Raw genomic sequence first — 140,388 nt, 5'->3', positions numbered from 1 at the left:
ATCGTTACTAGTGGAAGATTGTATAGAAATAATTAAAATACTTGGCTATCGGTTATTTTAGCAGTTTTAGGATGACTCGAGTCAACTTTTTCGTATGAATTGACTGACTCGAGTCACTTTGCAAAAATGACTTGACTTGACTTGACTCGGCGCTACAAAAATGCTGATTGACTCGTGACTCGGAGCAAAATTTACGAGTCAATTTCAAGTCATCAAGTAAACGGTGTCGATTAAATCACTGTGATTTGTGCATGCTCGTTGCTCGTATTGTTCGTGATACGCCTCTGGGTTACTTGTGAGAGTAACCAGTCATTCACTGATTGTAAGTTTCACTGATCCTCTACATCACAAATAAATTGACCATGAACAAAATGATCCCAGCTATACGCTGTCGCAGTAGCGGTAGATTAATCTAATAGCAACGTATCTCGGTGCTTACATTGTGTAGTGATTACCTTTACCAACCCTCTTGTATGATTTAAATTGAGCGAATATAGTTTATGAGTTTATATTCTCACGGATGAGTAGATGGGTATAGTGTATATTGTGCCATATCACTTTGTTTCAGCTTCTCGAGGCTTCGTATTCGATTCTCTTGGCTGATAATAATAGACCGTAGCATGCAGATATACAGTTAGGCTATGCTCACGTATATTGTATTTGCTGTTCTACGTGTTCGTAACGATACAACACCTTCTATTCTACTTTATATTAGGTATTTCATTTAAGATAAATGGCCGATTATTCCGTCTTTCACACAGCTAGCAAAATTTAATGACTTTGAATCGTCACTGATTCTTCGAAAATTCAATTTGACTTGAATTGTGACTTGACTCGTGACCTGACTTGACTTGACTTGACTCGAGTCACCTTCGAAAATCGATTGACTTCACTTGACTCGAGTAAAAATGTTCAATAACTCGAGATGAATCGTGACTCGAAGGTAGTGACTTGATCTTAACACTGTATTTTAGGCATCGGTTACCAAATATGCAGTTTTTGGGGCCAAATCGTGAACCTCTCGTTGATCGTTGACGACAGTGGTTCTTAACAAAGGCCCGTGCTGGGCACCTCGGGTGCACGAAGCACCGAAACGGGGTCTACGAGATGGAGTGTGAAATTATACGGTGTTTGACGCCAAAAATTATATTGCAAAACAACATTAGGTAAAATATTTTTAGGCGGATCCTTCCAACTCGAAATTTGTTTCCCGCTTGTCGCGATGTAGTGTCTAAAAGGGTTCTATACCAGTACCGAGAAAACGATTACCAAGAATGAACATTACCGAGAACGCCATTACCGAGAATGGACATTACAGAGAATGGGCACCACCGAGAATGGGCATTACCGAAAATTGACACTATCGATAATGGACATTACCGAGGTGGGACACAACCGAGAATGAACTTTACCGAGAATATTGGAATTACTTTGGCTGGACAGAGAATGGACATTACCGAGAACGCCATTACCGAAAATGTACATTACAGAGAATGGACACCACCGAAAATGGACATTACCGAGAAAGGACACCACCGAGAATGGATATTGCCGAGGATGAACATTACCGAGAATGGACACCACCGAAAATGGACATTACCGAGAAAGGACACCACCGAGAATGGATATTACCGAGGATGGACACTATCGAGAATGGACAGTACCGAGAATATTGGAATTACCTAGGCTGGACATTGCCGAGAATATTGACATCACAAAGAATGGACATTGCCGAGAATGGACGCCACTGAGAATGGACATACCGAGAATGTATATTTCCGAATATGGAAAATGCCGAGAACCTAACCTACTAAGATGGATAGACGATGTCGTGAAATCAAAACCTGAAAATACCTAATACCATGATGTTGTGATCAATGTTATTTTTTGTTGCGTTTTCTTACACCAGGTAGAGTTGAGACGATCAAAACAAAAACACTTTCAACTCGAGCATATCAAGAAAACAAAACACAACAAAGAATGAATCATCAATATACAAAACAGAGATGGTGCAATGAAAGAGCTGGGTAGCAAAATTAATATGTAACAATGCTGTACGTTGTCAGTAGTATTTGCTTCCATGATGAAAGATGCTGCGGGCCGTACAAAGGGCGCATACTGTTATTTTGCCATCCATATTACTCAATAATTGAATCGTCAGTCACTTACTTAAATCATTTTGGCATGGTACGTAGCTGGAACAAAAATCGATAGTGAGAGCTGCAATTTGTCAGCTATGAAATGTTGACGTAATAGGCAAACATTGTATTCAAGCATAGTGTCCTATATATGGCGTAGAAAAAGCAATTTTCACGAATCAGTGAAATTCGTCTACGTCACACTTCCCGTTTGGCCGAAGGCAATTTGACGGTAATTTTAGACCAGTTTGCCGTGCATCAAATTTGATAAAACAGGTAGCCTATCAATCGATAGCTCCCGCTGATTACGAAAATACCATCAGCCTCGAATTTTCAATTTTAAGGAGAGTGGCACAGTGACGCAACAATGCTGCCTGTCGAAACGAGAGTGCAACTCAGGAGCAAATGAGTGGCAGTGCGGCGAGAATGAGTGTTTTCAAGGAACTAAAATTCATGTATCTTTGAAAAAAATATAAAAACACCATTTGTTTTAAATGTTTTCAATGCAACCCTATAGCTACAAAATATAGAGAAATCAGGTTTATAGATGACTCGGTGACTTCGAACTGTTTTCTAAAATCCATTTTCCTGTGATATACATAACCACCATGATTACCATATTTTGAGATCAGAAAAACAGGACATTTTTTCTAAATTCTGAAAACTGGTGAAAACTTCAGTGTTTACTGAAAAAAAAACTGCGTCGCTTTGTCTCAAATCCCGAAAACCCGCATTTTATGACACCTGCTTGTCGCCATTTCGATCGAGTCCCTTATTGCACATTTTCTACAATTCTGCTTACCGATTCTACCGGGAAGTCCACTATTTCATGGCGTTTTAACACTTTTCCTGAAAATAGAGGACAAATCCTCTTAAAAGAGGACTATCTGTATCAACGAATATGTCAAAAGATGCTACTGATTGTGCGGATTAGGACTTATACTCACCTCGTAAATAGTTTTCATCGCATGGACTTATAATTTGATTGTAAGCTCTGTCGCTATGGAATTGCGCTATAAAAAAGCTTTCTCCATCTGGTTATAGAAGTGCCTATATCCATTATGTTATGAGATCTACTGCTCACATATCGAATGACGGGCTAGAAATGTCGGTATGCGCGGTGTGCTGAGCAACTTATTAGGAACGATAACGCTTATTATCCTCATCGACAAGTAAATATTTATGCATAGACGTGTCACCTCCACCCGCGCGCCTTCGATTGATAAGACCCAAATTGTATACTACACAAGAGGTTGGGGTAAATCAAACAGTCGCAAGCAGAAGTACAACCATCGAAAGCCATATTGATATTGGTGGCATGAACATGGACCAATCTCGGCATTGTCATGACATTCCTGCTCGTAAAAATCAAGGTCTTGATGGAAAGGTTGAGAACCACTGTGATATGAAATCTACTGCTCACATACATTGGCGTAGCAAGAGGCAGATGAATGTAACCAAATAAATTCTTTGCGCAAAATGCGATTTAGTGTTCATGCATATCCTGATTTTATTATCGGTACCCCGAAAAAAATTCTTCCGCAGTACCCATAAATCAATTTAGCTGCGTCTCAATTATGAAAACACTACAGTGCCAGTAGATACGAGAGTAGTGCCCGAGGTCGTTGGGTTGATTGACTCTAGGGGTGTCAGTTCAGTATGGGGGTTGGGACTATTATAATTCTGGCAATTTCTGCTCCGGGGCACACGCAGACAGATAAAGTACGCTGCATGCGACTCTGCAAAGTGCGATCCAAAATGATTGACGGCCATAAAACCGACGCATGTACACCGAAGCCTTCGATATAGATATATAAACGTATAGATGTATGATTGTGTGCATCCCGAATGTTTGATGACACCACACTGTAAAAAATCTGGTAGATTTACTGGGAAATCTCTGTAAATTTTACCACAAATTACCGGTCGCAGCCAATTACTGTGCGTAGCTTGTCATTTTACATTTTGATATGTAATATTACCTTAATATAGCTGTAAAGTAAGTTAGCAGAATTTCTTCGCAAAATTACTGACAGTTACTCGTTACTGCAGTTTACCGGGCTATTGGCAAAATTGATTAACTTCAAAATCGCTGCAGCCAATGTATACGTAGAACTGAATGTTACTGATATATCATTCTATAGAGGTGATTTGACCTGATTGAACCTCGTTTGCGAGACTGGGGTCTGTCATACCGAAATTGTTGGCCCTAGTATCAATTTAAGCTTAGTAGGGTACAAGAAATAACTGACGATCGTAGCTAATGTGGTACACCGTAGCCATATTATATTATAAGGCAATGGCTGTACGGCCAGTCTCGCTGGTTACATTCGTTGTCACGGATAAGGCTGATAAGTTAGAAAATTAGTTCAGGATGTATATTATTGCTCGGGGAAACTAGAAATATCAGCACCGCATGCTCAGCTAACCATTTGTTAATGGCGGACAAGGCGACCTGTGCTGTGATAGGTTACATTAGGTGGCTGCTTTTCTGAGATTCGTAGTAAACAACCAACGCACAACTGTGACATCACAAGCAGCGTCTGGTTAGGTAAGTACAGTAAGTAGTGAACAACACATGGAATATACATCAATTTATACGAAATTAGATGAAAAAAGGGACTATATGCAATGATAAATGTTTCTGTATGGAAAAAACGACCCAGATCAAACATTATAACGTGGCCAGTAAATATTATTGGTGTTATGTGTCAGCGGATGAATACCATTTATTCGAGTTCGAGTTTATTCGAGTGTCGTCTGGCCAGTGGCCAACTGGCCAATAGTGAGATTTGAGCAAAGGGTGGAGCGAAGCTTGTGCTTGAAGAAAGTGAACACGATCGTTGAAGATTCTGAGGAATGCTGAATGGCATACGCATCTTAAAAGGTAATACAGTACTACATAGTATTTGTTACCGTGAATATCTGACTCTGCACACCAGCCCTCGATAACTTAGATTTCATGATTGATATATTTCATTCGCCGCATTCTCTGTTCTATTTTGGGATATTTGTCGACTTCTATAGTGACCACATACTCCGCTGCGGAGGAGTTGAAACTGTTGGCTTGGTAATGTCATTTTCGGGCCATAGCATAGATATGTTTTCATCCACTGCTGGATTTGTTTGCCACACATGCCACCTTAAATTAGGAACCTTTTGCTTCAATACAGAGATAAAGTCATGAATCTCTGCTATGTCATGTAAAAGGCGGAGCCGTCATCACACAATGTGCCAGTACCGGTACTTCAAAACATGTTATATTTTTGTTAGCCTATTTGTCTTAGTCTTTATAATGTCATGTCCACTGTCCAGGTTAGGAACTTTGCTTTATATAGCTACTTACGCACGAATTCTTTTTAGTGGAACTGCAAGATACTACTTACACAGAAGGAATGAGAACGAGAAAAAGAAACAATTGGAAGTTTGGCCGGTGGTGGAATTAATTCACGTTTTCTTGAGACCACTCGTGTTACTGCATGTCTCCCAAAGAAGAATTAGACCTCCAGCAGCAATATTTTTCCATCGATAACCACTTCATCGTGATATCATGAATGAATATACAGTTTATTCCAATGTCGTTTTGTGGATGTGAAGAAAATGTTGCGATATTTTTGCATCGGGTTGCTTTGCGATAGGTATGGATGTACGTGAATTTACAAGCTGGTATGTAATCCTGATTTACAGGAACAGCATGTAGGTAGGTAGGCGGTAAAATGACAGTCTCGATCGCAAATGTACAGGAGAACATGTAGATTGGATATACTGGAGGTGACTGTAACATTACAGTCTGGCGTGTAAAGTGAGATTACCGGACGAGTGTAAGTTAAATTTACATTGACTAACGGTAATGTTAGATTACCACGAAATGTCTGGCTACCGTGCTTCCAAACATTTCGCGGTAAATCGAGGTTTTTATTTTTTACAGTGCACTTTTGTCATCCCTAGCGGTAAATCTGATAATGCAAACGTATCTGCAATATGCAAGTAGCAATATAATGAACCATTCTCATTGACTGACCGTGAAAAATTTTCGCCCTGCGCGCGAAATTGGTCGCTCCAGGGTTTTCCCAAACTGTATATTGTCACATCACCTTATGTCAGTGAGTGGAAAATATGTGTAACACCCCCGGATCCGGCCCGCAGAGAGTTTCTACCCTGAACGTGAAATTTTATTTTGGAAGTATTGACATATTGTTGGTGTCACAGAAGGAATCCAAGTTTGCCAACCTGAGAAAGATGGACATGAAACTACATTGCTCTGTTTGGGTGTACATGTACATGTACAATGTTCATATATTTTCGACCATGAACATTAACGAGACAAGGCTGCGTTCCAATATAACTGATGTTCACGTGCAGTCTTTACTAAGGGTTTCTACACACGACATGTAGCCAGAGTTCGAAGAACTTGTTGACAACTTTCACCGATCACAGATGTCTAATTGACTTCAAGAGCTACTGTTAATAAATTCATTAAATACAGTTTTTGGTCTCTATACTCAAATACGTGATTAACATATATATTCTGTAATCCGGCCCGCCAAGCACTTCATTTTCCCATATCTGGCCCGCCTACAGGAGAAGTTGCCCGCCCCTGGTTTAAACTAATAAGAGGATCGGGATTGAAAATAGATTGAGAATTACTAGATTCAAGTTTACCGAAAACTCCGCGATTCTATGCTACGCCCGAGCGCCTACCATCTCACATACCGACAAGCTTTGCATTACTCGCCGCCGGCGTTTTACTGATGATTTAATTACCCGTATTCTCGAAACGCAAAAATTATGCAGGTATTAGTATGAAGCCCTATTCAGTTGTAATGCGAGATGAAAATAAGTCGTACGGATGGTACTAAAAATAACTGTACACCGTTTTGTATGTCCAATGCCCATGTCCACATATCGCAGTGTTGCGACATAGGCCGGATGCGCCAGTGCAAGTACCGAAAGCTGGAAAAGACACTCTCGTATTATTTGATTGGGATTTTAATCCCAAGAAATCTCAAGTTATTCGTAGTCATTGGAATGATAACTCTATCATAGATGTGGAGGAAAAGGATATCTTTCGATTTGTTGGCATCGTCAATATTCAACGAAAATCGGGCTTCATAATTGTGTGCGGGTCCTATTGTTGAAGTTGAATTGATCAGCGTGCTGCTCTACATAATGCACTGTATCGAAAGCATCAATGCTAGTTGAATATTGTCGAACGGCTGTCTATATAATGTTAATGGCATACAAGACTCTCAGTTAGCTCAGCTCCAGATTTGCATAACTGGTTATTGATCAAGTAAGATAAGATTTTGCGTTTTACAGTTTTGACAAGAGCTGAAGCGAAGCAAGTCATACTCAAGTATTGCAAGCAAAACTGGAACCAGCTTTAACTCGAAGAAGATAAAGGCTCTCATTTCAAACTTTATCGTGAATCCCTTCATCACCTAGAAAATCGCTTAAGTGACCGAATATTATTTCGATTGCGCTCAGGTCATTGCGGACTAAACGCGCATTTGTTTAAAATCGGAAACGAACAGAGGTGGTCAAAGTAGTCAAGAAAGCTACTCAAGTAGAAGTAGAAGTAGTGACGAAAAAAAATCTACTCAAGTACGAGTAGAAGTACTTCATCCATAAGCAACCTAAAACTACTTGAAGTAGAAGTAGAATTTACTGACTTTAAAAGTACCCAAGTAAGTAAGTAGTTGTGAAAACGATCCTAATTCGTTCACACGGATTGTAAAAAGGTGCAAATTGAGCTATGCGAAAGGTGACGAGCTTGATTCATATTGATGTATACCAGCAGGTATCCAATTTTCGATAGCATAAGCATTCGTCCACATCATAGGATGAAAATGATAGTATTATTATGGAAATGCGATACTTATCCTCTGTTTTCTCGAACAGCACGTTTTAGAAAATAGCATGGTATGGCGCCATCCCCCATATTATAAGGTCCGTAGTTTAGTCGAAGAGCAATACGGAGAAGTTGTATATAGGATACGGTGTAAACACTTTTCGCGATTAGTAAACGTTAACAAAAATATGGGGGACCGTGAAAATGCCATGTAGCTTTATTTCCGGAAATTAAAGGCATTACTGCACTTGCTTTTATACATTTTATACATGTATTTTATACATGTATTTTATACATGTATTTTATCCAGACAAAAGAAGTGATATTAATTATAACTCAAAGTATATGATACTGGGAATTGAAAATAAAACATAAATACTACTTCTAAAAGCAGAACACAATTTCCATGCCTTCAGTCCAGAAAATTTCAAAGGCGGTATGCTAAAACAGCACGAAAACTAACAAAAAAGTCGGAGTCCACTTTTCCAGGTTAGGACGTGCCATGGACATGCTAGATTACGATATGACAAGTAAATGCTAGATTGCGAAACATCAGTTTCAAACGATATGATGAGCCATATATACTGTGATGAATTATTTCATATGGGCGAAGGGCGACAATGTGGTGTGAACGGAATCACGCCAACCCGCTACCTAAATTATATTCATCGATACTTTCGTGAAACATACTGGTAACTCCGTATCCACTGCGCGCGAAGCGCGACGAAAATTCTGGGCTTTACTAAACTTTTATGAAAATTAAATGTTGATGCTCCGTGAAAACAGCCCCGAAATTCCTCAAACTATCTTCCTGATTGGAAGATTGAACTACTTCTACTTGACAAACTGAAAATAGCGAAAAGTAAGTAAGTAGATCACAAAATTTTACGAAGTAGAAGTAGAAGTAGCGGAAATCAGATCTACTTGAGTAAGTACCAGAAGTAGAGGAAAACTACTTGAGTACTTCGAAAAAGTAGAAGTACTTCGTTACTGACCACCTCTGGAAACGAACCATCACCACATGGCAGCTCGTGCAATGAATCTGAGACGGTTGAACATTTAATCATGAGCTGTCCCTCACAAGAATTTTATAGAGCGTTCCTGCGCCGTGCGTGTGCATGAATGAACATTCCATTTCGCCTCGTGAACCTATTAACAGATCCAAGCATTTCGAAACACGTGACAGAATATGTGCTGAGTTGTGATCGATTTATTTGAATTGTTGCCTTATTATAATTGAGTAGTGTCGTGGCGCTCAAGACCTAACGATGATTTGGAAAGAAGATACTAAGGGTGGTGGAATTGCATCATGATGGGGGATTATTTACAGTCCATAATACCCGCAGATTTCTCAGTTTATAGACCCAAATGATGCAAACAAAACCACTTCGGAATTTTTTTCAAGTGCTTCCATCCTTTTATAATCTATGGTAGCCAACATTTATGCATATTCCTTCTTTTTGTTAGTGTGTTTGTACGTCCAATTAGGAAATATGCGTATCATTAAGTAAAATAAAAAAAAAATTAGAGAAGTTGACATTTCTTCAAAATTTGGGACACTTCAGGAAAATTTTGGTATTTTGGTAATTAGTTTGGAATACAACAACACAATACACAATTTTTTTTTGTTACATGGTGTTATTATATCGTGTATTAGGCAAGTGGTCCTCGGCGCGATTGAAGGGCGAAATATTTCCAATAGTAAGTCTAAACCGACCGGACTTTGATATCTTACCAGAAGACCGTAACTGCCGCACCCCAAACCCCCCAATTGGGGGCCCGAGCTCAAAGGGGCCCAAAATTATTTCAGTGATTGAACATAAATTATACATAATTTCTTGGCAATTTATGCAACTTAAAAAAAATCGCGCTTGGAGTGATTTAACGTTGCCATATTTTGGTTATTGGGTACCCTTCCCCACGAAAAAAATACGCATGATTTATAGAAAATAGAAACAGGTATTTCGGCGTCGGCCATTACCACGCCACGACGCACAAAGACATATGAAGTTAGAACACTTCATATTTACATGCACGCGTTACCGAGCACAAAGAGGTTACCTACTCGGTAGGTGTAATCTACAACAACTTCCAACGGACCTTCACGTACTACTGAACAATCCTATAATGGTACATCCATTAATAGATTATGTGATTTTGACCGGAAGGGGAATATAACCCCCAAGCAACCCTCCCATTCAGGCCTGGCGCACAAAGCCCTAGTTGCTGAGCGCCATGATACCCCATACCCACCCACCCACATATGAAGTTTGGACCAATATGGGACTGCGAGAAGTGTGCCAAAAAGATCGTCAACGAGAAAACCTTAGCCGAAGTTACGAAGTGCTGTCACGGACTTGCCTCTTACCCATTGTTTTTATTACTGTCCTTAAAATATGGGGTGGGGGTGCTAGAGCACGGCAATTTTTGAAAAGGGGCGCTGGAGGGAAAAGGTCAAGAACCACTAGTGTAACAGATGCCGCCCTACAAAAGCTCAATGACTAGATATCACAATAAATATGCAGTTCTTGTTTCGGACCAGAGTTGGCTGTATTGTGGTACTACGTCAATCTCAATATACGTAGCTTTAATTCTTATATTTTATTTGGGATTTCACAACGAAATATTTCTCCTGCTATAAGCGTTAGCAATGGTTCCTTTTGCGGTAGGACAGAGTGGAAATGCCGCGAGATGATTAGCTTGCAATGTATGTCTTTAGTGATTGGCGAGGAACCGCTGCGATAACTCAGTCTGTCGAGCACCCGCTTTCATTGCCGGTAGGTCCTGAACTCCTGGATTCGAGACCGGGCCGCTCTTGACTTCTTAAATTGGTAGCCTACTTCCTGCCTGACGTTTATAAATAGTACGGTAAATACATAACCTGTAGATATTATGAGTTGCAGTTTTCAATGAATTGTTGGCCGTAACATAGATCATAAAAAACTAAATTATAATTAGAGAACTAGAATTAAATTGTGAGGTTACCTAAAAACGCTGCACGTCAAATTTGGCTTAATTCCGACCAGTAAAAGCCGGGTACGAACTGATTGGATTTTCTGCCATTTCTGTATTTGGTCACTTCGCGACGACCAAACATGGTGTTTCAAGCAGGCCTGAAGGGTTGGTGATGCCTTTTCCATACTTTCCATCTCGACAACGGCCCGAAGGAGCGTGGAATTGTTGACTAGCATCTGAGCTACACTCAAGCAGTGAACTTATTGAACTGTACCATCAGATTTGGCTTTCAAAGGCATAGTTCAAGCAGTTTGAAAACCATACTGAATTTGGGTTGTCGCTTCTCAACATTCCTGAACACCAAAATCTCGGTCAAAACTGATGTTCATCCATGTTTGCATTTCCAAGATATAGTTTTGCGAGCAAGGATTTCTTGCTCTTGTTGAAGTTGAAAAGCCCAACAAATAAATGATATCTAGGATGTTGACGCGATTATTAGAGGACGAGCATTCAAAACAAGGCTATACTGCTTTCCTTCACACAATTGGATTAAGAAATTCAACAGCTACGTACGAATTAAATGACTGATAAAAATTAGTATTTTTATTAATATTTGCTATAAGAATTTCCGATACCTTGCAGCTTTGCTCAACATATTCCGACAAGGAACTTTATAAGCCCGAACTACTCCGAAAAGCGTTGACAAGCACCGGTCTAGTCATCAGCACTATAGGGTGTATAACTTTTGTGCAAACTTTATAAAGGTGTACCCTTCCGAAACGCGCAGACAAGCACTGGTCTATTAGTTATCAGCATTAGGGCGTATAACTATTGTGTATATGTTGTAAGAGTGTACCCTCCAGAGAAGCATTGGCAAGCACTGGTCTAGACATCAGCACTAGGGCGTATAACTATTGTGTATACGTTATAGGGGTGTACCCTTCCGAAAAGAATTGGGAAACAGTGGTCTAGTCATCAGCACTGAAGTGTATAACAATTGTGTAAGCGTTATGAGGGTGTGCCATTGACACTCATTGGTCTAGTCATCCGCCCTAGGGTGATACTATTTTTTTTTCTGTGAAAAGCGTTCACCATTTCGAAAAAGTGTGAAGAGCGCTGCCATGTGAAGGCCAAAACAGACAATTAATTATTACGTGGGATTTGTGATGATACGCCCGTCTTGGCCATCTTTGGTTGCAGGCAATTAGGCTCGATCAGTAGTCGAATTGTGAGTGTTGCGGTGGTATGTCGTGTGCAGTGGTGTACGCAGGACATGTTGGGGCTCGAAACCGAAACACTGTCCTTCTTAAATGACAATTCTATCTCCAATATTTATAAGCTCATCTGCAATTAAGCAATGGGTACCACCGCCACGCTGCAGCGTTTCGACAGAACAATACGATAACACTTTCCAAAGTGAAGCCTCACATTTCTGAACTGGTATTAAAAGGGATCAGCAAAAGTCACATTGATTAGCAATAAATAATTCTCATAATGTTTTCAATTTGTGTGAAAGTCATATAGGCTATTATTGGTTTTCTGATACCCAGTTGAATTCGTGCACCAGTAATTTATACAGTTAGATGTGTTAGATGTGCATTGCGGTAGATTTTGCATATACGAATTTGGGTTCCGCGAATGCATGCAATTTAACATAATTTTTACCCAGGTTAGTACGGTCAGGATCCACTGTTTTAGACAATGCTGTCCAGTCAGCAAAACCATTTTTATGTCGTACATGCTGTACCGATGTGAAAGCTGAACGTCTAGCGTGGGTAACAGTATATTCGTTCAAATCGTTGGTATGACTCGGCCGGGGATTGAATTCACGAGTTACCGATCATGAAGCCGGACTGGACTCTCTAACACACTACGCTATCACGCCGGGCTCGGCTAATGGGTTGGGATAGGTTTAGGGCTGCCAAGTGCCGAATTCACTAGTAACCATATCGACAGTTTCGTAGACTGGATTTATAGAATTTCAGTGAAATCTTTCTCGGAAATTAAATGCCGCAAATAGCAGGGTTGTAGTGACTCGAGTCCGACTCGAGTCGCGATTTTCTGATGACTCGACTTGACAATTCGCTGTAATTTCGAAGAATAGTAAAGTATCCACCCTATTGGGATTTCGTCTATTGGAAATGGTACTTGAAAATGTGGCCAGAAACTGCTAAAAGTGAGGAAAATTAGTATATTATGAATGCGAACCATTCGATATCACCAAACAGCGTTGTAAAAAGTGGGTTTAACAAGATCAACTGGAAACTGGGCAGTCAACACAATGACTTGGACTCGAGACATATTACCATGGCTCGGACTCGACCCTCGGCTCGATGACTTGGACTTGGACTTGACTCGGTGGTGAATTAAAAATGACTCGACTTGACTCGAGTCAAAACTATAAAATTGAGATTGACTTGTGACTCGGAGCCTTGTGACTTGGTTATAACCCTGGCAAATAGATATAATATATCGAACCAAGAACATCAGTTTTACTGATTTTTGAAGTAGCCTATACCCTACTACTGATGAGGTACCGAGCTGCTGCGCGCAAATGCTATCCATCAAGGCGTGTAATCAATTAACTCCAACGATACCCTTCTGTTGAGACAACCTTCTTTCTCATCGTGGCCATAGCCACCACGGCTTACATCTCCCATTGAATGGTTGAACAATGTGAACTGACGGTGGCACATTTTCCACTCACGAAGTTTTCTGCCTGAGATGTACAGATCATAATATTTGAGAATCCGTTGTAGTCAATTAAGATCAAGGCTAAACATCTATGGTCCCTGCCGTCCAGGGTTCCGGAGCAGTCCTAAATGCTAAGTTGCTCCATCTGCGGTTCCGCAGCCCTCTTCTGTCATAGATTAGCTCCGGCGTCAGTTCCATAGCTCATTGAATCCACTGCTTCGGCTCCAGCTCCGACTTCAGTAAATACCTCAGTGAAATATATCAAATGTGTCAGTCGGTAATCAGTAGAGATACGAAGGATCAGGAAAGGATTATAAATTCCCAGTGTATGAAAGTGGCATTCTGTTTGTTTACTTCAACGTTCCTACAGGGTTCCGTATGAGCTTGGACTCGGCTGGTTTCTGCATTGCACCACTATTTCTAACATTCCTTAATGAAATACTTCAATGCATTCCCGAGGTATATTGTTGACACGCACAATAGATGAGTTTAAGCCTCTATAGCAGAAATCTTTTGGATCCGGATTTTAATATTAAAGACGAAAACAGGATCCGGATAAGATCAGGATTCCATTTTAGGGAACAGGATTGGATCCGGATCCCGACAAACCAGGTCCGTACATCTCTCAGTATCATCCATCGGTTGCAACTCCTGTGACTGCAATGTTGTCAAATCCCCAGCAACGTAATTAGTTGAAAAATGTGGCGCCAAAGATCCAACGATTCCCAATTTTGTGATGGGCTGCTGTAAATTATGTGAATTCAGCATATCATCTTTTGAAATACATCGGAGCAGAAGCTATACTTTTCAAACAAGAAACTCCGGCTCGTGCTCCGGCTCCATTAGCATTTATAGGCTCCGGCTCCAGGTCCTCTGAAAATGCACGCCTCCAGCTCAAAAGCCCTGCTGTCATTGATCATATTTTATATCTAGCTAAGCAACGTATGCTATTTTAGGATGGATGCTGAGTCAATGTTTACTCACAATATTGAAGTAAATAAAGTGCCTTGTTAAAATTAAAATTTAAAATGCCCTTATATCGGTCAGAGCTCGATCCAACTGAGTTTGGAAATATTCAGAAGCAAATTTGCCTCCAAGCATAATGCATAATTGCATATACTATGCAGACCAGAGTTGGATCAATTACATTAATTCAGTTCAATTACAATTACTTCCTCGCATGTTTCAATTACAATACAATTACAATTACTCAATGACAAAAATATCAAATTACAATTACAATTACTGCTAGACATGTAATTATTTACAATTACAATTGCAATAACAATTACTATTAAACGTTTAATTGATTCGGTAGAGAGGTGTTGTTTGACAGCCGTAGCAAACACAAAAAAAATTTAAGCGACTATTCACAACCAAAAGTTTGAGCGACTGACAGCGAGTAACAGCGAATAGGCTACATGACACTTGATAGTCAATGAAATGTAATCAAACGAGTACTCAGAGCTGAGTAAGGCAAATCAAATGTAATTGGTAAGGCGTAAGCGATAAGGATGATACCGATAGTGTGTAAAATTAAAATAAATGCAAAAGTAAAAAAAGCTCCTGATAACTACGAATTACAAAGTTTTGGTTCGCATTTACATTTTCACTTGCTCAAAAACTGTTAAATTGCATTTGATGAACATTAGGGTGCGGAAAGTGTCTAGCCCCAGTAAATTTGGCTAAGATTGGGATAACATCTCTACAAATGCGTGATCAAGTTTGATGAAGCCTTGGTTGAAAACTTGTATTTCTTTTTGCAATTGTTGCAGCAAGCCTCAGTATACTGGTCAGAGATTTTAAAAAGACATTGGTATGTCTCTAGGTTTCAGAAGAGTTTATTTGCTGTTCATCCATTTTTGAAATATTAGGATTTAGTTTAGCTCAGTGGGTCTCAATTTTTTTTAGAAACGCCGCCCTTTATGGCAGTGAAATATTTCGTGCCCCCTTATCGTCATATCACACAATCAAACCAGAATGTTAGCAATCCTAACCGATAGTTTGATGGTATGGAAGGTTATGATTGTTTATGAGAGAATTCTCCAATATGAAATTCGCACTATACACAGAGCAATAACTAGGAAATGAAGGTAAATCGCGCCAAGCGCGGAAAATTTTTCCAGTTTACCAGAGCTTCGCGCCACCCTTCAGATGCTTTCAAGTCAGGGCTTTGGAGCAGCCGTAAATTTGCATTGCTCCAGCTCCGGCCCCGGGGCTTTCTTCTGTCATACATTAGCTCCGGCTCCAGCTCCGGTGCCGCATTATTACCACTGCTCCGGCTCCGGCTCTGAAAACTATCGAAGGTGTCTGTATGTATCAGGGGTGGGCAACCAGCGGCCTGCGGGCCATAAGTGGTCCGCGAGAAGGTTTTGAGTAGCCCGTGAGCTAATCTCCCATATTATCGAAATCCTGTTATATTATCGAAATTGAATTGCTCAGATTGTGAACTTGCAAGGCCAACCAAGAATATGATTAGTCTGGCCGCGACACTTGGGATGTTGATGACCAAAATGTCAGTTCCCCCGCATTTGCAGTCCAGGGTCCAGTCACATTTTTAGTAAATCGTCGTACATTACAATAAACTAAAAAAGTAGTAGAATTTTTCTTCACGCTTCGCGTGTTTAATTGTCACACGATTTCTTTCTTTGTAGCCTACCCCACCTGAAAATGAAAAAACGCCTGATTTAGCCGATTGAGTCTAATTAGATAACTGCAATTACGAGAGAAAGTCTTTTCGCGTTTGCGCTCGCAGAAAGATCGTCGACGATGAAATGTAGGCACATGAAATGATTGTCGTATATTAGCGGAAGTCTTCGATATCGATATGTGCAAATGCCCAATAGTTCAGTCCTTGCAAACTGAGCCCAGCGGGCGGTATACATACGGTCGACCCGCAATATACCCAAGTAATAATAATATCAACTTTGAAATTTTTTCGCGCCTGACGCGGCTAGTGGGCAGCGCACTCGTTCGTCAATTTCATGTGGCCCTTTAGCCAAAAAGGTTGGCCACCCCTAGTCTATATAGCAGTGGTCGGGAACCTTTTTCGTCTGAAGAGTCATGTTGACCCTATATTTTACATTTTAACTCCAAAAGAGCCATACATGTCAATCAATTGTAACGTTACAATTGAAAATTCGTGACGTCATGTTAGTACAACTCCCATTCCAACTCCCTACATTGGATTAATCGTGGGCGCCATAATTTCTCTGTAAAAACTGGTAGGCTACTATTCATCCTGTGGTAGCGCAATTCATCACAAATAGCTGAGAATTTATAATAATCGATGTTAATCTAATATAACTGTAGCACTGATTCCAAAAATAGAAATATTGATCGACTTCTCAATTCGGCGGTAACATAAACGTTGCACTACACGCCTACATTTTACCGGCAGTACTAGAAAGCTACTTATCAATGACAAGCGCGGGTGGCAAAGCGTTGTTTGTAATTTGTATTTGTAATTGGAATGTCACTTCCAAGACAGTTCAATTCTCGGCGTAGATCAGGAAGACAATGTGCATTTGAAAACTAGATCGTCATATAGGCGTCGCCACGTCATGCTATTCTCTTTGATCAACCAACGTGCGGTGCCATCCAAGATTACGCAGCGCGCGATGCCTGGTATATCGAATTCGCGAGAGATATTAGTCGCTGGCGCTACAGCAACTTAAATTTGAGGATTTTGTAAAGGGGTCCAAGCCCATAATCCTGGATACGCCATTGTTTGACCTCTCAAATACATGTTTATGATGCCACGAGTATAATTATTCTAGCCGTTAAGAAAATTTACTAACAAGTTGCTGCAATATCGATCAAATTTTAAAGTACAAAATTGAAAATATGTCAAAGAGCCATATCTTATACCCAAAAGAGCCATATATGGCTCGCGAGCCATAGGCTCCCGACCACTGCTATATAGATTACTAATCTACCCGTAGGTTAGTTATCTATAGTAATCTAGAGTCTGTCAGCCGTCAGTAACATTGGATGCAGCAACGAAGACATAGGTGCCGCCGTGCCGGCTTATGACGTCATAAGGAATACTTGTCAATTGTCGATAATATCATAGTTGCACGAGAACGCACTTTATTCCATATGCTATTGCTGTGTACAGCATTAAAATTCTGATGCGGCGTTTCAACACTGGCACTGTACTCGTTAACATTAAGCCATTCAGCTCAATCCAATCTTTTAATGTGCGATTATTATTCAACTGTAACTGTAGTAAGAGCAATATGGGTGGATATCACGACCTGATCAATAGAAATTCGATTTGTACCAAATGGCGTTGACGTTGACTTTCGATATTGGTGCACTCGTTACCAGTCCATCCGGTGTCGATCAAGTTTATCGGAATATAATATTTTCTCGTTGAAAGGAATCGAATAATCGAATTAAACACTGTGCCATGCACATTGCGCCATGCACATAACGTATTAAACTATGCAGTATGCACATTGCACATTGACAAGTCACAGTGCGCGATAATCCGGGAATGTTAGAGTATCAAGCAGACATCAAGAATGAATTTACGAAACAGATGATTACAAATTGGAAATCGCGTATCAAATCAGTCATTTGTCTCCAACATAAAATATTATGGGTCCTGACGTCGCATTGAGTAGCTCGCACCGCGACAATTGTTTTGTAGGCTTACCATATTTTGGAAATCTAAAAAGAGGACACTTTTTCAGAAATTTGAGACTTGCAAAACCGGAGAAGAATTGTCAAAAACCGGTGAATTTTTCCCACTTCGTGATCGGTTGACTAAAAAAAAAAGGTCAGCTTTCCGCCCAGAGTTAAAATCACCGTTTTTCACTCCGAAATACCCGCCGGAGCGTCACTTCTGTGCTTATTTACGGCATATCACTGGCAATTTGCTCTAAATCTGACCTAAATTTTCAAAGAAGAGGACAAAATCTCAAAAAAGAGGACAAAATGGCGTCCTCCGAGGACACTTTCAAAAAAGTCAAAAAAGAGGACAAATCCTCTTAAAAGAGGACGTATGGTAACCCTATTGTTTGGTGAGTGTAACGGCGTTTTCGGCGACTCTTCTGCCATCCGCTATTTACGCTCGAAAATCCTTACTGGATTGAATGACGATCATGCGCAGTAATGAATTCCAATTCGTATGCATAACTGCATACTCAATAACACCGTCCAATTTCGCGGCCCGATTGAAGAACTACCACGAAAGAACGAGTATTTGCTCATCCGATTAATAGCAACGATGAGATGGAATTTCTCTTCTCGTGCTCGTCATATCGACATGTGCAACGAAATCACGCTTTTATCATCTCTCCCATTTCGCTTAATACATATAGTTATCATTATTTTGGAACCGTACAATTGGCCAACAAGGTTGTGCTGATGATGAAATTGCGGGTATGCCGAATACTCACAATATTCACAGGCATATTTCGCACACCGGGGTTCGGCACTCATGTATGGAAATTGAACATTGAACATATGACTGGGTGACTGCTATGCTGATAAATCCCCAGGAACATGGTTAGTCGGAAAAAGTAGCGCCAAAGAGGAAAAGATTCTTAATTTTGCGAAGGCCTGCTGTTGAATTATGTGAACTCAGCAGATATGGCTGCATCTTATGAAATACGGCGGAGCCGGAGCTACCCCTCAAATGACTGGCTCCAGCTCCGGCTGAATTTAATGTAGAGCTCCAGCTCCGGTAAAAATGCACGGCTCCGGGGCTCCGGCTCCAGAGCCCTGTTTCAAGTAGGGATGGTGTGAACGTGAGGTCCACGTTCGCGTTCTGTGTGTGAACCTCAGAAATTTAGAGGTTCACGTTCACAAACGAAGCTTGATAGGTTCTGCACTGTGAACCTTTTTCATATATCACAACTTTTACTTCATAATTAACATATATGGTTGAAATTTATTGTATCTCAACTGCGGGCCGCTGTATGCATGGCGCTGGCAACATAAAAAAAATCAACACTAGACGAGCATGCACCTTGACAATCTCTAAAAATTTTCATGCTTTCTTACAAAAGTTTGCTGGAATATTTAGTGACTCTCTGCTCTGAGGTTGACATGTAGGTAGTCAGCGAATGATGCTTATTCAACCAATCAATTAAGTTGATATCGTTGTCTGATGCAAAGAATCTAGCACGCGTAGGGGGTCAATCTTGATTTCATATGTTTATTGTATCAAAAAAACAAAACAAATCCGTGCGATTGGGATGTTGGCTACTGCCGTATAACTTGTTAATGGGGTAATATCGGTAGCAAGTATAGAAACCCGTTTTACACTCTTCTCAATATCAACGTAGCAATACTCAGACACCAAATACATTGTTCGGTCTGGCCTGGACTGTTTAGGCGTAAGCTTATATTCCCCTGCAAGCCCTCGTCGAAATTGTTGGCAAAGCGACGGAAGATAATGATTTTATGGAATTATTATATCATTTGATTGCCGCCGCAGTTAAGCATTTGGCGACGTTTAAAACGCCAATATGTATTTCAGCATTGTGGCATTATGTGGCCCGAGTCGTCACTAGGTATCGTGTACATTAATATAGGCTATCACTTCTCTGAAATATAAGGTTGGAATTAGCAATATGACGTCACGTGACGTCATGAGGTTCACGTTCGCGTTCACACAGAACCTTTCAAAAAGGTTCGCGTTCACACGAACCTGAACCTTTCAGAGGCTCACACCATCCCTACTTTCAAGCCTTCCAAGGGGCCCGCCCCTAGTTTGAGAACCACTGGTTTAGCCTACATTGTAATTCACTAAGTTTTCTGTTTTTACTGAAGTATGGGAAACAGTTTAGCATGATTGAATTAGTGCACGAGGCACGCATAGAACACCCATGTAAATAAGCTAATTATTTTATGTTTTGATGGTCAGGTTTCAATAACAATGTAATTGAAATTGTAATTAGGCAAAATTTTAATCAAATTACAATTACAATTACACAAAATAGAAATGCTTCAATTACAATTACATGAAAAAATGTAATGATTTACATTCAGCTCAATTACAAATTACAATTGATCCAACTCTGATGCAGACATATAAACGCATGTTTGTATGCTGAGTTCAAAAAAGTGTACTCATGCTTACCATATCTGATCCGGGGAATGCTAAGCATGTGATTAAATCTGCTAATCGGGAAGCATTTTAGGCGGGGATAATAAAGTTAGCTGATCCGTAATAATGCTAATCGTGTGATTAAGTACTGCTAATCGCGACGCAAAGCCGGAAAAGGTTACGCGCGATGGTTAGTCGAGTTGTCCCGACTTTTCAATCAAGTGGCGTTATCTGTTGGATCATAATGCGAAAACACGATATAGGCTGTCAGTTGTCAATTCGTTGAATGAAAGAGTAGCCTGCTGATAACGATACTGCCACAGGTACAATTATCATCATCGCGAAATGAAAGTCGTGCCCAATTCGTACGGTACAGCAAAGAAAAGGATTATAGAATATTGATATCGCTCTGCAATGGCGGGTACATAATTGATTGCTTAGTGAAGCCACTACCTAGGAGACATCGGAAATATTTGTGCGTAGTAATGGTACGCATCGTACGCAGTTTTATAGAGAACTAGTTATCTATAGTTTGTTCCGCTTTGTTCAATCACGAGATTAACACTACCTTTATGCGCTGCGATCAACCGGTTTATTTAATCCTGGGTTGATAAATCCTGACGAACGCGATAATCGACTTTATTGCTAATTCAACTTCATTATCCGTCCTAAATGTGAATTAAACGATTACGATTACAACAATATCTCGATTTAGTCGATTACGATTACAAAGAAAAGTAATCACGATTATATTTTTTGCTTCTCAGTACGCTACTTGACCGTTCATCACATTCGTCAAACAATATAAGGATTGTCATGAGAAGGCCTCATGAGAGAAAATTTTTATTTTTAAAGTGACGTCATGCCGTTGTTACATCATGCCGTTGTTACATCACAATATATCAATTGCCCAACTTGCTAGCTATGATTTTGACTCTAGCTCAAATCCACATTAACATGGTGTATAAACGTATGGATATGGCGGCAGATTCAAATGTTCAGTAAAGAATTGTGAAATAACGATTGGTGCCCGCCATAATAAATAATGCTTATCGTAGTTGAATACGCTACCCAGTCTTGGGATCAAGTCACTACCTTCGAGTCACGAGTCATTGCACATTTTGACTCGAGTCAAGTCAAGTCAATCGAATTTCGGAGGTGACTAGAGCATTGGAAATTCTACTGATTTAAGCGAACGTTTAAACATGTAGGCCGTACAATCCTCCTTGATTACAGTTTGACAAAGATTCGCGTTATTTAGCTGAAACATATTATATCCTCAGTGTTAAACCGGCCCTATAACATTTCTCCCTCACGAATGTCCACGTCGGCGCGCCGTTGAAACGCGACTGTCCGAGACCAGTGTTTTGTAACGGGGTTTGGGCCAATCTTTTCCCTGTTATAGTCAGGTCGTGCATGATCGACATGCACTTTCGTAACGATTCGGGACGCCCCGTGAAAGCGTCTTGCAAACAAAACAAAAGCCGTGTGTATAGTAAGTTAAATTGGTGATTTAACCGGTGTGCTTTCGTGTCCTTTGCATAGTCGTGATCGCTTGGGTTAAAGAGGATAGGCCAGACTCCATCAGGATAGAACGGGATCGCTTCTCCAACATAACAATAACGGTGTTCACTCATTGTAGAGCACGAAGAGGTAATGAATTCGTCGATGCAAGGATGATTACTGGAATTGGAATTGCGTGTTTTCACCAACTTTCTGCCATGCACTATCTCTCGCAATCTGTAGTAATGTGATAACTCGTTACCTCGATCGCGACCGGTTAAGCTAGCGTAAACATCAGTGTCCGGAACCAAAGGTGAGCATTCAGACCCGCCTTCCCCTTGGTAAATGATCTCAACTATAGCTTCTCAAGCTGTCTTCAAGTCGGTAACCTTGAATAGAGGTGCTTTAACGGATTTCAATTTCCTGCGCTCTTTGGAATCCCCGTGGGGGTTAATTCTTGAAATGGCATCGTGTCCGAAGATATGAAGAATCGAATCGAAACTTTTTCCATACCATTGCGACATATTCAACTGACGAAACGTGTCGCCTTTGAATATAGTATCATATTCCTCTTCAGAGTTGTAGGACAATTTCGCGCACGACTCCAGCCTGACAAGCTTCAAAGCTATCAGGGCGTAGAATCCATCTACAGACTTTACATTAACTTCATCCAAGTCGTTCAAGAGGCCGTCGACAATGTTTTTGACGATTCTCCATCCTTCGGCTGATTCGTAAATATTTTTGTAATTACGTTTCTTCAGAATTGAAACCTTGCCCAACCGTTTTATCTCTTGTAACAATCTGCCCATGTTAGTCCCTATAGAGGTTGTGTTGGCGTACTTCTGTTGCCATATCACTCCCAAATGATTGATTATTTGAGAACAATTTGATTGATATAAAGTAGCAATAACACGAAATCGTAATGGAGGAAATGTATTAGACAATTATAGGGTGCCAATAGAGGTGGTCAAAATAGTCAGCGTTGCTATCAGGACTGTGGAATCGGAGTCGGAGTATATGTTTCGCTAATTTGTCCCTTAGTGTGGTAGAAGTCTCAAAAATTTTCCAGCACTACTTGAAGTCGGGGTTTGAGTCGTGAAAAAAATACTGGCTGGAGGTGGGGTCAGAATTTGTGAGAATGCTCTCGACTCCGACTCTAACGTATTCTTTATTATGAAAACAATTGTTTTCAAAGGTTTCTTAAAATTGCTAATAATAAACAAAATAGGCTTTGTATTTACTAAAAATCACTGTTATTAGTAACAATACTGATGAATTTGCAAATTGCAATTCAGTTGCACAGAGGAACAACATTGCAAGTTGCATCTTCGTGACCAACGCAAAATTGCTGATGTAATCACAAATCGGTGCAATTTATGGAATTATGCCATAATACTGTGAAAGAGCAAACAAATCATTTGGTTTTGTAAGTGACAGCATCACTTGTAAAATTGCTGCAAATACACCGAAATGCTGCTTTCCCACTCGACAAAATCAAAAATATTTCTAATAAGTAGACAGCCGCTTAGGTCGGCCAAGTATAGTGAACCCCAAACGTTTGCATTATCTTTACGATATACCTCTTTCGCTTTTGATCTTGATGGTCTTTCCAAGCGCGAAAGTATCTGATCCGCCAATCCGATAGAAAATGAAGCCAGAGCGAGTTCAATGTTAGGTAATAATTGGTATTGATTCCCGACGGAAAGAAGAGATGGATATGTAGGAAGAGTTCTCTCGTTTGTGAGATTCACAGAGCCTCCGATCTGGGAGAAAAATTTCACTTACTCGATATTATGACATGCTGTGATCTGGTATTGTATCGCTTATAGTCGAGGGCTCGCATCCTGAAGTAATATCTTCCTAAGTCTATCGTAATCGCGAAATAGTCAACCCCATGCACTTCCTATACCGCGGGTTTTTGGTTGGCACTTGTGCTTGAGATGAGAATGTGTAGGCTATTTCTTGAACGTCTACACTACATCCTTTTCAGACTAAGCTGACAAATACTCACGGAGTTCAGCAAATTCGCCGCAAGAGTCATATGGAGCATTTCTTCCACGAAAATCGACCTCAGGATATCTGCGACTTCTTTGTTTCTTCCGAACTCCGTTTTTAGACTGAACCAGGCATTCATGTAGACGGGAATCGTAGAGAATTCAAGCATAATTGCATGTTGTAACATGAGCTGAACGTCAGCGACACCTTTTCTTAGGGAGACCTCGCTGTATTGATCTGAGAAGTGATACAGGGTGACGAGTCAGTAGAAACTTGGGCAGAGTTTTAACATAAATTTGCTATTCGCCAATTGGCGTTGCCGGTACCAGTGGCAGGCAAAAGGCACCTTACCGTCCTTCATGTTGTCTATGCGGGTATTGCGACTTCATAAGTACTCACTTCGTCACACCATTGTTGACAAATAAGCCACGATCTTAGTTGGGGAGAGTTCGTACTCAACAGAGGTGGTCAGTAACGAAGTACTTATGCATTTTTGATGTACTCAAGTATTTTCCCTCTACTTCTAGTCTATTAAAGTAGAACTAATTTTTGCTACATCAGTAGCAGTATAGATCGCTCGTGGTGTGGCAGGGGCTCTTATGGGCGCGGTGGTGATTCGTATTGAAACTCGTGTTGGTGATTCGTACTTTCAGACCCCCCCTATCGCTGGTGATTCGTAATGGTTTCTTATGGGTGCGTTGGTGTGTCGTACTTTCAGGTATAGGCTGCATTGGTGTGTCGTATTGAAAGTACGAATCGCCAACACGAGTTTCAATGCGAATCACCAAGTGGTCAGTATTCTAAACCTAGTTTTGCCCAAGAAACAGGATACTTTCAAATAGTTATTCAGTCATTTTAAATAAAAGTAGATGTATGTAGTCCAAACTGATAATCACTTGGGTAAATATGGTGTGAATAGACAAAAACCTAGCCTGAGTATATAGGATACTTTGAAAACTAAATGCACTTTGTTAATGGTGACCACCTTAGGTCACACTACTCTACTCTTCTGTCGCAAAAACAAAAAAATATACAACGTTCAAATGGAACAGACTTTCTAAATCAAAATGTTGGCTACGTCTATGTCTACGCCCGTATATATTGTGAACGCACCATTTCCGCGTGCTGAGACCTTTGGCATACCACTTCCCATCCAATTCTTTAGGAGAGCTTGTTTTCCAGCAGAGAGATCTCTGGTAACTGGCATGTACCTTCAAACCGAGTTTACAGACGTACAATTGTGTCATTATCAAGAATGATTTTGGTTACCTTGGATCCGTGAAATCGGTGTTGAACATGGATTCGTGAAGCATTCTGGAATTTTTTCTGATATCGTCATACGAACGTAAATCGATAATTCCGTATTTCCACATAACCGGATATAGATTGTAATACTGGAAAAATATGTCTAAACTGGGTTTGCAGTGCTGATCGATTGTATTTGTAATGCAATACTGGAATGTTATTAGCTACCTTTTACATCGTCCCATGTTGGGCTTGGGTTTTCCGGCAATGTCTGATAAATATGAACGGCACTGGCGAATAGAAACGTCTCGCATTCCGCATTAAAAGGGTATGTATGAAATCCAACCAATGGACTGTCCGAAAATGTCCATGTTTTTTTCCTATTCCTATACCTGAATACATTAGTTTAATTAAAAGGCATCCATCAGGGCTGTAACTAACGTACCTCCGAACCCCAAATCATACGATCTCATCAATGGCCTACTAGGCCATGTCTCATCTAATTCAAAATCACAAAATATGCCCCTTATGCTTTATTGGAATGATTGGAACGATTCCACACGGACCAGATATATTAAGGAGCGATGGGGCCATGTTGTATACCATGGGTCGGGAACTTCTCGTATGCAGCATGCCAAATCTCACAATATTATAATTTAATTTAAAAATTTTAATCATTTTAAAATTAAAAGGTGGTTCGCAACAGTCCAGCATCCCTAGACTGAAGCATCTCAACAACTTCATGCCGTTCCGTCATAATTGCGAATACGACGTGACTCTTCGGTACAATATGGATATTTCATTGATATTTACATAAGATATGATGGGGGAATCCATATTAAAATATTAAAAGGTACGAAGAAAACTATATTCAATATAAAAATATGCGCAAATATACCCTACTTTATGTAGATTTACGGGCCACCTCCGAGCTTGCCTGCCCCTCAACCCAACCCAGTTCAGCGGTTAGGGGTGCAGAAGTTAGGGTTCTGCGCTGAACGGTATTGTTAGGGCGCACATTGTTGTTCAAAGCTTGTATTCATGAAATAAATCGTTAATTTCAATGAAACAGGGTTCCGCGAACGCAAGGAGCTCGTGATATATCGGAAAAGGTTCTGTATCCTGTTTGTAAAATCATTTGCCGTGTCATAGAAAATCATTTGGTGTTCCACTTTTGGCACGCGTGCCAGGTTTTGCCGACAGAAATTGTATAGCATGTATATGTTGAATTAAGGTTTCAGCGAGTCCGTACCTGAAAAAAAGGTTTCTAAAACTTCTTGATTCCATAAACATTTCATTTCCACTAGGATTTTCCGCGACCCATTTCGCTAGAATTACAACTTGGAATAAAACAAAATACACTAACAGCTTCGGGGTTAACGGGGGCTATGGGTTACCAAAGTTTTGTAACTATTTCTTTAGGGCATTGAAGACATCCCAAATTGACCGCTGATCAAACCTGATGAATAATTTCAGAGGATAGATCTGTCCGTCCAATCCACACCCCCGAATATTCCCTGGATCAGACATCGCAGTTACATTAACTATGGACATACCGGATTGATTGACGACGTTACTATTGATTGAGATGCGGATTGACGACACAGGTACACCTTGCGTGCTGTATAAAATGTAAAAAATTTGATACTTAAGATTACAGGATATCTGTATTGACTTACCTATTGCATGTCGGTAAGGGACATCTACCTTCTGATAATCCTCCTTGACTCTGATAAACATTCACTTGGGCGTTGATCGCGGGCCGACCATACGAGGAAACGAACACGTGATTTAGTCGCGATTCGCCCACATTGAGACGTAGGACTGTCCAATCAGCGAAGCCGTAGTTCAACCCGAACGGAAATTCAGACATATACACACCTCCTCTCCTATAATAACGTTAATCAAGTTCGGGTGGGCGGGGAGGAGGAACTCAAGAGATGTATTTACTCATTTAGTATTCCGATGCGTGATTTCGATATCAAAGTCAAGACGGATGGATCAAGATTGGACAAGTCAATATCCAAGATTCCTCCGAAGACGTTATACCACCGACTGGAGTTTCCAATCATTTTCGACATCGTACCTCCATAAGTGATTTTCTCCCACCTTGTATCCCTTAAATATTTCATATTAACACTCCTGTGTCGTGAGAACGAACTCTCTTACTCGCACTGTGGACACGTCGGTAACGAAATAGCCAAATCAAGCAAACCCAAATTGGCTGATGTTATATCTCCTCCTTCTTCTCCAGCGATCGACATCGAGAGATCTACTGTGATTATCTTGTTGTTTTCATGAAAATGAAATGGCGCTGGAGACAACAACACAGGTGTTGAGTTCCAGTCCACCTGGAGCATTCTACTTGCGGTCATCATCCCCGGATCATCTTGTGAAGTCAAGCCTACAAGTATGACGAAAATATCATAGATAGAACCGTCATTGTGCACATTAGAAGTGTTGGCTCAGTTCTGCTCGATTCATTACAACCTCGATCGAAACTATTCGCTGCATTCATTTCATCCTGTATCTAAACATGCCGAACTAGGGCCACCCATCAAGTCAAGTGTTCTTAACTTTTACCTCTGACTTCTAAATTTGTATGGTGGCCGCGTAGAAACCCTTAACCGGTCAATATGAAAGACTTGTTTAGGGGAAATAAGGTCATCAACTTCGCACATCCCTTGTTGTGACCTGATTACCAGTTGGAGTGCAATTAACAGTGTTCGTATCGAGAGTCGTCGAGACATACAAGTTTCTGCAATGGAATTCCATGGATCCATAAAAACTAATACGAGGACCCCAAGGATTGCTCGAACTCCAGGTTTAGACCCCCTGGTTGGTGTCTTCAGTCTCGGTTGGTAATAAAAGCCTACCACAAGTTTATTGCTTAGCCTCAGGGGTTCTCAAATAGTCGACCATGACCCACTAGTGGGAAACAGGAGAATTTTGAGGTGGGCCAAAGCGCTATTTGGAAAATTGTGGAATTAGTGAAAGATTAGTTACATTTGTTATGTTATTTGCTCAAAAATATATTCATATTAACGAATTTATACATAGCGTGCATAAAGCTTTTCATCCAACTCTGATGAGAGGTATATAGCGACACATATAGAGTCACAATATACAAGTCGAAAATGGGAGGGTGAACGGCGGCTTTTTTACCCAAGCTATGACAACCTACCACTAACAGCAACGAAAATAATTTCGATTGGATAACGACTGGAAGATGATGCTGAAATAACCAAGTATTCTGCAAGGTCATATGTCGTATGCCGCTGAAAAGGGTGTGCAGTGTGTATTAAACTAGTACCGAAGTGTATTTAATGTAGATTTACGGTACTTCAGCAGGCTGTATTCAGTATTGGGACGACTCGAGTCATGATTTGATTCGAGTCACTTTGCAAAAATGACTTGACTTGACTTGACGCTTCAGAAACGCGGATTGACTCGTGACTCGGAGCAAAATTTACGGGTCAATTTCAAGTCATAAAGTAATCGGTGTCGTTAAAAATCAGTGTATACTTTATAAATTTCGGATTGTCCTCGATATACGCTATGGTGTGACCTGTGAGAACGACAAATCTCAATCATTTAATGATTTTGTGTTTTACCATAGTGTCCTATGTAGGTTTGGTCAGCTGAAACAATTTGCCCTAAGTTAGATGCCATGTCAGATATCACACTTATAGAACTTATAGATACGCGACTTTGATAAGGAAATTACTAATCCGTTACAGGTAATTTTGTAACTTGCTGCAGCGTTTGATGTCATCACGATATGTAATTCGAAAGCTAGTCGCTCATTTCGGTGTGCAACACCGTCGAAATCTACATTAAACAGACCGATACCGGCTTTTGCGTATAATCCGTTATGCGCCAGGCTGCACGTACCTATAAATACTCGAATTCGATAACGATATTGCTACCCTAATCAGTCAACGGTAATCTTCTAACTTGCTAGAGAGTTAGACGACATCATCAAGACACACAATTCGACAGTTAGTCACCCATCTCGGTAAGCAACACTGCCAAAATCTGAACAGACCGATACCGGCTTCAGCTCATAGTTGAACGCAATGATTAAACATCGATGGATGACCATGATCAGGCACCATTATTGCGGGTAAAACGTTTATGTGAATTCGGTTCGAGAGTTCAATTGCAAAGTTCTAAACGTGCAGTGCCACCCGCTCTAAATTTTATAAGTCTTGTATAAATCATAAGGAGAGAAGCAATACGGAAACATTGCGCATATTGCTAATACGCGACAGAATGCATCAATTTGTAATCATGCTGTACCTCTAGAGCAGGGGTTCTCAGCCCTTTCTTGGCCGTGGCCCATTTTCCGGTACGAAAATGTGCTGCGGCCCACCTCTAATCTTAAAGACATAATCCTGTTCAATGCGTGGTAATCGACGGCGCCGATATGCCTATTTCTCTAAACTAAAATATGCGCATTTATTTCCTGATCTACTGATGAAATTAAAATATAAACATTCCGGAGCATGAAGTCAAGTTGAATGAATATCTTCCAGGGATATATAGAAGTTCTATATATCCCTGATATCTTCCAACAAACAACCAATGAAATAATCTTGGGCCCGTTCTAGCTCCCCCAATGGTTTGGGCAGTTACGGCTCTGGTAGATACCATGCTCAAACCTCTGAGTATTTTATGATCGTCCGCTGCTCCATTCGCTTCGCGAAACACAATGATCGAATTACCGCATATACTGTGTGATTGGGATTTTAGTTCCACTATCGAGGGGAATAGTATAATCATTCTAGCCAGCTTCAAACAATTCATTGGCGAATGGGGTACTACAGAGGAATGGAGAAAGTTTTTCTTATGATGCATGCTGTACAATGTACAAGTGTACATTGTATGTCACGTACTGAACCAACTGAAGTTGCGATGTCGCGATATCCAATCCAGTGATACTATCAATTCATGCGACTCTTACATTATGTACATTGATTTCCAGGCATGACATTTTGAACAACACTCATAATATTAATGCGCTCCGCTGAATCCGCAATCCTGTTCTATTCGTTGCGGTGGTGCAGTATACCTCCACCAAAAGTTGCTAATAATTTTCAATTATGGCCATTTTTAACTTACAAATATACGACCTGCCGAAGTACAGTAAATCTATACATCAATTACACTTCATTCCGAGTTTATTGCACACCTCTTTCAACGGCATACGACATAAGACCTTGCCGGAATACTTGGTTACTTCAGCATTACTTTCCAGGCATTATATACGCGAAAATATTTTAGTTGCTGTTAGCCATAGCCAGTGGAAAAACCCCCTGTTTCTGCCTCCCATTTTCAACTTTAAATGCTGATTCCAAACGTACCATTACGTCTCATCAGAGTCGGATGTATAGCTTTCTGTAGCCTACGTTTCATCTACTAATATGAATTTATTTTTTAGCGATTAACACAACAAATATTACTTAACTTACATTATTTCTAAAATTTTCCAAATAGCTCTGTGGCCCACCTCAAATGCTCTTGTGGCCCAGTGGGCCATGGCCCACCCTTTGAGAACCCCTGCTCTAGAGTCTAGACCTCTCTAACAAAATGGAGAAACGCATGTGCTGTGCAATGTGCATGTGTAGTGTGCACTGTCCAATCATTATAGAGCCGCAATCACATGCTGAAGCAGCCGCATGTGGCTCGCGAGCCGCAGTTTGTCCACCCCTGCTATGTAATATACACTGGACTTCAATGACAAAATACTGCCCTAATTCTTGAGTAACAAACTTGACACCACACCTCGTACAACAGAGGTAGAAATAGAATGCCTAATCTGAATATTCCATACGAAATCTCGGCATCTCTCTCGGCAAGTGAAGCCGTCAAATTTCAAGGTTGTCACTCAAATGATTGGTGTAGTAATTTCGTTATCGAAGTTGTGTGTACTTGTACATTGTATATAGGTCGTGCGCTATCACATAATAATTTTACGCAAATGCCGGTATTTGCCTAGTTTGACGGTGCTGGGAAAATTCGCGGAAATGGCGGCCAAACTATCGTTGTAAAATTTCAGATCCAAATCACAAACTAGGCGCACCTATTGTTCCAGTTACCCGAGCGATCGACGTGAGTGCGTCAAACATATCCACCGATAAAGTAATAGACAATTCGTTGCCTCCAAATAATGATCCGTAATACTTGTCATGCCACGAGACGTTTTTCAGCTTGCTAGCAAATAAAGTACTGTTCGAACTGTACGATCTTTATTAGTGATAGACTGCTTCAGTTACCTTTTATACCTTGCCATGTAAGGGTAGACATGCTTCCTATTTGAACGATACTTTGAGGTATGGAATCGGAGCCTTTTTTCTTGATAGGATGCTGGTTTGCAATTGCCTTCAACTATGCCAGGTATGCTTACTTCAAAACCGTATATTTCTGATGACCTTTGCCAATCCACATCCAAGGAAACGATAACACCTCTGGTAGTCTCTGAAGATTGAATATTACGTCGGAAGGTTCACATACAGAGGACAGTTCGTCAACATATCTGTAATATAATTCGAGCGTGATTGCGTCGTACCTCGTACTGGCAACCCAACGATAGGATCGTCGATCCTGCACTGATGTGGACCGAAGCAGATAGACGTAATTTTTGTGTCTATAAAGTAGACGTGATTTGTACCATCCGGATTCCAGTTGCTCGACTGAGGCTTGTAAATCGAATAGGGCCCACTCTAAATGTCGATAACGTAAGTCATCCCGTGTATCTTAGCAGTCGAGACATTTGTCGGGTTATGGCTCTCAGAGTAACTACAGTAGGGTTACCATATTTTGGAATCGGGAAAGGGGGACACTTTTTCAAACTTAGAATACATAAAGAAAATCTTGAAAGATGGTAAATTTTAGGGATGGTGTGAACGTGAGGTTCACGTTCGCGTTCTGTGTGTGAACCTCGGAAATTTTGAGGTTCGCGTTCACAACAGAACCTTGGCAGGTTCTGCACTGTGAACCTTTTTCATATATATTACAATTTTCACATCATTATAACTTATTTGGTTCAAATTTATTGCATTTCAACTGCGGACCACTCTATGCATGGCACTGGCAGCATAAACAATCAACACCGTTTAAAAAAATTACTTGTTTTCTAACAAAAGTTTGCTCGAAATATCCAACTTTCCGTTTGTGAATATTTAGTGACTCTCTGCTGTGAGCTTGACCGGCAATCACTCAACATCAAGAGCGAAATACACTACATGTAGATAGCGAATGATGCTTATTCAATTGATATTGTTTTCTGATGTAAAAATCTAGCAAGCTTACGTGGTCAATCTTGTCTTCATATGTTTACTGTATCATAAAAACGAAATCCGTGCGATTGGGGTGTTGGCTATTGTTGTATAACTTGTTAGTGTGGTAATATTGGTAGCAAGTATAGAAACCCGTTCTACACTCTGCTCAATATCCGTGTAGCAATACTCAGACGCCGAATACATTTTCCGGTCTGGCCTGGACCGTTAAGCCGTAAGCTTATATTCCCTGGCAAGTCCTCGTCGAAATTGTCGGCAAAGCGTCGAAAGATATTGATTTTATGGGATTAATATATCATTTGATTGCCTCAGTTGATACATTTAGCGACGATTAAAACGTCAATATGTACTTCAGCATTGTGCCATTATGTGACCCGAGTCGTCGCTATGTATCGTGTACATTAATGTAGGCTATCACTTCATTCAAATATATGGCTGGAATTAACAATATGACGTCACGTGACGTCATGAGGTTCACGTTCGCGTTCACACAGAACCTTTCAAAAAGGTTCGCGTTCACACGAACCTGAACCTTTCAGAGGTTCACACCATCCCTAGTAAATTTTTCCCAATTCGTGGTCGGTTGACTAAAAAAAAGGTCAACGCTCAGCTCCCGAAATACCCGCCTGAGCGTTAGTTCAGTGCTATTTTATGGTATCTCGATCGAAATGTTGCCCTATCTTTAACCAAAATTCTCAAAAAAGAGGACATGTAAGCGTCCTCGAAGGACATTCTAAAACCCGAAAAAGGAGGACTAATCCCCCTAAAGGAGGGCGTATGGTAATCCTAAACTACAGGCGGGGTGGAATCGGTGATCGGAATCGGAATGAGTAAAACCCTGACTTAAGGTTTGTGGGTTCTGGCCGGGCTCGGGATTAACCTTTTGGGCTTGGACTGGTCTCTATTGCCCTAACAAATAGTTAGTCTTACCGTCTTTGTAACAGTAATGAACCGTTTCGAATGTTGCGATGAATAGAAATCCTTGTGATACGCGCACCTGTTGTTATTCACAGTGCTCGAGTCCACCACGAGTTTACCGCTGAAGTGAATCCGGGGCCAACTGAGATAACCTGCGAATAATAATAGTTATAATATGTCATATCGACCAGATTCCATTCCACATCCGGTGAGTAAGAAAATAATTCCGAAGTTATGGGATGTTCCATGAGCTATGGATGGTGCAGGCGAAAATAAATCTGATCTCAATCTCTCTCTCTCTCTCTCTCACTGTATGCTAGGACTTTTCATATTCGTTGCGTTTTATTGCTGCTTTTCGCCGTATAACCTATAGCAGGGGTGGGCAATTATTTTTCTCCGCGGGCCAAATGAAATGTAAGAAATACGTTGGCGGGCCGAGTGAAAAAATTTAGCTATGTTTTCCAGGGTGTTTTAATTTTATTCCTAAATTACATTGGTAATAAATGCTGATCAGTGAATGTGTTAATATTAGGTAATGAGAAAGTGACTGTTAATTAAAAAATATCTATTTGCCTTCATGATTCGAAACAATGTTAAACATGATACTAACTATCTTTAAACCCTTTATCCGCGTTCTTCTATTAAGACTCTAAAACAGTGGTTATCAAACTTTTTTGGCACGCCACTCTTTATGATAGTGAACAATTTCGCGTCCCCTTATCATTATATCACAAATTATTAAAAAGTACAACCAGAATGCTAGCAATCCCAACGGATAGTTTGACGGCATTGAAGATTATGGCTGTGGCTGGGAGAATTCTGAAATATCAAAGTCGGACAATACACAGGGCAACAACTATAAGCTGAGGATATATCGCGCGGAGCGCGAAAAATTTTTTCAATAAACTTCGGCTGCGCACCATACTTCTGATGCTTCCACGTCACCCCGTTCGAGAACCACTGCAATGAAATGCAGAGGTGGTCAAAGTAGTCAAGAAAGCTACTCAAGTAGAAGTAGAAGTAGCGAAGAAAAAATCTACTCAAGTACAAGTAGAAGTACTTCTTTCATAAGCAACCTAAAACTACTTGAAGTAGAAGTAGAATTGACTGACTTTAAATCTACTCAAGTAAGTAAGTAAGTAAGTAGTTGTGAAAACGATCGTAATTCGTTTACATGGATTATCAAAAGGTGCAAATTGAGCTATGCGAAAGGTGCAGAGCTTCATCCTTATGGATGCATAGATTGCATACAAGGAGGTATCCAATTTTCGAAAACATAAGCATTCGTCCGCATCATGGGATGGAAACGATAGTATTGATATGGAAATGCGATACTATTCCTCTTTTTAACCGAACATCACGTCTTAGAAAATATCATGGTATGGCACCCTCCCCATGTTATTAGGCCTGTAGTTTAGACGAAGAGAAATACGGAGAAGTTGTATAGGATACGGTGTAAACACTTTGCGCGATAAATAAACATTAATAAAAAATATGGTGGATCGTAAAAATGCCATATGTGTAGTTTTATTTCCAAAAATTAAAGGCGTTGCCACACTTGCTTTTATACTTCAACCTCTATGTTATCCAAAAAAGAACTGATATTAATTAGTACTCAAAGTATATGATACTAGGAATTGTAAGTGAAATATAAATATTACTTCTAAAAGCGGAGCATTCATTTCGTGTCTTTAGTCCAGAAAGTTTTGAAGGTTGGTATGCTTAAACAGCTCTAAAACTAAAAAAAAGTATGAGTGCACTTTTCCAGATTAGGGCACGCCATGGACTGCTAGACGATATGATAAGTAGGCTAAATGCCAGATTGCGTAACATCACTCACATTCAGACGTTACGATGAAGTGGCGAGATTGCGCCGTGGTATAATCCGCGGCTGTAACACAAATGGGTTGCGGGTTCGAATCCGACCGAGATCGACTTCAGAATTCCTATACCTAAGTGATGGTGATTTATCTAGGCTCCTCCTCATCCCCTCATCCGCGTAAGCGGTATCTTACAAAAAGCCTAGAAGTGGGTCGTGCTATAAATCGGCAGTTATGGAATAAAAAATTAATAACATCGACCTGGTATAAATGACCATAGTAGTCGACAAACACCATGAATAATACAAAAAAACGTTATGATGAGCCATAATATTATATACTGTGATGAAATATTCGACGGGGCAACGGGCGACAATGCGGTGTGAACGGAACCATGCCAACCCGCTACCCAAATTATATTCACCGATACTATAGTGATATCATACGGGTTACCCCGTACCCACTGCGCGCGAAGCGCGACGAAAATTCTGGGCTTTAAACAAATTTTATGAAAATAAAATGTTGATGCTCCGTGAAAACAGCCCAGAAACTCCTCAGGCTATCTTCCCGTTTGGAGGATTAAACTACTTCTACTTGACAAACTGATTATAGCGAAAAGTAAGTAAGTAGATCACAAAATATTATGAGGTAGAAGTAGAAGTAGCGAAAATCAGATCTACTTGAGTATGTACCAGAAGTAGAGGAAAACTACTTGAGTACTTCGAAAAAGTAGAAGTACTTCGTTACTGACCACCTCTGATGAAATGTATATGCAATAGTAAAAAAGCTTATTTTCCTGGTCGCTGCCTTCCGAGCAGTGTGCAGCCCATAAATAGCGTTTATGTTGAGCGCCCTCCCTTGGCCGAGTGTTTCGTGTTTTTGTCATAAGACCGACTTTAATTGAAATCCCTAATCTCGGTGACATGTCCGGCAAAACTGAAAGGACGGGTTTACCCCCCACTCCAGTATACGAATATTTTGTACTCTAAATTCTAAACCTAAACCATTCTTTGAATTTCAGTTGTCGGCTTTCTTTTTTTGGCTTGCCCGTTAATCCTTTATGGGTGATAGATATGATGAGTCATATAGTAATCGCGAGCACTGATTGACTTGTTTTACGAATTAGGGATTTGGAATCGTATCACGTAATAAATTGAAACACATACCGTATGATGCGTAATGCGACAATGGCAACAAGAAGGTTTGAACTAAACTATATGGAAAGAGGAATTTCTTATGACTTCAATTGCTACTCATACTTTGCTACATTGCCTTTATTTTGAATCTGGAGTACGCATGTGAGGTCCGTACGCAGCGTAATCGTGGCATATTAATAAACACGAACAGGCTACAAAGTAAACGAATTTCCTGTTCGTTTGATACAGCCTATGGTTTTAGTCATTCAAAAAGCATGTTATGCTTTGAATTCCAAGCAACCTTTCGCGGGCCGCACAGAATAGCTTCACGGGCCGCATTTGGCCCGCGGGCCGCACTTTGCCCAGGTCTGACCTATAGGCTATGTTTGCATGGCTATTTTTTTACACAATTTTGTTTGTTTTTAAAACACCGTTTGCTTTAAATGCAACCCTACTTGGGCTACATAAATGTATATGTTCGCATTTTATTGATAATGTCTACTTCATTTGCCTTTGTGACAATCTCGTGGGTTGATCACGGCTTCACAGAAGCGTCATTTCCGCTAACGTATCACATGCTTTTGATGATGCGACACTACCGATTGAGTCGTCAAGGCTTCCACTAGGGAACGTGTGAACCTCTGAAAGGTTCAGGTTTGTGTGAACGCGAACGTGAACCTCATGACGCCACGTGACGTCATATTGCCTTATTCCAACCCTGCATTACAGTGAAGTTATAGCCTATAGGTTACGTACGTACACGATACCAAGCGACGACTCTGGTCACATAATGTCATAACGCTGAAGTATATATAGACGTTTTAGGCGTCGCCAGATGTATCAACTTTAACCAATCAAATGATATAATCATCCCATAAAATCAATATCTTCCGTCGCTTTGCCAACAATTTCGACGAGAACTTGCAAGGGTCTATAGGCCATACCGGACAAGGTATTCGGCGTCTGGGTATTGCTACGTTGATATTGAGCAGAGTGTAAATCGAGTATCTAAACTTGCTGCCGATATTACTCCATTAACAAGTTATGCAGCAAAAGCCAACACCCCAATCGCATGGACTTGGTTTTTATGATACAATAAACATACGAAATCATGATTGACCCCGTACGCCTTCTAGATTTTTTACATCAGACAACGATAACAATTTCATTGATTGGTTGAATAAGCATCATTCACTGACTACCTACCTACCTGTAGTGCATTTCGCTCTTGATGTTGTGTGATTGCGGGTCAAGCTCACAGCAGAAAGTCACTATAAACATTCACAAACGGACAACGAAATTTCGAGAAAACTTTTGTAACAAAGCAACTAAAATTTTTGAGATGGTCAAGGGGCATGCTAGTTTAGTGTTGATTTTTTTTACGCTGCCAGCGCCATGCACAAAGTGGTACGATGTTGAAAAGGAATAAATTTCAACCAAAGATGTTGTATAGGCCCTAGTTATAATGAAGTGAAAATTGTAATATAAGAAAAAGTGCAGAACCTACCAAGGTTCGTTTGTGAACGTGAACCTTTAAATTTCTCACGTTCACACCATCCCTAACTTCCACGTTAGGAAAAAGCATAGAAAATAACGTTCTCGTTGATAGTTTATCTGTTTGTGGAAACGGGCGTACAATTTCAGCAGTCGAAAAAAACGTCTCTCACTAAACTCAACTCGAATCATTACAATTAATACTCGATTCAGAATAGGGTACTCGAATCATTGTGATCAGACCTACTCAGCTGGAGTTGAAGTTGCTGTGATTGAGCGCCGTATGTCATAGATACCTGTACACTTGTACAGTGTACAGTCTGTACGGTGTACACTGTACATGTAGGCTACTGTACACGAATGGTCAGTGTGTCCATTAGGGTTGTCGAAAGTTTGGAAAATATTAAAAATGCTGCGTTGTGATGTCTCATTCTATTGATAAAAACATGAATGAGCTCGCAAAAAGCTCACAGAAAAGCCGTTAAGATTTCGTGCAGAGCGTTTGAAAGTAGCAGCCGAAGAGTGGGCGTGCCATAGAATGGCGAGGAGACTAGTAATCACAAATCACGGATCTTGATTGGCAGACCGGTTATGCTTGAATGAACACGAAGGCAGCGGTAGCGGTAGCGATATTGCAACGTTCGACTGACGACCGGTCAGATAGGCACGGTCCAATAATGTTAAAGAATTCAGAATCAGCACAGTTTTTATATTCAAATCAGTAAGTTAACTTTCCGGATCACTGATAGAATGCTAAAAGTCGCTGTCGCACTGCATATCTTCAGCAATTCAAAAAGCAAACTTACTCGGACAGAACATGACGAAACAATGGTTCGAATCCATCTCATCATTGCAGTCCACCAGGTGACAATTTCGTCTGCGTCTCGTCCTAACGCCTTCTCCGCATGTTACACTACACGAGCTCCATACACTCCATTCCCCGGTGCCTGCAAAGTTTATGTGCAGCTCAGGCACAAATCATGTGCTGTCACAGTTCAAACCATTTCAAATTCCGAGCAATATAGACCACTTACCAGGTACCTCCGTCTCTCCCAGCACCAATAACATGTAACTACCGATAACGGCAATAAAAAGAATGGCTTTACTCAGCATCCTCGCGCTGCGACTTGTCGATATACAATCTTCAGGCAACTGCCAGATTTAGGATATCGATTTCATATGAAGGGGAAACCGATCTCGTAAGATATATTGATAATATTCTCAATCGAGGTGACCGCATTTTATCATATACAATTTACAGTAAGTATGAGAAATGAGCACATCGCGAAATATGATTGCATTGTTAGGCTACTGTGTATGTGTATGTCGCAGTTGATGTAAAGTTTACGTAGTATTGATGTCAGATATAAGATCTACGGCGACACCGGCATTATATATTCGCTGTCTTGAATATTTTGATTGTGGTTGCCAGCAAAAGCTCGTGAAAGAATGGATACATGTGGAACGACTCGAGAGCTGCATAGTCAAAATTCAGGTACACTGCATTCATGCAGTCGGCATATATGCTACATAAAGTAAAAACGTACATGAAGTAATCACACAAGTAGCCGTCATTAAATGTGGAAAGATTTCGAAATAAATCCCAATTCAATTTTCTGCTTAACAAAAACCTTAGTGCAGAGTATGCTGTTTAGGCTTAAAGACTGTTAAGGAGAAGTGGTAGTAGTCAAACAAAAATAAAAGTAGGTGATATAATTAGGGATTTGAGCAGGGTTGTAATGACTCGAGTCACGATTTTCTTATGACTCGAATTGACTCGAGTCCTTTCCGAAAATACGGAAATGACTCGACTCGAGTCAACCTGTGTATTGACTCGACTTGGACTCGAGTCATTGAGCATGACTCGAACTAAGTCATATGACTCAAGATTCAGACGGCCAAGACCGACATTTCATTGTAATGTCGAAGGTGGTAAAGTAGCTTCACTATTTGGATTTCGTCTAAGAGTACTGATACATTAAAATGCGACCAAGAACTGCTAAAAGTGAGGAAAATTAGTATATCATGATTCATGAATACGAGCCATTCCATATCACCAAGCAGAGTTATAAAAGTGGGTTACCTTATTTTGGAATCGGGAAAGGGGGACACTTTTTCGAAATTTTCAAACTCAGAATTCCGGAGAAAAATGTTGAAAAAATGATCAATTTTTCCCACTTCGAGGTCGGTTGACTATAAAAAAAAGGGCAACTTTCTCGCTCAGCGCCCAAAATACAGTTTTCTCCTTCACGTTTAGAGGTGCTGACTAAAAAAAAGGAAAAAAGGCCAACTTTCCGATTCAGCTCCCGAAATACCCGCCGCAGCGTACTTCGGTGCTGATTTACGGTGCCTCAGTCCAATTTGACAGTAAATTTGACCATTTCAAAACCCTGAAAAAGGTGGACAAATCCTCCTAAAGGAGGACGTATGGTAACCCTACTGGAACCTGAACAGTCAACACAATGACTTGAACTCGGACTCGAGTCGTAACACCATGACTCGGACTTGACCGTCTGCCCGATGAATTGGACTCGGACTTGACTCGGTGATGAATTGAAAATGACTCGACTTGACTCGAGTCAAAACTTTGAAAGGTAGATTAACTTGTGACTCGGAGCCTTGTGACTTGGTTACAACTCAGGATTTGAGTACTCCAAAAAGAAGCAGGCCAACTACGCCCCAGATCACCACCACGTATTTTGTCGTGTTCTGTCCGAGTAAGTTTGCACTAGGGATTGTTGATTGTGAGCATAAAGGCAGAGGCATTGGCATTCGATCGATAATGTCTGGTTTTAGATTTAAAGGGGCATTGCGCTCTAAATATGGTGTGGTATCAAATTAAAGATAAAATCGGGAAAAATTTTTTCACCACAATCAATTTCTTCAGAAAGCCACCGTAATCGAATTGCAGCTAAACGAAAATTCCCATTATCTCCATTCCGATCCACTGTAATAAATATAATTATGTGGTAGCGCGGCTGCCAGTCTCCCGTGCTTAATCGCTGGCACGATATCTTCACTTGCTCTTGCTCGGTGCGAACTTCTTATTCGCAACGGGTTAAGCAGTGGAGACAGAACGGATTGGCCTCAAAATGAATATGTCTCATCGGCCCAAACTCGCTCGTTACACACCCCTGCACTAGTTCATTCTAACGGTCTTTGACGATGTTTTCCAGAGAAACCAATCGGAGAAATCTTATCATGAATCCAAACCAACTTGTGTAATACAAAGGTCGACACGTTCTCATGATCAAACCATATTTTCTGCGCGTCTCGCCGTATTGGCTATAGTACCCAACACAGTGACCATGGATATGTAAAAACTATCCACAGGATTTTTTGCAATAGATTCGACAAATATTATAACAGATCGATCGGGTACCGCGTCGCCCCAAAATTATATTCTTTGCGACCCCTACTTTAATAACCCCTGAAGGCGTAAAAATGTGCGTTACAGTAACTGGCAAATGTTTGTATTTACTACTATCCTCGTGCGTCGCGCTAATCGAACTGTTAGTACAAAAAACATAATGATTGGAAAGAAAGCAGAAAGTCAAGTTGACGTCATTTTTCCAGCGTGTTGCCGGCTCAGACGTGCTGATACACTGTATATCTGCCACAATCACAACGCCGACTTTCGAACCATGGCTCTTGATTACGTAATAATGATAGTGCAGAAATATCTTGGTTGTAATGACTCGACTCGAGTCGCGATTCACTCGCGTATTGACTCGACTTGAACTCGAGTAATCGTTCGTGACTCGAAACTAGGACGGCCAAGGCAGACATTTCATTGTAAGTTCGAAGAATAGTAAGGAGTAAACTACCACATTATTGGTATTTCGTCTATCAGTCCTGATACTTGGAAAATAGGGCCAGAAACTGTTAAAACAGAGGAAAATTACTATATTACGAATGCGAGCTATTCTATATCACTCGAGCAGAGTTGAAAAAGTGGGTTTAACCGGATTGAACTGAAAACTGAACAGTGAACATATTGACTTGGACTCGAGTCGAAACACTATGACTCGGACTCGACCCTCTGCTATACTAGATGACTTGGACTCGGACTTGACTCGGTGGTGAATTGAAAATGACTCGACTTGACTTGAGTCAAAACTATAAAAGTGAGATTGACTTGTGACTCGGAACCTTGTGACATGGTTACAACCCTGACAAATATTAATTCACTACGGCTGGTGAGAAACAAAGTTGTAGAAAATCACCGTACCTTGATGAGGTTCCCCTGGCTTATATGCTCTAATACTTCGACAATTACGCTGTTGAAGATTCATAATGACACTTTAACGTCATGTACCCCCACACTCAAGAAAGCTACTGAGTTATCCCTACAGAATATCGAATACATTGACCACCGTGCATTGGTAGAGAGTACAGTATGTATTTATAGAAAGACGCATAAGCGCACACACTATAAGAAAACTGTCCACGTTTATGTCGGGTCCGGTTTTTATGTCATTATCCACCTATTTCGTCGACTACGTAATGGACATTAACAGGCTCCACTGGCGAACCGAATCCTGAAAAAAGTGAATATTGGTGAGGACTACTCTACACTCATCATGTATGTAGTTACCATGAATTAAGCTAGCCTACATAACCTCAAATAAATATTAAAGTATAGTATGTACAATCACGTATACCATTTCTTCCCCTTGCATGAGAGACATTTGTTGTTGTAGTCCATCTTGGTTTGCACACATACTGGAGCGAGTTCCATGGTGCATATTCCATTTGTTTCCCTTGTCAAACATTTCTGGGAAAATTATGAGCTCTGTAAATCTAAACAGCGGGAATATTGTTGATTTAGAGAGGAATTTTTTTCTCTTTTCCATCATGCGACGGCGAATTGGGAATTCTCATATATGGTGTCAAACAAGAGCCACTTTATATGTAAGACTCCACGGTTTGAAATCACAATGTATGATATAATAACTCACGTGTTTTTGTGGACTCGTCCATCCGACTCTCTCGTCACATGGCCCATCCCAGTAGCGTATTCTGCAAAACAAATTTTCTATCAGATTACTGAATTTAATGTGGTACATATGAACCAGCTTTTCATATCTGATTCTACAGTTACGTTCTCCACAGGACATGATGGAGCGCGCAGTACCACATGCCTAATTGAAATGAGTCGAGGCGGGTGGTAATAGCCTCTCTTTTTCGAGCACCGACATTATGTCTCCCTAATGACGAAGATCCATTTCGCCCCCAGGAAATATCGTTTCAACACTAAGGCCTACTTCCCACCGTGAAATAGCCTACTTGTGGCTTTGTTGGCTATACCGCAACATCGAAAACATATAACAGGAGAGTGCGCATGATCAGGAAACGTCTTCATTGTAGCGGCATTGCAACGAAGCGCGTTGGGTCATAGGCGTGATCAACAAATATTGATTTTGTTATGTGTATAGCTAGCATTATTTTCATTGTGACAGTGTAAAAGATACAAATTTGAATTTGCAATTCTTACTGCACACGATGTCATAATGATTTCTACTCGATTTCGACCAGCCCTATACCTATTATATCAGATGTAATATGGTGTGCTGTATTTTTGTATGTATATGCATACGTTTTCCGATTGTGCACATTTCTAGCGTTCAGTTTTATGGGCAACCTTAACCTATGCGAATGTATAAGAAACTAAATCCCTGTATTAACTCGTTTAGAACGTGGAGGACTTATGGTATCCCGACATGCGACACTTTAGCATGCGTCACTTTGGCATGCGGTTTCACAACTCCAAAACTTTCCCTAACCCTGATATCAACACTTATATTTACCCTATCCCCAAACCTAACCCTAACCCAAACCTTAATATAATTCTAAACCATACCCGACCCTACCCAAAAAGGTAACGCATGCCTAATTGCCCAACAACACGAAAACAATACTCATATTGTTGATACGTGATAGAATGCCTCAGTTTATATTCAGGTTAAATTTCTCTAGCAAAACGGCGAAATGCATGTGCGATCATTTCAAGAGCCGCAATCAAATGCTTAAAGAGCCGTAGTTTGCCCATAATGTCCATTGCCCAGCCCTACTTTAGCCGTTGAGCCGACGATGATTTCTACGGTTCCAGCCACCCTACATCTACGTCGACTATATTGGGAGCAAATCGTCCGAATATAGGCTCGCATTAGATGTTTTCGAAAGTATTTACACAATTATGGCATTGTTATACAACGCTTGAAAAAATAAACAATTTTGTTTTTTATAAAAAGGCATTTTTAAAACACTGTTGAAAACATGTCACGTTAGATTTATATAATGACGTCAAGTTCTCCTAAAATCGTTGCTCCTATACTAGCCATTGACTACACAAGCTTAGGCCTACATTCAATCGTCAATATTCCATCATCATATGTGCGACGTTACCAAGTAAACGTGACATCACTCCAGAGTAATGTTTACTTTCCCACTTACGATTTCCTTCCCGTGCACCCAGCACATAAGTTGCCCTTGTCACCTGAAACAATCGCGCACACCGGGGCAAATTCGCGAGTGCAGAAACCTTGTTGTTCCCTTTCCGAGCATTTCTGAAACATAATTACATCACCGAATGATTACGATGCTGCTACGCTCAAAACGCATCGATAATCTCACGTATTTTGTGAATGTCCTTTTATCGGCCCCTGCAAAACAGAAGTGACCTTATAAGTTTACTAAACGTGCACACACTTTACACAACGACAAAGTGATATTTCTTACATGAACTGCTTAAACAGGTGAAAGCCACGAGCAGAAGTAGCACAAATCTCATGATGCCTCGGTTAGGTTATGCTCTAATACTGGAGAAGTGACGTTATAAGCTTAGACTTATATACCGCTGCAAAGTGAAGGAAACGTCTTAACATCATTCAAATAAAAAAGGAATACAACAGCCCTTATATCAATGTTTGAAACGGAGCATCCCAATTTTACAGCAATACTCAAGCGAATCGGAGTCACAGTAAATATTTTTCACCGTTATGCGGACATTTGTCGACATAGAAGTACACAACATGGCCGTAAGCCGTATATACAGTATACACACTACACAGTGATTCAATGAGCGCAGTTATATTTTGTATGAATGTTTCCATTTGCTCGCAGCTGAATGGAACCATACATTGAGTTATTTGCACTTACTCAATGTGTAATGTACAGTACGTACTGCATGTGTAAGTATTTTATACATGTCTATTTCGAGCTCTTCTCCTATGAGTGACAACCCCATTCACTACGCGGGTACATCATTCATATACTGGTCAAAATGTTTACAAGTCAACATCCAGTATAGAATGACGGTCATTCAACTTCGAGCAAGCGAAGTAAAATTCGATCTGGTAATATTATGCGGCTGTCCACTGTATATAACATATGTACTATACAACTATGCATGCAACACGAAATGAAGCTAATCTGGACTTCTAGCCATAGTAGTGAGATAGGAATATATCATCATTCCTCATTCATCTACTGATCTGACGACACATTGAAAGACTAGGGCTACTCCAAATCGCTTCGACACCTTTATTTATCATTCATTGCATCGAAATATTGTGGTGTTTTGACATGATATATAAAATATATATAAACGGACGATCATCCTAATAAAGTCCACGTAAAGCTAGAGTCGCCGTTACTTCGAAACTACGCATGACTCGCTGTCACGGGTTAGATGCAGTTCTGTGAGTTACGCCTCATAATTATCAGTTTCGCGGTTTCGTGTTTCGTTATGTATGTTAATGTACTTTCGAGACAATAAGCTCTCACAGTGGATAGAGGATTGGTACACTCCTATATTATGAAATGGTTCTGTATTCCTTCAACTTAGTTCAAAATATGCGTTGTTTATCATCATCATATCATCACGAATCGTTGCTCAGCACGCGCACAATTCGAACGAATCATAGCCCACAGGTAAATAAGTGTCATGAACGCACTATAATGCAGGCAGCTTCTAGGGATGGTGTGAACGTGAGGTTCACGTTCGTGTTCTGTGTGTGAACCTCGGAAATTTAGAGGTTCGCGTTCACAACAGAACCTCGGTAGGTTCTGCACTGTGAACCTTTTTGGTAAATTGTAATTTGCACTTAATTATAAGATCTTTGGTTCAAGTTTATTGCATTTCAACTGTGGGTCACTCTATGCATGGCGCTGGCAGCATAAAAAATCAACACTAAACGAGCATGCACCATGACAACCTTAAAAGTTTTACTTGCATTTTTGTTACCAAAAATTTCTCGAAATATCCAGCTTTCCGTTTGTGAATAATTAGTGACTCTCTGCCGTGAGCTTGACCCGCAATCACACAACATCACGAGCGATATACGTAGTCAGCGAATGATGCCTATTGAACCAATCAATTACATTGATATCGTTTTCTGATGTAAAAATCGAGCGGGCGTATGGGGTCAATCTCGACTTCATATCTTTACTGTATCATTAAAACCAAATCCGTGCGATTAAGGTGCTGGCTACTGCTATATAACTTGTTGTTTATGGTATCGGTAGCGAGTATAGAAACCCGTTTTACACTCTGCTCAATATCAATGTAGCAATACTCAGATTCCGAACACATTGTCCGGTCTGGCTAAGACCATTAAGGCGTAAGCTTATATTTCCTGGTAAGTCCTCGTCGAAATTGTTGACAAAACGACGAATGTATTGATTTTATGAGATTATTATATCCTTTGATAACCGCTGTTGATACATTTAGCGACGTTTAAAACGCCAATATGTACTTAAGCAATGCGACATTATGTGGCCCGAGTCTTCGCTAGGCATCGTGTACAATAATATAGGCTATCACTTTATTGAAAGATAGGGTTGGAATTAGCAACATGACGTCACGAGGTTCACGTTCGTGTTCACACAGAACCTTTCAAAAAGGTTCGCGTTCACACGAACCCGAACCTTTCAGAGGTTCACACCATCCCTAGCAGCTTCCGTCACGACTCACGACACCAATGGAAGTGGCATCGAACCCCGGTTATGCCCATTTTGTAGGTGTCGGAGGTTTATTTGGGCTGCCCATCGTCCATCGCCCAGAGTGAAAGTGAGCTGTGAGCACTGACCAGAGCCAAAAAGAGTCGACATCAATAATGAAGATACGGACGTATGAAATACGAGAAAGAGCGTTAGTTGTTGTTTGCGCAGGATTATCCAGAGATATCTAAAACTCCCTGAGGTGACTAAAATGGAGTTGATTGCGGCATTCATGGTGCTTGTCGACTACTATTGGTCATTTGCACCAGGCCAATTATTATTCGTGCTTATTCCGTAGCTGCGGACTTGTAGCACGGCCCGTACATCTAGGCTTTTGTAAGACACCGCTTGCACGGATGATGAGGTGGCAACGAGGAACCTTGATAAACCTCCAACACCTAGGTAGCAATACTGGAGTTGACTAGAACTAGACTCGGACTAGACATCACAACCCATCTCGCCACTCTGAAGGGAAAGTTGGTGAAAAAGTTTAGGACTGACTCCTACCTCATAAAATCATATTGATGGTAATCAAATATCCGCAATGCTCCGTGACTCTGATCATTCCATTTCACAATTACGTTTAAGACGCGCACCATTTCTCAATGCAATACTCGATGTTTTCTGATTCCGCAATGACCGCAGTGCAGGGCCGACCAACCCGTGGCCCGCGAGAAGGTTTCGAGTGGCCGCGAGGTAATTTCCGAAATTAGTAATATAATACAAAATGGATTGCACTGATTGTGAACTTGCAAGGCCAATCAAAAATTTGGTTAGTCTGGCCGCAACACTTGAGATGTGATGACCAAAATATCAGTTCCGGCGCATTAGCAGATCCATGAGCCAGTCTCATTTTGGTAGATCGTCGTACACTCCAATAAAGCAGAATAATTTGAGATCGATTTATCAAAAGTAAAAATTTTCTTCACGTTTCGCGCAACATGTTGTCACTCGATTTCTTGCTTTAAATATTGTTACCCCTTTGTGAAAATGAAAGAATGCCTAATGTATCAGATTGAGTGTAATCATATTCGCGATTACGAGACAAAGTGTCGTTCAACATATGCGACATTACGTTTGCGCTAGCAGAAAGACCGTCGACGGTGAAACCTAGGCACGAAATGATTGATGCATGTTGGTCGAAACTTTCGATGTCGATGTGTCCAGGCGGCGAATAGTCCATTCCTTGCAAACTGCGCCCAGCGATTTACAGCGGGCACGCAATATAGTTAAGTGACAATATTATTGACCTATGAACTTCGAAAAATATTCGCGCCTCGCGCGGTTAGTGGCTCGCATAATAATTCGTCAATCGAATGTGGCCTTTCGGCCAAAAAGGTTGGCCAGCCCTGCCGTAGTGTAAGCCAGTGCTTCGCGACCAACCGGGCACAATGATTCGAGTACTCGAATCTGAATCGAGTATTAATTTTAATGATTCGAGTCGAGTAGTAAAAGACGATTTTTTCGAGTACAGGAATTATGCGCTTCTCGCCACTGAAAGTTTATTTATCAACGAGAATTATAGTTTCGAAACTAATTTCCACTGTTGAAGCCTTGAAACCTTGTTTGGTGGTATCGCAGGATACGAAACAAATAGTACAAAGCTATTACGAGGTTACTGGACATAGCACATTTCCGAAGTCATGATTATCAGACAACATTATCACCAAGTGGAATGAAATCGGTTTGGTCACAAAATGCCAAAATATCAGTTATGAGATGGATAACAGGCATTATATTCTTTGTGATGGGATAAACGATACATATTTGAGCTTTGATCTATTACGTTCTGTTATGACGTCATTATGGGTGATACTTGATTACTCGACTCGACTCGAAGCATATTACGTGATTCAGAATCGAATCACCCAGGTACTCGATTTTGCCCAGCCCTAGTCGCGAACTGAAAAAGCTTGGGAAGCACGCTGATCTAAGCTGCCAAATCTGGGGTGTCTCGATCGAGTTGGAATAGGGAGTCTGAATATTTGGGCCCCTTAGGAGTCGAAGTCAGTCAATTTGTTGTGGTCGGGAGCTCGGGACTCAGAGTCAGAGTCGATAAACTCGAGCCGGAATATATTAATACAATTTATTTGACATATGTACGAAATTGCCTCTTCTAGGATCCAGACTTGAGTCAACGGTTATTGAACTCTTGAACATGTTCCTCGTCGATACATAATTCTGAAAGAGACAGAATGTGTTCATTAGTGAACATTATGATACTCGATTCTATTGGAAATGCATGCTTATAAATATAGTGTGCATAAATTGGCCTGTACTATCATATTATATTCATATACTTTCCCAAATCATTTTTGCCGAAGAGCAGAAGTGGGCAAAATGGATACCGGTAAGCGGTCGAGATCTGACATATCGCAATTGCTACATCATTTTCAACCCTTGCCCTTCTACGTTATATCCTGTTACTTTCATTCAGCGTCCATGCCTCCTATTTACATATCGATACCCTACGTCCCCTTTAAGGGGATCTGTCCTCTTTTAGCAATAAAACTAAAATGTCCTCCGAGAACGCCCACATGCCTTCTGTTCAGGGCCGTAACAGCACTTCGTCAGCCCCCCCAAAACTTTGGTCTTGGGCCCCCCATAGGGTTTTAGACCGAACTTCTGGGGGGCTTCGCCCCCCAGACCCCCCTCCGGCGATGCACTGTTTACCGCTATTTATCATATTCATTGGGAGTTCGTTTAGTGAATCAGCTTTTCTCGCCTAAGCGCGCGAAGCGCGGGAAATTTCTAGAATTCATGATTGAATCGGTCAGTATGATCGGGAATTGCATATATTGTTATCAATTTTTATCTTCTTTCTGCTCACGTAATCAGATTTGCCGGTAGAGCTGAGTGAGGTGTGTTTGAAAAGGTAGGGCCACTCAATAATAATTAAACATCTTCAGGCGTATACCCGTTAGCAGGAACGAAACAGCACCTCGTCAGGCCCCCAAAAACGTGGGTCTTGGGCTCCCATAGGGTGATAAAACGACCCCCCATCACGTTGTTCGCATTTGTCACGAAAACATGTACTGTATTGTGAGCCAGCGCGAAGCGCGAAAATTTTCGATAATTTATGATAAAATCGGTCAATCAGATCGGCGATTGCATATATATTATGCTATCAATTTATTGTCCTCTCTACTCGAGTAATTAGATTTACCGGTAGAGCTGAGTGAAGTGTCTTGAAAACGGGAGGGCCCGTAAATAATAATTAAACATCTTCGGGCGGGCGGACCCGTTGACATGACTTCGTTACATGATGTTATTTCGTGACTTCCAGTCTGCTATATCAAAAAATATAGAATCGCCTAAACGTAGGCTTCTAAACTAAGAGACGCACACGATTTCAAATTGGTATTTCTTCACTGGCATAAATTTTTTCCCAGCGGGATGGTATTCGTCTTGTGAGGTTCAGATTGCCAAGACAGGAACATTTGGCGCCAGTCATTTAGGTGCCTGTGGACAATTAAACCTATGTGTATTTTATATATAGAACGAAGTCTTGGGTCAGCATAAGGGCATAGACCTTTTCGGCCAAGGTTTTCTCGCTGCCGATCGTTCTGGCACACTTCTTGGAGTCGCATGTTATATGGCCTAAAACTTGACGGTATGTCTTGGTGGGTCGTGGCGCGGTAATGGCCCAATAGCCAATAATAAAGCTAAATGGCTACTTGAATTCGCGCGCAGCGCGAAAAAATTTTGAAAAAATTGCAGAAATTTTGAAAAAATACTCTATGATTTATGCTAATTCACGAAATAATTTTGGGCCCCCTTCGAGCTCGCCCCCCCCCCAATTGGGGGGTTTGGGGTGCGGCAGTTACGGTGCTGCTTCTGTTAATAATGGGCTTTATCTGGAACTGGCGCAGAGGTTGACTAAAAGGTCACAGAGCGGAAACTGTCCATGGAAACCCCTATTATTGTAACAAGAAATTGTCCTCTTTTTATATCTATAAATATCGTAATCCTATATTTACGTGTTCTAAGCCAAGGTGCATCGGTGTCTGTTGAATAGACCACTTACAAGCCGTTTCGACTCCTTCCAATCTTTTCATGCTATTGCATTCGTGTGGTGTGTTGAAATGATGAAGTCTTAAGTAAAATCACTTGTGTCCACCCCACATAGGAAACCATGGGAAAACTGATGCCGTTCATACTTTTCCCGAACAGATGGCCTAGCGCACTCGTGCGTACGGGGAATTGGACGGAGGTTATTGCAGTGTGGTCTTATAAATCAACAAACTCACTCATCACTATGGCGATTTTTGTTGACCTAAAAAAGGAAGATTTTGACTTAAAAAATCAAATTTTTGACATTTTTTTTATCTTAAATAACTTATTTTGTCAAAATTTTGCCTTATATATGTAAATTTGGTGATTTATCTGATAATGTTGGAATTGTACTACTTATCTTCATTTCTGTTTGGAACTGTCTGTCCTTACTAAGTAGCTTGCCACGAATGAAGAAAGATTGTTCAACAGCAGCAGTTGTTGGCTGGCAACACTGCAGTTGTGCGTGCACTGCTAGTGACACACCGTGCTGCTTCATTCTAAAAATGTTGTCTGCATCCCAATTTTTCATCGTGCGCTTCTTGATATGAAGAACCAATGTCCACGCAGTCTTGCATCAGTTAGGGTATTGCGGTACGTTGAGCAAAGAGCATAACACCATATCAACCTATTTGTTTCATTTGGGCGTTTATGATTCACAATGAGCAGACAATGGGCCGTCTACAACGGTAGGCCTATAAAGTAGGCTTCAGCTGTAAAATGTCATGAATCATCGACAGTGCAAACATATACGACACTAAGGAAATGCTGGTTGCAAAAAAAATGACCTAACGCTACAATTTTGAGAAAATTTTGACTTATTTCGTCACATAAAAATTAGCCCTGCACATCACATTACAAAGCTCTCACAAATAGTCATTTTCAACATCGTGTCGCACATCACGTGTCAAACATGTCGCAAACTGACTTTCGCTGGGAAAGCGTTCCGCGCGGAAGTCACTTGACTATAGAGAACTCGATACTTATCAGACGGTCCCTATATTGCACGCCTACATCCGTTAGGCCAGCATGAAAATGGTGTGTGGTGTGTGTAAACACTGAATAGTGCCTAGAGTTAGAGGCAGAACAACACTTCATAATTACGCGTTCGCGTGATCAAACTACGATAGAGTGATTAATCCTGACTTGTATATATTCGACAACGTTCTCCAATGAAGCAACTTGCCGTGTTGTGCGACCTTTAGGAGGATTTGTCCTCCTTTTTCGGGTTTTTGAAAATGTCCTCCGAGGACGCCTAAATTAGGGTTGCCATACGTCCGGAATTTCCCGGACATGTCCGGAATTTCACTGTTAAAACTGCGTCCGGGAGGAATTTCTAAAATATGCCTAAATGTCCGGAATGTTGAAGTAAGCTCATATTTTTTTCCTAAATCAACATAAACAATATTATTTTTTGGCAGATTTATGCTACATGAAATTTTTCTTCGCGCTGGGCGCGATTTAGTAACACATATATTGATTTTAATAAGGGGACTACCTCCCTCGCAAAAACTGTGATCAAAAATAAATAAAAATAACATTAAGTTACAGAAATAAGTTCAATTGTAATCGCAATTACAAGATAACGGTATGTTCATAGAGTCGGTTTAGGCTGTTTGGACGTATGACTTGGCCATGTACAAGATAGCGTCAAGATAGCGTAAACCGACAAGATAGCGTAATGGCGAAGCGTCCAGCTTCTTGGTCGATAGGTTATGGGTTCGATCCCCGGCCGGGTCAGACCAAAGACCTGATTAGTAACAATGGTATCCATGACTTCCCCGCTTGACACGTTGTGATAGCATGGAGGGGTGGTGCGAAACTTAGAAAGCTGTACAAGGCTATATCTGTACCTTTCTTGTCCAGCGGCATGTGCACATATGCAATCATTGTATGCACATACAGATGCACAGATCGTGTGTATGTAGGCTGTATCATGAGTCGGTGTATATGCCGCAAAATCATCAACTCTGACCATATATAGTATTATATGGAAGAACCAATACTATTGACATAATTCATTCGAATCATTGAACGACCAGATGCATATAGTAAGCCCTCAGAAGTTGCATCGCTTACCCTACGATCGGCTCAAGATCAGTGTTTATTTGGGCGGGAGGGTGCTGGAAAATGTGGCTTCGGTCCTAGTTACAACTTACAACACACACTCCTGGAACGGATCGTGACCACCTCTAGTCGATAGACAAAGCTTTGCTAGTGTCACGTCATGTTGATCAATGTGCTCATACCTCATTTTGAAATCCGCTAGTGGGCGCCAAAGAGCGTCCGGAATTTATGTTACGAAAATATGGTAACCCTAGCCTAAATGTCCTACTTTTTGAGATTTTGTCCTCTGTTTTTAGAATTTTGGGTAAACACAGGGCAAAATTCGACCGAGATACCATAAAATAGCACTGAACTAACGCTCAGGCGGGTATTTTGGGAGCTGAGCGAAAGTTGACTTTTTTTTTAGTCAACAGACTACGAAGTGGGAAAATTCCAAGTTTGAAAATTTTGACAAAGTGTCCAAAATATGGTAACCCTACCTATACTGCAGTCATTGGTAGACTTATTTGTCATAGCGCAGTTGGACAACCAGAAAATTTTCAGCTTTTCCAAATTCGATTACAATTGGAATTACTGAATTAGCAAAAAACTTGGAAATTTGTGTTAGATTCCCAGTTAGGAAGAAATACAACAAACATATTAAGTTCAGTTCATGACAAATCAGAGTTCATCCCCATAGCCATGAGAAATGTCTTTACACCAAGGTTGGCGAGTTGCGCACTATACAGATCTCCTGTAGGCTAGCATTTTTGGGGAAAACCGGAAATTAGATTAATATTAAGATTGGAGCAGAGAAACATTTCACAAATTACATTAGAATTAGATTACCGCCATTTCGTTCTAATTATTCCAATTGAACAACAAAAATTATCTAGCGCCCCAAGTATGTGTTATAGTGACCGGAAAGGAGATGAGTCCCACAGCAAAATACTACCCGGTCTGGCGCTGATACACGCAGTTGCTAAGCGCCAAGCAAACCCCCTTCCCCCCAACCTACGCCATTCAAAGACGCATATACTTTGATTTTCCAAAGCAAGCAGTGCATTTGTTGGCGAACTCTTTCCTGGAAAAGGCACAGACTCGACGCGATGACGTCTTGCAACAATTCCCAGATTTTTCCGCTTCACTGCACATCTGCGAAAAGTGGGAAATTCGTAAAGCTTTTTGTGTTATTCATTCAGTATATAGGCCCTGGAAGAAAGACTATATAGCAGTAATGTAGTTACATAGTCGACTTCAAAGGTTACATTCCATTCACATCCTTGCAGCGACATACTTCTAGGTAGGCCTGTACTTGTTCGGAGTATCATCATCATCATTGGTTTATTAGCAATTTTATCAGTTCAATACACCACAAAAATGCGATACAAAGAAAAGACAGGAAGATGTCGAAGCGACAAGGAGTAGTCTATGGAATCTGACACCCACTTTGGCCTAGGCGATGTAAAGAGGAGGCATGCACACCGAATGAAAGTAAAGAAGATAGTATAGAAGAAGAATGCGACAAGAAATAGGGCGGCATGTCATGGGAAGCGAGATCGATAGGTCAGTCGTGGTCCGGTAATCTTGAGGATGGACTGTATTTATTTAGTAGTAATTGCTTGTATTTCGACTTGAATGTGGACATGCTCGTCGACTGTCGGATGGCCGGCGGGATACTGTTCCACACATCAGGTCCGGCATATTTGATGGAGCGATGATCTTTTCGGTCGATCATATGATATTTGGACGACGTGGACGCGCGTGTGTTGTACTTGTGCGCTTTTGATTCAGAGGTAAAGAAGTCATTGAAATATTCGGGGCAACGACCGCAGTGAAACTGATACATAAACTTGGCGATTTCTAGTTTCCGCATATCTTCTATGTTTAGGACGCCGAATCTCTTCAGCAGCGACTTACTGGATGGGCAGCCAGGCCCCTTTGGGGCCCTAGCTATGATTCGGAGCACTTTATGCTGTAGTTTCTGCAGTGGCTTGAGTGCAGTTTTACTGGCAGCCCCCTAACAGAGGATGCCATAATGTAACTTCGATTGGGTTAAGGATTTGAAGAGTATCAGAAGAACCCATGCTGGCATGAAGCGCCCAAGGCTGTAGAACAGGCCGCACTTTGGTGATAATTTAGTTTCTAGGGACTGAATATGACTCTTCCAGGACATGTTCGAGTCCAGTAAAACTCCGAGATATTTGGCATTATCTGTGTTGGAAACGGGCTGACCAGCGATATTAACGGTTAGGTTATTTTTTGAATTAACTGTCAGCAATTGCGATTTCGAGGCGTTTATGCAAAGGTTGTTCTGGGCCGTCCACTCATGGACTTTGGGCATTTGGTCACCAGTCAGGGCATCCAGCTCTGCCGTCGAAGATGCGGAAGAGAGGAGGTGAGTATCATCAGCGAACAGTGTGGTGTTCAATGAGGAGGTTTCAAAAATGTCGTTGACATATAAGGTGAAAAGGACCGGTCCAAGTACTGAGCCCTGGGGCACACCACAGGTCACCGGGTGAGGAGAGGACAAGGTGTCTGAGATCGCAACCATTTGTTGGTGTCCAGTGAGGTAACTTTTCATGAGCTCAAGTTGTGGGCCCCGAAGTCCGTAACGCGCCAATTTCGAGATGAGAATTTTATGATCTACGCAGTCAAACGCTTTTTTTAGGTCGAGAAAAATGCTACATCCCACATTTCGCTTCTCTGGGATATCATAGTACTGTTCGGCCACTGTTAGGAGGGCATGAGCGGTTTGGTGTTTGTTTCGGAAGCCAAATTGTTGAGGGAAAATGACAGACATTTTGGCGAGGAATGAGGACAGGCGGGAGAGGAGCAACTTTTCGAATACAATCCCGACGCATGGGAGAACGGATATCGGACGGTAGTTGGTGACATTAGTTCTATCCCCAGCTTTGTGTACAGGGACTACTCTGGCTTTTTTTAGATAGCTTGGCTAGACTCCATTTTCTATCATGAAGTTGGAAAAATGGGCCATATATTGACCGATATGCAGGCTTATCATTTTTAAAAACCATGATGGGATTTGGTCATAGCCGTCGGCCTTGTGCGATTTCAGTTTGTGGATGGCTACTTCTACTTCGTATTTGGTCGTAGGTTCAAGCACAATTGACTGGGATATCGATCTCACCTCTGACCTGGCCGACACAGGTTTTGTAATAGAAGAAGCAATATTTGGGCCTACGTTACAAAAATATTCATTGAAGTGATTCGCGATGGCTGCCGGGTCTGAAAGTTTGTTCCCGGTATCCGAATTCACAATTTCCGCAACAGACTTATGGCCTTTTTTTCGATGTAGGAGAGAGTTAATTCCTGACCATGTTTTTCGAGTGTCCTTTATGTGTCTGTTGAAAAATCTCTCATTGTACTTTGCTTTTGCCTTGGAAATGAGATGCACGGTGCGATTCCTGAAACGTCGAAATCTTTCTCGTTCATGTTCTGGGCAGTTCTTGGTGTCTATTCGGTTATGCCACCGGTTACGTTTACGGATAAGTTGAATCAGCTTTGTGGTCATCCACGGATTTCGCTTCAATTTTCTTTGACTTCTCGAAAGGCGCTGTAGAGGTGCAAATTGTTCCAGCAGTGATTTGATAGCAGACATAAACTCTACAAAATTTTCGTCAAAGTTGTTTACCGAGATGTGCGGGATGGCTGATGTTTTAAATTGATTGAATGCGGCATCATCGAGCGCTTCTTCGTCCACTAACTCTCGTCGTCTGCAGAGGTGATATGTTTCGGGGGGTGTCCTTTGTTGTTCTTATGATAGAAAACCAATATGGTTGTGGTCACTGATTTTTGCCGAAATGACAAATGGAATGATTTCCATGTCGCGCGAGTTGGTATATATGTGGTCCATCAAAGTCCTTGACTTTTCGGTTATGCTTGTAGGCTCGGTGATCATTTGGTAAAGACCGGCGGATTTAGCGGCGTTGGAGTATGCGTTGCCTTTGTGTTTTAGAAGGTTTATGTTAATATCTCCTGCAATGAAACACATCTTTTTGTCGCTGTTGACTTTGTCCAGTGAGCGCTCCAACGCTTTTGCGAATTGGTTCGTGTTTTTCGTGGGATGACGGTATAATACGGCCACAAGAAAAGATTTGTGAATTCCAATTGGGTGATCAACTTCCAGCCATAGCTCTTCGCAATCTTTAACATTCAGATCGTAGTCCGTGCAAATTTCGTAAGGATTTTTTTCTTCAATGTAAAGACCAACATCTCCGTAAGATTTCTTTGACTTCGGTGCCGGAGTATACTCGAAGTTGTAGCCCGATATATCAACGTTTTGCGTGGGTTTGGTTGAAAAGTTTATTTCTGAAATTGCTACGAGGGTAGGTGACTTCAGGTCAACGATAAGGTCTTTTAACTCATCATGGTGGGAATTAGATTGCAATCCTCGGATATTTGTATGAATCAAACTAATTTGTTTACCCTTCAGGGCTTGTAGAATTGATGCCGTCTCGTTGATCGATATTGAGTTACACTTTCTGATCAGTGGGAAACTATTCTTTTTCGTCATGATTCCGAGTTGACCCAAATTTCCATGTTAGCTTGTCAGTGAATGGAGATATTTATGCGTTCGCGCAGTTCGATTCGCGTCACGCAATACTGACTTAATCCAATTATGTGGGCGAAGAGCGCTACAATAGCGCTACAAATAGCGATTTTACAGTAGCATATATCGAAATATATTAGCACCAAACCTTTGGATGAATAATATCAAGTAGATTTTCGGTTCAAAATTGCTATGTATTTTGTCCAACGGTTGGCGAAGCTGGGTCCAAATCGGTAGTGATTGTCTGACGTTTGGTGAAGTATTGCAGCCAGTGGCAAATTTCCCGATGTAGCAACCACAGTTCTGTTCAGTCTTGTACTCAAGCTGGGTTTGCCTATACCTGCATTGCCGACTCAGGCGATTATGGTTTTTTACAATCCTTTTAGTTCTACTGATCAGTGTTTTAGGCATACATTTTTAGACATTGGATTTCGCAAAGTAGAATTTAGTATTCGGATATGTTTCCATTGCGTTTATCACGTGAAATTTTCATAACGACTGGGCGAAAAGGCTCTGTATAGCTGAATGGGCTCTATACTTTCGAAAATCGTAGTAACATTATTAATTTTGCGTTGGTCACAAACATACAGTATGCAATTACACACCCTAGGTACAAGAAACCAGAACATACCTCATAGATACCATGGTATGAATCAAACTCAACACTTTAATCCTAATGATACTTGCACGTGATGTAGAAAAGTAAGTTCGTAATGAAAATTCCAATAACTTCACTTCTACGGGTTGGAATTGCGCCAAATATGTTTTGCACTGTTTTCGTAGACAACTCAACAATTTCCCGAGGTTCACAGTCAAATTGGATTTTTTTTTTATAAATTTCAATTGGCTCTGCGTCGGCTCCTACTGGTAGGAATTGGACCAAATTTGGTGTGCAGGCAGTGTTATTTTTGGCAACCTAACAATTTAATTATGACTACTTTCACCAACGTTGCTTCTGGCAGAGAGTATATTATGACAACATATTCATGTCATATACTCGAATCAGGACGTTGAAAAACATTTATTCATACGGTACATGGATTCAAAACCCATGCAAAACGCAATAAGATATTTATGTGGTTTATCTTAATTTTATTAGAGGATGGATGATGTAATATTAATAAAAGCATGCTTGTGTACAGGCAGAGTTTTACGCTTTTTCGTTACTTCAACGGCTCAATGGAGTTGGGCGCCTATAACAGACGATTGTAAACAGCGGCTGTTCTGATCCGTAGCAACTCGAAACACTATTGGTGATCGCGGTACTATTTCGAAAAGTTTTTGATGAGAAGTGTATCTATATGCTTTGGTGTTGTACAGAACCCCTATTAACATACGTCAATAATAATTTCGTTATACGCGGTCAAGCTTTTAAAGGACTACCACGATAGCAAGCTAGGTATAGAAGTGGTTCACATCACTTACATGTGCTTTCCAGCGCACAGACAGTCCCTCTCCACAAAGACCCATGCGATATAATACGGAATCCCTATGCAATATAAAATGAACGATCGATACAAGGAAGGTTGTAGAATAGCGCAAAAAGATACATACGTTTTCTCAAAAGCGCAGGCCTGGCATTTATTGGGGTGGTCTCTCATTTTGGATCTGCTGCAAACTGGTTCCAACTCCTTGGTGCAAAAGCCATGGTATTCATCCCGACTACACCGCTGATATATCATTCACAATGCAAGGTGAGATTCTCATCCAATGCGAAACAACACGATTCGAACTCACGTGCACTTTCAGCCGTACTCTTTTACTACCTGAAAAAACAACAGTTGGCTATACAGCGTAGGACTGCTACCCGGGCCCCAATTGGAAGGGAGTGTCGAAGGGGGCCCAAAGATCTTTCGCAAATCAACTTAAATATGGTGTTTTGGGATAAATACAAATAAAAATACGCATAATTTACAGAATTGAGCTCGACTGTATTTGCAATTATGAGAGTATACGGTCCATTTCTAACGTCACTTTGAGCTGTTGGAATGCTTTAGTATAGGAGTCCAGCCGGCACCTTCCGGCCATATTTCCACCCCACGACACCCAAGGACATATCAAGTTTCGATAAACAATCGACTCCGCGAAGTGCGCTACCGAAAAGATCGGGTGTGGTAAAACTTTGGTCCAAGATGACCGTCGAATGTTGACTGAAACCTTCGATATTGATATGTATATTGTATATACAAACCGAAATAGCCGGCATCGAATAGTTCGGTCCTTGCAATCTCAGCTCGCAGTACAAATGTGACCAGCAGGGGGAAATGATGAGACCCGTGGGACATGCAATAGAATAATTAAAAACAATGGGCCCGCCCGAAGCTTACCGAAGTACATAATTGTCCGCACAGGATTGTCCCTGTACATAACGCCCCTGTACATAATTTTCCCCACATAATTGCCCTGTAGATGATTTTCCCCACACAGTTGTCCTCACATAATTGTCCCTATATAACTGTTCCCACATGGTCGTCCCCTGCCCAGATGTGTAGTCCATAAACGAAACATGACAACAGGCTCCGCGTAGTGATACACACCAAGTCAAGCACGCTCGTTGCTCATTCGCAGCAATATAAAGGCTATTCTTACCATGTCATCCACAGCGCATTCTAATTGTGGACATAGGCATGCAGCAGCCCTTCAGGTGATGGCGTACTAGGGCCTATCCATAGCGTTGCTTATACCTCGCAAATGTCTGGCCAATGTTTACTCCAGAATGCATAGTCTACTTCTGACAGAATTTCATATTTACCCTTTAGTTCATACATCGCGAGAAGACAAACGAGATCTATTTGACTTCTATTTGACATTTATTTGACGTCTTTTGCGCGTTACAAATCTAAAGGAAGGCAGGGTCCAAGCCATTTTGTCGGTATCCTAATTATTGCTCATCAATTATAAACATCAGTAAACATCGGCTATTCCGATACAGTACGTCAGATACACAACTGCTCACGGGTCTCAAGAATTGTACTGCACACTTACCAACGATGATGAAGCAACCAAGGGCCAAAAGAAAACGAAGCGGCGTCCTCATGTTGAATCAACTGGAGCAGGCACTTTGTTGAATCCTGTAATGCGAGATTAAGCATTCGTTTATGTATCAACTCAGCGATGTTTACTAGAACACGCTTACGAAATAGAATTGTGATATTTGAGTAGTCAGCATTTAAATTGAATATTGTCAGTCAGAATACTAGGCTCAGGGATCTTTTTTCTGCGATTCATGAAAGACGCATAGTAAATTTCCGCATATGGGCCCGATCATGTTTTGTAAAACTGAATACAAAAAGGCTTGAATTTACGATGTCGAGTTAACTATATGACACAGAGGCGTCACTTTTCAATGTCAAACTGAACCATTCAATTCCTCACACGTCACAGACTTTCTGGCTATACTTATGTCTTCATATGCATAGTAGGCCTACAGTGGAGCTGTCTGCTGCAAAGTTCCTTGAGATTTCTTTCTGTTCCACTTCAAAGCTGCTGATACAATACAAATGCAAAGTTACGGTTACGTAGGGTATTCACCATATTGAAATGTCAATTTAAAACCATTGACGAAGATATTGCGTGCCGGGTGTCTATATTTTGTACATTGAAGCCTGTATAATTAATATGGTTATAAAATATCGCATGTGTATTGTGTAGCGCATAGGCGTTAGGCGAATACATTTAAAATTTTCATTACATTGGTATCGGGATACGTGTAGGGATGCATTTAAAACAAACATATTTAAAACAATGCCTTTGTTTAAATCTTGTTTCTTATTGTTGTTGTTTTCAGGGTTGTAACCAAGTCACAAGGCTCCGAGTCACAAGTCAATCTCACTTTTATATTTTTGACTCGAGTCAAGTCGAGTCATTTTCAATTCCCACCGAGTCAAGTCCAAGTCCAAGTCAGCGAACAGAGGATCGAGTCCGAGTCATGGTATTATGACTCGAATCCGAGTCCAAGTCATTGTGTTGACTGCTCAGTTTCCAGTTAAAGTCTTCCTTAACCCACTTTTTTAAATCTGTTTGGTAATATAGAATGGTTCGCATTTATAATATATCAATTTTCCTCACTTTTAGCAGTTTCTGGTTGCATTTTCAAGCACCAGTACCAACAAACGAAATCCCAATAGTGTGTTGGCTTCGAAATTACAATGAAACGTCGGTCTTCGCCGTCTGACTCGAGTCAATGACTTGCTTCGAGTCATGCGCAATGACTCGAGTCCAAGTCGAGCCAATACACAGATTGACTCGAGTCGAGTCGAGTCATTTCCGTATTTTGAGAAAATGACTCGAGTCGAGTCGAGTCATCCGAAAATCGTGACTCGAGTCTGACTCGAGTCGAGTCATGACTCGAGTCATTACAACCCTGGTTGTTTTAGTTTTTGTTAAAGCAATGACGTCACGAATATTCAATTGTGACGTCATACTGGATTGACATTGACAATTGAAAATATAGGGTAAAACTAGCTCCTTTGACGAAATATCTGTACTATTGCTGTTGAACCGACTATTTTGAGGACTCCAACCATCCCATATCTATATATGTCGGCTACTTCGTGTGGTAATTGTCCGTAGGCTCCTACAACATGTTTTTTAAAGTATCCACAATTATGACATAATTTTAGAACTTAATTTTTTTTAAAGACTCGTTTAATACATTGTTTAAAACATGTTCTAAACAAAGTGTTTCAAAACACCGTTCGTTTTAAATGCTACCCTAGATACGGGAAAATAATTGGGTTGTATCTCTATCTCTGTATTCTGTCCAATAAATCAGGTTTCCATTCCCGGATGAATGGGACATATATATGACACCACCTCGCTTATATGAAAAAACATCCGCATGGTCGAACGTTTGTCTTTCGTTGAGATGTAAGGCTGCATGGTCTTACATAGCTGATATTTGAATTAATATTATTGTTTGTTATAACTATTCTATCATATAATTTGCAAGCTGAACTTTGGATTGATGGTAAATTGTACGAGTTTGCGTAATCTCATATCTCATTACTATGTTTTGCATTCCTTTATGATATCTGATAGTTGGTCGCACGATAAAACTGTAAAAGGTTTAGAAGAACAGGCGTATTTGATGGAACAGCTCAAGTATTATTATTATTATTATCATTCACATCGGTGGTGCTTATAGCCTGGTTTAAGGCTTTGTGCTCCACGGCATTACAAGTTTTACAGTTCAATGAATATGCATTTCTTCGTCTCTTGAATGTTCGTTCTTGCACTCTCTCAGGCACTCTCTTCAGGCAGTCTCTGTCACGCGTGCTTTTATCATCGTCTCGTTTTTGCTGCCGACTTATAGCTCGGCCCACTCGGATTGGGCTTTTTCAAGGCACTGCGACTGCAGTGAGGTCGGCGATGAGGAGCCCATAGAACCTCCGACACATAGTATTTAGTCCGAACCGGGATTCGAACCACTACCATTGGTGTCGTGACGCTGGCGCTTAACCAACTGCGCCACTCGCTTCCCCAACAGCTCAAGTAGCATTGGAGGCTACTATATTCGGCTTAGAAAGAATATTGGAGTTCGGAGCGACCAACGACTGCCATGAGATGTGTGGTGACCTATAGCTTTGGAAGTGTCTCAGATAGGCTCGGATGCCACGATCTAGCGATATGTACGGCGCGGTAAATCACAGAAAGTTATTCCGTTTTGCACGCTATCCTGCTATTCGGGCATTGGTGCCATTCAGTATTCGGTATGTGTTGGCTACTAGTCACTGGCGCATAAAACGAATTTGCCCCATGTCGGGACAACAACGCCATAATTTACAAAGGAGATAGAGATCTCTTTTTCTACGTTACGAAGCTGGCGACTGGCCACGCAGCAATAACAATAGTGTACTATTAATTAAAATAAATACTCATTTATTCACTTCATGCTCAAAGCAGCACCAGTGAGATAGCTAGTGTTGCATCATGGGGACAAGATTGTCCCATAGCTTAACTACGATTGATCTAAAATAGGGTACCATATTTCGGAAATCTGAAAAGAGGACACTTTTTCAAAATTTTGAGACTTGCAAAACCGGAGGAAAGTCCTGCGAAAATGGTAAACGTTACCTACTTCGTGGTCGGTTGACTGAATAAAAGGTCAACTTACCAGCTCAAGTCTCGAAATATAGTACATTATCGGTGGATTTACTGTATCTTAGTCGAATTTGGCCCTATATTTACCCAAAAATCTTAAAATAGAGGACAAAATCTCAAAAAAGAGGACATTTGGGCGTCCTCCGAGGACACTTTCAAAAAAGTCAAATAAGAGGACAAATCCTCTTAAAAGAGGACGTATGGTAACCCAAATCTGGAAGAGAGGACCGGCTCACTCGTGGTTCGCCTGGAAGCCGAAATTACCGTCTTATTGATTTCATATATGATGTAGTTGTCACCAGATATCTCTATTTGAGCTTGCAGGTAGACTGTGTTAAGTTATTCTATTACACGTCGGTGTTTTCTTTGTAGTGGTTCTCAAACGGGGGGGGGCGCTAAAGCATCTGAAGGGGGCGCAAATCTGCAGTGTACTGAAAAACATTTCGCGCTAGGCGCGATTTACCTCCAAATCGTAGTTATTGCTCTGCGTATCTATATAGTACGAATTTCATATTTGAGAAATCTCTCATCAACAGACGTAATCTTCCATGCCACCAAATTATCCGCTGGGATTGCCAGCATTCTGGTTGCATTTTGTGATATCACAAAAAGGGGGGGGGTGAAATTTTTCATTATTATAAAGGAGGGGGGACCACTGTTAATGTATTCATAACAGTCATAATAGACGTTTAGATGGTGGCGCTTTGAAGTCATGCTTCGACTGATACCTTGTTTGCCGGGTTCGCAATTTCGCATCCCTCCGACGTCCTTTGATTTTAAATCACGAAAAATAGAATTATAATTTTTCAGAAATGAGCCGCCGATAGAACCCAGTATCGTAGCAGTCATTTGAATTTAATTGTCATCTCTGTGACACCCAGGTTGGGAACCCATGGACCAGGATATTAGGCTATACGGCAGTAGTCGGGAACCTATGGCTCGCGAGCCATATATGGCTCTTTTGGGTATAAGATATGGTTCTTTGTCAAATATTTATTTCTGTAATGAATTGATGAATATCGCAACGACTTGTTGATGAATTTTCCTCACGGCCAAAATAACTATTCTCGTGGCAGTATAAGCATGTCTTTGAGAGGTAAAGACAATGCCGTCTTTAGGTTTAGGGGCTCGGACCCTCTCTCTTCAAAATCATCCAATTTAAGTTACTGTCACGCCGGCGGCCATTATCACTCGCAAATTCCATGCGCCAGTATTGTTTGTAATATACTGGAGCCGAATCTCGGCACCTGTTAATTAGCACGCTAATGTTCTCCGATTGCGCCGTTAATTTAGTTGCCTGACGTAATGACTACTCGTGCTGTTAAGATGTCTCTTCTGTAATAAACGTTTATCGAGTGGCGACATCGTTTCGTGGTGCAACAGGGAGTACAGGCTCTGTATCCTGGCGTGGTGGCAGCGATGGGATTCGAACCCACGTCATCGAAATGACTACTGACTCAAACCTCCTGGCGATGTATCCGAATCGAAATCATGAATTGTGCTATACGTTGAGTCGAAGAGCACAGCAGATATGGCGCCGTCCATTTCAAAACGCAGTTTTCAAATACACATTGTCTTCCTGATCTATAACGGCGCGAAATGAACTGTTGTGGATGTGACATTCACAATTACAAACTCGAATTACAAACAACGCCATAGCTATCCACGTTCCTTTTTGTCCACGTTCTGTGTAGTATAAAATTTATGCGTGTAGCGCAACGTTATGTTACCGCCGAATACTTTGAGAATGGAGAAGTCGATAAGTATTTAGGGCGGAGATAATAAAGTTGGATTAGCAATAAAAGTCGATTATCGCGTTCGTCAGGATTTATCAACCCAGGATTAAGGAAACCTGTTGATCGCAGCGCATAAAGTTAGTATTAATCTCTTGATTTATCAAACCGAAAAAATCTGCGTACCATTCCTATGCACAAATATTTCCGATAATGACCGTGCCGATGGTCTCCTAGGTCTCCATGTACCCGCCATTGCAGAGCGATACCAATATTCTATAATCCATTTCTCAGCTGTACCGAACGAATTGGACACGACCTTCATTTCGCGATGATGATAATTCGAGATATTACAGTGGCAGTGTCGCTATCAGCAGGCTGCTGTTTCATTCAACAAATTGACCACTGATGGCCTATACCGCGTTTTCGCATTATGATGCAGCAGATAAGACACTTGATTGAAAACTCGGGATCAACTAACTTTATTATCTCCGCCTAAAGCTTTATCACCTGATGAAGGAGCAGAGCTCCGAAAGCTCGTGTAACTACAATAAAGTTATATTCATACAAGTGGACGTTAAACAGGGTGTGGAAGCTATCAAGGTCTTATGTTTATATATACCGTCTGCTATCGGCACAACAACGTATTCTTTTTATTGAGTGACACAAGATAATCACATTATCAGCGAGTATTTTACGGCTACCGCGCTCTACTTATGATGTGGTTTCAAATAAAATTGGCAAAAAAATGGTAGCAGCTATTTTCTTTAGAACAGTGGTTCCCAACCTTCTTTGGTGTCCGAGCCGCATATCAAATTTCAGAGTACGTTTGGAGCCGCACGAATACACTCATTAGGTATAACAAAAATTTTAAAGCATGAATCACGTACCTACGAATAGCAACACTAACAAGAAAAAAAGTCAAATTAATGTCAAATTTGGCATTCCAGCTTCAAGAAGTGTGTCAAAGCGAGGCGTAATTGCAGAGAATGCAGTACGCAGTAGCGGCTTGCGGTGGTCATCGGCCAATCGATTGCGATAGTGATTTTTGATTATGATTATTTTGCTAAAAAGTGCTTAACATACACAAGTTGATCACAATAGAGAATCGTTTTTCTGGGCATTGGTTATCAAGTTGGGATACTCTGCCTCTGGAACTTGATTCCGAAATTCAAGTAAGTCTTCACTTTTGAATAATTGCTTGAGCTTGATATCTGACTGCAGGTCTAGCAACTCAACTTGTAAATTACTAGGGGAGGTGGCCAATGTTCCCTCTAAGCTGCGCACAAAAAATCCGAAGTTATCACTTTTTTAGTCGTTGTTCAGATGCGCACTGTTGTCCAAGGGACCGCGCAGTCAGTTGGTGAGTGCGCCAGACTCGTGAAAAATTAGAAGGAACATTGGCGGTGACACAATATATGCAATAAGATATGAAAAAAATTTCATCATGGGCAAGAAAGCATTCATTCCGTCAATGCGGCGGTTGAAATCATCAATAAAGTTGCAGATAAGCCTGCTGTATGCATCAAATGATCCATTGGTTTGATGGTCAGATACCGTTGGAAAACGTGTTGCAACACCACGGGCACTTAAGTCTGAGAATCGCTACGCGACAACATAGGAATTGGTCTCCACCTTAATAATAAAATCCAGACTCCAAGCCAAGCAAGGGTAATTTTTTAATACGAATTTATTGTTTTGTTTTAAATTGATTTTTAAATATTTTGTGGGATTTTCAAATGTCAATGGCAGCCGCGGTTGGGAATCACTGCTTTAGAAGGACCCCGTATTCGAACTGAAGTTAAAAGATTATATTTTAATATGCACCATAACACACTCATGGTATCTCTGTGGTGTTGAGGTTACTCACGAGCCATTGCATATTCAACCATTTGTGAAATTTCTAGACATCTCTGACCGGCCCTGAATTCATCATTACCAAGACATACAGTCGATTTTAATAATGTAATTATTCAAGTGTAACTGAAGCAAGGCCAGTATATAGTATCTATGATATGATGTTATCAATAGAAATCTGTTTTATGCCAAATGCCCAACTAGTCGAAATTCGATGCTGGCGCACTTTGTTATACCAGTTTACCGTTTGTTACAAACTTTGTTGGCATAAAGAAAGTTACGGCTCAGACTAATCGAAAAAAATCCGAATTTGTGCCACTGAGAATGCGGCGCATACAATCAGTATAATTCTTCTCCTACATCTAGGGTGGCATTTAAAACAAACACGTTTAAAACAAGGCCCTTGTTTGAAACATGTTTTTGATTGTTATTGTTTTTTAGTCATGACGTCACGAATGTTTAATTGTGACGTCAAAGCGGATCGACATTGACAATTGAAATTATAGGGTAAATATGGCCTCTTCGACGAAAAGTACTTCCGATCACTGTCATAACAGACCAAAAATATCTTTAACCAGGACTACATTGTCAAGCAGCAATTTTACGGTCGGCGGTCATCATCATCATAACACCCATTCCGTACCAATGAGATATATTTACGCGCAAATACTGTTGAACCGGCGACGATTTCGAGGATTCCAACCCTGCCCTCATCGTATACGTCGACTCGGGACCTACGATACTTATATCGTAGGCCCCGGTCGACTATTTTGGGTGCAAATCGTCCTTAGGCTCATGCTACATGGTTTTTCGGACGTATTTACTCAATTATGGCATAATTAGACAACTTTTGAAAATTAAAATTAACTTTTTCTTTTCAAAGGCATTTGTTTAAAACATAATTGTAAATCTTGCGTATTGAGTGGCACAAAGAAATATCTACATTTGCAGTTAAATTTGTCCATGGAGGAGGAGTCGAGATTTCGCTTCCACAAATTCGTGGGTGGTCGATCTCAGCTACCCTAGATAGGATATTAAAACCCGGTTATTTAGTAGACTGTATTTTCTTTCCAAGAGCTTTCGAGTATATATCCCTAACTATAATGCGCAGGAATGAATTGCAATTTGTAGGCATACACAATAACACATAGTCTTCAATTCCGAGGTCCAATTAATCGCTCACGAATTATTTTGAACACTGGAATACGACGCTTATCGGTGTGAGCAAAAATTAATTTGTTGAAGAAGAACAACAACAACAACAACGTGTATTTGCTCGTCTGACCGACAGACAGGAGATGGTGTTGCTCAGCGCACTCTCGTTGACGTCTCTAACGAGATCACGTCGCTTCGTGTGATTATTGATAACACGAATTTGATCTACGTTTGTACATCTAACTGGGTCGTTACTTTGCTCTGATAAGCATCTGCGAAACCATCATCGTTTTTCAAACCAAAGGTGCATTTTGTTCTTGGAAACAGTGGTTGGGGGTGTCCGAAAATAATTTTTCTAGTATGGAACTGTTTTTTTTAACGAAGTTGTTCAGTCGCGTAATATTCTTCCAGGTGGTTCAACTAAAAATTCCTAATAAAATTAGGATATCACGTTCACGCACACGTTTCTTTTCACATAGTGTGTATATCATTGTTGTTTATTAAACAAAACAACAAATTGGTGCTTATCGCCTGATGGTCTTTTGCATCACGATAAAAAATTACGTACAAAGAAATGGACCGCAGGGCCAGTAATCATACGAGATGAGATATGGAAATGAACTTTCGGCAATATTGGAAAATCGATTCAAGGCTCATAAACTATGAATGACGATTACATGATACAACGTGTACATTAATTTTTTTTTTCTTCAAGTTCAACTTGCTTAATGATAAAATTGTCAGGTTGCCTGAAAAACGCTACACACCGAATTTGGACCAATTCCGACATGTAGAAACCGTGCAATCTTAAATTTAAATTTCAACCATTTTTTCAAATATAGTCTTTGAAAATTTGGACACTTCGGTATGAATAAATATCGTGTTCCAGGCATGTCTGAAAGGAAAGCGATGTTCTGGTTCAAGTGTTTACATCTTGACAAAGGCCTGTGATTAGGGTAGCATTTAAAACAAAAACAATTGAAAACAAACATACTGAAAACAAGGCCCTAATTTAAAACATGTGTTTTATTATATCTATTTTTTTTAAAAGCATGCATATTCAATTGTGACGTCATAATGGATTGACATTCACTATCGAACATACAGGGTAAATATAGCTCCTTTGACGAAATATCTGTACTATTAATGTTGAACCGACTATTTTGAGGGTTCCTACCATCCCATATCCCAAAGTACTTTAAAACACCGTTTACTTTAAATGCAACCCTACCTGTGATAGAGATACAATGATGACATTGCTAAGTATTAAAAAATGAATATGACACAGATTAGCTGGAACTATATATTGAGAGAGCCACATGAAAACGATGTTGACTCTTGATATACTTTGCAAATAGAATACTTTCAAGACAGAAATCAGGGACCATAAATAGAAAATGAATTGAAATGCAAGTAAAATACAGTAAGATATATTTGCCAGGTAATAAACGATATCGCGCCAATGTATATTTCACTTAATCAGAGCAAATAACAAGCTTGTAGATGTTGTTTTTACAATTCATTATGATATTTGCTTTTCCTATCTCCTACGAAATAGTGTCTATATTCCTCTAGCAACTATACTGCCGGGTTCCTACGAGGCATTATGTCAAGTTTAGGAGCTGCCACATCATCCTCAAGGTGTTTCTATATAGGGAACTCGAGTATTTCTCGATTGGATGTTCAAGGAATCTCATGTCATCATTATAGGTTGATAGCGATGACAGATCTTACTCGTATTACATGATCTCGTTCAGTTCACTTGGACGTTTGTCTCATATATCTGTATTTAAGACGGCGACCCCGTATAGATAAACCTGTAATGTTGTTATGTTTCACTCACTGTGCATCGCATGCTTATACCATCGATTCAGTTTTGATTGATTATAAGTTTTTACTGATTCCAAGTTAGCTGTTCCCAAAAAGCATTATCTTCGGTCATCAAACCAGTAGAATGCTGCTGATTGTAATTGGGAATGGTCCCCTCGCCAATTATTGGCATGCCCGGTAGGAGAGATGTGTTACCGATGAGACAATGGGACCGAAAATACTTGAAACATTCTCTGTGATAACCCCATGATTGCAGTAGGCGAATTTGTCCACAATTGCATGCCGGCAGGATCTTTCCTCGCATGCAAAAAAACTTTGACTTGCGTGACTTATGGGGTATGTGACAGAGGATTTATGTTTTGGAGGGTGTAAAATAAATTTGGATCGACGTATATATTTTTCTATATCGCTTTCCACACTAACAAATCAGCCATAATTTTTAATGTGAAGTGTAGGGCTTGTATCAGGGTATATAATGCCACCGATTCTTTAATTCAATACTATCGCTGAGTGGACTATTTTCAATTCAATTATAATATTTATAGGGCGGGGGTGGGGGCCTATGGTACCATAGCCAAATCAAGCAAAATAGGTGGACCAACTAGTCACTTAACAACGGAAATACGGCTACATATATAGCAGAGATGAGCGGATTTGAAATTTCTATGTCGTAATTCAATCCAAATCCGAAGCTTCAAATCCTAATCCATGTCCTAATCCAGAAATTTTGTATATTTTAATCCTAATCCTGATCCTAATCCGATATCAACTTATCTTATGCCCATAATTATGTAAAAACAAATAAAAAGTATAACGAGAGCCAAAGTACATGAAGTAATTTTGGTAGGACGAAAAACCTCGTCGCCATTCGCCACAGGACATCGATCTCCGCGAAAATCGGTAAACCTACTCCTAATCCTAATCCATTACGAAAAAAATCTAAAATCCTATTCCAATACAAATCCGACAAAATTTCACAAATCCGGTATTTCCAAATTCTAATCCTAATCCATCCCTCATGTCTGACATACAGAGACCGAAAATTATAGTTGCCTGTGGTGTTTTATTGCTATAACGAGGTACTTGAAAGACAAAATGTCGATTTACGGGTAATAGGTAAGTGCCATTAATTTTGTAAGTTTTGGCATAAATCGAAACGTGATTTTACGCCAACATTTTAGTTGATATAATCAATTTTATTCTTGAAGGTGGTGACGAAGTATTCTTCATTGACTTGATGAAGCTTGGATTATAGTAAATAACAACCAAGATGAAAAATTCGAGTTATTGAGCGTATGTCTCATAGGTCCCATGGTCGTTTGCATTTAGGCCCACGGGGTGGGGACCGGTGATACGTTAGTAGTTATATAGATCGCTCGTGATTCGCCATTGTGGCTTATGGCGGGGTGGCGAGCGGCTGGAAAACCGGGGGTGGCGAGCGGCTCCTTATGCCTTATGGTGGGGTGGCGAGCGGCTATTGCGTCTTATGGCGGGGGTGGCAAGCGGCTCTTATTTCTTATGGCGGAGGTCGCGAGCAGCTGAGAAACCGGGGGTGGCAAGCGGCTTTTATGCCTTATGGTGGGGTGGCGAGCGGCTATTGCGTCTTATGGCGGGGGTGGCAAGCGGCTCTTATTTCTTATGGCGGAGGTCGCAAGCGGCTGAGAAACCGGGGGTGGCAAGCGGCTTTTATGCCTTATGGTGGGGTGGCGAGCGGCTATTGTGTCTTGTGGTCGCACGGTAACCCTTTTCAGCATAGGGATAACTCGCACGCGGCTTCGTTGTTGGCATGTCGTACTTCGTGTTGAATATGTATCAAGTAAATAGTCATGTGATTGGTCCTTAGGTAATGTGTATATTCCAAATTACGGCGAGTACGATAATGATATATCGTTATTCTTATGGACGCTGCGATGATTCGTACTTTCAACCATCTCTCGCGCGGTGTTGAATATGTACGAGTCACCAACAATAACCGCACAAACGGAAACGTGGCTTGTTGTGAGGATTAAGCAGTGCGTGCGACAGACGGCGATTCGAATATCAACAATAATCGCGTTCGCAAACTAACACTTCAAAAAGATGTGAAATATTTGTAAAATCCTACGATCGCTCACAAGATACCACTTCCGGCATATCAATCTATCACTCAATACACAACCGAAGTTGAATTGTAATTGAATGCATAAATTTATCACATCGACATCAAAATTCGAAAACAACAACTTGATGCTTTATGTTCTCACTCTAATTTCATGATAAGTGTAATAAGTGCCGAATAACAGATACACCACCGGCGAGACTTGAATACCAACAAATTGTCACTTATTTCTATTCTAGCCGTAATCCTTTGTGAAGTTAACGCTTATTCAAAAAGGTGTGAAATATTTGCAAAACCCCGCGATCACTGACAAGATAATGTCTCGGACATAACCATCTTTCGCGACTTGGTGTCATAACCATACCGATCGCTCACGCGGTGAAATTTTAGTAATCAGTTTGTCACAGAACTTGATTTCGCTGGTAAGATTTAACAAGTAACGAATAATAGACCGCCAGGGTCGGTAACTTGAATAGCGACAAATTGTCACTTATTTCCGCTCTAACCCTAATCCTCTGTGAAGTGAACGCTTATTCAAAAGGGTGTGATATAATTTGAAAACCCGACGACCACTCACCGGATAATGCTTCAGACATAGCAATCCCTCATACCCGCTCACAAGGTAATATTTCGGTAATTAGTTTGTCCCAGAACCATCGCAGACGGTGATTCGAAAACCAACAATTTGTCACTTGCCCGCGATCGCTATACGTTTCACGCCTCCCGAATAGTGGCTGACTTTAGTTGCGTGATAAGATCCATGAAAATATTCAATCGATGTGTTAGTTTGTCAACTTGAAATGTAACTCACTACACAAATCAAGTTGAATCGTATTTGAATGTATTGATTCGACCCAACTCAAATCCTATTAACGCGATCTGTTGAATCGAACGTAACCTGAATATTACTGACACCAACATTCACCCTCATCGGATCATTCACACATTCCACGCCGCTGTTTTAACACTTATAGAATCAATACCAACTATCTCTGACCCGATAATATTCAATCATTTTGGTAATTTGCCAACTTTAAATCCATTCGCGGGATGTACTAAAGGTAAATCCAAATAATCCAGAATGAAATATTTGGACTTAGACATTGTGCGAATTGAAATAGGTTTGACAAACATGACTACCAACTTTCACCCAGTCACATTTCAAGATTATACTTTGAAACAATCCTTGAAACTGACAACTCTATTCACGGCTGAGTTTTCCGAGCAACTCGGTAAGGTCATAGTTACTACCGCATTACCTAATTTACCCGACCAACTCGTCATGATCATTCCTGAAATCAACACAAACATGACTACTGACTTGAGTCAACCACAAAACAGCATCAAGTTTTAAATCCGCTTGTAGCTTACGGCTTATTTGAATGCGGGTTATGTTTTGTTGTAATTGAGTGTACGGAAATAGTATTACGTCTCGACATCTCACCATCTTACCATACTCAAAGAGTCAACCACGAAAACATTGTCAAGTAAATCCGTTACCCAACCAACTCAAACAGTATCAGTATGAAAAACAACCAAACATACACGAATCCATACAATCACTAAAACCTAAAATCCATGACAAGCTTGGTTGTATTCATATCCCTACACATCTTTTTTTTATTCAGCTTGAAAAGTCGTTACTATTCTGTAAGATTGAGGAATTACTACGCGGTATATTCTGCAAGACAAACTAATTACTACTCGGTATATTTTGTAAGACAAAAGTAATTACTTCTCAGTGTCGGCGACTTGAGATTAACATAATATGTTTGAGTATACGAGATTTGAAAGTCCGACCAACGTAGTTGAGAATTCATTTCTTACAATCGAACGATGGTGTTATATTCAAAGTTATCATGCTGTGAACATAAGGATTGACACATTGATTTGACATATGAGATTTGTAATAGTTGATCATTATTTTATTATTAAATTATTTGCGTTAATTAGACCCGGCGTTGTGGTAAATGTTATGACAGCAACAGACTTTTCAGTACCAATGTTATTAACATATTAAGCTGTAAAACTATGTATGTCTGAAATGTTCTTGATAGGAAAATTACTCCACCTTGGTAAAAATCACTCGGCGTATCGCGGATATCAGAAAATATTTCCAGTAACCAAGACTAAAGATGAAACGACAATATCGGTATTATTACATTCAACAATCAGTACAATTATTAAAATCTATCGTTTGCGATAAACAGCACTAAAGATGTAATAATTCCAGTATTCATACATTGAACATCCGATACAAAATGCTTTATTATCCCGATTCCCAACGGGTAATTGAAACGACTAAGTGTAGAATCAGTATATCACAATATCGTTACTATTGAATCCAACGATTTATTGTCGGAATTTGTGACAGAGAATTGAAACATATGCACTTTACAGAGTATGAAAATATCACTTTGAGTATCGAGTACCGTTCGAAGCTAGCGATCAATTCTTAATCATTTCAGTAACTCCCCATTGTGCGTGCTAAATGTAAAATATCGCTAGGTTATACACTCTAAGACTTTGATTATTGTAAAAGTAAATTGTGATATGTTTGTTAGATGCATCCAATTCAACTAGAAGTGTCTAGTGCCCAACACTCGTAATATCAAAAAAGTACTTGCTACACTGTTATTTGCTAAACGTGTTTTGCATTGTTGTTCATTTCTAGTATTGATTGAAATCATTCTTGAACCCTCAAATAATAATTCCCGACATGAAACCAAGCCGCTGAAATCACGAAGATACAATGTGTACGATGTTTGTCAAATGTGTCCTACCTGGCCAACAGAAAACAATTTTCACTAGCTTGGTAATGAAACCGAAGTCTCCATTCGATATTTTGTTTGTGTCAAATACTTTACAATGAACACATTTGCGTGGTTGAGCTTTACATCATCAGACTGCCATCTGTACATCAAGAATACATCCGACTTGTAACTGGGTCGTTTACCTAACCGAGTTGTATGCACAGTTTGATATTTTTGTCATTTAGTGATTGCTGAACATACCACTTCGAAATACCGCGTTGATCTCAATTTCCATCATCGTGATAAGTGAAGTACATTTGTTTTGAATTCATAGCAATAGGCTTTTCTATGGTATGATAAATTATTGACAAGTTCTGCTTAGAAGATTGGTTGCATATCACGAAAATAATATACCACACATATTATTACTGTTACTCCATTCATCGGTATTTTTTCCGTTGTCGATTTTCAAACGAGTAAAATTTATTACTTGAGTTGCTCTGCTTACTATATTTAAATGTAAACTCACCCGTCTTTCAACAACAAACAATGTTAAAAAAGTATGCAATCAAACACAACAAGTTTTACGATACTAATTATTATCCCACATAACCCATTTCTTACCGAAGACATATGAAATATATTCATGTTACACGAAAATATTCGCTCATGCTACAAACCTGTACAATGATTGGTGGTGCTTTCAAACTGTTTCGATACCTCAAGAACTTTATTGTCTGAATGGTTGTTCATGTATCGTAATAATCAAGTAGTTCAACACAGAACTAGTATTAACAGAAACACCAGAGTTGTTTACACAAAAGTTTGTATGCGTACAGTATGCGAATACCATGTGTAAGTCGAGCGCAATTGCGGTATCCATCCAAGTTTAGTTAACACAAATTCATTACAACGGAGCCGCGTAAACCTTCGTGAAAGAAAAGCATACCCACTTCCCGAGGGTTCTGTCAATGTCATAACAATAAACCAGATACTCCAACAACAGAGTACATATGTTTTCTAGTCACGATCCTTACATCTTTCACATAGATCAATCTACTTTGCTACCGAAAAGTGCTGAGTCATCATATGGTTGTCCTCACAACTAAAACATACTATCGTACAAAATGGTCGTTATAGTTTGCACACCAACGGTACATCGTACAAGTAACAAGGTTCGAGAATCCAGTTATTCAAAAAAAAACGTGAAAGTATTTCTACACCAAGTTGGTATGTTGACGAAAGCGTATATTGTAATATCATGATCGATTTGCATTCGTTGGCCACAAACTGTCACTACTCTAAATAATTCTTTTTCACTCAAACACAATCGCATACTTGTCACCATTCGTTTTCATCAAGTACGAGTTCAAGAAACTTACTTACTACGACATGAATTTTTATTTTTATGTTGTGTAAATAGGTAATAATTAATTCAAGTAACACTATATCAACATCATCGACTTGTGCTAATAGATTTACATGCGGTCTTGTGGTTTTCGTCGGGTCATACAGCACGAACTAACTGTAGACTCCTCTCTGTTGTACAACTACTCGGTAATCGAAATGCATTAACATGTAAACAACGATCTTGTTTCGTCACACCAAAAATATGTTCGCTGTCGCGATACTCCGCACAAGACGCGCATAGCCTTTTCACACTCGTAATAGTATACCAACGTCAAACGATAACGTTTAACAAGACCAACGACACTGAGCCCACGACGTTTACCTATGTAAAATTACCACTTTCACTTGCCAGTCCATCGTTTACCTGACTAAACATATTATTTTCCTTTGGAGATCTGACGTTTACCCAGAGTAAGAAACCATTTTCACTTGTAAATATATTTTTTCCTTGGCCAACAAACCTTTTTTCACTTGGAAATATATTTTTTCCTTGGCTAACAAACCTTTTTTCACTTGGAAATATATTTTTTCTCTGGTTAACAAACCTTTCTCACTTGGAAATATATTTTTTCTCTGGTTAACAAACCTTTTTCACTTGGAAATATATTTTTTCTCTGGTTAACAATCCTTTTTCACTTGGAAATATATTTTTCCCTGGGTAACAAACCTTTTTTCCCTGAGCAACAAACCATTCTCACTTGGTGGTCCGTCGTTTAGCCGAGTAAAAATATCATTTTCCTTTGGAGATCCGGCGTTTACCCAGTGTAACAATACATTTTCAGTTGGAAAAATACTTTTACCTAGAGTAACTAATCATTTTCTCCTGGGTAACAATCCCTTTTCGTCTGGAAACCATCATTTAACTGAGTACCAATACCGTTTTCACTTGGAAATACATTTTTTCCCTGGGTAACAATACCATTTTCGTTTTGAAAACTGACAACCACACCGGTCAATTTGATATTTTTGTATATTGTTACAACAAACAGTGACGGAAATATACACAGACAACCGGTTTCAGAGTATACCCCATCGGTCGTATCACATCAATATCATCGGTTAACCACATACAATATGCTCTTGTACACTGAAATGCATGTTTTGGAAACTTGGACAATAGACCTCGATAGTTCTGTGATGTCCGGGTTCGTGCTTTGGATTTTCCAGAGTCAAAATGTCTGAATAAAACACCTCCTCGACGACGGTTGGTATGTGGATAACGGTTGGATTTATGTCACCCATCGCGATAACAATTCCTGGTCGAGTTTTCCACCGGCATGTTTGCTATATTGTGTCTTTATTGGTCAATGTATGTCTCGACATTCAGTTTGAAATCGGAAATGCAAAAGTATGTAACCGGTTTCGGATATCAACTCTGAATCGATAAACCAATGAACAATATTCAAAGTAAACATGTCACACCCTGTGTTTCCACGAAAAAATACCATCCAGACATACGTCGCGCTTGTTTGCCCACACCAGTATACGCGCAAATGGAGGTGTGTGACATTGCATGCAATGTGTTGGTATACAAACATCGATCCACAGACATTATCATAGTCGGTAGTTTTGATGTAGATCGAATGTCACCCGATAACAATACCAATAAGCCACATTGCAATGACTCTGAGTCTGCGCTATTACATCGATATTTCGACACCGTTCACTGATTTATTCGATGGTGTTATCGTGTTGTAACATTACAAGATAGTCATGACCCTATCTCCGGACAGACCACCTAGACCAATTGGATACATCGGTCAATATCCGTCGTGTTGTCGACACCGAAGTTTTCTGCTGCAGCGTTTGACCAATGTGACTTATCGAAGTACGGTGCTCGAAATGATTGCGATCGGTCTTTCACTAAATCACGATGCATGGATGTCGCTACTCCCACATAACGACTCCAGATAAATATCGCGAACAGTGATTCTGCAAATCTCGGACTGATACTGTGATCCAATAAGGTGTGTTTCTGTGAAGACTGCAATCGTACATCACAAATAGAACACTACCTCGTGATTTCACACACAATCATAAAACACGCCACCTTGAGGGTCCCATTCGTCCAGCCACATTTCGAAACGGTCATCGCCGCAAGAGACCGAGGTTGCGCTCGTCATATCGGTAACATTTTGAAACGAGATCGTCACAAGGCTATTGACGTCGATTCTGTTGGTGATATCGAAGATCATGTCAACCCGTTTCACAATCCGTCGTTTTTCAAGTCCCAGCACCATAGCGTTACGACACAGACAAGAAGCGTCGGTGGAAATGATAAAACACGGAAGGTACACTTTGGTGTTATTTGATATGGATTTTACACCAGACGAACCTCACATTCGAGTGATGCATTTGAATGGCGATTGTATTATTGATGTCCAGGGAAAAGAAATGTATCGATTTATCGGATTTGTACATATCCAACAAAAACCTGGGTATATGATTGTACACGGTTCGCATATTTGACTGTGATCACAATATTGGTATATACTGTACAGTTCACTTTCACCGCCGTGCGAATAACCCATGTTACGGTTCCGTGTTTGTGTGTCTGTATGTCATGCTTCAGATTGACTCAGAGTCATTGCAATGTGGCTTATTGGTATTGTTATCGGGTGACATTCGATCTACATCAAAACTACCGACTATGATAATGTCTGTGGATCGATGTTTGTATACCAACACATTGCATGCAATGTCACACACCTCCATTTGCGCGTATACTGGTGTGGGCAAACAAGCGCGACGTATGTCTGGATGGTATTTTTTCGTGGAAACACAGGGTGTGACATGTTTACTTTGAATATTGTTCATTGGTTTATCGATTCAGAGTTGATATCCGGATCCGGTTACATACTTTAGCATTTCCGATTTCAAACTGAATGTCGAGACATACATTGACCAATAAAGACACAATATAGCAAACATGCCGGTGGAAAACTCGACCAGGAATTGTTATCGCGATGGGTGACATAAATCCAACCGTTATCCACATACCAACCGTCGTCGAGGAGGTGTTTTATTCAGACATTTTGACTCTGGAAAATCCAAAGCACGAACCCGGACATCACAGAACTATCGAGGTCTATTGTCCAAGTTTCCAAAACATGCATTTCAGTGTACAAGAGCATATTGTATGTGGTTAACCGATGATATTGATGTGATACGACCGATGGGGTATACTCTGAAACCGGTTGTCTGTGTATATTTCCGTCACTGTTTGTTGTAACAATATACAAAAATATCAAATTGACCGGTGTGGTTGTCAGTTTTCAAAACGAAAATGGTATTGTTACCCAGGGAAAAAATGTATTTCCAAGTGAAAACGGTATTGGTACTCAGTTAAATGATAGTTTCCAGACGAAAAGGGATTGTTACCCAGGAGAAAATGATTAGTTACTCTAGGTAAAAGTATTTTTCCAAGTGAAAATGTATTGTTACACTGGGTAAACGCCGGATCTCCAAAGGAAAATGATATTTTTACTCGGCTAAACGACGGACCACCAAGTGAGAATGGTTTGTTGCTCAGGGAAAAAAGGTTTGTTACCCAGGGGAAAATATATTTCCAAGTGAAAAAGGATTGTTAACCAGAGAAAAAATATATTTCCAAGTGAAAAAGGTTTGTTAACCAGAGAAAAAATATATTTCCAAGTGAAAAAGGTTTGTTAACCAGAGAAAAAATATATTTCCAAGTGAAAAAAGGTTTGTTAGCCAAGGAAAAAATATATTTCCAAGTGAAAAAAGGTTTGTTAGCCAAGGAAAAAATATATTTACAAGTGAAAATGGTTTCTTACTCTGGGTAAACGTCAGATCTCCAAAGGAAAATAATATGTTTAGTCAGGTAAACGATGGACTGGCAAGTGAAAGTGGTAATTTTACATAGGTAAACGTCGTGGGCTCAGTGTCGTTGGTCTTGTTAAACGTTATCGTTTGACGTTGGTATACTATTACGAGTGTGAAAAGGCTATGCGCGTCTTGTGCGGAGTATCGCGACAGCGAACATATTTTTGGTGTGACGAAACAAGATCGTTGTTTACATGTTAATGCATTTCGATTACCGAGTAGTTGTACAACAGAGAGGAGTCTACAGTTAGTTCGTGCTGTATGACCCGACGAAAACCACAAGACCGCATGTAAATCTATTAGCACAAGTCGATGATGTTGATATAGTGTTACTTGAATTAATTATTACCTATTTACACAACATAAAAATAAAAATTCATGTCGTAGTAAGTAAGTTTCTTGAACTCGTACTTGATGAAAACGAATGGTGACAAGTATGCGATTGTGTTTGAGTGAAAAAGAATTATTTAGAGTAGTGACAGTTTGTGGCCAACGAATGCAAATCGATCATGATATTACAATATACGCTTTCGTCAACATACCAACTTGGTGTAGAAATACTTTCACGTTTTTTTTTTAATAACTGGATTCTCGAACCTTGTTACTTGTACGATGTACCGTTGGTGTGCAAACTATAACGACCATTTTGTACGATAGTATGTTTTAGTTGTGAGGACAACCATATGATGACTCAGCACTTTTCGGTAGCAAAGTAGATTGATCTATGTGAAAGATGTAAGGATCGTGACTAGAAAACATATGTACTCTGTTGTTGGAGTATCTGGTTTATTGTTATGACATTGACAGAACCCTCGGGAAGTGGGTATGCTTTTCTTTTACGAAGGTTTACGCGGCTCCGTTGTAATGAATTTGTGTTAACTAAACTTGGATGGATACCGCAATTGCGCTCGACTTACACATGGTATTCGCATACTGTACGCATACAAACTTTTGTGTAAACAACTCTGGTGTTTCTGTTAATACTAGTTCTGTGTTGAACTACTTGATTGTTACGATACATGAACAACCATTCAGACAATAAAGTTCTTGAGGTATCGAAACAGTTTGAAAGCACCACCAATCATTGTACAGGTTTGTAGCATGAGCGAATATTTTCGTGTAACATGAATATATTTCATATGTCTTCGGTAAGAAATGGGTTATGTGGGATAATAATTAGTATCGTAAAACTTGTTGTGTTTGATTGCATACTTTTTTAACATTGTTTGTTGTTGAAAGACGGGTGAGTTTACATTTAAATATAGTAAGCAGAGCAACTCAAGTAATAAATTTTACTCGTTTGAAAATCGACAACGGAAAAAATACCGATGAATGGAGTAACAGTAATAATATGTGTGGTATATTATTTTCGTGATATGCAACCAATCTTCTAAGCAGAACTTGTCAATAATTTATCATACCATAGAAAAGCCTATTGCTATGAATTCAAAACAAATGTACTTCACTTATCACGATGATGGAAATTGAGATCAACGCGGTATTTCGAAGTGGTATGTTCAGCAATCACTAAATGACAAAAATATCAAACTGTGCATACAACTCGGTTAGGTAAACGACCCAGTTACAAGTCGGATGTATTCTTGATGTACAGATGGCAGTCTGATGATGTAAAGCTCAACCACGCAAATGTGTTCATTGTAAAGTATTTGACACAAACAAAATATCGAATGGAGACTTCGGTTTCATTACCAAGCTAGTGAAAATTGTTTTCTGTTGGCCAGGTAGGACACATTTGACAAACATCGTACACATTGTATCTTCGTGATTTCAGCGGCTTGGTTTCATGTCGGGAAGTATTATTTGAGGGTTCAAGAATGATTTCAATCAATACTAGAAATGAACAACAATGCAAAACACGTTTAGCAAATAACAGTGTAGCAAGTACTTTTTTGATATTACGAGTGTTGGGCACTAGACACTTCTAGTTGAATTGGATGCATCTAACAAACATATCACAATTTACTTTTACAATAATCAAAGTCTTAGAGTGTATAACCTAGCGATATTTTACATTTAGCACGCACAATGGGGAGTTACTGAAATGATTAAGAATTGATCGCTAGCTTCGAACGGTACTCGATACTCAAAGTGATATTTTCATACTCTGTAAAGTGCATATGTTTCAATTCTCTGTCACAAATTCCGACAATAAATCGTTGGATTCAATAGTAACGATATTGTGATATACTGATTCTACACTTAGTCGTTTCAATTACCCGTTGGGAATCGGGATAATAAAGCATTTTGTATCGGATGTTCAATGTATGAATACTGGAATTATTACATCTTTAGTGCTGTTTATCGCAAACGATAGATTTTAATAATTGTACTGATTGTTGAATGTAATAATACCGATATTGTCGTTTCATCTTTAGTCTTGGTTACTGGAAATATTTTCTGATATCCGCGATACGCCGAGTGATTTTTACCAAGGTGGAGTAATTTTCCTATCAAGAACATTTCAGACATACATAGTTTTACAGCTTAATATGTTAATAACATTGGTACTGAAAAGTCTGTTGCTGTCATAACATTTACCACAACGCCGGGTCTAATTAACGCAAATAATTTAATAATAAAGTAATGATCAACTATTACAAATCTCATATGTCAAATCAATGTGTCAATCCTTATGTTCACAGCATGATAACTTTGAATATAACACCATCGTTCGATTGTAAGAAATGAATTCTCAACTACGTTGGTCGGACTTTCAAATCTCGTATACTCAAACATATTATGTTAATCTCAAGTCGCCGACACTGAGAAGTAATTACTTTTGTCTTACAAAATATACCGAGTAGTAATTAGTTTGTCTTGCAGAATATACCGCGTAGTAATTCCTCAATCTTACAGAATAGTAACGACTTTTCAAGCTGAATAAAAAAAGATGTGTAGGGATATGAATACAACCAAGCTTGTCATGGATTTTAGGTTTTAGTGATTGTATGGATTCGTGTATGTTTGGTTGTTTTTCATACTGATACTGTTTGAGTTGGTTGGGTAACGGATTTACTTGACAATGTTTTCGTGGTTGACTCTTTGAGTATGGTAAGATGGTGAGATGTCGAGACGTAATACTATTTCCGTACACTCAATTACAACAAAACATAACCCGCATTCAAATAAGCCGTAAGCTACAAGCGGATTTAAAACTTGATGCTGTTTTGTGGTTGACTCAAGTCAGTAGTCATGTTTGTGTTGATTTCAGGAATGATCATGACGAGTTGGTCGGGTAAATTAGGTAATGCGGTAGTAACTATGACCTTACCGAGTTGCTCGGAAAACTCAGCCGTGAATAGAGTTGTCAGTTTCAAGGATTGTTTCAAAGTATAATCTTGAAATGTGACTGGGTGAAAGTTGGTAGTCATGTTTGTCAAACCTATTTCAATTCGCACAATGTCTAAGTCCAAATATTTCATTCTGGATTATTTGGATTTACCTTTAGTACATCCCGCGAATGGATTTAAAGTTGGCAAATTACCAAAATGATTGAATATTATCGGGTCAGAGATAGTTGGTATTGATTCTATAAGTGTTAAAACAGCGGCGTGGAATGTGTGAATGATCCGATGAGGGTGAATGTTGGTGTCAGTAATATTCAGGTTACGTTCGATTCAACAGATCGCGTTAATAGGATTTGAGTTGGGTCGAATCAATACATTCAAATACGATTCAACTTGATTTGTGTAGTGAGTTACATTTCAAGTTGACAAACTAACACATCGATTGAATATTTTCATGGATCTTATCACGCAACTAAAGTCAGCCACTATTCGGGAGGCGTGAAACGTATAGCGATCGCGGGCAAGTGACAAATTGTTGGTTTTCGAATCACCGTCTGCGATGGTTCTGGGACAAACTAATTACCGAAATATTACCTTGTGAGCGGGTATGAGGGATTGCTATGTCTGAAGCATTATCCGGTGAGTGGTCGTCGGGTTTTCAAATTATATCACACCCTTTTGAATAAGCGTTCACTTCACAGAGGATTAGGGTTAGAGCGGAAATAAGTGACAATTTGTCGCTATTCAAGTTACCGACCCTGGCGGTCTATTATTCGTTACTTGTTAAATCTTACCAGCGAAATCAAGTTCTGTGACAAACTGATTACTAAAATTTCACCGCGTGAGCGATCGGTATGGTTATGACACCAAGTCGCGAAAGATGGTTATGTCCGAGACATTATCTTGTCAGTGATCGCGGGGTTTTGCAAATATTTCACACCTTTTTGAATAAGCGTTAACTTCACAAAGGATTACGGCTAGAATAGAAATAAGTGACAATTTGTTGGTATTCAAGTCTCGCCGGTGGTGTATCTGTTATTCGGCACTTATTACACTTATCATGAAATTAGAGTGAGAACATAAAGCATCAAGTTGTTGTTTTCGAATTTTGATGTCGATGTGATAAATTTATGCATTCAATTACAATCCAACTTCGGTTGTGTATTGAGTGATAGATTGATATGCCGGAAGTGGTATCTTGTGAGCGATCGTAGGATTTTACAAATATTTCACATCTTTTTGAAGTGTTAGTTTGCGAACGCGATTATTGTTGATATTCGAATCGCCGTCTGTCGCACGCACTGCTTAATCCTCACAACAAGCCACGTTTCCGTTTGTGCGGTTATTGTTGGTGACTCGTACATATTCAACACCGCGCGAGAGATGGTTGAAAGTACGAATCATCGCAGCGTCCATAAGAATAACGATATATCGTTGTCGTACTCGCCGTAATTTGGAATATACACATTACCTAAGGACCAATCACATGACTATTTACTTGATACATATTCAACACGAAGTACGACATGCCAACAACGAAGCCGCGTGCGAGTTATCCCTATGCTGAAAAGGGTTACCGTGCGACCACAAGACACAATAGCCGCTCGCCACCCCACCATAAGGCATAAAAGCCGCTTGCCACCCCCGGTTTCTCAGCCGCTTGCGACCTCCGCCATAAGAAATAAGAGCCGCTTGCCACCCCCGCCATAAGACGCAATAGCCGCTCGCCACCCCACCATAAGGCATAAAAGCCGCTTGCCACCCCCGGTTTCTCAGCTGCTCGTGACCTCCGCCATAAGAAATAAGAGCCGCTTGCCACCCCCGCCATAAGACGCAATAGCCGCTCGCCACCCCACCATAAGGCATAAGGAGCCGCTCGCCACCCCCGGTTTTCCAGCCGCTCGCCACCCCGCCATAAGCCTCAATGGCGAATCACGAGCGATCTATATAACTACTTACGTTCGAGCAACAAATTTGCAGCATTCATAAATATTTTTTGAAAAGACGGATATTCATGTAAATGTCGGCGATAGATAGAGCTTGTATCAAAGTGTTGGGCCAGCCAAGGATCTGCTATTCTCGGCTGATGATTTGAGGACCACACTGTAAAAAATCTGGTAGATTTACTGGGAAATCTGTGTAAATTTTACCACAAATTACCGGTCGCAGCCAATTACTGCGCGTAGCTTGTCATTTTACATTTTGATATGTAATATTACCTTAATATAGCTGTAAAGTAAGTTACCAGAATTTCTTCGCAAAATTACTGACAGTTACTCGTTACTGCAGTTTACCGGGCTATTGGCAAAATTGATTAGCTTCAAAATCGCTGCAGCCAATGTATACGTAGAACTGAATGTTACTGATATATCATTCTATAGAGGTGATTTGACCTGATTGAACCTCGTTTGCGAGACTGGGGTCTGTCATACCGAAATTGTTGGCCCTAGTATCAATTTAAGCTTAGTAGGGTACAAGAAATAACTGACGATCGTAGCTAATGTGGTACACCGTAGCCATATTATATTATAAGGCAATGGCTGTACGGCCAGTCTCGCTGGTTACATTCGTTGTCACGGATAAGGCTGATAAGTTAGAAAATTAGTTCAGGATGCAAAATATTGCTCGGGGAAACTAGAAATATCAGCACCGCATGCTCAGCTAACCATTTGTTAATGGCGGACAAGGCGACCTGTAATAGGTTACATTAGGTGACTGCTTTTTCTGAGATTCGTAGTAAACAACCAACGCACAACTGTGACATCACAAGCAGCGTCTGGTTAGGTAAGTACAGTAAGTAGTGAACAACACATGGGATATACATCAATTTATACGAAATTAGATGAAAAAAGGGACTATATTCAATGATAAATGTTTCTGTATGGAAAAAACGACCCAGATCAAACATTATAACGTGGCCAGTAAATATTATTGGTGTTATGTGTCAGCGGATGAATACCATTTATTTCGAAATCGTTCGAGTGTCGTATGGCCAGTGGCCATTAGTGAGATTTAAGCAAAGGGTGGAGCGAAGCTTGTGCTTGAAGAAAGTGAACACGATCGTTGAAGATTCCTAGGAATGCTGAATGGCATGCGCATCTTAAAAGGTAATACAGTACTGCATAGTATTTGTTACCGTGAATATCTGACTCTGCTCTGCACACCAGCCCTCGATGACTTAGATTTCATGATTGATATATTTCATTCGCCGCATTCTCTATTCTATTTTGGGATATTTGTCGACTTATATAGTGACCACATACTCCGCTGCGGAGGAGTTGAAACTGTTGGCTTGGTAATGTCATTTTCGGGCCATAGCATAGATATGTTTTCATCCACTGCTGGATTTGTTTGCCACACATGCCACCTTAAATTAGGAACCTTTTGTTTCAATACAGAGATAAAGTCATGAATCTCTGCTATGTCATGTAAAAGGCGGAGCCGTCATCACACAATGTGCCAGTACCGGTACTTCAAAACATGTTATATTTTTGTTAGCCTATTTGTCTTAGTCTTTATAATGTCATGTCCACTGTCCAGGTTAGGAACTTTGCTTTATATAGCTACTTACGCACGAATTCTTTTTAGTGGAACTGCAAGATACTACTTACACAGAAGGAATGAGAACGAGAAAAAGAAACAATTGGAAGTTTGGCCGGTGGTGGAATTAATTCACGTTTTCTTGAGACCACTCGTGTTACTGCATGTCTCCCAAAGAAGAATTAGACCTCCAGCAGCAATATTTTTCCATCGATAACCACTTCATCGTGATATCATGAATGAATATACAGTTTATTCCAATGTCGTTTTGTGGATGTGAAGAAAATGTTGCGATATTTTTGCATCGGGTTGCTTTGCGATAGGTATGGATGTACGTGAATTTACAAGCTGGTATGTAATCCTGATTTACAGGAACAGCATGTAGGTAGGTAGGCGGTAAAATGACAGTCTCGATCGCAAATGTACAGGAGAACATGTAGATTAGATATACCGGAGGTGACTGTAACATTACAGTCTGGCGTGTAAAGTGAGATTACCGGACGAGTGTAAGTTAAATTTACATTGACTAACGGTAATGTTAGATTACCACGAAATGTCTGGCTACCGTGCTTCCAAACATTTCGCGGTAAATCGAGGTTTTTATTTTTTACAGTGCAGAGATCATTTTGCAATTTTTTATCCATCGGTACCACATCTCCCCTACTTCAAACATGCTTTTTGTTAGTTAGAAAACTCAGGGAAACCAAATGGTAACTTGCCAAGTTTGTAAAGGGCATTAGTCATTTGGAGCCTTATATTCTCATTAAAATCGTCTTTTTGTAAAAGTGCACTAAAACGCATTGCCGTACTACTGGGCCATTGTATGGTAATTACGCAGTAGTTTGGCCTGAAACCAAGTTTTTTGGCTTAAAAACTGACTAATGTTTACGTGAAAAAATCGTTATTTTAACGAAATTTGGCCCCATGAAGAATTCCAGTAGTTACATCACGTATTATGGTAGAAATAATTAAAATTTGTAATAGTACAACGAAAGATACTCTCCTACATTCTCGTGCATAAAGTGTCTGTCCTTACTAAGTAGCTTGCCAAGAATGGAGAAAGAACGTTCAACAGTAGCAGTTGTTGGCTGACAACACTCAAGTTGTGCGTACTCTGCTGGTGACACACCGTGTTGCTTCATTCCGAATATGCTATCGACATCACAATTTTTCATCATGCGCTTCTTGATATTAGAACCATGCAATGCCCAAGCATATTGTGGTACGTTGAATGTAACACCATGTCAACCTATTTGTTTCATTTGACCGTTTATGACTCACAAGGAGCAGACAATGGACCGTCTACAACGGTAGGCCTATAAAGTAGGCTACAAGCTGTAAATATCAAATGATAAGTTCGCCGACACTGCAAAATCTACGATACAAACGAAACGCAGAGGTCGATTTTTTTTGACTTTTTAAACAATTTTGACAAATTTTGACCTAACGCTGCAATTTTGACAACATTTTTACAAATTTTGACATGTAAAAAAAAATCACCCTACTGATCACCGAATGGGAGTACCATTGCTAACAAGTTTGATAAACATTGTTTTATAGTAGTCAGTCTCTTTCCCATCGCATGTCACGATAGTTGCGGTAGTTCGTTCATTCTGTTTCGTCTTCATAAAATTTCGTGTTGCTCCTAAAGAACATAGTAATTAATAGGGTATTCCACGGCACCAATAACGTTAGAACTACTTTTACTTATGTTAGTACGCGAGCAGCTGACTCGCACTCAGTCCTGCTGATTATTCTTCGTTCCAACATCTTTCTCTTTATAAAGATAAAATTCGGCATCTAATGTGGATTTGAATATGCTCATGGCCTTTTTCTCTTCCGGATAGCTCACGTCTCTCATACTCGCGTTCACCATCACCAACATTTCAGTCACTGACTTATGATCCCAATTATTAGTAAAAATATCGGCCAAAGTCGGGATAAGATCGTTTGAGTAAGCAACGTAATCGTAATACGTCGCATACACGACGACACATTTGTTTATCAACGGTAACGTGTCTGGATAAAATGTGTTCTCGTCGCAATGGTAGTCGATTTCCGGGTAAGAAGTCCCTGCTTTTGGTACCCTCAACACTTTTTTCTCTCCACGACAATAATCGAAGATGAAAATCTTGACTTTGTCATGCCACGGGGATTCTTTACCTTCGAAATAATCAAGTATTTTACGCTCGCAAACGGACTCACCGTTCACTCCACAACACACGGCTCGAAGAATACCGCCACTTTCCTGCGAATCATTCGAACGACTATCCAATTTTTCCAATCTCCCGTGTGAGCTGACCGTCACTACTAGGTAATCGTAGTCACTAGAATCGGAAGCCGCCAATTTTTTAAGAATTTTCTTCATATCAACTGCTGTCCTGTTCAGATGAGTTTCGATTTCACATCCTAATATGTCTTTCCAGAGACTTTCCATATTTTCCTTATCCGTGATGTGGGATTTACTGTCTTTTGTCAAACTGTTACTGATCACAACTCCGCAACCCTTTAAGGGAGTCTTGATACTTTTTCTTGATATCGGAAGTTGACTGATGGCATCCTGAGCTTCAACAATCCTGCTGTTTGGATCAAACGCTGCTAAAAATTCCTTAACGGACTCGATGGATTTCTCCTTCGCACTACTTCTTCTAAGACTTTCTCTGAGGGTTTCTAATGCCCTATCAACATCATCATTGACAGAGGAAGAGTTGCTATCGCGATCGTTTCTGATATCTTGATCGCGTGATGGAAATAATGTGCAGGGAGATGTAAAAGTGGATTCGAAAACACTCCATTTGTCATCTTTGTTCATCTCCTTATTTACTCTCGTAAGCATTTGTGTCCAGGTGTCCGTTTTATATCTCGCAGAGAATACATCATATACCTTCTCCATGAGATGCGTCGCGGATCCGTATGCTATCAAAAGGCCAGAAAACTTCGAACATGTCTCTTCAGTACGGTTGCCGTCACCGGAACTAACATTATTCTCGGGTTTCCGCAAAATCTGCTTCCGCGGTTTATCGCCGCGATTACTGGGTTCCATGTCGCTCATTCGGTTGTATCCTAAAACGAACAGCTTCGGCTTTTCGCGCCATGCCTGGTTGTTGTTGTAGAACTTAGAAAAAAAAGCTTCTTCCTGAACATAGTTTCCATCCTTCGCTTCTATAAAAGGCTGCAAACTTTCACGGATTGGTAATAAACCCCCATTGCCAATCACGACTACAATCAAATATTGGTAAATAGAACCATCTGCCGTCGCTAACCTCCCGAATACGTCCATGACGTCTTGAGCAGTCAAGTCAGAGTGCACTTTGTTTTCAAATAATTCACAGCCTAGTTTTTCTGTCCACAGCTTTTGCATTTGACTAGAGTGTTGTTCATGCAAGTATGGCGATTTTTCTCCGTACGGATTGCTCAGTATGAGAACACACCCCATCGAATCGTCGCTCGCATGCGAAGCCATTTTAGACTTTCGCCTCGACTTGATTGATGTATTCAGTCAAAATCTGTGAATTATGTTATGTATTATTTATTAGGCCTATATCATAGGCCCATAGTATGCGGAAATAAAATTTGGCGGTATATGAACAAACCTCGTCGTTACTACTCGCAAATTGTATGGAGATAATTAAGATACATTGCTATCGATTATGTTAGGCTTCGGTTAACAGTTATGCAGTTTTGGGGGCAGTGGCGTAGCAGCCACATGGCGGTTATGGTTCTGCGCCAGGGGCGGCAGGCTACAAAGGGGCGGCAAAATGAGGCCGCACAGTGTACACTACACAGCCGGCTAAAAGCAGCGTAATTGGTAGTCCTATAGCCGGCGACCAGAGAGCTAAAATTTGATCAAACTGGTCTCAATCGAAAGCTAGTGTCGCACTGATTCCGAAAACACAAATTAAAATGTGAGCATGGCAAAGGAACAACTCTGATAAAGCCGTCAAGGCCGATTGTTCCGAACAATCGGAGCGCCGCAACACAATGACCGATTGACCATGATGATGGAAATTGTATCGGGCGATTATTCGGAACAATACCGATTTTCAGACTTTGATGGCTATTTCGGGGTGATTCCGTTGCCCTGACCAGCTTTTAAATTGTATTTCCGGAATCAGGGCAACAGTAGCGTTCGATAAAGATCAGTATTGATAAATTGGAGTTAGCGGGGCAGATAGCGTAGTGGTGACGGTAAGCGCCTACCGCCCAGGCAACCCTGGTCGATTCTGGGTTGGAGGTTATTCTGGGCTCGTCTTCCCCGCGTCGCCGTTCTTACGGCTACAAAAAAAAGACAGAAGAAGACCCGATGAAAAAGCGCACTCACAAGGAACGGAGAAAGACCAAAAGACCGCGGAATATAGACTAACATCGAAAATGGATCTGTGAAATCGGGCTAGTGCCGTGAGGCCGAGGTGGTTGCCAGTTCAAGAGACCGCTACTGCAAACGCAATTGGTCGTTCGGCATCCTCGTATCTGTTTACTACATCGGGCATTGTGTCTTATCGCATTGTACATTGTGTGTGTCTTCTTCAGATGAAAATATAATCTGACGATTATTGATTATGATTATTGATATTGATAAGAGAGGCTCGTGAGGAGCAGTAAACCACGTTTGATCGTAATGCAACAACGTTTGATGTTTGACAGTGGTTATAGTTAAATCACACCTATAGGCTACTTGATTCGACACCATATTAATGCTCGTGTCGGAAACTTTGTCTGACTATATTGGTGTTTCAATTGTGAGCTGTGAGAAGAGTTACTCGAAGGTCAAACTGATAAAGTCTTATTTACGTTCTACAATGAATGATGATCGGCTATAAGCTCAATCCATTCTTTTTACAGAAAGAGACTACGTTCCAAAACTTGATTTCGAGGATATTGTCACTGATATCGCTTCGGCAAAGGCCCGAAAAGTTCAGTTTTGAGGCGGCTATTGATTTTATTTCGCCTAAAACATTCGTTAACCATTTCTTGTCTTTATTACTTTTGGCCTTATAAACGCTGGGACGATGAGGCTTCTTTCTCAAGCAATATAGAACTTATGAGACGCGGCATATCGTTTGTAATCATATTCATTGACCAGATTGATTGAACATAAAACTATGTGGAAATTTGCTGCGGTCTACTTAGGGTGGGGGCGGCATATTCAACGAAAGCCGTGGGCGGCAGCACATGCTGCTACGTCACTGTTTGGGGGCCAAATAGCGAACCTCTCGCAGATCATTTACGGCAGCGGTTCTTAACATAGGTCCATGGACTCCTACGGGGTACGAAGCACCAAAACAGGGGGTACGAGATGGAGTGTGACATTATACGCTGTGTGAGGCCAAAAATTATTTTGCAAAACATCATAAAGTAAAATATTTTCAGGCAGATTCAGCCGACTCGAAAAAATTTTTCGCGCTGGTCGCGATTTAGTGTCAAGATATTTATTGCCTTCAATTGGGGCAATATCGTCTTCGACGTAAAACAGTATGTTAACAATAAAATATAAGACGTTAGTTAGAGAAATGAGCCCAGTCTTCTTCGTCATTGTGCGAGAATGGTCGATTGGGGGGTTGGGATGCTTTAGTCTAGAAGTGTGAAAACTGCTGGTGCGGGACTATCGACACATACGTTTCAGAGCCGGCCGTAAATGTCGCCCCAGAACACAACAAGACCAATGACTTTTTGGAACACCTGCGACGACGTAGTCTTGTTTTTGCTATCTACGTGGATACCAGAGTATAAGTAGTACCAGATATAGAAATTCATTTATTAACTTCAGTTCTGGGTCTGGGAGGCGCAGTCCCCCAAAAGCTATTTCAAAAACCCTACAGGGCCGAATACCAGCATTTAACGGCGGCTTGACGAAGTGCTATTCTAATCCTGGCCAGGAGTACGGGAGAATCGCATGTAAGTTCAAGGGGTACGAACGCTAAAAAGGTTTTGTAATGAGAAATTTATGTACATGGATTTTTTTGCTTCATGGGAATGTTGAATATAATTATAGCTGGGAATGTTTTTTTTATCTAAAAAACGGAAGATTTTGACCTAAATAATCAAAATTTTGACATTTTTTTACCTTAAAAAACTTTATTTTGACAAAATTTTATCCTCGTGTTTGTAAATTAGGTGTTTTAGCACATATGCTAATAATTGTACTACTTATCTTCATTTCTGGTTGAAACTGTATTTGCTTACGAAGTAGTTTGGCCTCGAAAAACTGACTCAAAAACTGACAAAGTTTTACATGAAAAAACTTTATTTTAACCAAATCCGAACCTATGAAGAATTCCAGCAGTTACATGACGCATTATGGTAGAAATGAATTAAATTTGTTGTCGTAAAACGAAAGATACTTTCCTACATTCTCGGGTAGAAAGTTGCTGTCCTTACTAAGTAGCTTGCCAAGAATGGACAAGAACGTTCAACAGTAGCAGTTGTTGGCTGGCAACACTGAAGTTGTACGTTGCTCGTGGCACACCGTGCTGCTTCATTCTGACAATGTTGTCTACATCATAATTTTCCATCATGCGCTTGTTGATGTAAGAACCAATGCCCACGCAGACAATGGGCCGTATACAACGGCAGTCCTATAAAGTAGGCTACAAGCTGTAAAATGTCAACTGATAAGTTCACCGACAGTGCAAACATCTACGATACAAACGAAATGCAGGTTGCAAAAAAGTTTTGAATTTGTAAACAATTTTGACAATTTTTCGACCTAACGCCACAATTTTGACAATATTTTGACATATTCTGACACGTCAAAAACAATCGCCTGACTGATCACCGTCCAAATTATTAATAATAATACTGCATGTGGGATGAGAGGCTGAAAAGACCCCTCTCCTTGTGGCGGTGTGCCAACTATAGTTATAACTTCCACGGATGCTAACGCCCATTTTTTATCACAGCGCAATGCAAATATTTGAGGAGGGGAAATCTTATCAAAATACATATTGAAGGATGACATGAGATATAAGGTTGAATCAAAAACTTGTTGCGTTCCATGCCCTTTATGGAAAAGTACACATGAAGAATGACCGGTATACGAAACCAATATATTACTCTTTAAGCGCTGAATTATTGAAACAGGACGATACTGTGCGATTACTTATTTGGAGAGCAGATATGAACGAGTCACGGCAGATAACGGAATACTTGGTACAAACTCGTATAGAAAAGCAGGCGTATTCACACGCTAAAGGTGATACAAGAAACCAGAACCTACCTCAGAGTTATACCACGGTATAAATCAAAGATAACATTTTAATACACATGATGCTTGCCAAAATTGAATACATGCAAATAAAGTACGAAGGAACGAAGACACATATGGACGAACTGAGGTATGCAGGTACGCAAGTAGGATTTAATAACAATGCTTCACGTTACACCACGAATAAATCACTTCAGCGAAGTAACCTAAAGAGCCAAGGTAGCGATGAAATATTTACATAGAAAGAAAAACGATGAATAGCTCACAAATACAGCACACAAATAAGGAAATGCTGTTCAAGTGCTAACAAGACCGATGAAATATTCGATCGACACCCCGAGAACGGGGCTTCTGAATTTTGTAGTAGGTTCTGTTTTCGTGTTAGGCTTACCGCCTTTATGGTGTTAATACACACACTTTTCACTGAGAGTGCTGTGTATATAAAGCGCAGAGCGCAAGGAAAAGGAAATGGTATTGTCGCTATAGTTAATAGTTCATTACAAATCACAGCAGTCAAAAGATAGCACCGTAAATGCAGGAAATCCCAGTTCTATCCTTTCTAAGTTTAATCGGTCTTCCACTTTATGTAGAAGAAACACTTGAGCGGCTGACGATCTTGCCAAATCTGAGTTACCTTTTGCAGTCTATGCCCGGGTGCGGGTCACAACAATTGTAGCAAGAAGTGTTTGGAATGCGAAATTAATATATTTTCCCGGTCGCAATTTTGATCAACCTAGGGGTCGGGAACCGTTTTCATTAAAAGAGCCATATTGGCCCTATATTTCCAATTGTAATTCCAAAAGAGCCGTACAAGGGTGCCAAACAACTGCTACGTCACAATTGAAGTCATAGTGACATGGAATTGAAGTTCCCGATATGTGATTAATCGTCTGTGTCATATTCTGTGCGTAAACCTGCGGTTCCCAAACTTTTTTGGCTTGTGGCACACTAAAAGAATTGTAAAACGCTCGCTGCACACTTTCAAGAAATTCGCGTCACAATCTATTCGCGTGATAATGCGATGGCTATATATGCTTGCTTTTACGAACATCTATTGCTATTCGAGTGAAATCAGATTTGATTGTTGACAGACATACGCGCATTTCGCTGTTTTTCAAACAGTGTCTCTCGGTTACAGCTTTTAACTAAGTCAAATCGAAAGAAATATATTCACATACCTATTAGGGATGGTGTGAACCTCTAAAAGGTTCAGGTTCGTGTGAACGCGAACCTTTTTGAAAGGTTCTGTGTGAACGCGAACGTGAACCTCGTGACGTCACTTGACGTCATATTGCTAATTCCAACCCTTCATTTCAGTGAAGTGATAGCCTGTAATATATTAATGTACGTACACGTACACGTACAGTACACGATACCTAGCGACGACTTGGGCCACATAATGCCACTATGCTGAAGTACATGTTGACGTTTTAAACGTCGCCAAATGTATTAACCGGGGCAATCAAATGCTATATCAAATCCCATAAAATCAATATCTTTCGTCGCTTTGCGGTCAATTTCGACAAGGACTTGCGAGGGAAGATAAGCTTACGCCTTAACGGACTATAGGCCCGACCTGACAATGCATTCTACGTCAGAGTATTGCTACGTTGATATTGAGCATAGTGTAAATCGGGTTTCTATACTTGCTACCGATATTGCCCCATTAACAAGTTATACAGCAGTAGCAAACACCACATTTGTTTTTGTTTTTATGATACAATAAACATACGAAGTCAGGATTGACCCCGTACACCTGCTAGATTTTTTACATCAGACAACGGTATCAATTCCATTGATTGGTTGAATAAGCATCATTTGCTGACTACATTTATTTCGCTCTTGATGTTGTGGCATTGCGGGCCAAGCTCACAGCAGAGAGTCACTAAATACTCACAGATGGAAAGCTGGGTATTTCGAGCAAATGTTTATAACGGAGCAAGTATGATTGTTGAGATTGTCAAGGTGCATGCTCGTTCAATGTTGATTTTTTCATGCTGCCAGCGCCATGCATATAGAGCGGCCCGCAGTTGAAATCAGTGATGAGCGGATAGTGATTTTCGAGACTCCGAATCCCTCCGACAACTTTAGGGTCTGAGGAAAACTCCCTCCGACTCCGAAGAGCTCAATCCCAGACTCCGAGATACTCCGATGAATCTCGTCAAGTATCCGAAACAGTGGCAAGCATGGTACATGGTACACGTGGTACATGTGATAATGTGGTTGACTCATAATATTGTTTACTCTCCAGCCCCCAATTGCAGTGCAGATGGCTAATTTTTATGCACTTGGCATTTGGCAATCATTTTTGCATGTTACCCGTCATATTACAACTTTACAAGGTGTCAACTGTCTGCGTTTTGGTTTGTAATCATAATCAATAGTGTATTATGGTCAGAGCTATCCAAAGATATCGGAGACAAAAGTTACAATACTCCGACATTCTCCGAAAAAATATCTGTAGTAGACTCCGACTCCGCTCCGACTGTCACAAAATCGGCAAAACTCCGCTCCTAATCCACTCCGACTCCGCTCCGATGCTCATCACTGGTTGAAATACAATAAATTTCAATCAAAAATGTTATAATGAAGTGAAAATAGTAATATATGAAAAAAGGTTCACAGTGCAGAACCTTCCAAGGTTCTTTTGTGAACGTGAGCCTCGAAATTTGCAAGGTTCACACACAGAACGAGAACGTGAACCTCACGTTCACACCATCCCTAATACCTATTGAAGTACAGACAACAAAATTTTGATAGCACTCATCATGGAATAGGATTCGGATAAGACAGACATCCACAACGCATCAAATTTTTCGTGAAAATGAGGTGTTCTTATTCCGCAAACCGATTGCATGATTTACGGCTTCCAAACAGATTACACCCACCTATTTATCTGTTCACAGTATGCCATGAGAAGTACTGTTGAAGTATAAGTGATTTGCCGAACAATTTATTGTTTATGAGTTGATTTGAAACGAATCAAAGAATTTCTTCGATACATAGCCGTCCAATTGTGATGTGGACATTACCCTGGTTCACAAACGCGGAGCATTAGGGCGCCAGGTCGCCCATCAGGACCAAATGACTCGTCCAAGGTCGCTGTCGCAAATATTCTAATGAGAGCTTTGAAGGTCGAAGTGGAGAATGGTTCCATATGAGCAGCAGTTGAACATGGGTCAGTCGAACATCTGAACGCAGTTTTCCATCGTGGCGTTGCTCGTCTTCGCCCTCGCGGAGGCTTAACGGGAGTCCAGTTAATATTCCCGAGCCTCGGCGTGGAGATTGGCGCTTCGACGCGCAGTGCGACAAGACAACTGTGCTCGGAAACGCAGATTTCAGTCCCGGAATGAGTTATCTGTTCTTGGTCAGGAGCGGAAGTACGTATAAACGGTGGCAGGAACTGGTAGCCCTTCGCATTAAGCAGTACCAAAAAAGTAGCTCTTGGTTTCAAAAAGGCTGGTGAAGATGACCCCTGCGGCCTATATACTCATTGGGAATGGTTGGTTTCATGGACATGGTCAATTATTGTTCACATATCCTTAGGGTATTTATCAGCTATTGGCGAAGTTAGACCGCTTTCTACTTGGATATGCTTGTCTGAGTTCCTTATCTTCCATATTATACAGCTTTATCGAAAATTCCAGGAAGACTCGCGGCGCACCTGGGAATCTGTGGTGTCGCAGTAGTATGCCGCGGCACACAGTCACTGCGGTAAGGCGTAAGAGACAATAAGACTACGCTGACATATTGTGCGTGATGGTATACATTGTTAAACTTGTCGGCGAAATTGGAAGGGCTGTGTGAATTTGTGCAACCATGACTAAAGAGCCGCAATCGAAGGCTTAGGGCGTATATCATAGAGTTCGATGATCGATAAAGTCGATTATCGCGGATTTAACAGCCCCATGATCAAGCAAACCGGTCGATCGCAGAGCATAAACAGTATTCAACCTCATGATTTAGAAAATCGGAACAAGCTACTGATAACTATATAGTTATCTATAAACAAACTGCGTAACATTCGTACCCGCAAATATTTCCGATAATAACCGTGACGACAGTCTCCTAGGTAATATGGCTTCACTCAACAACCAACCAATTATGCACGCACAGTTGCAGAGCGATCTATATAATCTGTAATCCATTTCGTTGCTGTGTACCGTACTGATTACACACGACTTTCATTTCATGTCACGTCAATCGCAGATATCCAGAAATAATGGAAGTTGTGGACCTTGTTGACTCGTTGGAAAATCTTGAGTACGAGCCTCCGCCAGGTCGCATTAGTAAGGAAAGTTTGGTAGACATGAAGAATCCGTTCATTTCGTCATCGCGCGTAACCTTATCAAACTTTATGCGTGCGAATTAGCAGTTTTCAATCACACGATTAGCATTCTTCCGTATAAGCTAACTTTATTATCTCCGCCAAAAATGGGTCGCGATTAGCGGTTTTTAATCACACGATTAGGCTTCTGCTGGATCAACTAACTTTATTATCTCCGGCCTTAGAGAGTCGCATGCGGCTCACGAGCCACAGTTTACACACCCCTGTTACATACAGTGGTGATCAGAAATCAGAGTCAGATAAGAAGCTAAGGGGATTGGACTTTCCCCTTGATAACATTGCCGATGATTTATCCGCTGTACCAAGTGGCTATAATCACCTGTAAACGTTGCTCCATAGGTTAGATACGAAATCAGCGAAGTTCAGAACTTGCATTTAACGAATTGACCGGTGATAAGAACTTGAAAATGCAAATTTCGAATCGGATCCGGACGAGGTTACAAAACTTCAAATTATTCTACAGGGATGGTCGACGCAGTTAGTGTTGCTTCTCAAGTAGGAGTAAAGTCGTAAATTGCACCTAATTACAAGTAGAAGAAGCAATTTGCAAGACATTTCAAGAAGATGTAGAAAATAAAAGGTACTCGAGTAGTTTCGAAAAATTTGATTTGGTAAAGGGTTCCTATACTTTTAACAATTAATTGGGGGTGGCTATACTTCCGAAATTACAAAAGTAACATAAAAGCACCTTCCGTTTTTCTCTCGCGGAGCTGATATTGATTGACTTATTATAGCAGTTGTCTTCGACCATTTTTTAGCTCACAGACCGGTGAAATTTAAATTTAAATATATAATATATAATATATTCAAAATATATAAAAACCCAAATTGCAATTCGGATAAATGTACGCAACCGTTTTCTACAAATATGGTACTAGAGCCGGGCGGGCAACTTCTCCAGTCGGAGGGTCGGATATTGGAAAATGAAGTAGGGAAGATGTGGTACCGATTGATCACTGGAACCGAAAATACTCGATAAAATCTCTATGATAAATCCATGATTACACTCCGTGAATTTGTCTACAATTGCATGCTGGCGGAATCTTTCCTCACGAGCAAAAAACTTCGTCGTGCGCGAGTTATGGGGTCTCTGACAGATGCGTTCTGTTTTCGGGATGTAAAACAAATTTCGATGGATGCATACATTTTTCTTTGTAACCTCCAACACGAACAAACCAGTGATCATTTTTAATGTGTAGTGTAGGGCTTTTATTAGGCTATAAAATGACACGTATTCGTTTATTTGAGGGGAATTTCTTTTTTCGATTCATTTATAAAATTCATAGGGTGGGGGCCGACGATACAATAGCCAAATCAAGCGAAATAGTTATACTAAATAATCATGAAAGAACTGAAACATGCCTACACAGAAACTCTTTATGTAATAATTGCCTGTGATGTTTTATCGCTATAAGAAGGTATTTGGAAGTCACAATGTCGATTCACGTGCAATATATATGTAACCTCCAATTTATAAGTTCGAGCCTAAATCAAAACGTGATTTTATGGCAACAGATGAGTCATTAATAATTCTATTTTATGACGGTTGCGACCAAACATTCTTCTGTGGCTTGCTGTAGCTTAAATTATATTACACAGCACGAAACCTTGTAACATTTGAGTTTATGAGAGTATGTCTCATAGGTAGGGCTGGGCTCAATGATTCGAGTACTCGAATCTGAATCGAGTAAGAATTTCAATGATTCGAGTCGAGTAGTAAAAGACGATGTTTACGAGTAGGCCCTACTGAAATTATACGCGATCCTCGCCGCTGAAAGTTAATTTATAAACGAGAATTATGGTTTCGATGTTAATTTCGCTGTTGAAGCCTTGAAACCTTGATCGGCCGTATCGAAATATAGGCCTACCACAATACACATCTAAGTTATATACAGAACTTTACATCACTGATGAACAAAATGAACTTTGTTCCAACACAGTGATAAAAGAACGAAACCATTAAAATACAATATCTGACAAAACGAAAACATTATGATGGATATTTATTGCTAATTAGTGTGACATATGCTGTTCTCTTTCAGATACCAGTTCAGGGATACGAGGTTTCACCTTGGAAAGTGGCATTGTGTTGTTCGGTCGAAACGTAACAGCGCAATACCAATTGCTTAACTACAAATGAGCTTAAATTATTTGAGATAGAAATGCTATTTCAGATTCAGAATATCTCGATTCCGAATCCCAACCTCCCCTGCGTACGCCACTGCACACGACCTAAGCTACCACCACAGCAAACACATTTCGACTACTGATCGAACCTAAAATTACCTGCAGCACATGATGACCAAGACCGGCGTATCATCGGAAATCATATGTTTGAGTTGGGTGTGTCTCTTGAACACCGCGGAACCCATGAAACCGGCTCGCGGAGCCCCTAGTGTTCCGAGAAACACCAGTAAAGAACCACTGCCCCATATATGTTTCTGTGGCGAATTCATTTTTTCATAAACTGTTCAGAGGCGCCCCCAAGTAATGGCTGATGTCACCTCAAAGCTGTAGTGGGACATTGGGAGGAAAATCGGGTACATCCCATCATAGCAGAAAAACACTATTCCAGTAAAAGTAGTAAACGATTAAAAATACAAAAATGCAGTTGGAACTTGAAAGACGGTCCAATCCTGCTCCAGACTGATAACGGGGCGGTTTAAACCAACTCAGGCTTAAACATAGTGCACACTGCACATTAGGGCTCTTCAAAAATGACTTTTTTTCTCAAATCGTACTGGATACTTGATACAATTGTTAGGTTACTTAATTTAAGCCTACGCACAAAATTTGGTTCAATTACAGCCAGTAGCCGCTTTGCTACAGGAGAAGAAAGTTTCTATTTATTATATAAAAATAAATAATAAAAAAAATGAAAATTTTCTGTTCACCCCATGAACGTGTTAGGCTGTCTATAGAAACGATGCTCACCACATTTGGTTCAATTCCAACCAGTGGAAGCGGAATTATTGCCGTCGAAAAATTTTGATTTGAGTAAAATAGTATTTACGGTGACCGATTCTTTGTTTATTTATTATAATTGTGCTCACCGTAAATACTATTTTATTCAAATCAAAATTTTTCGACGGCAATAACTCCGCTTCCACTGGTTGGAATTGAACCAAATTTGGTGAGGATCGTTTCTATAGACAGCCTAACACTTTCATGGGATGAACAGAAAAATTTCAAATTTTTTGTTATTTATTTTTGTATAGTAAATAGAAACTTTCTTCTCCTGTAGCAAAGCGGTTACTGGCTGGAATTGAACCAAATTCTGTGTGTAGGCTTAAGTTAGGTAACCTAACAATTTTATCAAGTAGCCAGTACGATTTGAGAAAAAAAGTCATTTTTGAAGAGCCCTACTGCACATGCACAATTGCACATTCATCGAAAAATTGCTCTTTACTTGAAATGACTTGAAATGTTTAAAGTTCAGAGGAAATCTGTAGGTTTCTAATAGTTACAAGGTTGTTGTACGAGGTAAAGGTTATTCGTTTCTGACCCTATAGGCCTAAATGTTAATGAAACGTCAACGTGTAAGTTGTAAGCCTACTACATTGTATATAGCCTATACAGGAGGGATTACCAACAAGCGGCTCGCGAGGTCATATGTTGCGGCACGGCACGCGATCTGATTTGAGATTTCGTAAGAACGCTACAAGTAAAGCATTTTTAAATGCTGAAATCGACTCCAGTTTTTGTTGTTATTGTTTCAAATTAAGCTACTATGGTGTCTCCTCTCCATCATTATAGTATTCATTCCTAGCAGAAACGGCTTCGGCGATGGCGGCAACTGCATTCCATCGAGGGAGAATCAGTTGATATGAATGGAAATATTGCCTTTACGTGCATTAGGCCAGACACTACCAAGACTGAGACGCTTGGAAATGGCTTATAGGGCTTTCCCACAAGATCAAGCTTTACGGGGAGATAGTCTTTCAGCTACTGAGTCTCGCTATCCCCAATATCGATTCCAGTCGCTGAAAAGCTTTGTCATGAATTGTGCGCAGTTCACAGTTCAAAATAAAATGAAACTGATGATCAAGATATTTTTTGCTGTGTTTGTATTTCTTGAATAAAATATTAGCCTACTTCTTTTCCGATAACTATGTCCGTCGCCCATGTTAGAGAGGACAGCGCTGTACTGACGTAAAGTTTTAAAGACATGGCTGCTAAACTGTGTGGTCTATTTTGTATCGATAATGCATTCTTGCGACGTGCGGCCTCTACGGGATTTGAAAAGTGGCCCGCGACCCGTTTTGAGTTGGTGGCCCCTGCTATTAGCGTAGTATTAATCTGTATAGCTTTTCCAACAGTACTTTTCTCAAGTATTAACATGGAAAGACACATCTGCAAAGGTACCATCCCGTCTCCCGCTAATTCTCATCATAGGTGGGTGCAATATCATCCATACGCTAAGTCAACCCGAAACAGGAACTTTAACAACATGACGGGCTGCTTAGTGGTGGCGTTAAGGACATTGGGCCTATATGTCGGCCAATCAGAGAGCGTCACGTCATCATAATTGCCACGTTCCTTTCACGCCCATTTCACGTGTATCTCCCATTAGTTTGCTTGTTTCGCGTGTGCAGTCTATCGCTCTTACCTTTACCATTGTCATAGTTGTATCATATTATATACTTCAAAGTATGTTGTTGCCATTGTTAGCCTATATTGTGAATTTCACGGAGCGTAATCCTGATTATTGATTTGAAGATTTGTACTCTGACATAGTGGTTTCTGGTTTCAATTATTCTTTAAAATTAATAAGAATTATGCTGCTGCCCTTTTCATATTACATGTTTTGAGCGTGGTTCTACTAAAGTTTCTGCGACAACTTTTTGAGACTGTTCGATATCGTTAGAAGTAATGCGACTTTAATGTTTGATGGCGTCTATTGTACTGCCAAATGTAACTAAACTGTACTGTCGAAACGTAACAAATTTTGTGTGAAAAATGTCCGTATTCTTCACATGTACTGGTCTTCAACGAGTTAGGCTACTTTAGAAGTTTTGCTACCATGCTTGTACTGTAGTTGGAGTTGCATTTAAAACAAAAATCAATTTAAAACAAACATGACGTCACGAATCTTTAATTGTAACGTCACAGTGGATTGGCATTGACAATTGAAAATGTAGGATAAATATGCTCCTTCGACGAAAAAGGCTTCCGACCAGACATGGGGTAATCGTGATTAGTAATCGTAATCGATTACGACGATTACAGCATTTCCAAGTAATCGTAATCGCAATCGATTACATTCGAAAAAAATCTGAAGTAATCGTAATCGTAATCGACTACTTCACATATTTAATCGATTTCTTTGTGAAAGAACGATTACTTTTCATTTGTGCAATGCCCATGACATAAAGTGAACTATGAACATTCATGAGCAACGAAGAGTGTGATTTAAAACATGATTTGGATAGCAGAAATGTCGGGATTTCATACGCCTCTATACTCATTATTGCATCACAAGTATTAGCCTGGTTCTTGATTGCGTAACGAATTATCCGCACGTAGTAAATAGATATTCGATGTAAATAATGTAGTACTGCGATTGTAAGAACACCCGCTGTGGATTATGTCACTGCACTGATCATTACACTGCACACGCCACTACCTCGCAGCAGGATAATAATCCCCACACGGCCTAGTTTCGAATAGTAACGTATATGTACAAATTGTACATTGTACAATGTATAGATGTTTTGTTATGCTTAGGTAAACGCAATCTGACCGTAGCTGATTGGCGAGCGGTAGGCCTATTTGCGTATGCCAGGGGTGGGCAAACTTTTGAGCTCGCGGGCCGCATTCGACATCTGAATCCATTCGCGGGCCGCACTATATAAAATTGGGACTATACACCAAAACGCAGTATTGGTATTTGATTATATCATATAGTGATCACATGGAGATAATATATATGCTTATTCAATGCAAACCAAACATTACTTTGATGATATCGGACAAGCGTGAGAAACAGTGGCGAGATTTCATAGGCTGGTCGACCTCAATAATCAATTTGTCGGTTGTCCCAATTCTTTGAACAAGATTGAAATCTGAATCTGTGAGCAGCGATCTGTTCATAGATTTACCAATTCGACTTTTGGTACAGTTCCAGGGCACACAATGCTGACAGCATCATAACCATGTTAGCTTCAAACACGCTTCTACTATGTGTAGACAAAATATAAATACCCTAATTGTACGTATACAGAGAACGAATCTACCTAAGACACGCGCGAATCATTATTATAAGCACACACCACTGAAATATTTAAAACTGAACTGGTCAATCTGAAATCACACTCGTGATCCGAATTATATCAATGTCATTGAAATTGAACATAAAAGTCGAGCGGAGCGCGAAAAAAATTTCAGTTGAGCCCAGCTTCGCGCCACCTTCAGATGCTTTCACGACCCCCAAGGCGGGTGCGCCCCTCCGTTTGACAACCACTGTCTTAGAATTATTATGGTGAAATATACTAAGAAAAAGGTTAATCAAGTCCCTGGATTAATTCGATTTTTGATACGCATTTTATCAATATTTTTGATAAGTTTCTTTAGACTCTCGCGGGCCGCACAGAACGGTGTCGAGGGCCGCATGCGGCCCGCGGGCCGTAGTTTGCCCACCCCTGGCGTATGCAATGGACAACGATTTGAAATTTTGTACCCGTCAAATTAAACATGACAATTTCTACATCGAAGCCTTAAAAACCAGGCTGCTGATAAAAAAATCAAAACCGAGCCGTTATTTTCCGTTACTCGTATAACAGCAGATCGAAATATATGTATTAAGTGGATCGCAGTCAGAAGTTGATGTTTACCTTATCATATTCTCATATGGCCCTACTTAAAACGGGCAACAATTGTTCTTTCGCAATTTTATTCTCATCATTCGGATATGCCACTAGCCATCCGCTTACACATCATGTTAGCGTGGATTTCAGCTAGAATCAGTACCGAAACAGCACTTCGCCACCGCCATTCTCACAAATGGTGATCTTGTGCTCCCCAAAAGGCGATCAATAAAGCTTGTGGCGGGCAAAGTCCCCCAGAACCCCCTTGAAGGCCGGGCTTTTCACAAGAACTGGAAAACACGATTTGATGCGATGGATCCGCTGTGAATTTGCTGTCAAGTCGCGCCAGGCGCGAATATTTAGGCACATAATTTACGACTACAACTTTATTGTATGTTGTTAACTCGTGACCTCCTGTCTGCTATATAGTCAGCAGATATTGGAGTCGCCCAAACGTAGCGGACGAAAAGAAAACTAAACGAAAAACTTTTGTGAGACGCATCATAAATTGTCATTTATGCACGTGGTTCATCATTTTCCTCAGTGAGTGCCCCCGGTGGCATTTGTATTGTGGGGCTGAGATTGAGAAGACTATTCTTCGCGACCATCCAGCGCGGCTATGGACAATGGACAAATACACAATGTTTCGGCCAATGTAGCATAGGCTTACCATATTTTGGAAATCTAAAAAGAGGACACTTTTTCAGAAATTTCAGACTTGCAAAACCGGAGAAGAATTCTCAAACACCGGTGAATTTTTCCCACTTTGTGATCGGTTGACTAAAAAAAATGGTCATCTTTCCGCTCAGATCTCAAAATACCGTTTTTCTCTCCACATTGCCAGGTGGATGACTAAAAAAAAAGTCATCTTTTCGCTCAGAGCTAAATTCACCGTTTTTCACTCCGAAATACCCGCCGGAGCGTCACTACTGTGCTAATTTGCGGCATATCACTCGCATTTTGCTCTAAATCTGACCTCAATTTTCAAAAAAGAGGACAAAATCTCATAAAAGAGGACAAAAGGGCGTCCTCCGAGGACACTTTCAAAAAAGTCAAAAAAGAGGACAAATCCTCTTAAAAGAGGACGTATGGTAAGCCTAATGTAGCATGTTTCGTTGTGTTGCGGCGCGGTATTGGCTGGCACCGAAATGCCTATTTCTGTGTGAATCATGCCATGGTATATTATGTCATACACAGGAAATGACGTCATTATCTCATTTAAAAATAAAGGCCTTCTCTCATGAGGCCTTTTCATCGCATTGTTGTCTTCCAAGGATAACTTCTCAGAAGCAAAATGAATGTAATCGTGAGTAATCGTGATTACTTTTCCAAAGTAATCGTAATCGTAATCGACTACTCGCGGATTTTGCTGTAATCGTAATCGTAATCGTAATCGCGTGATTCATAAGTAATCGTAATCGCAATCGATTACATTCATGAAGTAATCACCCCATGTCTGCTTCCGACTAGGGTTGGATTATACGGTTAACCGCAGGTATTTTTAATATCTGATATCCGGATGTAATTCTGCCGGTTAACCGGATAAAAGAGTATCGTTTCTAATGCGTTTTACACTTTTTGGTAAGCTTCAATATGAAGCGAGAGCTCCGTTTATTGCGAGCGAAGTTAGTAACTGACGAGTTAACGCATCAACATGCATGCATTGAAAAGGGACGCGGAAACATTCACAAATTGGCAATCAAATAATCACACGATCGACGAGCGCGTCTTGTAGAGCCGCTACACCATCCCCCTCCAGCGGCGGGGATCCTCAGGAACCGTAGCGAGATGGAGGATGCCTGTTGCGTTTCGATCTTCTTGCATTTTGAAGATCGCGCGGTTGCTCGATCTCACTTGGTTGCCGCGGTGGTCTGCCCCGTCTTGCAGGTTGTGCTACTTCCACTGGTTCGTTTAGATCCATATACGCCGGCTTTAGACGATCGACGGACACCACTTCTGTTCTGCCGCCCATGGATAGCGTAAATGATTTCGTCGATTTCTTCAGAACCTTGTACGGTCCGTCGTAAGGTTTGGTCAACGGTGGTCGGTGTGCATCCTTTCGAATGAACACGTATGTGCATTCTTTCAAACTTCCGGGGACTGCGGTTTTTGACGTGCCGTGTCGTGACATAGGACGTGGAAGGAGATTGCGAATCTTTTCCTGTAACGTTGGCAAATCCCGATGTGCGCTTTCTCCTGAAAAAGAAACAAAATCGCCGGGAACCGTCAATGGAGCACCGTACACAAGTTCGGCCGAAGAGGCGTCCAAATCCTCTTTGGGTGTTGTGCGGATGCCTAAAAGAACCCATGGTAGCTCATCCAGCCAGTTTGGACCAGTGAGTCTTGCCATAAGGGAACTTTTCAAATGTCTATGGAAGCGTTCCACGAGGCCATTGGCTTGCGGGTGGAAACTAGTCGTTCTGTGTAGGATCACGCCTAGTAGCTGATTGAGTTGGGCCCATAAATGCGAAGTAAATTGCGGTCCTCGGTCGGAGGAAATGTGTGCTGGAATACCGAAGCGTGCCACCCAGTTGGCGATGAATGCCCTAGCGCACGTTAATGTCGTCGAGTCCTCCATTGGTATCGCCTCCGGCCAGCGAGTGAAACGATCTACTACTGTCAGCAGGTACGTTTTACCTTGTGACATTGGCAATGGTCCCACGATGTCAATGTTTACCGACTGAAAACGAGAAGTTGTGGGTGGATAATTCGCTAGCGGTGCCCGGATGTGTGTGTGTACTTTAGCGCGTTGACACGGAACACATTGTTTTGCCCATAATCCGACCTCTTTCTTCAACCCATGCCATACAAATTTCGATGCCACCAGTTTTCGTGTTGTTCTGATCGAAGGATGCGAGAGTCCATGTACAACTTCAAAGACTTTCCTTCGCCAAGAGCGAGGGACTACTGGACGTGGCGTACCTCTAGAAGTGTCGCAAAGTAAGGTAATGCCGGCCGTTCCAAGCGGAACGTTTTCGATGCGTAGATTTGATATTGCCGTACGATATGCTTGTACCTCCGGGTCAAGCTGGGCTTTCGCCATTGCCTCATAATCTAAGTCGAGTAACGGGTTCTGTACATTAGAAATTGCAATTCGCGAAAGAGCGTCAGCTACACGATTGTTTTTCCCATCAATGTGCTGAATATCTGTGGTATACTCAGAGATTGCCGACAGGTGACGTTGCTGACGCGCCGACCAAGGCTCTGATATCTTCGCAAATGCGAACGTCAGTGGCTTGTGGTCAGTAAAGGCTGTAAAGTTGCGGCCCTCAAGAAAATACCGGAAGTGTCGAATGGCAAGGTGCAGAGCCAACAATTCCCGATCAAAAGCACTGTACTTGAGCTCCGGTGGTCGAAGGTGTTTACTGAAGAACGCTAATGGCCTCCAGCGTTGGTCTATGAATTGCTCCAAAACTGCCCCAACTGCGTATTGCGAGGCATCGACCGTCAAAGCAGTCTTTGCATCTGGTAAAGGATGATGGAGAAGTGTGGAGCTGGCTAGAGCTTCTTTTGCTTTTGCCATTGCAGTGTCCATCTCAGTTGTCCAAAGTAGCGTTTTTGGATTTCCAGAAAGAGCACCATAGAGAGGCATCATGATTTTCGCTGCCTCGGGTATGAACCGATGATAAAAATTGATCATCCCCGTAAATTCCTGAAGGCCTTTCACTGTTGTGGGCCGGGGGAATTTCAAAATTGCGTCTACCTTTCCGGGTAGTGGTTTAGCACCGTGATTATCGACCCGGTGGCCAAGGAAATCTATGGCGGGTTTTCCGAACTGGCATTTATCGATGTTTATGACAAGTCCGTGCTTGGATAGCCTTCCAAAAAGTTCAAGAAGATGTCGTTTGTGTTGTGAGAGTGATTCGCTCGCTACCAAGATGTCGTCGAGGTAGACAAAGACAAAATCAAGTGACTGGCAAACCATGTCCATCATTCGCTGAAATGTCTGCGCTGCGTTTTTAAGCCCGAATGGCATGCGTAGGAATTCGAACAATCCGAATGGTGTGGTGATGGCCGTTTTCGGAATGTCATCCGGTGCCACGGGAACCTGATGGTAGCCTCGTACCAAGTCGATTTTAGAAAAGACATTTGATCCCGCGAGACGCGCGGTGAAGTCTTGAAGATGTGGGATGGGGTAACGGTCTGGTTGCGTGGCGGTATTAAGACGCCTGTAATCTCCACAAGGCCGCCAACCTCCGGAACCCTTGGGCACCATGTGCAAAGGCGAAGACCATTGGCTCGAAGAACGGCGGATGATTCCCAACTCCAGCATTTTATTGAACTCAGTTTGTGCGATGGCGAGTTTATCAGGTGCCAATCGTCTTGCACGAGAATGAATAGGCTGTCCGGTAGTTGAGATGAGATGCTCCACCTTGTGCTTGGGTTGTACATGCGTAAAATGCGGGGTAATAATCTCGGGAAATTCGGCTAAGATTTGCGCGTAGCAAGACCTTCCCGTGCTGACAGAATTAAGCCCAAGCGAAACGTGTTCACTAATACCGAGAGGAACGCTGGTTAGGGAATGCAAATGAATAAGGCGATGGTGTTTGACATCAACCAGCAAATCTTGCGCCCTAAGGAAATCTGCTCCCAGCAACGGCTGGGACACGTCAGCCAAGGTAAATTCCCAACCATATTTGCCTGACGGGAAAACCAAAGAAAGACGCTTGGTTCCGTAAGTACGTATGATGCTTCCGTTCGCGGCCGTAAGCAGCGGACCAGAGGTTTTGTGTCTCCGTTCGAGCCTGGTGGGTGGGAATACGCTCACTTCCGCCCCGGTATCGACAAAAAAAAGGAAGTTGGACCTCAGGTCTTGCAGGTAAAATAATTTATTGCCGGTTGCCCCGTTTACTGCGGACAACCGGCTTTGTCGTTTTCCTGCTGCCAAGCACAGGGAGGGCAACATTGTCGTGCCTTCTTGCCAAATCGTCGATGGTAGAAGCAGAAGGTTGAAACCGTTTCCATCGTATTAGGACTGGTCGGTTTGTTCTTACTCAATTTACTAATTCTGTAATCGCTGGATCTCGATAGCCACATTTGATCAGCCCGCTGAGCCAAATCTCGGGGGTTATCTAGATCTTCTTTTGCCAGCACTATCCGTATGTTTTCCGGCATTTGCTGTAAGAATAAGTATTTGAAAAGGAAGCAGGGGTGATGATCTCCTAGCAGTGCGAGCATTTCGTCCATCATCTCTGTCGGTTTTCTGTCGCCAAGAGGTGACATATTTAACAGACGTGCGGCCCGCTCTGATGGAGACATGGCGAAGGACTGTAATAACCTGCTTTTGATTGTGTTGTACTTCTCTGCCTGCGGAGGATTGTCCAATAGTTCTATCAGACGTTTTGCTGTGGTCTGATCTAAAGCTGAAACTACGTAATAGAATTTGGTTTCATCCGCAGTAACTCCTTTCAAGGCGAACTGTGCTTCCGCCTGTCGAAACCAAACTCGTGGTTCCTCCGCCCAAAAGGTTGGGAGCTTAACAGCTACCGCATTCTGATTGCCTGCTTGCTGATCCATGCTCGTAGTGCAGGAATACGTTCCTGCCTGTCGGGGTCACCAATGAAGCGAGAGCTCCGTTTATTGCGAGCGAAGTTAGTAACTGACGAGTTAACGCATCAACATGCATGCATTGAAAAGGGACGCGGAAACATTCACAAATTGGCAATCAAATAATCACACGATCGACGAGCGCGTCTTGTAGAGCCGCTACAAATAAGTCGTATTCAGTGTTGTGCGCTGCCGATTAGAGAGAAGCGTGTTGCCAATTAGCGAGATGCGTCTGTGCACATTGAACAATGTAACACGACGCGATCTCCTGCTGAGAGGATCGATAAATTAAGTCATTGATTACCGCGGCCTCGGCTATCGTCTCTGGCCTCATTTATCGCGTCTTCAACCAGCCTGCACAATCGCATCTGCATTGGCTTGGTGCTCACGATATTATCGCTGACCTACACAATCGCATCTGTAATAGGCCTACGAAAGATATCATCGCTGACCTAACCATCGCGTATCGGGCCTAGCATGCGTTGGCTCCTATCTCTCGATGGCTTGGTGACGATATGCCGTTAAGTGTATTCTGATTAGCGATTGTGATAGTGACATCGCGAAACTGAATGACATCGAATGTTCGCAAACTAGTGCGTGCGTGCAAGCGTAATTGACTCCCGCTGATAGTTAATTCGAAAGAAATCGAAACCCCCGCATTTTATTTCAAACACCCCCTTAATTTTCGGCTGGCTGCGTGCCTGATCTAGTGAATTTCTGACGGAGGAATGAGAGCGAGGTATCATGTCGGCATCAATTTCAGTATCAGCTACTCGTCCTTCTAGTACTCCAAACCTAAACAGAAGAATTGTCAAAAGGAATGTAAAGTCCCGCTGCCAACCTTTAGGTATAGACTCTCTATGAAGCGCTGCTTACTATTCACCCCACTTCTACGGAAGCTGAAAGAGCATTCAATGCATGTGGCCTCTTTGTTACAAGATTCCGGTCCCGGATACAGGATGCCACCATTGATGCGTTGTGCCTTACAAGGTGGGCGTTGCAGAAGTAGTGAACATTAAATTTGGGTGGTTTTTCTCGTACTGCGCGTGTACGTCCGTCTACTCTACAATAACACTGTGTAATGATTTTACGATCCGTTTTTCATGCAGACCTCGTGAAATCGATTGTCTCACTTAGCAGCTAACCGGTTAACCGTTTAGATAACTTCCAAATATCCGGATATATCCGTTATCCGGATAGTGAAAATTATTGATATCCGAACTAACCCTACTTCCGTCCACTGTCATAAACAGACGAAAAATATCTTTAACCAGGACTACATCGTTATGCAGTATTTTTTTGGTCGGTGATCATCATCATCATCAGAACACCCATTCTGTACCAGGTATATACCAATATATACTTGCTATAACTGTAGGCGATTTGGAGGGTTCCATCCACCCCAGATCGTATACGTCGACTATATTCGTTGCAAATCGTCCGTATAGGACAGGGGTTCTCAAAGCGTGGGCCACAAGAGAATTTGAGTGAGGTGGGCCACAGAGCTACTTGGAAAATTATAGAATTAGTAAAAGTTTGTTAATATATTTTAAATTCATATATTCAATATTCATATTATCGAATTTACGCTACATAAAGCTTTTAATCCGACTCTGTTGAGACCAGACATGGGGTAATCGCGATTAGTAATCGTAATGGATTACGACGATTACAGCATTCTGAAGTAATCGTAATCGCAATCGATTACATTCGGAAAAAATCCGAAGTAATCGTAATCGTAATCGACTACTTCCAATATCTAATCGATTTCTTTGTGAAAGAACGATTACTTTTTATTTGTACAAGGACTATGACATTAACTGAATATTCGTGAACAAGAATGAGACCACGTTAGCGATAGCACAAACGTCTGATTTTCAAACGTCACTACTCATTTTACGTAAGAAGTATTAGCTCCGCTCGTCATTGCGTAAGAAGTAGGCTATCTACACATTGTAAACAGACATGCGATGGAGACATTGTAGTATGATTGTAAGAACACCCCCGTGGTGTATATCTGGTTATCAATACACTACAGAAGCCCCCACCTCGCAGCAGGATATTGATCACCACTCTGCCTATAGCTTCAAATAGTAACTTATGTATTGATGTTTGGTTGAGCTTAGTTAAACGCAGTTTCATCGTTTCTGCTTGGCGAGCAGTAGGCCTACGTACGCACGTACCGCTGACAAAAATTCGGAATTTTGTACTCGTCAAATAAAACATTGCAATTTCCAAAACGAAGCATTACAAATAAACAGCTGCTGATATATATCATAACCGAGCCGTGCTTAGTAGGGTTGTTCAGATTTGGGCAATTTTTTGGAAACTTGTTTTGCGTAATTCCAAATGATAGTTTAGTGCATAAAAACACCTCTAAAACCGATTTTGGTCATTTTCATCGCGGTCTTCCCTACGCGCAAAGCAGTGGCGGCTCGTGACAATATCGGGTGGTGGGGCAAGGGCCGCAAGCGACTTGTTATCAATATGACGTCACAGTAGCGTTTTTCAACGTTCATGATGGCCACATGAATTTCCCGTAAACAATGATTTTTAACGTAGGTGCCGCGAGAGGTTTGCCGGTGGCGTGACTTGAAGTGCGGTAACAAATGTTTTATTCATTGTAATGTCAGTTGTTTCGTCAGACTGAATAGATAGAAATTCAGCGTCAACAATCTCGGTAAACAAATGCTGTAGATAGATGTGATATATCGAATCAAGCACATCATTTTGAATAGTCTTTGAGGTACCCTTAGCTACTGTCGCGGTGTCGAGATGTTCGCGCAAAATGCTATCAATGGAAGCCGTGTATTTAATTAGATCCAAAAATACCCCCCTATTGAGAGAGCATTCCTTCTCATCGTGGCCTCGAAGGGGCAATTCATGAACTCCTATAAATTTAATGGCATCAATCACCCGAGAGAGAACATGCCTATTCTTATCTACAAGCTCATTGTGCTTGCAGACTGATACGCGATAACTTTCATTGAGCTGCGACATTACATTTACTCTGCCAAACAATTTATATTTAACTGCACCAGCCATGTGCACTTGGGATTTTTGGTGCGTTTTCAGACGCTCTGACAAATGCTTCAGATCGCGATAACCAATTGTGTTCCAACAAGAGCCACTGCTTCCGGTACCGGCACTGTCGAATAAAAGACAGTAAAAGCAAAACAAGGCGTTTTTATCCTCGCCATAAGTAAGCCATTCATTTTTATCGAAATGCGCTGAAGAAAAGGCACGAGTGCGTTTTCCTCCGGCGTACGATTGGATCAATGGGCAATTTCTAGGCTGATACGGACCTAGTCGCTTTACCTCTAATTTTTGCTCTAAAGGCAGCTGGCTAAACGGCGTACGGAGCAAAGATTCAACACGATTCATGTTCGCACTTGACCTGACTAATTATCTGCAGAAATGGAAATGACTATAAATCGAGAGATTGCGTATGCCAACTGGAAAGGTCAACGAGTTCGGACACATACGCAATTGTTATCTCATAGATTGGACAAGGAAATGTCATATTGAATCCAAAACATCATTCTGAAGAACTACGGATAGCAGCCTCGGAAATTCGGTCCCGGTACAGCTTGGGAGATTCTGGCCTTGAGGCTGGAGACTGTCACACGACACATACGGCTTACGGTCTATAGTGTCTATATGTCTGCTGCAAAATCGCCTTCGGAAAATATATTACCGAATAAATACGTGGATGAAAGCCGAAAACTTGGTACACTGTTACATGAAATCATCGAGAAGTATAGAGAGAGACAGTTTTTATTGAGCAAAAAAAATACATTCAAAAACAAAATACATGTTGCAGCGATACGGTTCCTTAGGGACCATCTAGTCAGCTGCAGCGATGGAGTACAAAAATCGTCTTTTAATAGAGTCTCGCGTCAAGAATAAATTAAAAACAGGTAGAACAGTGGTAAGTTGGAACAACAACAGAGTAACAGGCAACAATAATTAAGAAGTAAACTAAAGAATGAAATGCAATGAAAACAACAAATAAATAGAAGATGGATAAATGTACAGAGTTGTCAGTTCAAATTCTAAAAAAGAAACAATTTGGCAACGTATGATTATCAAATCCAATAAACGGCAATTACAATGCAAATCTAACTAACTTCAATATGACAAGAGTAAATGAGATTTAAATTCGCGACAAAAGGCTGAAAAAGACATTTCCCTCAGGGCTAAAGGAATGTCATTCCATATTTTTGGTCCATGATATATGATTGATCTGCGGCACTTACTATTCGTCACACGAGATACAAATAATTTTTTTGAAGTCGAAGACCGAGTACGGTGTGTATGTACGACACTAGATGGCGTGAACATATCACTAAACAAACTTGGGAGATCACCTCGATCATACTTATACATCAATTTAGCAACCTCTAGAGTGCAAAGGTCCTTTACTTTCAAGATGTTCAGGGATTTATATTTGGGGGAGAGTCGTTCCCGTTCTTTCATACCACTGATGTATTTAATTGCCAAATTTTGAAGTACTTCGATTTTCGAATAGTACGTTATGCAGCTAAGTCCCCAGAAGACTATGCCATAACTGAGTTGACTATGAAAGAGTGAGAAATATAAATTTCTAAGCACAGGTCTTGGGAGACTGTGTCTTAGACGAGAAAAAATCCCTACAACCCTGGAAAGTTTAGTAGTAATTTTATCGATATGGGATTTCCATGATAAATTATCGTCAATGTGAATTCCAAGGTACTTCACACAGGAGATGGGGTTCACATTTGTATTATTCAGATTCAAAAATGGAGAGAAGAATGTAACAGGACTAGGCTTTTGGTTAATGATTAGAATTTGTGTTTTAGACGGATTTATGAGTAGCTTATTCGCATTCATCCAGGAACTTATTCGATGCATTTGGGTGTGAACTAATTCTTGCAAGATTGGAAGAGAGGAAGCCGAGACATACAAGCATGTGTCATCCGCAAAAAGTGTCGTGTGAAAAGGAGAGCATGCGATCAAGTCGTTCAAGTATATATTGAACAGTAACGGTCCAAGGACCGATCCTTGTGGGATGCCACAGGTAACTAACGATGAAGCAGACTTGACAGAAGATAGATCATCAACATATTGCATGCGGTTTGATAGATAAGATTTTATTAGATTGTGCTGAGAGCCTCTCACCCCATATCGAAATAGTTTATCGAGTAAAAGACTGTGGTTTACTGTGTCAAAAGCTTTTTGAAGGTCCAGAAAAATACTACAGCCAATTTCATTTTTAGATATTGTTGAATAATATTGAAGAAGAAGGTTGAGTACTGCTTGGTTAGTATTGCAGTTGGTACGAAAGCCAAATTGGTTAGGGTACAGTAGAGGTTCAAAGTACTTATTTAGACGTGTATGGATGAGCTTCTCAAACACTATAGCCATGCAAGATAAGATGGATATAGGCCTATAGTTAGACATATCACTTTTGTCCCCTTTTTTATAAACTGGAACCACCCTTGCAATTTTAAGTGAGTTAGGGAAAATTCCATTTTCTACACACTGATTGAAGAAGTGGCAAATGTATGGTGCAATAGCTGGTGTTATTACTTTGAGCAGCTCAACTGGTAACTTATCGTAACCCTCTGCCTTCCCACCCTTCATATTTCTAATTATATCATGAATTTCTGGTTCATTGGCAGGCACCATGAACATGCTGTTAGCATTGCTCTGGAATGGAGGCAAGATGCATCTGTTGTGCGAATTTTTACACTTCAAAGCAAGATTTGGACCAATTGATGTAAAATATTTGTTGAAAGTGCATGCTATTGATGCAGGATCAGATATCACCAGCCCATTTTCATCGATAATTTGGGATGGTTTGGTTGATTTATGTGAGCAAGGATTGATGAGATTCTTTATCCCACGCCACATCTGTTTTTGATTTGAGCTATGTTGATTGAAATATTTGTGAAAGTATGATTTTTTTGCCTTGAATTTGATCTGGTTTAATTTATTTGCATATGTTTTATACTTGATTCGGTCTAATTCAATACCATTTGTGATCCATATACGATGAAGTTTATTCCTTTTCTTAATGGAGCGCAGAATACCTGGAGTGATCCAGGGTTTGAGATGTAACTTGCGTTGTCTACGTGTAAGGCGCTGGATAGGAATGTGTTTATTGACTAGGTCAGTGATCTGAGATAGAAAGCTCTCAAACTGAGCATCAAGATTTTCTTTGGTGAGCGGCTGTAGATCATTACCAGGAAAATAGTCGAATGATTCAACTAATAATGAAGTCTTGGACTCCATTGTAGGTAGTCTTTTATAAACATAACTACTTTTAAATGGTGGAGATTTGGTAACAACATCGGCCAAAACTGGATAATGGTCTGTGAGATCATTCCGGATAACCAAAGGATGAATAGGGCACGCAGTTAAGTTGGTGTATATGTGATCAAGTAGTGTTGCAGAGTGATGAGTTACTCGAGTCGGTAGAGTGATAAGAGGAGCCGTACCGTGAGAGTTCAAAATATTCAAATGGTCAAGAGTTCCCGTTGTAGTAGATAGTAAGTTGATATTCAAGTCTCCGAGGATGAAAAAAGTTTTCATTTGAGAATTTAGTAATGACAATGTGCGGCTCAGTTCCGCAGAGAAATCTGAGAAGGAGTGACTTGGATGTCTATAGATAACACCAACTATGAAAGAGGGCGAATTGCCGATAGGATGAGCTATTTTGGCCCATATTTGCTCTACACCATGAACATCTAGGTCAGTGGTTCTCAACCTTTTTGTCTTCGCGGACCCCTTTCGTACCGTGGCGGACCCCGCGGACCCCCTCAAGTTTTATTTCAAATTTAGCTTTATTATCGTGCAACCGTCATCTGTCTTGTGCCAATATCAATTCAAGGCTATTGATAAACAGCAACGAAATGAACGTTCTTGAAAACAATATCATACTATATGTAGAAATACGGATAGCGACTTTGATTATTTCGAAGGGCCTTATGCAGCTGTATTTCTCATTTCTTGAAATATCTGGCCGTGTCTTGAAAATTCACGTCCTCGATTTGATATGAACGATTGCCGAAAATCTATTTCTACAAAGGTAGCTGGCGGCGAATGTAATATTAACGCCTGACGCTTCCGACGACACCTTTGAGCATAAATATGGCACCAAAATTGAGAAACGTATTTTTCAATGAAGTTATCACTTCCAGACTAGTCATTTCTATATAGCAGCTCATCTTCAAGATACTCTGAAATAGTGGTTATGTATATCACAGCATAAAATCGATTCCGTGATGAAGTTTTAATCCCTTTGTTGAGAAAGACTAGAAAAAACTATTTTTAACGAGCCTCAACAAAACATCCTTAAACAGCAATATGTTTGTATCAGTAGGCTATTGGCAACCTGGAAAATAAAATGAGTTTACACCAGGAGTGTGAAACATACCGCCCGCCAGACGATTTTATCCTGCCCGCGAAGCCATTCCGAGAAGATCGAAAAATGTTGGTATTATCCAGCACATTTGTCACAAATGTTGATTTGTTTGGAAGAAAATACGTCCGGTAAATATTCCCGCAAAACTGCAAATGCCAAGTCTGTTCGTAGGCCACATTATAATCACCAGACTACGGTGTTTCAGTTTCACAGTTGTTACCACTATAGGAACAAATCGGTGACATTGACACCCTATTTTGAAAAGGCAAAAAATTGCACACTGAGTTGCGTTTTATGGAATAATGTGCCAAAAAGTAGTTATTCACACAAGCGAAAACGAAAATGCCGGACTGTTATATGAAGTTTACAGAGATAATATATCATTTACACAAAAACTTTAATTCAAATATCAGTGCATGGTCGTGCTGCTGTATCATTTCTGACTCAAAAAGTACCCTGAATATAGAGAAATCTGAATCGTGATTTAGTAAGAACACAACAAATTCAAAAATCCGCGTTTACAGTTTAATCTCTTGTTTTCCTCACAACGCATAAACACGGCGGACGCCAGATTACGACTTAAGCAAAGAAATAAGTGAACTTGTATCGTCGTTACCACCAATGTTTTAGCAGCGGTTCATAAGTGCATTCAACCAGCCAATCATCATCGTCAATTCCATTGTTCGCGAATAAAGGTGTTGCTACTTGTTCGAATGAAGCCCCTATGATCCGTGATACAATTGTAGATACCATTGTCTATGTATGCTTGGTAATAAGGTGTTCAAGTGAAAAGTAAAGCGTGCGGCACGCGAGCGTTTGGAATGTTTGAATCCGAACCGCGACGTAATTTGAGTTTGACCCCCCTGGTCTACACAGTAGGATATTTAATCCCATACTGCCATTCTGTATGTGCTTACTGAAGCATTAGCAGTTTGAAGCGAAACTGCTTCGTGATTTCTCTAATTTAAAAAAGTTACAAATTCGTTCCCAATCATTTTGCAAATTAAGAGGTCTCGCGGACCCCCTGAAAATGCTTCGCGGACCCCTAGGGGTCCGCGGACCCCCGGTTGAGAACCACTGATCTAGGTCATAAGTATCTGTCAGGGAAACTGGATAAGTCGATTTTATGTAGAGGCCGACACCACCAGCATTTGTGGGGGATGGTGAATGATAGAAATCGAAACCACCAAGATTAAGATCAGGAGCATCTGTATTGGGTAACTTAGTTTCGGATATTCCTATAATAGATGGTGCATTATGCAGGCTATAAATCATGTCGCTAAGGTCATCAATATGACTAGCTAGAGATCTAAGATTGAGGTGCATTAGAGTAACTTTTTCACGGTGCCCTATGTCATCCAGTTTATGTGCAATGTCATCAATGTCGGAGGAGTAACACTCATATACATTGCTGAAGTTAAATTTGGAAATGTCTAACATTTGATTATCATGAGGAGTAGCAATTACCGTATCATGTCGTGATGATGTAGAGGACATCTTTGAGAGTTATTTCTTGATATAATGGACATCTGTACTGAAGTCACTTGATCTTCTGTAAGTCACTTTCATTGCATATTTGAAGAATCGATGCATCATCATTCTTTCTCACCAGAACTCTGCCAAACTTTGTCCAGAGGTATGAGTAGCCATGATCCCTTTTCAATTTCCTGGCATCGAAGAAGAGTTTGCGGTTCTTTTCAGTCAGGTTTTCAATAATGAAGACTTTGTCCATGTCAGGAATCCTTGGTGTGTCGGTCGAATTTTTTAGGTTATGGCGGCTTGAATAAACATTGTTTCGGATTTTTCTGGAGGAAAACTTGACTATTATTGGTGGAGGCTTGGATGAAGTCTCATCAGCATGAAATTTTCGGTGTGAGTACGAAATGTCGGTTTCACTCAAGGTAATATTCAATTTGGATACAACTTCATTAATCAAGGAGTTAGTATCCTCTTTTTGAGTTGCTGCAATCCCATGAAATTCCAGGATATCCATTCTGCATTGACGATCCATTTCTTCCATTTTATTGGCTAGTTTTTCAATTACTGCAGATTGACTTTGTATCATTTCTTCATGCTCTTTGATGAGCTTTTTGTTATCTTTCAATGTTATTGAGTTGGTTTCAATTCGCTTTTCGAATTCATCAAATTTATCGGTAATAAAGTTCTGACTTCTTTTTATTTCGTCCAGCTCTAATTTTAGGTCTTTGATGGATGAATTGACTTCCAAAAGAGATTTTTGTAGATCAGGATTGGATAAATTGAAGTTTCCTTCTTTGCAAACTTCTTCAAGACAGTTCTTGATAATAGTTGGAAGTTCCGTACGAATTTGCTGCAGTACGCTCTGGTGTAGGGTACCGGTAGTCACACCAGAATTGTTGGCAGACTTTTGTTTGCTTCCATGTCCAGCAGAAGACCCAGTGGGCTTGTCACAGGACTTCGTCATAGTATTTAACGTAAGACTAGTAGTGTTTTAGTTAATTCTTAATACAACCAAATACTCCAATACTCCAAATACTCCAATAGCCTCATGACCGTTTTCGGTATGGTACACTGTCAAAATTAATACGAACAGATCAACGCCGAATTTTGCGTAATATTTACTGAGGAATCGGCTGATCAAGCGATCAGCTGTTAGCCGCCATCGAAAACGAAACAGCTATCGCGCTTGACAGGGGTTGTAATTGTGAGCAAATGGCCCGAAGGCCACCATTCCACGGTGAAATTGACATTGGAGAATATAAAATAAAACTAAGTATTTGAATGCAAACCGAGGATGTTAGTAAACTGTTTCATGATATCATCATCTCATCACCTATCTCAGTATGGAACACAGATACACCGGCTTTTGCGTGAAATCCGCAATGCGTTAGGTAGGCTAAGTGTCAGATCAGCGCACATCTCTACCATACTCGAACTTAATAACGAAATTGCTGCCCTAATCATTGAGTGTCAACCTTGAGACTTGGCACAGCGTTCGATACTAAAATCAAGACATACCATGTAAAAGTTCATGACGGATCTAGCTAAGGAGCATCGTTAAAATCAATGGAGACCAATACCGGCTTTGCGTGAAATATGTTTGCGATACATGACCGATCAGCACACACTCGACTTTGGAAACGGAATTACTACCCTAAACTTTGAGTAGAAACCCTGAAACTTAGGACAGTGTTAAATACCACCATCACGACATGACATACCAAGTTTCAAGAATTATCATGGTGTGAAACACCATCAAAATCGACCTGTACCAGCAACGGTCGACTCAACGCATATCACGGTATCCGAGTTCAGATATAGATACGATTGTTACATCACACCTTAGGGGCGAGCAAGCATATTTGCCCCGGTTGCTCGGCCATTTTACGAATAGGAGAGAGTAAAGCAACGTTTCTTAATTGTGCGCAGCTTTGAGAGAATAGATAGTGAAAGCTTGTTATGAGCGCTACCGGGGCAAGCCCCGGCTAGGCATTCACAAAGCGAAAACAAAGAAGAGAATTCGATTTTCGCGGAGACTTCGCTATGTATGGGCATTTGCAAGCGAAAGCACAAGAAGAACGCGGGTTTCGCTGTGATCTCGATATATATTGAGCGCTGTGCGTCTATAAATGGTTAAATTGTTATTGAACAGAATTTTAGGTGGGGCAATGCCCCAGTTGCCCTATAGGACGAGCCGCCACTGGCGCAAAGCCCCCAAAGACCCACGGGTCAATTCTCCTTACTAGCGACGATTCACCATTGCTGGTTTGTAGCTTTTGTGAAGTTTGCGGTAGAAAACGGCCGAGTAGAGCTGGGAAATATCAGGTTGAATTATCTTTTTGACAATTGAACATACCTACATTCCTGTACATGCCAAATGTGTTTCACCTTCCCGTATTTGGTATAGGTAGCCGGGTGGTAGGCCTATGTATGAAATGAACGAATACAGGCATTTCCAGCCGGTTTCAACTCTGTAAATGTTAATCAAAGACATATTGTATATGAATGTAATTTCACCTTTATAGTAGCTTCAATTCACCTAATCCGCATCAGGTTTGCAGTATCCAATACGTCTGAAAGAAAGTTGACACTCCCCCTCCCCCACCACCTCCGAACACAAAAACTCAGACCTGTCCTGTCCAAGACGTTGTCACAGTTGCGAATACGGCCAGAATGCAAATGTCAAAAGCTCACGACACTAGGCTTCTTCTCAAATGATCATGACAGGTAAGTCTAAATGGGGGTCCTGATCCTCAACTACCAATGCATTCTGTCTGAAAACGTCCCCGGTGTTCTTACGGAAACAGAAACAATCTCAATATATATTAGTCATTGTCGTCACCCACTATGGTATGTGCTTACAACTGAGTTAACATAAGAAATCTGGCACAGACTATGTTTCTGAAACTTGATGAATTTATATTAAGGAAATTTGCATTATCAAACTTGAAAAGCAGAATAAGGCAAAACACAAATCCGGACATAGTGGCCGACCATTTACGTGACTTGAGACAATTGTGAAAGATGAAAAGACAGGTATTATCATTGAAGAACATGTTGAGAATTAGGTAAGCATAAAAACAAAAAGTGGATAACAACAGGCTCTAGTCTCAGGCAGGCTCATAGGATTTCAGTGTGGATTTATTGAAGTTGTGATACTTCTGACGGTGTAGCTCAACAACTTGCAGCATACTTTTCTTTTGGCGCTCATCATCTGTGATGATCGAAGCAAAGTCGGTATTGAGTTTAACTCCTCGTTCAGCAGCGTCATTAACGACTTTGACATTACTTACAAAATGGCTCATATCATTGTATGTTTCATACTTAGGCCATTGTTCCACAGGCTGATTCAACCATTATCCAGAACACTCAAATTCGTTGAACAAATGCCATGACTGAGGGCCCACTAAATCAGCCAAAGTGGTGTTATCCTTTATAGTCCCTTCTGATGAGAGAATGCGTGGCCCGTGTCGATAAGATTGCGGTTTTTCAACTTTCAGTAGGCGGCTTGCAATGCTTTTTCTGGTATCGCAACTTTCTTTTTCTGAGAACAAGGCATAAACCAAAGTTTCTTCCACAATGTACCATGGATGCTTCTTCAACCTATCGAGAGCAGATTCAGCAACATCTTTATCGGTAGTTGTTTTTTTGAAATTGTTGAATAATGTATTTTCAGGACCTGTGGTTTCAGGTCCAAAAATGATTGTCCAGACACTCTTTACCACTAACTCCAATACATGATGGCGACAAGCATGATACAACATTTATTTACCTAGGCGGTCTTCCAGTAACTTTGCAGCTCCTTTTTTCCATCCACTATTCCTTGATGTCGTGTCAAATACCAACGTGGCAATGGAATTCTGCAAACTCCAAGTCGTTATCAAATCAAATGCAGTTTTAGCTTGGACCTCTCCTGTGGCATTTTCAATCTTTTGAATTCCAAGTAATTTTCCATTGGTATGCAAAGGATGAGAAGAAAAAATAACAGCAATGCTTCATACTTTGTTCCATACCTGTCAACTTTCTATCCCAGTGTATAGCAGCATGATTCGGTAGGTCTTGTTGAAATGACTCGTATATTTCATGCGAAATCTCAAGACGATTAGCTTCTCTACGTCTCTTTATAGTTGACCTGGATAGCACAAAGTCATTTAAGTCCCCACCGCATGCCTGTATGAAGGCACTAATCAACATAGTTGCTTCATTATCGGTCAATCCTGAGTTTTGGTCGTTTTAGGGCATTCCTCTTTCAGATAGCCTACAGCAAATACTGTAGAACTTGGCGTAGAGTGGGTAACTTGGAGTGAATAATACACTCAGATGAATATCCGACCAAATAATGACCAGACTTCGATCTTGTTCTTGGTGGGTCCGACACAACCTTTCTCCGCTTTGTTTCAGACATTCTTCTTCAACCAAATTCTAGCCTACCAGCAAATTGGATAACTCAGTATTTTACAGTAACACTAAAATTGAGGCAAAGATTACTGACATAACATATTACATGCCTTCCAGTAACATTTACCAGCTTAACACCAGCTGGAAATGTCTGTGAATCTGTTCTCGAGCTCGACTCACAATCACAACACGATGGTGCTTCTTCGGTGTACGATTCATAACAATCGTGCTACCAATACATGTTTCCCATGAACACGATATACCGGTTCTGCATGGTATAACGAAGATTCATCTGGCATTTATAGGACTGCATTTCAGCACAGTTCTTAATACAGATATATTTCCCATCCTTACATAGCCGTCTTGAACTGATAACTTCACAAAAGCTCGAAACCAGTGACACGGTCAACACTACAGATAAAGATATGACGTAAACACTCTGGTGGATCGTCAGAAGTAAGGAGAATTGACCCGTGGGTCTTTGGGGGCTTTGCGCGCAGGGAAGACCGCGATGAAAATGACCAAAATCGGTTTTAGAGGTGTTTTTATGCACTACACTATCATTTGGAATTACGCAAAACAAGTTTCCAAAAAATTGCCCAAATCTGAACAACCCTAGTGCTTAGCCGTTGCTCGTATCAGCAGCTCGCAGTATCTGTCTTAAAGGGGCACTGCACTCTAAAAATGATGTGGTCTCAGATTGAAGGGCAAAACGAAAGAAAAATTTTGGCAGCGGCCGTTTTCTTCAGAACGCCACCGTAATGGAGCTGTAATGAATTGAAATTTCCATAGTTGCAGCACGCTCCAGCAGTCACGCAGAGATCGAACTTTATATAGTTGTCAGCCGATGTTATGAAGGAAAAATGTCGTACACGCCAAGGTGGTTTAGATACCGTGTTCAACGGAAGATGTCCAGTCAGGAGATTTATGTCAAAATCGGGCCTAGTGTATTCTATTTTCTTCATTAAACCCTGTCATCGCAATCCTTGTATTGTCTTCCAATATATCCTTTAATATTATACTCCTATGAAGCAAAACAAATGTAATCGTGAGTAATCGTGATTACTTTTCCAATGTAATCGTAATCGTAATCGACTACGGTACTTCTTTATTTTGCTGTAATCGTAATCGCGTGATTCTGAAGTAATCGTAATCGCAATCGATTACATTCATGAAGTAATCACCCCATGTCTGGTTGAGACTTAGTGGCACGTATAGAGTCACCATGTACAAGTCGAAAAGGGGAGGGGAAACGGCGGATGCGGAGATTGGATCAGCATTGCGTTTCGCGACGTGAGTGGAACAGCAGAAGTACAGATTGTAGACAAGAGTTATACGATCTTGCAGGGTCGTAACTGTCGCACCCCTAACACCCAATTGGGGGACCTCGAAGTTGCCAAACATTATTTTATTTCATTGTATGTTTGTTGGAGATTTATTTAACTTGAAAATATTCGTCGCGCGATTTCTTGTTGCAACAGGTCTAAATTTAAATATGAATAGTAAGAGAAAAATGCGCATATTTCATAGAAATAGCCATATCAGCGGCGGCGATTGCCACATATAGAACATGACTATGGCTCTAACATATGAGGTGGTCCACAGGACATTTTCAAACCGGAAATTGGCCACAGCCAAAAATCGTTGAGAACTCCTAGTATAGTGTGGTGACCTTTCGAGGAAAGCGTAGCTAGACGAAGACGAAACTGCTTGACAGCTTTCTAGGTTTTTATTAACTGAAATTCAGCTACAATCAACTTCACGGAACTAGGACATGCACTCGACAACACAGATATAAGCAACTGAGGTACGAGAGGAATGAACAGAGCAAAGTAAACTAATTACAGTAATCAGCACTTATACAATCACAACAATCACCACATTCACCCCCACCAAGAAAAATAGAGACTAGCTTTTACGAGGTCCCTTGCCCGTAACGTTCGGGAGCGCGCCTTATGCGCGTGGATCGGCGCAGTGGAGGTTCCTCGACATCTGCGCTGCTACTGGGCTCCACTACTTCGTCGCGACGCGAAGAAAATGTTTTACAAGCAACGCCATCTTTTTCGCTGCTGGACGAGGTGGTAAGTTCATCTTATGACGGCTCCGTTGTATCGCAGACAGAGGAAAACTCTTTTTCCTTTCTTTCAAGCGCCTCAGAAGACTTTGTAGAAACAGGGTAGGGTGCGAGATCTTTAACGGAAACCGTTGATTCTACGCCGTTTCTGTAACGTATTAAGGCGTATTTAGGGTTGGCATCCAATAGTTCTACCTCATTAACGAGGGGGTCGCCTTTGTTCCGCACAAAATTTCGTAGAAGTACGGTGCCGCCACGAAGAAGCCAGTCGGGGATGGAGTCGCCCAACTTGGATCTCCTTTCAAACTTGAAGAACCTGTCATGAGGAGAACAATTAGTTGCCGTGCATAAGAGCGACCGGATGGAATGCAGAGCATCCGGCAAAACCGATTCCCAATGTCTCTCCGGCAATCTCCGACTTTCCAAAAGCAACTTGACGGATTTCCACAAAGTCTGATTAAGCCTCTCGCATTGCGAATTGCCCGTGGGGTGATAAGGAGTCGACTTGCTGGTGGCAATACGCTTGCGTGTCAAGAAATCGGTGATTTCCTTAGATAGAAATGAGGCACCCCTGTCACTGTGTACATATTCCGGTACACCGACAAGCGAAAACAAGGATGAGAGACAATTGACGACCGTTGACGACGTCATGTCGCGACAAGGATAAGCAAATGGGAAGCGACTGTACTCGTCAATAATAACAAGTACAAACTTTCTGGGTCCATCAACGGGACCTTTGAAATCGATGCTAATACGTTCCCATGGTCGAGTAGCTTTTATCAACTTGTTCGTTTCATTAGACATGAAGAACCGAGGTTTCAATTTAGCACATATTTGACAATTAGCACAAGTTCTTTTAACGTCCTCCATAGAAAAAGGTGGATTCTTGGATCGGACAAAGTGATCAAGTCGTCGAATCCCAGGGTGACTCAGCGCTTCATGGATCTCTTGAAGGCTCATGTGTGGCTGGCCTGGGGACGAACAACAAACCCGAGACAGAGTATCAGGTCCGATATTCTCGGATCCAGGGCGGTGAATTATTTGATACTTTAGCGGACTTAACTCGAGTTTCCACAGAGTGAGCTTGGCATTTTTAATCTTACTCGGATGGTCTTTTCTAAATATGAAAGATAATGCCTTTTGGTCCGTTATCAATTTAAATTCATTTCGGTTCAAGAGATAATCCCATTTTCGAAGAGACTCGACAATGGCCAAAGCTTCCTTTTCTACAGCGGGGTATTTCATTTCGCATTTTGATAGCGTTCGAGACATGAACGCAACAGGCCTGCCCTTTTGGCTTAAAATAGAGGCGATCGCAACTTCGGAAGCATCGCATTCAACTTGAAACGGTTCGTCATCATAGATGCAGCTCAAACAGGCGCGAAGTAGATTCTGTTTTAACGTTTCAAACGCGTTTCTCTGTTTTTCAAGCAAGGGGAACGCGACATTTTCACATAGGGGCTTCACTTTGTCGGAAAAAGACGGAATCCATTTTGAATAGTACGAAAACATGCCCAAACAGCGCTTCAGACTACGAGTATCGCTTGGAGCCGGCATTTGCGTTAAGGGTCGCAAATGATCCGGATCGGGTCGAATATCATTGTGGGATATCAGATGGCCGAGCAGTGAGAGCTTCGAAACCCCAAACGCACATTTATTTTTATTTAGAGTCAGACCTGTTGAATCAGCGGCTGACATGAACGAAGAGAGCCTCTCATTGTGCTCCTTCTGATTCCTTCCGTATATGGTTACATTATCCAAGTAAGCTATTGTGCCTTTCAAGTGGTTGTCCGCTATAAATTTATCAATGAACCGTTGAAACGCAGCGACCCCATTGGTGATGCCGAAGGGTAGGCGACGAAATTGATACAGACAACCATCAGCTTCAAAAGCTGTGAAGGGTCGGTCGGCCGCAGAGAGAGACACCTGGTGATAGGCAGACTTGAGATCGATCGTGCTATAAACAACACCTTTAGCAACTTCATTGACAATGTCATCAATTTTTGGTAGCGGATAAGCATCCAAAGGGGTGTATCGATTTATCGTCCGCGAGTAATCAATCACTAACCTTTTCTTATGTCGAGGGTCCTTGGTTACCAAAACTTGAGCTCGCCAGGGAGATACCGACTTCTCTATAACGCCTTCATCCAGGAGCTTTGACACCTCGCTCCGTACAAAAGATCGATCCTCTGAGCTGTACTTTCTCGACTTCACAGCTACAGGCTTTACAGCTGGGTCGACAAACTTGAATATTTCAGGCGGATCACTCACTCTAGCGGCAGCTACGGCACAATGCTTGCGTCCAATTACGAGATCTCCCTTAGGCCCACCGAATTCAAATATAACTCTCTTATGCTGTTTGAGGAATTCCAAACCGATAATTACGTCGGCGCACAGTTCATCAACGACGCAAAATTGAGTTGCGCCGTAATCTTTATCTTCAATACGAAGTGTCGCGTATGCGTGACCAATAACTCGAGCAGAAGATGACTTTGATGCCAGGGTAATAGTGTAATCCCGAGGAGTAAGAGCGAGATTGAGAATTTTGGCGAATGATGAGCTAATGTAGCATTCGTATGCCCCCGAATCTACAAGTACTTTGACCAATCTCTCAGCAACAAAAACTTCCAACGTCGAACGCCTTAAAGAACCGGGTACACCGGCTAGCGAAGCCAAATTGAATTTGCAGACTTTGGCAAAGTGACCCCGTCGGCCACATCTCGAACATTCGCTGTTTCGGGCTGGACAAAACTTGCGAAGCATCGTATGGAAACCGCCGCAAAATAAGCACTTCTTTTTTTCGGGAGACTTCTGTAATGCAGCCAATTCAGGGCTGCAGGACAACACAGGCGATTGATCAGGTGTATGTGAAGTCTTCTGCATTTCCTGATTTCCCGGAACCATGTTAGCGGTAGGAGGCGATATTTCATAGGTCGAGGAAAACGCTTGCGCCCGTTCAAGAGAGTCTGCTATCTGCATGGCTTTTTCGAGTGTTAACTCATCATGTTCGAGAAGACGCAATCTAATGCCAGAGGACCGCAAGCCAGTAATTAGGGCATCTCGCACGGCCTCCATTTTATGCACTTCTGCATTAACAGCTTCAAAATTGCAATCACGAGAAAGAGCGATCAACTTTTGTGAGAAATCAGCGACGGTCTCACCAGAGTCTTGCTTAGCAGTTGCGAGTAAATGTCGAGCATATATGATGTTCTTTTTCTTCCGATATAACTTGGTTAGGTGTGCCATGGCAGATTCGAACGTGCCATGATCTTCGATCAAAGCGTACACGCTTGGCGATACATAACCAATCAAAATAGCCAACTTATCGAGAACTGCCCCGGGACGGCCACTGCTAGAGTCTTGTCCAGTGTCCGTGCTGCTGGTCGATGGCAAAGAAGACTCTGCAGCCGATATGAAGCTCGACAACATTTTGTCCCGGTGGTTGAATACTTTCGAAGAGTCTTGAGAGCTCGGTAATAAATCTAGAACCGGCACGCGGATATACTTCTCTTGAGAGAAAGTCATTCCAGAGTCGATTGTGTCAATAGCAGTTAATAAAATTGTGGTGACCTTTCGAGGAAAGCGTAGCTAGACGAAGACGAAACTGCTTGACAGCTTTCTAGGTTTTTATTAACTGAAATTCAGCTACAATCAACTTCACGGAACTAGGACATGCACTCGACAACACAGATATAAGCAACTGAGGTACGAAAGGAATGAACAGAGCAAAGTAAACTAATTACAGTAATCAGCACTTATACAATCACAACAATCACCACATATAGGATCATACTACATGTTTTTTCAAGAGTATTTACTAGGGATTGTGTGGACCTCTGAAGGGTTCAGGTTCGTGTGACGTCATATTGCTAATTCCAACCCTAAATTTCAGTGAAGTTATAGCCTATATTATTGTACACGATACCTAGCGGCAACTCTATGGCCACATAATGTCACAATTCCGAAGAAGATATTGACGTTTTAAACGTCGCCAAATGTATCAACTAGGACAATGAAATGACAGGACAATCCCATAAAATCAATATCTTCCGTCGGTTTGCCAACATTTTCGACGAGGACTTGCAAGGGAATACAAGTTTACTCCAACTGTCTAGGCCCGACCGGACAATGTATTCGACTTCTGAGTATTGCGACGTTGATATTGAGCAGGGTGTAAAACGGGTTTCTATACTTGCTACCTGTTATGTTCTTGATCTTGTTTGAACAATAACTCAATGCGACGAGGTTGCAATACAGAATCAGTATATTATCAGCAGAATAACTTTAATGCAGGCGACACGACCCAGAGTGCAGTTAAATGAAAAGACCACGAGACAACAGAACACAGGGTATAAATACAACGCAAGGCACACGAGGAAATAATGATTGGCGCTAATTACTAGTCCTATACAAAATAGAGTGAAACGATACCAACGTAAATACACGAACATAACAGTCCTCCCCTGTAAGTTAAAGGGTACAGGGAGATTCACGTCGGCCGATAGGGTACAGGGAGATTCACGTCGGCCGATAGAAATCTGTTTGTTTTGTATTTCTAACGGGGTAACGTCTACCCGACGTACGAGCAGGACTAGCTGCAGGACGTTCTGCCCTATTACTGACCAATGGTTGCTCAGTAGGGCTGTTCAAAAATAGCTTTTTTTCCGGATTCCAGCCATTCAGTGCTTAAATTGTCAGGTTGCCACAACAAAGGCTGCACACCAAATTTGGTTCAATTCTAACAAGTATAGGGCTCCGCGGATCCAATTAAAATTTTTAATTTATACAGGAAAATTGAAAAAAAAAATTTTTCAAATTTTTCTGTCAACCCCATGAAATTGTTGAGCTGTCTTCAGAGACGATGCAAAAAAAATTTGACTCAATTCGGACTAGTAGAAGTGGAGTTATTGGAGTTTTTCGTTGATAATTCTCCAATTATCCTTGATTGGGGGATAATCCGAGAATTATCAACGAAAAACTCGAATAACTCCGTTTCTACTGGTTGGAATTGACTCAAATTTCATTTGCATGGTCTTTGAAGACATCTCAACATTTTCATTGGGTTGAGAGAAAAATTTGAAAAAATTTAATTTTCAATTTTCCTGTATAAATTAAAATTTTTAATTGGATCCGCGGAGCCCTATACTTGTTAGAATTGAACCAAATTTGGTGTGCAGCCTTTGTTGTGGCAACCTGACAATTTAATCAGTGAATGGCTGGAATCAGGAAAAAAAATATATTTTTGAACAGCCCTATTGCTCAGCTTGGGAGTGTTGAGGCTGAGCAACTTCCTGTGTGGCTGTATCATTGCCAGCTGAAATCAAGCGTGGTTGGAGTTGGTTTTTGTGCCTCCTCCAATACCCATGATCCGTTTTTATAATGTACACAACACGCCCCAGTATTTCCGTCACTACGCCAGCAACCCACTTTGGTCCGCTTCGGTAACTTCGAGCGTAAACCGAGGAACCAATCTCGAAATGAGTGACTGATTGTCCACGCGTAACGGGTTTAGATTTGTCGAAGGGCGAGCACAAACTTAACAAATTGCGCGGCTGCCGACCATGTAAAATCTCAGCAGGCGTTTTCCAGTCTATGCCCGGGTGCGGTGCACATCGGCAAGTAGCGAGAAGTGTTTGGAGCGCGAAGTTGAGATCTTTTCCCCCGTCGCAATTTCTTATTAATCCAGCTTTCAAAGTCTGGACGAAACGCTCCGCTTCCCCGTTCGAGGCAGGGTGAAAAGACGGTGATACGATATGGCTGATTGCCAAATTAGAGCAAAACGTATCGAATTCATTCGATGTGAATTGCGACCCGCCATCCGTGACAATTGTTACGGGCAAGCCTTCAATAGAAAAGACTTCCCGCAAAGCGTTGACTACACACAAGGTTGTGGTAGATCCGGCATTCATTACTTTAACGAAAGGATATTTCGAATGCGCATCGACGATGACAAGAAACATTTTATTGTTTATTGGAGCTGCAAAATCCAGGTGAATTCGTTCAAAGCTTTCAGAAGTTTTAGGCCACTCGCGATACTGACGATCAGGCGCTTTCATTACCTTACGGCAAGCGTCGCAACTCTTAACGAGATTTTCAATGTCGCGATTAATGGAAGGCCATGCGATGTAACGTCGAGCAATCTGCTTCATTTTCGCGATACCCCAATGTCCTTCGTGCAACAATGATAACACTCGCGAGCGAAGTGACTGCGGAATTACTACGCGCTGAAAACCATCAATATTGAGCATGACTGTCTTCGTGCAGAGAAAGCGAATGTTTGCGAGTCGAAAACCAAGAAAAATCATCAATGTGCATCTTTGGATTCCAATTACCATGAGTGACAGATAATTTTACTATTTTCATGGTTTTGTCCTTCAGCGCCGCGTCGCGAATTTCATTGCGAGTTAACGGTAAGCCATCGAATGCCACATTAACACTTTAGCTGCCAAGGCCTATTATGGAAATTGCCAGTAAACGCCAGCAAACAATGAATTTTCGCATAGCTGGATATTTGGCTGGAATCGGGCGTGCTGATAAGTGAAAACCTTGCGCAACTTATGAAAAAAAATTTTTTTTCAACATCAAGGAATTATAAAAATAATTCAATTTTTTTGCTGCTCATTTTATGAAAAGCCACCTAGTGGCCAAACCAAAAAAAGGTTGACCTATTGTATGCAAATGTGATTTTTAAAAAATACTTTCGGCACCGAAAATGGTGGTTTATGACAACAAGCCTATTCAGTAGCCTCGGATACAGCCGTAATCCGGGGATAGAACCAATTCCGGACTTTACTGTACTCATTTCAATAATATCCTAAATATAGGATTGCTGGCACTTTATGGGACTGAGTAAAATCCTATATTTAGGATTGTTGGCAGTCAAAGTGTTAATAGCGTGAACGATCTCCGCGTTTTCACGAATTTCCAGTTCGTCAAACTCAGGGTCTGGACCCTTTGGTAGGCGAGATAAACCGCCGGCGTTTCCGTGCTCATTAGTCGGTTTATAGCGAATATCGTATTGGTAAGCCATGAGCGTTAGTGCCCATCGCTGTAAACGTTGCGCTGTAATCACGGGAATTTTCTTGTCTGGCGAGAAAATAGCTAAAAGCGGTTTGTGGTCCGTTACGAGCGTAAATTTTCTACCATACAAGAATTGACGAAATTTAGTGACTCCGTAAATGATTGACAGAGCTTCCTTCTCGATTTGGGAGTAGGATTTTTGCGAATCTGAAAGGGTTTTCGATGCGTGCGCGATCGGTCTCTCTTCGCCATTGTGCTCGATTGAGAGGACAGCGCCGATTCCGAATTGAGAAGCATCAGTAGACAAAATGAGCTGCTTGTTTACATCATAATGAGCTAACTGCGTAGCGTCGATTACGTCGTTTTTGAGAATGCGAAAAGCTGCGTCACAGTCCGTATTCCAAATGAATTCCGCGTCTTTTTGCAGAAGACGGTACAAGGCAGCGGCTTTATTCGTGAAATTAGGAATAAACGCGCGGTAATAATTGACTTTGCCCAGGAATGCCTGTAGCTGGCGAACATCCTGAGGTTTAGGCAACTGTTTGATTGCTTCAACGGATTTGTGAGACGGGCGTTTGCCGTCCTTGTCGATTATGTGACCAAGGTACTCGATACTACTTTTGAAAAATTCACATTTAGCGAAGTTGACGGTGAAACCGTATTCGGTGAGGCGCTCAAAGAGTAGCGATAAGTTGCGAAAATGGTCGCGTTCATCAATGCCAGTAACGATTATGTCATCGATAAAACTAGCAACACCGGGTAAGCCGGCGATCATGGCATCAATACAGCGTTGAAAATTTGCGGGACTAGATGCGACTCCGAAACACATGCGTCGATAGCGGAATAGCCCGAATTGCGTGTTGATCACACACAACTTCGCATCATCATCTAATTCTAGCTGAAAAGAAGCATCGGCAAGATCAATTTTCGTGAAGATACAACCACCCTGTAACTTGTGAAGGATTTCATCTAAGGAGTGCAGGGGATGTTGATCTATCTGAATTTGTTGATTCAATGCTCTGAAGTCACCACAAATGCGTACCGATCCATTTGATTTAGTGACGGCAACAATTGGTGCTGCCCAATCACTATAACTGATTGGTTCGAGAATACCTTGATTGACTAATCTATCCAATTCGGTTTGAACAGCGATTTGCCGTGCGAAAGGCAAAGGACGTGGCTTGTTAAATACGGGCTTGGCATTAGGTTTCAAGTGAATCGTCACCTTTGTCTTGGTGCATCGTCCTAATACATTAGAGAAAACGGAGGGAAATTTGGACTGAAAAGATACCAATTTGTCGTTAGAATCACAAATGTCAATAGTGTTACATGATTGCGATTTGACCATCTGCGAGGAAATTGCATCCAAAGCAGACGTTCCCTTAGCGGTCATGGAGAAAGCATCGCTCCAATCGAGACCAAAAATGTTTTGCCCACGGTGTTCGTCGAGAACCACCAATTTTAAGCCAACTCGAACTTCAGAACCCACCTGCACAGTTACAGTGCAAATACCTTTCACTTTCAAAGGCTTGTCGCCGTACGCTACGAAAGAGCAATGGTATGCTGAGAGTTTCGGAGAGCCTAAAGTTTTGTACCCAGTCAATCCCACCATGGCGGAGGGTGCACCAGTGTCCCACTGTGTCGGCAACGGAATGCCGTTGATGCTGGAGTTGATCCAGAGCTGGTTTCCTACGCGTCGATATAGTTGATCGATGTTGAGGGAGGAGCGGCACTGAGCAGAAATTGACGGATGTGACCTGTTGCGGGATACTAGGTTTGGTAGACATGCACACAGGTTTGATATGACCTTTACGACCACATTTCTGACATAATGAATGTCGATATTGACAGTCTTTTCTCTGGTGATCGATGAAACAGCGGCTGCAGGATTTCAGTCTTTCCGGGAAGTTGCCTTGATTGGATTTGGAAGGTTTTTTCCCCTTCTGATAGCTTTCAGTCATTTTGTTGACGATGGAAGTATCTTTACCGTTACTCTCGCCCTGGATAACCCTATCGGTTTCCAGCGTTCTCACGTATGTTGCAGCTACTTTGAGAACGTCGTCAAGGGATGGATTGGTTTGTGTTAGACAATGCCGTCTCACATCCGCGTGCGGCGTTTCTTTGATGAGATCGCGCATTAGCTCATCAACGTAGCTCTGATCACAGCCATCTCTTGAGCATATGAAGTTGCAATCTTTGGAGATTCCGCGTAGAGTAGCGATCCATATCGGCGTACGATTGTCCCGGTTGCATTTTACAGTTGTAAAATTCGTACCTGGCAGCTTGCACATGAATGGAGTCTTTGAAGTGTGTAGACAACTTCTCAGTCAATGCGTCGAAGGATTGCGCACTGACATCAGCAGCACCAAACAAATTACGTAGGAGCGAGTACGTTTCAGGTCCGACCCATGAGAGTAGACACGCTCTTTTCTTCTCCATGTTGGAAATGCCGTAAATTGCTAGGTGATGGTTGAATCGTTGCAGATATTGGTCCCATTTCTCCTTTGATTTTACAAATGAATCAAACTTGGGAGCGGTAGCTTCAGATGTTGATGCACCGGGATTCAACCTCTGCGTCAATTGCGCCATCTCTGTCATGACTTTTGCCATTGCTTCGTCATGCTTTGCTTGTTGTTGCACCATCATCTCTTGCTGCTTCGCTTGTTGTTGCGCCATAATCTCTTGCTGCTTCGCTTGTTGTTTCATCTCTTCTCTGTGACGAGCATTTTGCTGCTCCAGCTCTTCTTTATGCAGTGCGCGTTGTTCCGCCATCATTTCCTGCTGCTTCTCCAGAAGCTTCAAAATACCCGATTCCATGATATATGTTCGTCGCAGAAATAACTATGAATCCGACTTCTGACACCAATTGTTATGGTCTTGATCTTGTTTGAACAATAACTCAATGCGACGAGGTTGCAATACAGAATCAGTATATTATCAGCAGAATAACTTTAATGCAGGCGACACAACCCAGAGTGCAGTTAAATGAAAAGACCACGAGACAACAGAACACAGGGTATAAATACAACGCAAGGCACACGAGGAAATAATGATTGGCGCTAATTACTAGTCCTATACAAAATAGAGTGAAACGATACCAACGTAAATACACGAACATAACACTACCGATATTACCTAATTAACAAGTTATACAGTAATAGCCAACACCCCGATAGCAAGGATTTTGTTTTTATGATACAATTACCATATAAAGTCAAGATTGACCTCCAACACCTGCCAGATTTTTCACATCAGACAACGATATCAATTTTATTGATTGGTTGCATGAGCATCATTCGCTGACTACATGTATTGTATTTCGCTCTTGATGTGGTGTCATTACGGGTCAAGCTCACAACAGAGAGGCACTAAATATTCACAAACTGAAAGCTGGGTAGTTTGAGCAAACTGTAGGCTAATATACGAAAAAGGTTCACAGTACAGAACCTACGGAGGTTCGTTTGTGAACGTGAACCTTTAAGTTTCCGAGGTTCACACACAGAACGCGAACGTGAATCTCACGTTCACACCATCCCTAGGATTTACACAATTATACAACATGTTTTTGACGGCATTTTTTAAACATTGTTTTGAAATGCCATTCCTTTTAAATGCAACCCATCATAGCTAGAAAAATATCGAGAAAATAGTTCATAAGATTTGTTGATATATCTATATTGCAAATAGAACTTTTGAATAGTATATTCATATTGAAATGAACGCGAATATTTTCGGCTGACACTCGTCAGGGGTAATCGTCAGCAACTAGTAGAGAATTGAAAAGAACAGCGTATATCAGGGGCGGGCAACACACGGCCCGCGAAGGGATTTTGTCCGGCCCGCGGACAGTTTTCCGTCTTACATGATAATGTGGCCCGCTGCCCCAATCTGCCGCGATTCCCCACTTCTTGCTTATTACGTCAAATTTTAGTGCCTGTATGTTATTATATTCGTGTATCTACAGCCTGCGAGAGTAGAGCTTAGGCGTAAGTTCTTCGAAGCGAGAAGACTTGCATTATTGGCATTTACGATGTACTCAACCCTAATGTCGTTTGTGGTAGCCTAATCATGGTGTTTGTCGACTACAAAGACCATTTACCCCAGGCTGATATATCTTATTTTTGAACCCGTAACCGCCGACTTGTAGCACGGCACACTTCTAGGCCTTCGTTAGACACCGCTAATGTCAGGGTCGCCAACTGAAAACGGGTCGCGGGCCACTTTTCAAATTTCGTGGAGGGCGCGGGCCGTATGAATTCAATATCGAGATTAATTAGGCCACACAGTTGAACAACGACGCTATCTCGTCACCTACTCAACCCTAATAAATTGATATCTTGGTAAATTTGCGGTACCGGGCTTATCGAACGCCTTGAAATCCTAATTAAGGATTGCACCGTGTGTTCATTGATCAGTTGGAAGCAGACATGGCGGCGCCAGTATGACAATGCTATTCTCAAATCCACATTGTCTTCGTAATTATAGGCGAGAAATGGCTTTGGAGTGCCATTGCTGTCGTTAAAATACATTCATTAAATACGGTTTATTCTTTGTATACGTGGATAAATGGGCGAATAATGTATCGATTCAGAAATCCGGCCCGCCAAGTACATAATTTTTCTATATCCGGCCCGCCGACTGGAGAAGTTGCCCGCCCCTGGCGTATATCAACAATGGTAGCACAGCGCTTGCAGGAACGCATAAATCCGCATGTCCCTAGATTCCTTAGAGCGTGCTCGGTGAAAAGCTCACCCTTAACCCATCCGCTCAAGATTGATGCGGAACAATCAAAGGCCATAAATTCTGCAATTGGCAGACACTTGTTGGATAATCCCGCATGTGCGAAAAATTATCGAGACGACAGATTTCGCATAGTCGGAAAGGGTGGTTCACACTTTCATTTGTGTGCCTTGGAGTCGACTATTATCAAAGTACACCAGCCAAGGCTGTGTCAACAAAAAGAGTTCGTGTATCATCTAAAAATAGTACATTGAACGCTCTCGTATTCGATATTTCATGCTGGTGACGTGATATTTTGTGTCAAGATTGTTGATATACGCTGTTCTTTTCAATTCTCTACTAGTTGCTGACGATTACACCTGACGAGTGTCAGTCGAAAATATGCGGGTTCATTTCAATATGAAAAATGAAGATACTATTCAATTGTATATTGAAGTTCTGTAGGCCCACCTCCGAGAAGCTGTTCAAATAAAACTTTGTAATTTATTTTATTATTGGTTCAGTGATATTAATCAAGCTTTTGATTCACGTATTAGTATGTCTTAGTTGCTACCCATTTACTGCATTGTATCTTAATATATTATTTGCGGCATCTAAACATCTGTATCACAGAATATGTGAATGATGCTACTGATTGCGCGGTTGGGACAGATACTCGTAAATAGTTTCCATCGCATGATGCTAAGTTGATAGTATGCTCAGTTGCTCTGGAATTGCGCTCTCATAAAACGATCTCCATCTTGTTATATAACTGCATGTATCCACTATGTTATGAGATCTACTGCTGACATATCGAATGACAGTCTAGAAAGGAACCTTTCTTGGGTGGTGTGCCGAGTAACTCGAGAATGATAACGCCAATTATCTTGATCGAAAAGTAAATATTTATGCATAGACGTGCCACTGATAGACAAATCCATTCAATGTCAATTGCGATCCGTCACCCGCGACGATTGGTAAGTCTTCAATAGAAAAGACTCAAAATGTATATAGGACAAGAGGTTGTGGTAAATCAAACAGTCTCAAGCTAAAGTGAAACCGCCGAAAGTCATATTGATATTGGTGGCATGAACGTAACAATCTCGGCTTTGTCACGACATTCCAGCTCGTCAAAATCAAGGTCTTAGGTATGCCAGATAAAGCGTCTGCGTTTCCGTACTGATCAGTTGGTCTGTGACAATGTTGTGATACGCCATAGCCATGAGCGTTAGTGGACCATCACGGACCCCCCAAAGTTTTAGTTCAAATTAAGCTCAATTATTGTGCAATCGTCATCTGTCTTGCGCAAATGATATCCGTGGGCTATAGAGATAACCAGCAAGAAAATGACTTTTCTTAGAAATAACATCATACTGTTTATGTAGAAATTGGATTGACTTAATTTGTTAATTTTATTTCAATTTTTTAATTAATTTAATTTTGCAACTGAATTGCTTGAAATACGTGGTCGTGTCTCGAAAATCCGCACCGGCGATTTGATATGAACGAGTGCCGAAAATCCATTTCCACAAAGATGGTGGTGAAGGTAATAAAAACGCGTAACGCTTCCGACGACACATTTGGTTATGATCGCAACAAATTGATAAACAATTTTTTTAATGAACATTTAACGTCAAGCCTGGTCATTTTTATCAAGCAGCTCATCTTGGGTGTCTGATTTCAAAGATTACTCCATTTCGTTTCGACACCTTCGTGTCTTTTCATTGTATCGCAGTTTTGTGATGTTTTGAAATGATGAAAATAGGATAAACTGATACTGACTGAAGTTATTATGGAAAATGGTTATGTATATCAGTGGTTCTCAACGTTTTTCACCTCGCGGACCGGTAAAATTTCAAAAAATATTTGGCGGACCGGTGGACCTTCAAAAATTCAAATCTACCCAAAATTCAATGTATAAAACCGTTTATTTGCAAGTATGGTGCTAGAGATATCTGGCCAAAG

At 40.9% G+C, this 140,388-nt stretch overlaps 4 protein-coding genes, 3 long non-coding RNA genes and 1 pseudogene across 9 annotated transcripts; 3 read left to right on the top strand and 5 right to left on the bottom strand.

Moving 5' to 3' along the window:
* The first annotated feature begins 4,927 nt into the window (after window positions 1–4,927).
* LOC145443613 (uncharacterized) lies at window positions 4,928–5,714 on the top strand. The gene is made up of 2 exons (XR_013916491.1): window positions 4,928–5,025; window positions 5,502–5,714. It is a non-coding gene; the product is annotated as an uncharacterized LOC145443613 (long non-coding RNA).
* A 14,073-nt stretch (window positions 5,715–19,787) lies between these two features.
* Window positions 19,788–39,302, bottom strand: LOC145443471 (uncharacterized; annotated as a pseudogene). The gene is made up of 16 exons (XR_013916436.1): window positions 39,148–39,302; window positions 38,920–39,060; window positions 33,676–33,815; window positions 32,016–32,169; window positions 31,723–31,924; window positions 31,530–31,660; window positions 27,614–27,848; window positions 27,395–27,562; window positions 27,124–27,333; window positions 26,904–27,065; window positions 25,673–25,836; window positions 25,469–25,607; window positions 25,313–25,410; window positions 24,216–24,436; window positions 23,648–23,967; window positions 19,788–23,134 (listed from the first exon to the last, which is right to left on the bottom strand). The product of XR_013916436.1 is annotated as an uncharacterized LOC145443471 (transcript).
* A 3,189-nt stretch (window positions 39,303–42,491) lies between these two features.
* Window positions 42,492–121,238, bottom strand: LOC145442700 (double-headed protease inhibitor, submandibular gland-like). The gene is made up of 7 exons (XM_080320685.1): window positions 121,216–121,238; window positions 44,855–44,974; window positions 44,750–44,778; window positions 44,570–44,682; window positions 43,075–43,135; window positions 42,778–42,890; window positions 42,492–42,654 (listed from the first exon to the last, which is right to left on the bottom strand). Exons 2-7 carry the CDS (start codon window positions 44,904–44,906, stop codon window positions 42,627–42,629), a joined length of 396 nt encoding a protein of 131 aa, XP_080176811.1. The 5' UTR covers window positions 44,907–44,974; window positions 121,216–121,238; the 3' UTR covers window positions 42,492–42,626.
* LOC145442699 (uncharacterized) lies at window positions 49,189–61,465 on the bottom strand. Of its 2 annotated transcripts, XM_080320683.1 has the most exons (7): window positions 60,925–61,163; window positions 60,774–60,859; window positions 59,526–59,554; window positions 59,343–59,458; window positions 59,214–59,277; window positions 54,255–54,370; window positions 49,189–49,297 (listed from the first exon to the last, which is right to left on the bottom strand). In XM_080320683.1, the coding sequence occupies exons 2-7, from the start codon at window positions 60,823–60,825 to the stop codon at window positions 49,258–49,260; spliced, it is 417 nt and encodes a 138-aa protein (XP_080176809.1). In that variant the 5' UTR covers window positions 60,826–60,859; window positions 60,925–61,163; the 3' UTR covers window positions 49,189–49,257. The 2 variants fall into 2 exon arrangements, with proteins under 2 accessions (XP_080176809.1, XP_080176810.1); XM_080320684.1 differs by lacking the exon at window positions 59,214–59,277 and having other exon boundaries at window positions 60,925–61,465.
* Window positions 85,973–87,681, top strand: LOC145442764 (uncharacterized). Its single transcript, XR_013916151.1, has 2 exons — window positions 85,973–86,987; window positions 87,469–87,681. It is a non-coding gene; the product is annotated as an uncharacterized LOC145442764 (long non-coding RNA).
* Window positions 115,095–119,953, top strand: LOC145442703 (uncharacterized). Its single transcript, XR_013916131.1, has 3 exons — window positions 115,095–116,384; window positions 116,989–118,060; window positions 119,820–119,953. It is a non-coding gene; the product is annotated as an uncharacterized LOC145442703 (long non-coding RNA).
* Window positions 120,198–121,176, bottom strand: LOC145442698 (uncharacterized). The gene is made up of 2 exons (XM_080320682.1): window positions 120,343–121,176; window positions 120,198–120,285 (listed from the first exon to the last, which is right to left on the bottom strand). The coding sequence occupies exons 1-2, from the start codon at window positions 121,174–121,176 to the stop codon at window positions 120,274–120,276; spliced, it is 846 nt and encodes a 281-aa protein (XP_080176808.1). The 3' UTR covers window positions 120,198–120,273.
* Window positions 121,239–128,477: 7,239 nt separating the features above from the next.
* LOC145443462 (uncharacterized) lies at window positions 128,478–130,209 on the bottom strand. The gene is made up of 2 exons (XM_080321431.1): window positions 128,753–130,209; window positions 128,478–128,610 (listed from the first exon to the last, which is right to left on the bottom strand). Exons 1-2 carry the CDS (start codon window positions 130,207–130,209, stop codon window positions 128,478–128,480), a joined length of 1,590 nt encoding a protein of 529 aa, XP_080177557.1.
* Window positions 130,210–140,388: the final 10,179 nt, after the last annotated feature.

Source organism: Botryllus schlosseri, chromosome 7, assembly GCF_051294905.1.
Source record: "Botryllus schlosseri isolate E-star chromosome 7, Bs_hap1, whole genome shotgun sequence".
NCBI classification, from domain to species: Eukaryota; Metazoa; Chordata; class Ascidiacea; order Stolidobranchia; family Styelidae; genus Botryllus; species Botryllus schlosseri.
Note: the sequence above shows the minus strand (reverse complement) of the source record. Positions and strands in the feature narration are given on the sequence as shown.

Excerpts from the sequence above, each read along its gene's own strand:
- LOC145442700 (XM_080320685.1), bottom strand. The coding sequence starts at position 44,906 with ATGAGATTTGTGCTACTTCTGCTCGTGGCTTTCACCTGTTTAAGCAGT. Across the intron at positions 44,683-44,749 it reads AAAGGACATTCACAAAATAC|AAATGCTCGGAAAGGGAACA; the intron begins GTGAGATTATCG and ends ATTATGTTTCAG. Across the intron at positions 42,655-42,777 it reads TCATGCAAGGGGAAGAAATG|GATTCGGTTCGCCAGTGGAG; the intron begins GTATACGTGATT and ends CACTTTTTTCAG.
- LOC145442699 (XM_080320683.1), bottom strand. The coding sequence starts at position 60,825 with ATGAGGACGCCGCTTCGTTTTCTTTTGGCCCTTGGTTGCTTCATCATC. Across the intron at positions 59,555-60,773 it reads TGGTTGCTTCATCATCGTTG|GTAGTAAAAGAGTACGGCTG; the intron begins GTAAGTGTGCAG and ends TTGTTTTTTCAG. Across the intron at positions 59,459-59,525 it reads GAGTACGGCTGAAAGTGCAC|CGGTGTAGTCGGGATGAATA; the intron begins GTGAGTTCGAAT and ends ATGATATATCAG.
- LOC145442698 (XM_080320682.1), bottom strand. The coding sequence starts at position 121,176 with ATGACGAAGTCCTGTGACAAGCCCACTGGGTCTTCTGCTGGACATGGA.
- LOC145443462 (XM_080321431.1), bottom strand. The coding sequence starts at position 130,209 with ATGACTTTCTCTCAAGAGAAGTATATCCGCGTGCCGGTTCTAGATTTA. Across the intron at positions 128,611-128,752 it reads GACCCTCGACATAAGAAAAG|GTGTCTCTCTCTGCGGCCGA; the intron begins GTTAGTGATTGA and ends GCCTATCACCAG.